The 144179-nt window shown below is 40.9% G+C and overlaps 1 protein-coding gene across 1 annotated transcript; it reads right to left on the bottom strand.

Annotated features, from left to right (window-relative positions):
- Positions 1-53361: 53361 nt before the first annotated feature.
- On the bottom strand, positions 53362-136760 carry LOC126253643 (uncharacterized). Its single transcript, XM_049955146.1, has 8 exons — positions 135104-136760; positions 133726-135014; positions 113531-113809; positions 112728-113213; positions 92451-92608; positions 89441-89506; positions 58413-58452; positions 53362-54005 (listed from the first exon to the last, which is right to left on the bottom strand). Exons 1-5 carry the CDS (start codon positions 136541-136543, stop codon positions 92503-92505), a joined length of 3600 nt encoding a protein of 1199 aa, XP_049811103.1. The 5' UTR covers positions 136544-136760; the 3' UTR covers positions 53362-54005; positions 58413-58452; positions 89441-89506; positions 92451-92502.
- Between the last annotated feature and the right edge of the window lie 7419 nt (positions 136761-144179).

Here is a 144179-nt window from a genome sequence, read left to right as displayed (position 1 = left end):
TTTTCTTCTATCACATCAGACAAATCTTCACCCTCATAGAGGCTTTCAATGTATTCTTTCCACCTATCTGCTCTCTCCTCTGCATTTAACAGTGGAATTCCCGTTGCACTCTTAATGTTAACACCGTTGCTTTTAATGTCACCAAAGGTTGTTTTTACTTTCCTGTATGCTGGGTTGGTTGGTTGGTTGGTTTGGGGAAGGAGACCAGACAGCGAGGTCATTGGTCTCATCGGATTAGGGAAGGACAGGGAAGGAAGTCGGCCGTGCCCTTTGAAAGGAACCATCCCGGCATTTGCCTGGAGCGATTTAGGGAAATCACGGAAAACCTAAATCAGGATGGCCGGACGCGGGATTGAACCGTCGTCCTCCCGAATGCGAGTTCAGTGTCTAACCACTGCGCCACCTCGCTCGGTGTATGCTGGGTCTTTCCTTCCGACAATCAAATCTTTTTCGATGTCTTCACATTTTTCCTGCAGCCATTTCGTCTTAGCTTCCCTGCACTTCCTATTTATTTCATTCCTCAACGACTTGTACTTCTGTATTCCTGATTTTCCCAGAACATGTTTGTACTTCCTCCTTTCATCAATCAACTGAAGTATTTCTTCTGTTACCCATGGTTTCTTCGCAGCTACCTTCTTTGTACCTATGTTTTCCTTCCCAACTTCTGTGATGGCCCTTTTTAGAGATGTCCATTCCTCTTCAACTGTACTGCCTACTGCGCTATTCCTTATTGCTGTATCTATAGCGTTAGAGAACTACAAACGTATCTCGTCATTCCTTAGTACTTCCGTATCCCACTTCTTTGTGTATTGATTCTTCCTGACTAATGTCTTGAACTTCAGCCTCCTATTCATCACCACTATATTGTGATCTGAGTCTATATCTGCTCCTGGGTACGCCTTACAATCCAGTATCTGATTTCGGAACCTCTGTCTGACCATGATGTAATCTAATTGAAATCTTCCCGTATCTCCCGGCCTTTTCCAAGTATACCTCCTCCTCTTGTGTTGCTTGAACAGGGTATTCGCTATTACTAGCTGAAACTTGTTACAGAACTCAATTAGTCTTTCTCCTCTTTCATTCCTTGTCCCAAGCCCATATTCTCCTGTAACCTTTTCTTCTACTCCTTCCCCTACAACTGCATTCCAGTCGCCCATGACTATTAGATTTTCGTCCCCCTTTACATACTGCATTACCCTTTCAATATCCTCATACACTTTCTCTATCTGTTCATCTTCAGCTTGCGACGTCTGCATGTATACCTGAACTATCGTTGTCGGTGATGGTCTGCTGTCGATTCTGTTCACAGTAACACACCCTCTGCCCTACCTTCCTATTCATAACGAATCCTACACCTGTTACACCATTTTCTGCTGCTGTTGATATTACCCGACACTATTCTGACCAGAAATCCTTGTCTTCCTTCACTTCACTGACCCCTACTATATCTAGATTGCGCCTTTGCATTTCCCTTTTCAGATTTTCTAGTTTCCCTACCACGTTCAAGCTTGTGACATTCCACGCCCCGACTCGTAGAACGTTATCCTTTCGTTGGTTATTCAATCTTTTTCTCATGGTAACCTCCCCCTTGGCAATCCCCTCCCGGAGATCCGAATGGGGGACTATTCCGGAATCTTTTGCCAATGGAGAGATCATCATGACACTTCTTCAATTACAGGCCACATGTCCTGTGGATACACGTTACGTGTCTTTAATGCAGTGGTTTCCATTGCCTTCTGCATCCTCATGTCGTTGATCATTGCCTTTAGGGGCAGTTTCCCACCCCTAGGACAAGAGAGTGCCCTGAACCTCTATCCGCTCCTCCGCCCTCTTTGACAAGGCCGTTGGCAGAATGAGGCTGACTTCTTATGCCGGAAGTCTTCGGCCGCCAATGCTGATTATTTATCAAAATTTAGTCAGTGGCGGGGATCGAACCCGGGACCGAAGACGTTTTGATTATGAATCAAAGACGCTACCGCTAGACCACGGGTACGGTACGCACTGATTATCAGTAATTAGAGGATTATTGCTATTACACTGAGTGTCGCAAGTATTATCGGTCAAATTATTCGAGTCGGCTATTTCACTCATTGCACATCGCGATGTACCGTTAACAGTTTTTCGCGGCATTTTTCACAAATCAAAATTAAGCACATAATGAAACAAAGACAAAGCAAAAATGGAACAAACACAATTACAACAAAGAGAAATAAATTGCCGACAATCTGTGAAAGATAGAGTGACAAATTAGTAAATGCGTTGCGCCAGATGCAAACTACATTTAAGTAAATAAGAGCAGATATATAACTGACTACTTCTCAGAAATTCACAAAGAAATACGATCCTGGCCGGTTGTCGCCAAGTGTAACCTCCCCACAAATTTCATTCACACTTTAGTGTAACATCAAAACAGAAAAATTCCTAAACTTCTCAACAGTACAAAATATAATTATGTCGTTCACATTCAGTGTAACCTCCCCACAAAAAATAAATTCAGTAACCTGGTAATTATACAATGTAACTAACCTCTCAATTAAATTGTCGCTCACTTATAACTTTTCAATAATTGACTGTGAATTTAACCTGGTAGATTTTGGACGTCAGCAGTGCTGCGTCATGGCCCTGAAAGATCATTCTGAATAAAAAAAGAAAAATTCTTACCTCAATTAAGGTCGCCGGATAACGCATATGTATCTGCTCTTACAATAATTTTTTCTGACACAGCCCTGTGCAATGATGGCCGATAGATTTGTCATTTATGAAAGGAAACAACTGATTTTTCTTTTGCAGTAATCGGGATGATCATGGATTGGAGAAATTAGTAAATTCTTTAAATTGAAATGAATGGTTGTTAAAAGTTACTTTTATGAGAAAGATTATTATTAGGAGATTTTTTAAGACATTTACATGGGACTTGAGATAACAATACTACATATGCGCGAGGCTGCTTTTTACCTTATACAATAATGCTCAGGCTCCGGCATCGCTGCACCACGACCGGCCCACGCAACACGATACACCAGACCAGACTGCTCGCTAACAACAACTTACTGCTACTGCTACACAGTTCCTACTGCAGTCAACACTGCTCTCTGGTCTGAGATTCTCTTACACCTTGCATATCGCAGGCAGCGCGTGAGCAATACATCGAAATTACATCTGCTCGGACCTCTTACATAACCCTCCACTGGGGGGGCAAAAATTTGGCAGCGATGGTGAGTCAATTGGACTTGCCATGAGTAACACATTTTTCTATAATCTACTTAATTAACTAAGTCTACAGTCACAGAGTATATACATTATTGATAAGTGCAGAACATATTAAATAATGAAATAGAGTGAACACGCACTGAGTACAGAATATATCAAGAAATGACAAAAAGTATACGCAATGAGTACAAAAGATATTAACAAATGACAAAGTGCACACGCACTATATAAGTCTTTCGCATTTTTACATAACATATCATGAAGTGAAATAAAGTGCACACGCACTGAATACAAAATATATTAACAAATGACATAAAGTGCACATGCACTGTATAAGTCTTTATTATTTTTAGGACAACTGATCTTATTAACAAATGAAATAAAGTGCACACGCACTGTAAAAATCTTTAGCATTTTACAGGAACTGATTACCCTAAAAATGAAATAAAGTGCACACGCACTGTAGAAGTCTTTAGCATATTTAGGACGACTGATCATATTAACAAATGAAATAAAGTGCACATGCACTGTAAAAGTCTTTAGCATATTTAGGACAACTGATCATATTAACAAATGAAATAAAGTGCACACACTGTATATGTCTTTATCATTTTACAAGAACTAGGAAAGGAATGGGAAGGATTGCATCATGGTTGTAGCACAGTAGGTTGCACGTAGTTGCACAGAAAGTCCATATCTTTCTACAGAAGCACAACACCAAGTGAGACAATCTGAAGTTCTCTTCCCTGAAGTATTTATCAGTGTAGCCAAGACACTGAAATGTTGTATTGATATTGTATGTTATCATTTCGGTAGTACATTTGGTACACCAAACAGTAGGACCATAATAACATCTCCATCATTCAAGGTGGTGGACAGCATGATGTGTCAACACCACATTCTTGTAGAATCCATACTCTTTCACCAACGTAGAGTTAGTGCAAAAACCAAATATAGTGCTCCATGATCATGAGGATGAACAGGACATACGGATATTGCAGTAACTGCTGGTAATTAGGTCAGAAGGTGAGGGACATTAAGTCTTATGCTAGTCATCATTGAGAATTACATTAGTGTATCAACCGATTTGAATAATTATTGGCACTCATTGGTTAGTTACTAAACATTTCTGTACTATGTATGGAGTATTACAGAACATTATTCATAAGTCATCCAATTACAGTAAATATTGGCACTCATTGGCCAGTTACAAACCATTTTTATGCATTATTCAGAAGTCATCATTCAAAGCAAGAGTTAATTAATGGCATAGCATTTATACATAAGTCATCTAATTATAGTAATCATTGGCATTCATTGGCCAGTTACTAAACATGTAGCAAGTATTGAATATTACAAAACATTATTCATAACTCATCTGATTGCGGTAATTATTGCCACTCATTGGCCAGTTACAAAGCATTGTTTTGCATTATTCAGAAGTCATCATTCAAAATGAGTAAATAATTGGCATAGCATTTATACATAATTCATCTAATTATAGTAATCATTGGCATTCATTGGCCAGTTACTAAACATGTAGCAAGTATTGAATATTACAAAACATTATTCATAACTCATCTGATTGCGGTAATTATTGGCACTCATTGGCCAGTTACAAACTATTCATATACTTTTACAAAACATTATTCAGTATTATTCAGAAGTCATCATTCAAAACAGGAGTTAATTATTGGCATAGAATTTATGGAGTATAACAAAAATATTATTTACAGAAATTATTGGCATAGCATTTATGCATTATTACAAAACATCATTCAGTATTACTCAGAACTCATCATTCAAGTGACATAGGACGTATTTAAAATGTAACACACTGTAACTATTACTCGAGGTCCGTGGCCAATAATACATAGATATAATGGATTCAATACATCTGAGAAATTTGCATTATATTTAGGACTAGAAATATATCCTAAACTGGTAGCATTATTTGGTTGTATACTGGTAATAATTGGGACTGGTAATAAATTTTTTTTGTGTTAGCAATGCATTGCGTTGGGATCTATAATTGCTGTGGCATGAAAATATATGCTTTTGACTTATTGCTGGAAATAAGGATTAATAACGTCATTTGTCATGAGTCAGCTGTAGCAAGGTTATGAAACAAGTAGAGTATATGTGATCACATTCATGAATTATCCACACAAATGGATAAAAAATGCAAGTACTAGAACAGGTTTAATGACTAACTGCTTATAGCTTCATCTGAAAAAATACAAAATGGATTATTGAGCTGAAAGAAGAAATGCATGTTATTCTGAAAAGTAGTAAGCTTCGAATTAACAGGTAATGAAATGTGTACTTAATATGTATCTACTCTAGCTGTCTTTCCCAAAACATTCAGTCATTATACTATGCGCCATAAGACATACTGTCAAAAGGAACTGCAACAAATACTTAAATAACTACATAGCATCTCTTAACTAATAGTAAATATATAAACTTCATCATTATTCTCATCTGCAAGGAAAAACTTCATTATTCATATTATAATAACTTCATCATTATCTCACTGCAAAGAAAAACTTCATTATTCATATTACCATATTCTTCATATAACTATTCATCATCATTTATTATCATCTGCAAAAAATAGACACCTCACTATTCATATTCATATTAGCATTTACTTCATACAACTATTCATAGTATAGAGTTTCTTACTTCTAGCACTTTTCATCACTAAAATTCACATCTGTAGTTCTGTCTGACAATTTGCATCAATCGCCTCGTAATCTGAAAGAAAAATAATTATTCAAGACTGCTATTATACGATGTGTATAGTATATTCTGGTTAATGCTTGTTAATTCTGATCCATTTACTCTTCATGACAAGATATTGCATTTTCTTTCGTTCATTCCGATGGTAAAATTTCCATTTCAGAGTAAACCACTGTGGTTTGTTTAATTTATTTCTTGTACACGTTATTGCTTTCTGAAAATGATCAATAAGGATTAATATCTTGCATTTAAATCATATACCCATTAGATAAAAACTTGTTTCTAGTGATACAACTAAGCATACAGCATAGCATGGCAGAAAACGTATTATGTCAAAAACATAGACAGTTTTCAGGTGCAAAAAATGTATACACAGTATCATAATGCAGTAGCAAAAAATGTAGAATAGTCAAGATGTTGAGATATCATAAGGCAAAATGTCAAAGTCAACTGGTGTTTGTTATACCTTAAAGATTAAATAGTGCATAGAGACAAAAATTCTACTTTAGATAGGAAAACAATCCTACATACACAAAAAATGAAAAATGTGCACGGTCTGATATATAAAGACAAGAAAAGCGACCTGCTAACCTTACCTTGCCGGCCACTTGCCAAGAAAAAATATGATAATCATCAGTAAGTAGTCATATAAATATAATTGCATAAGTGGTCATATAAAATTCAGGAAATGGCAATTTTTTTTGTCATCAGTCTACTGACTGGTTTGATGCGGCCCGCCACGAATTCCTTTCCTGTGCTAACCTCTTCATCTCAGAGTAGCACTTGCAACCTAAGTCCTCAATTATTTGCTCGACGTATTCCAATCTCTGTCTTCCTCTACAGTTTTTGCCCTCTACAGCTCCCTCTACTACCATGGAAGTCATTCCCTCATGTCTTAGCAGATGTCCTATCATCCTGTCCCTTCTCCTTATCAGTGTTTTCCACATATTCCTTTCCTCTCCGATTCTGCGTAGAACCTCCTCATTCCTTACCTTATCAGTCCACCTAATTTTCAACATTTGTCTATAGCACCACATCTCAAATGCTTCGATTCTCTTCTGTTCCGGTTTTCCCACAGCCCATGTTTCACTACCATACAATGCTGTACTCCAGATGTACATCCTCAGAAATTTATTCCTCAAATTAAGGCCGGTATTTGATATTAGTAGACTTCTCTTGGCCAGAAATGCCTTTTTTGCCATAGCGAGTCATTTTTGATGTCCTCTTTGCTCCGTCCGTCATTGATTATTTTACCGCCTAGGTAGCAGAATTCCTTAACTTCATTGACTTCGTGACCATCAATCCTGATGTTAAGTTTCTCATTTCTACTACTTCTCATTACCTTCGTCTTTCTCCAATTTACTCTCAAACCATACTGTGTACTCATTAGACTGTTCATACCGTTCAGCAGATCATTTAATTCTTCTTCGCTTTCACTCAGGATAGCAATGTCATCAGCGAATCGCGTCATTGATATCCTTTCACCTTGTATTTTGATTCCACTCCTGAACCTTTCTTTTATTTCCATCATTGCTTCCTCGATGTACAGACTGAAGAGTAGGGGCGAAAGGCTACAGCCTTGTCTTACACCCTTCTTAATACGAGCACTTCATTCTTGATCGTCCACTCTTATTATTCCCTCTTGGTTGTTGTACATATTGTATATAACCCGTCTCTCCCTATAGCTTACCCCTACTTTTTTTCAGAATCTCGAACAACTTGCACCATTTTATATTGTCGAACGCTTTTTCCAGGTCGACAAATCCTATGAAAGTGTCTTGATTTTTCTTTAGCCTTGCTTCCATTATTAGCCGTAACGTCAGAAATGCCTCTCTCGTCCATTTACTTTTCCTAAAGCCAAACTGATCGTCACCTAGCGCATTCTCAATTTTCTTTTCCATTCTTCTGTATATTATTCTTGTAAGCAGCTTCGATGCATGAGCTGTTAAGCTGATTGTGCGATAATCCTCGCACTTGTCAGCTCCTTCCGTCTTCGGAATTGTGTGGATGATGCTTTTCCGAAAGTCAGATGGTATATCGTCAGACTCATATATTCTACACACCATCGTGAATAGTCGTTTTGTTGCCACTTCCCCCAATGATTTTAGAAATTCTGATGGAATGTTATCTATCCCTTCTGCCTTATTTGACCGTAAGTCCTCCAAAGCTCTTTTAAATTCCGATTCTAATACTGGATCCCCTATCTCTTCTATATCGACTCCTGTTTTTTCTTCTATCACATCAGACAAATCTTCACCCTCATAGAGGCTTTCAATGTATTCTTTCCACCTATCTGCTCTCTCCTCTGCATTTAACAGTGGAATTCCCGTTGCACTCTTAATGTTAACACCGTTGCTTTTAATGTCACCAAAGGTTGTTTTTACTTTCCTGTATGCTGGGTTGGTTGGTTGGTTGGTTTGGGGAAGGAGACCAGACTGCGAGGTCATCGGTCTCATCGGATTATGGAAGGACAGGGAAGGAAGTCGGCCGTGCCCTTTGAAAGGAACCATCCCGGCATTTGCCTGGAGCGATTTAGGGAAATCACGGAAAACCTAAATCAGGATGGCCGGACGCGGGATTGAACCGTCGTCCTCCCGAATGCGAGTCCAGTGTCTAACCACTGCGCCACCTCGCTCGGTGTATGCTGGGTCTTTCCTTCCGACAATCAAATCTTTTTCGATGTCTTCACATTTTTCCTGCAGCCATTTCGTCTTAGCTTCCCTGCACTTCCTATTTATTTCATTCCTCAACGACTTGTACTTCTGTATTCCTGATTTTCCCAGAACATGTTTGTACTTCCTCCTTTCATCAATCAACTGAAGTATTTCTTCTGTTACCCATGGTTTCTTCGCAGCTACCTTCTTTGTACCTATGTTTTCCTTCCCAACTTCTGTGATGGCCCTTTTTAGAGATGTCCATTCCTCTTCAACTGTACTGCCTACTGCGCTATTCCTTATTGCTGTATCTATAGCGTTAGAGAACTACAAACGTATCTCGTCATTCCTTAGTACTTCCGTATCCCACTTCTTTGTGTATTGATTCTTCCTGACTAATGTCTTGAACTTCAGCCTCCTATTCATCACCACTATATTGTGATCTGAGTCTATATCTGCTCCTGGGTACGCCTTACAATCCAGTATCTGATTTCGGAACCTCTGTCTGACCATGATGTAATCTAATTGAAATCTTCCCGTATCTCCCGGCCTTTTCCAAGTATACCTCCTCCTCTTGTGTTGCTTGAACAGGGTATTCGCTATTACTAGCTGAAACTTGTTACAGAACTCAATTAGTCTTTCTCCTCTTTCATTCCTTGTCCCAAGCCCATATTCTCCTGTAACCTTTTCTTCTACTCCTTCCCCTACAACTGCATTCCAGTCGCCCATGACTATTAGATTTTCGTCCCCCTTTACATACTGCATTACCCTTTCAATATCCTCATACACTTTCTCTATCTGTTCATCTTCAGCTTGCGACGTCTGCATGTATACCTGAACTATCGTTGTCGGTGATGGTCTGCTGTCGATTCTGTTCACAGTAACACACCCTCTGCCCTACCTTCCTATTCATAACGAATCCTACACCTGTTACACCATTTTCTGCTGCTGTTGATATTACCCGACACTATTCTGACCAGAAATCCTTGTCTTCCTTCACTTCACTGACCCCTACTATATCTAGATTGCGCCTTTGCATTTCCCTTTTCAGATTTTCTAGTTTCCCTACCACGTTCAAGCTTGTGACATTCCACGCCCCGACTCGTAGAACGTTATCCTTTCGTTGGTTATTCAATCTTTTTCTCATGGTAACCTCCCCCTTGGCAGTCCCCTCCCGGAGATCCGAATGGGGGACTATTCCGGAATCTTTTGCCAATGGAGAGATCATCATGACACTTCTTCAATTACAGGCCACATGTCCTGTGGATACACGTTACGTGTCTTTAATGCAGTGGTTTCCATTGCCTTCTGCATCCTCATGTCGTTGATCATTGCCTTTAGGGGCAGTTTCCCACCCCTAGGACAAGAGAGTGCCCTGAACCTCTATCCGCTCCTCCGCCCTCTTTGACAAGGCCGTTGGCAGAATGAGGCTGACTTCTTATGCCGGAAGTCTTCGGCCGCCAATGCTGATTATTTATCAAAATTTAGTCAGTGGCGGGGATCGAACCCGGGACCGAAGACGTTTTGATTATGAATCAAAGACGCTACCGCTAGACCACGGGTACGGTACGCACTGATTATCAGTAATTAGAGGATTATTGCTATTACACTGAGTGTCGCAAGTATTATCGGTCAAATTATTCGAGTCGGCTATTTCACTCATTGCACATCGCGATGTACCGTTAACAGTTTTTCGCGGCATTTTTCACAAATCAAAATTAAGCACATAATGAAACAAAGACAAAGCAAAAATGGAACAAACACAATTACAACAAAGAGAAATAAATTGCCGATAATCTGTGAAAGATAGAGTGACAAATTAGTAAATGCGTTGCGCCAGATGCAAACTACATTTAAGTAAATAAGAGCAGATATATAACTGACTACTTCTCAGAAATTCACAAAGAAATACGATCCTGGCCGGTTGTCGCCAAGTGTAACCTCCCCACAAATTTCATTCACACTTTAGTGTAACATCAAAACAGAAAAATTCCTAAACTTCTCAACAGTACAAAATATAATTATGTCGTTCACATTCAGTGTAACCTCCCCACAAAAAATAAATTCAGTAACCTGGTAATAATACAATGTAACTAACCTCTCAATTAAATTGTCGCTCACTTATAACTTTTCAATAATTGACTGTGAATTTAACCTGGTAGATTTTGGACGTCAGCAGTGCTGCGTCATGGCCCTGAAAGATCATTCTGAATAAAAAAAGAAAAACTCTTACCTCAATTAAGATCGCCGGATAACGCATATATATCTGCTCTTACAATAATTTTTTCTGGCACAGCCCTGTGCAATGATGGCCGATAGATTTGTCATTTATGAAAGGAAACAACTGATTTTTCTTTTGCAGTAATCAGGATGATCATCGATTGGAGAAATTACTACATTCTTTAAAAAGAAATAAATGGGTGTTAAAAGTTACTTTTATGAGAAAGATTATTATTAGGAGATTTTTTAAGACATTTACATGGGACTTGAGATAACAATACTACATATGCGCGAGGCTGCTTTTTACCTTATACAATAATGCTCAGGCTCCGGCATCGCTGCACCACGACCGGCCCACGCAACACGATACACCAGACCAGACTGCTCGCTAACAACAACTTACTGCTACTGCTACACAGTTCCTACTGCAGTCAACACTGCTCTCTGGTCTGAGATTCTCTTACACCTTGCATATCGCAGGCAGCGCGTGAGCAATACATCGAAATTACATCTGCTCGGACCTCTTACATGTGTGCAGAGACAACAGATCGTCCCGGAACACAATACAGAGCTGCACGTCACAACAGGTGTTCAAAGTGGGCTCCATGGGATACAATGAATGCGTTTACATACTGCACCTTTCATTGCCACACTATTTCCCATGTTCCGGCCTCTCTCCGAATAGCGTCACAGACGTAGAACCCGGAGCTGCAAATCTGAAGTATGCACAGTCTGCCGCCACCCTGCACGTTCGTCTTTCTCAAAGGACCCGTGATGCTCATAAAGGGCTTGTAATGTTGTGTGATGGAGTTGTTGTCAGTGAGGGCACTTGTTTTGTTCTAGTCTTGCTGCCTGTCGGCCGTGTCCACCCGCTTGGGCGTACAAAACATTTATTTATTTATCGTATGATGATACAGAGCTTGGATCAAATACGTAATTTTAAGAATATACAGTGTAAGAAATGACAAGCAAAATAGATGTACAGAATCAAATGTTCAAAGTATTATGCTAAATTATCCACACATTATACAAGTTCTTAGATTTCTAAGTCCAATCTGTTGATCCAGTTGAGCCCTTCAGGAGATGCATGGTGGATGTCATTTATTGATCCCCCAAAGGCTCGTTTCGGGCATTCACCAAGAATGTGATTAATTGTTTCCAGAGCAGCTCCACAGTCACAATCTGGAGATGTTGCCCAGCCCCATGTGTGCTTTAGATATCAGCAGGTCCCTTCTCCTGTTCGGATGCGGTTAATGGTTCTCCACTGGCGTCTGTAGAGTGTGAAACCTGGAACTCGCATGGAAGGCTTTCCAACCAGAAGACCGTTGAACACTGACGATTCTTCCCACTGAGTTCTCCATACTTCGTTGATGTTAAAGTCGGAGGCTTCAAAATGTTGTGCAGTTCGCCAAGGTGGTTTTCTTGACTTCAGATGCTGATGTTCTGCTATTAATACATCTCTGTGTACGGGTAGCTGGGGGTTCTTCTGAATGTTTCTCCAGGTTTTCAGGAGAGCATATGATCTTCGTAGAGCTGGAGGTTGGATGTTACTTACAACTGGTAGCCATGTAGTTTGAGTGCTACGTATACAGCCTGTGTGATAAGTCGCATTGTCTGGTTCAGATTCTGTCTTGCTACAGTGAGCTCGGTTCGTCCAAGTTGGACAACAGTATTCAGCGACAGAGTATGGTAGTGCCAAAGCAGTTGATCTCAGGGTTTGAGCACTGCAACCCCAGGAGGTATCAGCAAGCTTCTGAATGATATTATTATGGGTCTTCACTTTCGCAGTCACACAAACATTAGCTAGGCTTGTTTCCAACATGAATTCCGGACCATTCTGCTGCTTACAGTACACTGCCTGCAACAGACAAGGAACACATGACATGTGGTCAGTGTCATCCACTGTGGTAATGATTCGTTTCCAGACGCATGGTCATAGGACCTTTTTCCCAATTTCATTCAGGAATCCGCCCCTGTAATTTGTCAGTTTTATTAATGTTCACATGTATACAGGGTGTTTGAGGAAGAAAGGTCAATATTTTACACAGTGATGGTATAAGTAATTCTGAACAAAAAATGTTATACGAACGTAGGTCCCGCAAATGCTTCGTTAAGGAGGTATGGGTATTGAAAGGAACTTTAATTCTGCAAAACTGATGTGCACAACATGAACGTATACACAATACAACTGGACTGTAACGTGATTTTCTTGAAAACAATGTTACAGAGAAGTACAGTTATGTTGCACATTTTGACATAATGTTTATTTGCTATGCGTTTAGTACATAATGCATTACAACATTCATGTTACATGTATTCAGTCTTTTACAAACGGCTTTAACTCTTATCGTACAGATGTTGTACAGATCACAGAACAGGTTCGAATATCCCACCATGAACGTCAATGCACTTTTACGCTCTAGCGATAACATGTTGTGTTGCTTTTTCAATTGCCTCTGGTTCGTTCCTGATCAATTCAGCAGCGTCCATGATGCGACAAAGCAGTTCATCTCGTGTATTTACCTTCACTTCGTGCACCTCTGATTTCATCCAACCCCATAAACAGAAATCTAAAGGTGTAAGGTCAGGTAATCTTGCAGGCCAGTTAATAGCACCGCCACGACCAATCCAGCGATTAGGATAGGTGCGGTTGAGATGGTCCCTCACACATAAGGTAACATGTCGAGGTGCACCGTCATGTTGAAAGAACATTACAGTTCGCTTGACTAAAGGAACTTCTTCCAGTAGTTCCACAAACGAATTTTCCAAAAAATTCAGGTACCCCTCTCCCGTCAATCGCTGATTGATATAAATGGACGTATCAAAAGGTTACCGTTCATGCCGCACCAAACATTTATGGAAAAAACGAACTTGGAAATTGCTACCCAATGAAGCGTGTGTATTTTCCCGTCACCATCGATGATTATTGCGTGTATTGTTTATTCCATGTCGTGAAAACTGGGCTTCGTCAGTGAATATTATGTATGGAAGCAAATGACTATTCTCAATTACCCAGTGACAGAATTGAAGTCGTTGGGTATTTTCGCCAACGTGGAGATATTGGACACGCTGTATGTGAAATAGATACAGGTATGTCACTTTCAATTCATAAGTACATAAATGCACTTCCTTTCCCTAATCCCACTAAGTTGCCTTGGGTTGATTAAGTTTGGGGTTTGTATTAAGAGTTCTTCTGCTGGTAATGCCAAGGCAGAGATGTGGTCACCCAGTAGGTCGGTTAGTGCCAACCTAAGCCTGGAGTAAAGACAGAGATGATGCACCTGTTTGCCAGGCGGTAGTCCGACGTTGGTAACAGGTCCCCCTCCCCTCCATGTAAGGGAACGGCCGTTGAGGGCCGCCATGATAGTCACTCTTGGGGTAGCGGCCATAATTGTTCCCATACACGTGTCTGTGAGATATTCATACGCAGGGACATTCTTCGTATGCTCGTACTGGGACTTCTCTCAACACTTGCGATAATTTCTTCCTGTTCTGGCAAAGTTTGTTGACGTGCACGCTCGGACGAAAAATTTCTACTTGGAAGAGATCGTGTTGCGCGTAAAGTGATAAACTCTTTGGTAAACACCCTGTGATCAGATAATCGTCGAGGTGGAAAGCGCCTGAGGTATTCTTCTCTTGCAGCGGTAGAACTACCGTCGCAGAAGGCATAAACATACACCATATCTGCGTATTCCTCATTACTGGCATTGCTAGCAGCGCTTGTACGAACACAGTTAAGGCCATACACTACACAGCTACCCGATCTGTCGCCGGTACACTACACAATGCGGCTTATATGGCACAACCGCGCAAACAGCAGGGTATTATACTACGTACGTCACATGACCATAATACGTGGTAGGCTGCATAGCGTTAACATGGCATATACCAGTGCACTGTTCGCAAAAAAAAAAAAAAAAAAAAAAAAAAAAAAAAAAAAAAACCACACAAGTTACGGTCCAGTTGTATTGCGTATACGTTCACGTTGTGCACATCAGTTTTGCAGAATTAAAGTTCCTTTCAATACCCATACCTCCCTAACGAAGCATTTGCAGACCTCTACATCTACATGTACGTGATTACTCTGCTATTCACAATAAAATGCCTGGCAGAGGGTTCAATGAACCACCTTCATGCTGTCTCTCTACCGTTCCACTCTCGAACAGCACGCGGGAAAAACGGGTACTTAAATTTTTCTGTGCGAGCCCTGATTTCTCTTATTTTATAGGGGTGATCATCATCTCCCTATGTAGGTGGGTGCCAACAGAATTTTTTCGCAATCGGAGGAGAAAATTGGTGATTGAAATGTCAGGAGAAGATCCCGTCGCAACGAAAAACGCCTTTGTTTTAATGATTGCCACTCCAATTCACGTATCATGTCTGTGACACTATCCCCCCTATTTCGCGATAATACAAAACGAGCTGCCCTTCTTTGTACTTTTTCGATGTCATCCGTCAGTCCCACCTGATGCGGATCCCACACCGTACAGCGGTACTCCAGGACAGGGCGGACAAGCATAGTGGTAGACCTGTTGCACTTTGTAAGTATTCTGCCAATGAATCGCAGTCTTTGGTTTGCTCTACCCACAATATTATCTATGTGATCGTTCCAATTTAGGTTATTTTTAATTGTAATCCCTAAGTATTTAGTTGAATTTACATCCCTCAGATTTGTGTGATTTATCGCGTAAATCGTAGCTGATTTCTTTTAGTACTCATGTGAATAACTTCGCCCTTTTCTTTATTCAGGGTCAATTGTCACTTTTCGCACCATACAGATATCTTATCTAAATCATTTTGCAAGTCGTTTTGATCATCTTATGACTTTACAAGACGGTAAATGACAGCATCATCTGCAAACAGTCTAAGACGGCTACTGAGATAGCCTCCTATGTCGTTAATATAGATCAGGAACAATAGAGGGTCTATAACACTTCCTTGGGAAACGCCGGATATTACTTCTGTTTTACTCGATGACTTTCCGTCTCTTACTACGAACTGTGACCATTCTTGACAGGAAATCACGAATCCAGTCGCACAACTGAGGCGATACTCCGTATTCACGCAGTTTGGTTAGAAGACGCTTGTGAGGAACGGTGTCGAAAGCCTTCTGAAAATCTAAAAATATGGAATCAATTTGACATCCCCTATCGATAGGTATTAAAATCCATGGAGAAGAAATAAAAACTCTGAGGTTCGCCGATGACACTGTAATTCTGTCAGAGACAGCAAAGGACTTGGAACAGCAGTTGAACGGAATGGACAGTGTCTTGAAAAAAATAGTTCAAATGGCTCTGAGCACTATGGGACTCAACTGCTGTGGTCATAAGTCCCCTAGAACTTAGAACTACTTAAACCTAACTAACCTAAGGACATCACACACATCCATGCCCGAGGCAGGATTCGAACCTGCGACCGTAGCAGTCGCACGGTTCCGGACAGCGCGCCTAGAACCGCGAGACCACCGCGGCCGGCACAGTGTCTTGAAAGGAGGTATAAGATGAACATCAACAAAAGCAAAACGAGTATAATGGAATGTAGTCGAATTAAGTCGGGTGATGCTGAGGGAATTAGATTAGGAAATGAGACACTTAAAGTAGTAAAGGAGTTTTGCTATTTGGGGAGCAAAATAACTGATGATGGTCGAAGTAGAGAGGATATAAAATGTAGACTGGCAATGGCGAGAAAAGCGTTTCTGGAGAAGAGAAATTTGTTTACATCGAGAATAGATTTAAGTGTCAGGAAGTGGTTTCTGAAAGTATTTGTATGGAGTGTAGCCATGTATGGAAGTGAAACATGGATAATAAATAGTTTAGACAAGAAGAGAATAGAAGCTTTCGAAATGTGGTGCTACAGAAGAATGCTGAAGATTAGATGGGTAGATCACATAACTAATGAGGAGGTACTGAATAGAATTGGGGAGAATAGCAATTTGTGACACAACTTGACTAGAAGAAGGGATCAGTTGGTAGGACATGTTATGAGGCATCAAGGGATCACCAATTTAGAACTTGAGGGCAGCGTGGAGGGTAAAAATCGTAGATGGAGACCAAGAGATGAATACACTAAGCAGATTCAGAAGGATGTAGGCTGCAGTAGGTACTGGGAGATGAAGAAGCTTGCACTGGATAGGGTAGCATGGAGAGCTGCATGAAACCAGTCTCAGGACTGAAGACCACAACAACAACAACGTCGATAGCACTTATTACTTTATGAGTATAAAGAGCTAGTTGTGTTTCACGAGAACGATATTTTCTGAATCCGTGCTGACTACATGTCAATAAATCGTTTTCTTCGAGGTACTTCATAATGTTCGAATACAGTATATGTTCTAAAACCCTACTGCAAATCGACGTTAGTGATATAGGCCTGTAATTCTGCGGATTACTGCTACTCTCCTTTTTGGGTATTGGTGTGACTTGAGCAATTTTCCAGTCTTTAGGTACTTATCTTTCTGTGAGCGAGTGGTTGTACATAATTGCTAAATATGGAGCTATTTTATCAGCATACTCTGAGAGGAACCTGACTGGTATACAGTCTGGACCGGAGGCCGTGCCTTTATTAAGTGATTATGTTCCTATAACATATTTTGTTCAGAATTACTTATACTATCGCTGTTTCAAATATTGACCTTTCCTCCCCAAACGCCCTGTATACATATAAATGACATGTGCTTGTAAGTGAGGTTCATGTTGATCTTCAGATTCACCAACTCGCACTGTTGCAACATGTTCCCATGTAGCCTGAAGTCAGTGGTCTTGTTAATGATCGGTTTCCTTTCTTCACAATGGTTTTGATTATATTCCTTTCATTCGAATCTGAAGACTACAGTTGTACTCATAGGGGTGAGTGGCGGTAGTGACTGGATGGAGGGCCCAGTGGAAAAACAGCTGACAATAAAGAAGGCTTCATTCAACCTTTGTAGATGCTTCATTGTGGTTCGATGAGGCAAAACACGCCTCACTGTGTTGACGTTGGCCGTCACTGACATACGGACTGCGGCTGCTGCGCTGGTGAGATGATGTTGCTGACAGCAGACCCATGGATTGAAAGGTGCCTTCTGTTTAGTTATGCATCGTTACTTTTTTGTATCTCTCTTCCTCTGTTTCCTTCTATCTATGCTAGAGCGTGCCGGGCGTGTGTGTGGCCAAGTCGCCTCATTGACACTTGCTTGCCCACTTGATACATTGCTCAGAAAGATTGAATTTAAGGGGCCGGCCCGACGTTTAGTTAAATGATCTGATGATTATTATGTTAATATTGCGCAACGGATAACGCGGGGGAGGGCTCAAACAACCAAGTGGGCAAGTCAGTAAAGGCCACGCTGTATCATGATCTATAAGGACACCGCTTTGTTGGTAACATTGCTCTCTACACAGGACTGGGGTTTGTAATGATCATTAAATTCATGACATTGCCCCAGGTTTGTAATGACCACTAAATCCATGACATCAAGTTTGTAGGACATTTATTGTCTAGATCCCAGAAATTTTACAAAATTAATATGACATTTACTATCTATATTCCCCAAAACTTTACAAATTTAATAACTGCAGCAAACAAAGTCAAGTCAATTATCTTCTAGTTTTGTCTCGCACTGAAGGTGCTTAAACTAACAGACATCTCGTTTCTACTGAAGCACTGGGAAAGAGGATGGGACTACGTTGCTGCCCTTGTGGTCCGTCTGCTGGGACAGTGATCGAAATTCGCGCCCGAGATTACTGCTAGGACCGAATAACAAAAATTCTCTTTGACGGAAAAACGGCGTAACAAAGCAGACACAAACATCTCCCATATTCGCAAAAGATAGCAAATTCTTAAAAAAATAAAACATCCTGTGAAATACGGCACACGCAAATGGTTCAAATTGCTCTGAGCACTATGGGACTTAACATCTGAGGTCATCAGTCCCCTAGAACTTAGAACTACTTAAACCTAACTAACCTAAAGACATCACACACATCCATGCCCGAGGCAGGATTCGAACCTGCGACCGTAGCGGTCTCGCGGTTCCAGACTGACGCGCCTAGAACCGCTCGGCCACACCGGCCGGCAATTAACAGCACACGTAAGCATGCTCACCCTAACTAATTTCCAAGAACGGACTGGTAGCTCGCTGGTAGTGCTATACGGCACCACGTGGGTGACCGATACCAACAGCTAATTTCTTTGTACTCACCCCTCTGTTCGTTCTTGCTTTCCATACTATACAATCAATCACAAGCTCAACCCATTCCTTATTAAAGTAGTTAGGACGTACTGCTTGCAAATGGGGGTTAAAAAGGAACCGTGAACAAAATTTATGTGATGGCCTAGAAAAATTTTACGTCACACGCTTAGTACCTTAAGTATGTCACAAACGCATCTCCTACCAGGTTTCACACGGAATCGTCACCCAAATTACTCATCAGCTGTTACGTCCACGTGTTAACTAGGCGGGGTGATTCCCCAGGTTACTTTAAAAGTGCAAAAGAGATGCTGATTCTAAAAGTGAAACTATACAATTTTTTCAGAGCTATTGCTGCTCTCGTGTGCTGAAGGCACCAATAGATTGCAGCACTATAAATGGATAACGCGACTCCCCATGCTCGCCTCGGAAAAAGAAACCCCAACTGAAAACTTTAATTGTAAAGGCAAAATTTTTAAAACAAAATGAATGGCCGTAACGACACGCTAACTATTTCAATCCTGAAAAACAGCCGATTAGCAACAGTGTAAAACATAATTCCTCATCCCGCGATGAAATTGGCGGCAAAGACGGAGATTGCGCTCGATTCCCTCCGCTCAGTTCAGCCGCTACCCCAAGAGTGACTATCATGGCGGCCCTCAACGGCCGTTCCCTTACATGGAGGGGAGGGGCACCTGTTACGAACCCCGGACTACCCCCTGGCAAACAGGTGCATCATCTCTGTCTTTACTCCAGGCTTTCGCGACACCGGTGGCGTGCTACTTCTCCACTGGTGATGGTGCCTCCGCATGCATGCACTGCATTTGACACTGCGCTCTGGCAGGAGTTGGACGGTGGCTGGAGCTGCGGCACTCAGTCCAGGGGAAACTAAGTGCTGGCGGCAGCAGGTGCAGGTGGCAGGTTGACGGTGGTGTGGCGCCAAGTCCCACAAGGAGCACAGTGCTGACGGCAGGGCAGCCTGGTCTCGAACCCACGGCTGCAGCTGGCGATGCCCTGTCGTCTCACTGTCCGGTGTGGTCTGGCGTCGTGGTGGTACTGCTAGGCTCTGGAGACGAGAATGCGGCTGCCTCAAAATCCACTAAAACCTTGCACCTAGTCACATCGACCGTAACAAGAGACTTATCCTGGTGTAGTGACATCGACCCATCTGCTGAGGTTATTACAGTTGCACAGTGATGTTTCCTGCTCAGTATGGCTAACACATCTCACGATCCCCATGATGCCTCGTTGAATCGTTCACACTCTGACACTTGCTGATGGCCCAGCATTGAAATCTGCAGAAATTTGCGGAACGGTTGCACTTCTGTCGCGCTGAACGATTCTCTTCAGTCGTAGTTGGTCCCGTTCCTGCAGGATCTTTTTCCGGCCGCAGCGATGTCGGAGATTTTACCGGATTCCTGATATTCACCGTACAGTCATGAAATGTTCGTATGCCTGTACCAGTTTCTTTGGCGGTTCAGTGTAAATGTCCTGTGCTCTTTGCAAGAGCTCAGTTAGTGGCTGCGCACCCAAGTCTACATGTACCGGAACGGCTTCCATTGGAAATGCTGTAGTGTGCATCCCAATCCGTTTTCCCGATAAAAATCACATAAAAACAATCTGATCGTGTTGCTTTTTAGCATTTTATCCCGGCCGCTCTTTTGCTCCAATTACAGAATCCTTTCTAAAATTTCCGTTTTCCTGATGTCTAACCCAGTTGTGCTTTCCCCTGCTTGTCTCCCTCTGTTATTGCCACTTTCCCCGTTGATGACGACTGCATTACGGTCACGGGATGTCAGGTACTGGAGCACTTGCCACCTATTAATCTTAGCCACTGCCATGCGGTTTGCTAAAGTGACATTCATGTTAGTGCCTGCATCTGCTCGTCCCTCGAATGTACTCGGCTGGCCTTCTAGATTTAAACCGATGGGCTTGTATTGCGTCCTCTAGTACCTCACATCGTTCGCCAGTTTGCCTACAGAGCCACAGAGAGGATTTTGCCTTCGCATCTGTTCCCATCCACCTCGTCCATAGAGAGTTTCCGCCCTGAGTTTATCTACGCAAGATACGATGGGATGAGAATACCGCATGTATACGCTGCTGCAGGTGTTCCCGAGATATGCTTTTATGTCACTCCTTTTCATGACTGCCCTCAACCTCAGTGGTATTAGAGGTGTCTTATTGTCACAGGAATCTTGGCTGCGCGTCGTTCGCTTGGTCTGTGGCCATGTGCTGGTTACTCAGCTGTGCCACCTTAATCACAGTGAATTCCCTTCTTGTAATGACAATGGCAGACATTGCCTCAACGTAGCCAGTAATTGTTGACATATCCACAGGAAAATGTGGGAGCTTATTGTTTCTACAGTAAGGCTCTTGCAAACAGATTATGTCAACACTCAGCTCGTCAATTAGTTTTCGTACTGCAATCATACCCAGTTTACTTCACGCAGCATTTATCTGTAGTACCTTTATCCTTTTATGTGTTTCAAGTGTGACCAAAGCACTTCACAGCTGGCTGAGAAAAGAAACGTGCCCATATGCTTCTACAAAATCCAACTACGAATGCTAATTGTCGAATGGTTCATTTATCCTCGTAAACGTCTGCCGAAGATGGTCCCATGACGGCAAATTATTTACTGCCAAAAGAATCATATCTAATGTCCCGAGTGTAGGATACAAAATTTCTTTCCCTTTAGCATGCCCAACTCTGACAACATGTCTAAGAGCAACTTGCATGACTCGCTCGCTGCATAGATAGTTCTCGCGACATTGTTGACGCATTGCAAAACGAATAAGAGGCAGATTACGATTCGTACTTTTATGGTATTCCAAATCAGCTAAGTACAGGAAAGAGCTACCCAGCAGATCGCTGTCAAAGATTTTTAAACGCCATCCGTTCTCATATCCACGTCACCTCTAAGGGTATATTAGCAGTACTTTACTCCCACAGTATTTTTATACAGATAACGAGTCATATATATAACAGATTTGGTCGAAACTGCTGCAGGTGTTCCCGAGATACGCTTTTATGTCACTCCTTTTCATGAGTGCCCTCAACCTCAGTGGTACTGGAGGTGTCTTATTGTCACAGAAATCTTTTTCCGGATAGCAAGTGATACATGTGCCAAGTTTGGTAGAAACTGTTGCAGGTTTTACATATAGATATGCTTCACTGTCTTTGATCCCCGCCACTAGGAGTGGAACCTGTATTGTGATCAATGGGCCTACAGTCGAGCAGGCATAAGAAGATCCCTGACATGTCACGGCACTGTTGCCAGCTTTCAACTGCGAAGCCCTAACGGCCGCAGGCGAAAACGGTAGGTCTACGTCGCTGTGACATCATTGTGCTATTGCCGTAGAGACGTTCACGAAATTGTGTTACATTACTGGTTGAGATAGGCCCACGAAACTGCCGCGTCCAGCCTATTATAACTGTCAGAGGTCAACTTACGCCGACTCAACTGTAGTGCCCTGCAAACTGTCGATACGATATTAATATCGGTCGTTACTGATTTTTTTCACATGTCACTAATTCTCATAGCTACTTCCAATCTTAGGGGTGCTGGATGTGTACTACACCCACAGTATTTTTATGCATTTTATTTGTAGTGTACGAATAATGAGTCATGTACACAGAAATTTTGGTAGAAATTGCTTCAGTCGTTGCTGATTATCGTCTTATGTCGCCCCCTTTTTCACCCCTGCTCCTATTCCAGGTGGCCAGTTCTTACTCGCACAGTGTTACTCTGCATAGAGTAAGTGATACTTGTACCAGGTTTGATTGAAAACGATCCACTGCTTTAGGAGGAGGTGTGGAAATACACTTACAGAAAAAAATCGCAACACCAAAAAATAATTAATGTAGAATGGTGAAATTTCGGGAATACATTTGTCTAGGTAACATATTTAAATGATTAATATTGCAAGCTCACAGGTTAATGTAAGCGCGAGATACGCCACTGCAAATGTGTGAAATACTGGTACATTAATAACAGATGTAACCGCCAGAATGTTGAATGCAAGCATGCAAACGTGGAGAATTCTGTTGTACCAGTGTCAGTTCCTGGAATGGATTTCCATGCCGGCTGCACTTGGTCGGTCAGTACAGGGGCAGTTAATACTGGTTGTGGATGACACTGGAATTGTCGTCCGAGAACGTCGCGCGTGTTCACGACTGGAGACAGATCTGCTGATCGAGCTGCCGAGGCAACATGCCAACACTCTGTAGAGCATGTTGGGTTACAACAGCGGTACGCGCGCGAGCGTTATCCTGCTGGAAAGGAACCCCTAAATGCTGTTCATGAATGGCAGCACAGCAGGTCGAATTACCAGACTGACGTACAAATTTAATGTCACGGTGCGTCAGATAACCACACCCCAGACAACTCCCGGTATAGCTCCAGTGTGTCTAGCATGGTTGGTTGCAGGCCTTCTTCTAACCAACACAAGGCTATCACAGGCACCGAGGCAGAACCAGCTCTCATCAGAAAACACAACAGACGTCCACCCTGTCCACTGATGAGCTCTCGCTTGACACCACTAAAGTCGCAAACCGCGGTGATTTGGGGTCAGTGGAATGCACGCTATAGGGCGTCTAACTGGGAGATGTCGTTGAAGCAACTGACTTATAACAGTTCGTTTTGTCACCGTGGTGCCAACTGCCGCCCAAACAGATGCTCCCATATGCAGTTCGATGGGCCAGAGCCACGCGCCGAACACGACGGTCTTACCCCTCGGTAGTGCCACGTGGCCGTCCAGAGCCATGTCTTGTTGCGACTGTACATTCTCGTGACCACCGCTGCCAGCAGTCATGTACGGTGGCCACATTCCCGCCAAGTCTTTCTGCGATATCACGGATGGAACATCCAGCTTAAACGACCTCGTTCAAACTCAGTAACGTGTTAATAATAGCGTCTCCGACGCCTTAAGTGGACCACACCCTGCCTATCTAACCCATGATTATTTAGGCAAGTATCTGACCCATTTCTGAAAAAAATATTTGACGCAGGACCTTAATATTTTTACTGTATGTTACTTGATGCTAATAGAGTCAACTATACTAAAATCTACTTTATCCATTTTATAGTTTTTAAGAAACTACTTTTGAATACATTGTGGGAGTGAACAGTGATCGAAGTGTTACAAATATTTACCATCAAAAACAGTCTTGATCACAATTTATTTATTACGGTGTCCGGTTTCGACGACTACTGTGGTCATCTTCAGAACAATGAGTAAGGACCTCCTTCTGCAGGAGAATCACTACTCAGTAGTCTGTACTCATTGGTCTGAAGATAACCACAGTAGTGGTCGAAACCGGTCACCGTAATAAATAAATTGTGATCAAGACTGTTTTTGATAGTAAATATTTTTAAGAAACACTTTTCTAAATTTATTAAGAAAAAAAATTAAGTTTTTTCTGCAGAAAATATTTTTGTGAACTTCCTAATGGGGGAATATTAATGAATGTAGTACCAGAGGTGGCTCTTTATGTTATGCAGACTCTCTGAAAATTTCATTCATTTATCTATGATAGTTTCTGATATAATGGGGCATATGTAATGAAAATTTTAGTTCGCGGGAAATTGACTTTAAAAAAAAAAACTTTGAAAGTTTGTTACTTACGGTTAATTAAAACTGTCCTGCTGCATATGATAGCTTCTTTTTCACCTTCCTGGATGTTTGTCTTGCATTCTTGGCCATATTAGATGCAGACCTGTCTGCATCGGCCATCCTCATTTGATCGCAATGTTGCAGCCCAGTGATCATATTTTCACCAGGATTAATTTCAGTACCCAACACTTTCCAATATTACCACAATTGAATGTAATAACAGCATCATGAACTCCTAGTTTCGTTGTATGCTTGTCTACAAATACAGTTTTAGGAAGGCGGTTTCAAATTATGCCGTTGAAACATTCATTTGGGTTCTGTGTCTGCCTATGCAGACATTTCCTTAGGTCAGAATTAGCCAAGTCTCTGAAAATAGGTTTAATTGCTGTAATAACAGCAATAGGAAGAGAATGCTGGTGAGAATAAGATTCTCCAGTTTCCTGAGCCCTATTGTATTTGCACCACGAATTTTCGCCTGATGCACACAGCCAATGCCCACAGTATACTTGCAATTTTTCTATAACAACTACTCGCAATCACACTTGAACAAAACTAACCGTGTGTTTGAAAGCGTGTTGTTTACAAACAGCAGAAACAAAAGAATACCGACCCCTGTATTCCAAGGATAGCCAACACTCACGGGAGCAAAAAAAAACCTAACTTGCAATGTAGGGGATATAAAGACCTAAAATATATGCAGAAAAGTGGGTGACAGAAAAGTGGGCGTGGCACATAAACACACGTGGTAGGAAAATGTTCTTTAAATGCTCGAAAAAAAAAATTTTCAGCGAAATCCTTTTCAGAGTACTTAAATAAAACCTTAACCTATCGAAATATGATTAAAATCGAAAATCGATTTTTTTCGACCTGAAACACGGTGTGGTCCCCTTAAAAGCGTTCTTAACAGACATTAATTCGCTACGTTCAGTTTCAAAGTTAACTACGCTCACGACCATTACAGCTTGTATTAAAAGCAAACCCGCTTTGCATCATCACGGTGGCGCTACCAAGGCCCACTCTTACGTGATTGGCGCGAAATTTGAGTAGATATCATCTTTCAAATGAAAAAACACGCCTACCAACATTCGTTTATGTCGCAAAATTTCTTCTTGGTGTTGCGATCTTTATCCGTCAGTGTACATACATGCAATAACTTTTAAAAATACATAGCTAAAATAGATTTCTTGATCTTTTTGGGGAGGCAAGGTCAGCCATGACAGAGTACATTTAATCAGTGTTCTCCTGGCTGACGTGGTTTACGTAGGCATTTTAAAATAAAGAAGACTTTGGTCTCCTTATATTCATAATCAACACGTGACGGTAACGCGGAACTGCTAGAGAGGGAGTCAGTTTCCAAAACTATCACTAGGACCTTAGGGCCATCTGTTCACTCATGAGTTGGTCAGAAAATACTGTGCAACTTTTAAACAACTTATAACGTAAGTGCTGAAGATCCTCACGAGAACCTAGGTGCTTAACTACAGGTAGTTAGCAAATAAATGTCAGATTTTATGAAAGTGCAGAGATACCGAGAGTTCCCTTCCATACAACTGTTGCGGAGTGTATACCCGCTTTTTCCAAACACCTAACCAAGACAGTGTAATCTGCCAGGCGTTGCCGCCGGAGTATTCTCGTAAAACCTATGGGTACAGTTATTACTGCTTTGATTAAATTCCCCGCACGCTTACTAGTCTTGATTATCCCAGTATCATTTAGCTGAGTTCCGTACGTTTACCTGGGTGAGTTTCTCAGGACAGTGAAGCGAATATTTTCATCGTGTACAGATGTGACAAGAAACATTCGAAACCCAACCTGCTGCAAGTTATTGTAGGTGTGTGGCGTTTAAATAATGTTTTCTCAGTTAACAATTGTTTTCTTACGTATGTGAGGCTGTATCTTTCTATAGTTTCGTCCCTTTATCAATTGAGAGAACTTTCCGTTCCCGTATAACGTGCTCCCTCAAGGTAGAGTTAATGCCATTGCGACGCTACGAAGTGTAAGTGTGACTTTTGGGTCACTATCTGATACCATCTCATTTTGTGTGATGCCAGAATGTCCCTTATGCACGAAGTAATTCCACATGTTTGCATATTTACGTTCGTACTACGTCCGTTGCATCATGGAGAATTTTTGAGTTCCTTTTCTAACGTTCTACTAATTCTAAGACTCTTGGAGAATCAGTGTTGATAAGGATGTGATTATATAGTTTAGCTACATACCTAAGGTCTTTTCTGATTGCAAGGACTTCTGCAGTAAATATCAGGCTTCTAATGAGAACTTGAAGATACTATCCAACTGTCTATCCGACAGAAAAAAAACATGCCCTGAAAAACTTCCGCACACACTTCGTTGAAATTTTATTACTGAATGCATTATTTGTTCACTAATTAAAATTCTGCTGTCTGTACCAACTCATACGCCACTAATACTCTGTTGGAGCTGCACAGTTGTCCATGACCTGCCTCTGCCGGACTTATTGTTTCTGTATCGGCTGCAATCTGCCAGTACCACAGAACAGACGGACTCTCTGTTCTGTGCCAGTACTGAGCTTTCGGCAGCAGTGTGTGCATCTACAGCCACAGTTTACCTCCGTTGTTCAAATAAAAGAGATTTAATGAGGGAATGCGCAATTCATTTAGTTCAGGCTAACCCAGCGCTTTAGGACACCAGTCATGCAGGTCCCAAGAGAAAAAGTCGAAGGAAGAAATATCGAAGAAAACGGAAGAGATATTGCATTATACATTTTGTGATAGTTATTGCAAGTAGAAACCTCAATCCGCTCATCGTTACACCAAAATCAGATGGCACTTTTAATTCCAAATATGACAAACAGAAACTCAACGATAATCACAATGGAAGATCAGGACACAGCAACGACAATTGCAAATGATGGCAAAGACAATGGCATCACAGGAATACAGCGTAACGAAATACTGGACGAACCTGAGCATCTGTAGCCAAAGAATAAGAAAAAAAGGAAACGTCAGTAACATGACACTGTAGAACATAAATGCTAAGAATAGAGAGCTAAGAAAAAGACACACTTTACGTGCAAATGCCCTTAAACAAGAAAACTATACTTTCACTATTTTCCATGTTGGTGTATCTTTCAACCAAACACACGTGAAAAGCCTACCAGGTTTCAACGAAGAAAAATATGTTCCTGTTCGTATCTGAAACAGAAGAGGAAATACAGGATGATTCAAAATGAATATACGGGTTTGAAGGCTTGGTACCATTTATTACATTCAACTTATAAGTAACATATCAAATGAAAGGATGTAGGTTGCAGTAGGTACTGGGAGATGAAGAAGCTTGCACAGGATAGAGTAGCACGGAGAGCTGCATCAAACCAGTCTCAGGACTGAAGACCACAACAACAACAACATCAAATGAAAGAGCAACTCAGATTTGTTTGTATACCAGTGCGCAAAGGGGAGAGTATGGAACGACCAAGAATGAATGAAAAAGATCTTGGACGAGTGAGAGTCTATCACGCGTAGTCCCAAGAAATCAGTTCGCCTTGTCGTTCGCAATTGTTACAAGCTCTAAAGCCAACATACTACGGTTATATGCCAGCTACGCAAACGAAATTTTGCTGTATAAGATGAAGATTTTCTGGATAGTGTCTTCTTCAGTGGTGAATCGACATGTCACCTAAATGGAAATGTGAACACACGTAATATGTGTACCTGGGCCTAAGCAAATCCCCATGAGATGGTATAGTTCCAACGAGACTCCTCTCGCCTTTTTCGGTGAAGCAACTGTAACTGGTGTTTCGCAGCAGCAAAATGGTGCGCCATCGCACTGGCATAACTCAGCACGCGACTGGTTAAACGACGTTGTACCCGACCGCTGGACTGGCCGCAAGGCGCTGGATGACAGAGCTAGTTTTGTGTGATCTTCATGTTCCCACACGATCTGACCCCATGCGATTTTTGCCTTTGGGGGTTTATAAAGGATGATGTGCATCTGTCTCCGCTACCGGGTGATTTATACGACTTGAAGTCCGCCCCCGGTAGCTGAGTGGTCAGCGCGACAGACTGTCAATCCTAAGGGCCCGGGTTCGATTCCCGGCTGGGTCGGAGATTTTCCCCGCTCAGGGACTGGGTGTTCTGTTGTCCTAATCATCATCATTTCATCCCCATCGACGCGCAAGTCGCCGAAGTGGCGTCAAATCAAAAGACTTGCACCAGGCGAGCGGTCTACCCGACGGGAGGCCCTCGTCCCACGACATTTCATTTCATACGACTTGAGAAACAGCACTGTTGCAACAATTACTATAGACATACTGATCAAGGTTTTGTAAAAACTCCCCTGTCGATTCGATGTAGCCGTGCGGGATTAGCCGAGCGATCTAGGGCGCTACAGTCATGGACTGTGAGGATGGTCCCGGCGAATGTTCGAGTCCTCCTTCGGGCATGGGTCCAAGGATAATTTAGGTTAAGTGGTGTGTAAGCTTAGGGACTGATGACCTTAGCACTTAAGTCCCATAAGATTTCACACACATTTGAACATTTTGACTCGATGTATGACGATGGTGCTCACAATGAACACTTTTAAGAAAAACTGTTATAGTTGCTCTTTCATTTGATGTATTATTTATAATTGTAAGTTAAGTGTAATAAATGCTACAAGGCCTTAAACCCGTATATTCATTTTGAAACACCCTGTATTACGTAAATTAATGATACCACATCAGTCATCAACATCGTCACCCTCATCCTCTTAATTGTAGCCCATTAAGAACAGATTCGACACTGCTTATGTGAATAATTCCTCTGCATCTACTCCACGTGGATGTATTTCTGAATGTTACTAACATGAATTTGTAAGACTGCGTCACATTCATGATTAAATCAGATGCGTACAGTTTCTTTGAATACTTGCATTTATATGTGCAACTGCTTCACTTAATTTTAATAAATACCGAGAAAAACAAAAATAAATACTATTTTAATCACTCACCTCAAACATACGGCTAATTTCCCTTCAGTAAGTATGGGCTCTCGCAAGTTACTTTGTTTTCCTTTATCAGCGAAGTCTTCCTCTTATCGGTGTGTGAATCTCTAACTGACGTCTGTTTAGTCGGAGGCTTTACCTGAATAATTGCTTATTACTCGATGGAGATCTTTCATTACTCTTATATGCACTGTACAAAAAACATTTGAATTCTGAATCAGACTCAGAATCTAAATCTAAGTGCATCGAGAGGTTTGCAGTGGACACTGCAGGAGATGCTCTGTATAGGCAAATAATGTGAACACCTTTACTTACTTGGGAACTGTTTATTAATAAGGGATTCAACCTCCATTTGGCCATAATACAGCTGCGATTCTCCTTCGACTGCTGGCATATAATGATTGTAGCGCAGCAGAACTGTAGGGGATAGGCAAATAATGTGAACACCTTTACTTACTTGGGAACTGTTTATTAATAAAGGATTCGACCCCCATTTGGCCGTAATACAGCTGCGATTCTTCTTCGACTACTGGCATATAATGATTGTCTCCAGCGCAATGTTATGCCCCTCTTCGATCAGGACCTCCTCTAACTCCTGTAGTAGCGAGGGAGGCGGATATCTGCTCCGGAGTCTGCGCTCCAATACCGCTCACAAGGGTTCGATGATGTTCAAGTCTGGGGATTGTGCTGGACAGGGAAGACGCTGCAGTTCAGTTGCATACTCCTCATACCACGACTGTAGTCCTGGCTGTGTGAATGGGTGCATTACCATTATGAAATATGGCATCATTGTTGGGGGACAACATTTTAATCATGGGTTGCACCTGGTGACGTAAAATGTTCACATTATCATTGGCTGTAATGATGGGACCAGCAGAATACCACGGTATGGCTGCCCACACCATCACACTTCCACTTCCATGCTTAACTGTTGAAATAAAACAGTCAGGATTGTAGGTTTATTTCGGCGTTCTCCAGACGTAAGCCCGGCCCGATGTTGGAAATGACGAAAACGTTGACTCGTCAGACCATACGACATGGTTCCACTGATCAGCCGTCCAGGATTTAAGTTCCTGACACCACGTTTTACGCTTCTTTGCGTTGGTTATCGTCACTAATGGTTTCGGTATAGCAGCTCGTCCATGAATATTCGTTTTATGGAGTTCTCGGTGGGTAGTATCGATAGATGCGGGATTTCGAAGATGGTTATTGAGCTCAGCAGTCACTTTAGCTGCCGTTGATTTGACACAATTCGTGTTATCGTACGACGATCTCTGTCATTTAATGTGGTGTCACCGCCAGACACCACACTTGCTAGGTGGTAGCTTAAATCGGCCGCGGTCCATTAGTACATGTCGGACCCGCGTGTCGCCACTGGCAGTGATCGCAGACCGAGCGCCACCACACGGCAGGTCTCGAGAGACGTACTAGCACTCGCCCCAGTTGTACGGACGACATTGCTAGCGACTACACGTACGAAGCCTTTCTCTCAATTGCCGAGAGACAGTTAGAATAGCCTTCAGCTAAGTCCATGGCTACGACCTAGCAAGGCGCATTAACCATATCTGGAGAGGGTCTCACTTGTATTATCAAGAGAAATGTACCACAATGAATTAAAGTTAAGTATACGAGAAGCTCCGTTCTTTTCTTTATAGCTTTCATCACGTATCCTGTTTCAGACTTAACGCCAGTCGGCGTGTGTGTACGCGTGCCTTTCGGTTACCCGTCACTGTGGACTGGCTGCCTTGTCAGTCCACTACATTTAATATTGATTTGCGCCCACTTTTACGTGTACGAGATGATGTCTTTCCATGTTTTGTGTAGTTCAAATGGTTCAAATGGCTCCGAGCACTATGGGACAACATCTGAGGTCATCAGTTCCCTAGAAAGAACTACTTAAACTTAACTAACCTAAGGACATCACACACATCCATGCCCGAGGCAGGATTCGAACCTGCGACCGTAGCGGTCGCGTGGTTCCAGATTTTGTGTAGACTGTCATGATATTGAAACAGTTGCTCTTGAAGCATTCAACAAGTTGGCTACTGATGCTCCAGCTAATCAGGCCCTCACTATATGCCGTCTTTGGAACTCTGTTAGGTCTTTCACAGCACGTCGACCTCGGCCTCTGAATGCAAATACTATGTCTGCACTACTCGTAAACAACCTGCACTGATGCCTACTCCGTACTGAACACGCACAGTCGAGCGCGACACGTGCCTTACCTGTGTTATTGACCGTCAACTGTTCACATTATTTTGCCTATCCCCTGTATCTCTGCAGAGAACCTGGAACACGCACTCTCCTCTAACAGTGTGCCACTCTTGTTGCTCAGTGGCATTAGCGTTGGACGACGTATAGTCAAGCACCTGTTAACGTCAGTGAGTGAGAAAGCTCATGGAGCAGCACTGACAAACGAATGCAAAACCTGTTCTCAGAGACAGGAAACGAACTGACATGATTTACGTGCGTACTACTTGTCCTGCACTGCTACAGTTCTGCCTCAGTTCCCTTATTAAAGCTGTCTCCGTAGCCGAAATCGCTGACGCACGCCTGTCCAGTGGCGCTCGATTCTCAAGTAAGCCTGTTCGAATCCTGATGTTGGAGCAAATTTTCACTGCCGTATCTGGGCAGCAACAGGTGCTCTTCTGTCACGTTGAACGATTCTCTTCAGTCGTCGTTGGTCCCGTTCTTGTAGGATTTTTTTTCCGCCCACAGCGATGTCGGAGATTTGATGTTTAACAGGATTCCTGATATGTAGATACACTCGTGAAATGGCCGTACGGGAAAATCCCTAGTTTATTGCTACCTCAGAGATGCTGTGTCCCATCGCTCATGCGCCGACTATAACACCACGTTCAAACTCACTAAAATCTCGATAACTTGCGATTGTAGCAGCAGTAACCGATCTAACAACTGCGCCAAATACTTGTTGTCTTATGTAGGTGTTGCCGACCGTATCGCCACATTCTGCTTATCTACGTATCTCTGTATTTGAATACGCATGTCTATACCAGTTTCTTTGGCGCTTCAGTTTATATTGCTCATGAAAAAGAGTCGACAAGTGCACACGCTCCGAAACATCGCAGTTGGCACCACTTTGGCTTCAAATCACTCGTAAATAAAAATTATTCCGAAGGCGAAGTATTGGCGTTAATCACTCAATTAACGTATTTCAATCAATTCTGTGCCAGTTAAATACTGTGTTGCAACATATTGTTGATAACGATAACATTAGATTTTAACGTCTTTAACCCTTTCAGACTCGATTTTTTTCTGGAGGAAGGAAAACTTTTCTTTGTGTAGCAATGCTCTTGGGTGATTTTTAATTTTTTTAATGTAAGATTTATAAAAAATATGTACCTGTTTTCAAAACATACTTTGTACACTTAGCTTCATTTTATGGACTAAAATAACTAATTACGAAATATTCTCTAATAAATAGTTAAAATGATCATACAATATTTACCGTGCAAAATAACTCGCAAAGCAAATGGTGCGTTTGTACAACTGTACCCTGTTTGGAGAGATAGCAACATCTCACAGAAGACCAAATACCGGCTTTTCAATAGCAATATGAAATGCGCAACTTGGAAGGTGATTAACCACATCAAAAACCAGCTCCAACTTTTCATCAACGGCTGTCTCCGGCGTATTTTAAATGTGAGATGGCCAGATATAATGACAAATGAAGATCTTTGGAGAGAGACAAATCAGCAACCGATCAATACACAAATCAAGGAAAGAACGTGGAACTGGATTGGGCATACATTGAGGAAACCAGATGGGGCTGTTGAAAGGGTGGCACTGAATTGGAACCCTCAAGGAGTTAGTAAACGTGGTCGTCCCAAACAGGCCTGGAAAAGGACGATCGAGAGAGAAGCTGCAGAGAATGGGAAAACCTGTAGTGAAGTGAAGAGACTTGCTAGAAGACATTAATTAAGCCAAAAATTGCACTCTACTTTTACATTTCCTTTGAAACATTTAATCAGTTGCTCCAAATATTTTTCATATCTCATAGATAGTGTAGAAATCTGCATAATACTTTGAATGTTCATGTGTTTGTATCCTTACCCACTTAAATAAATGTAAATGTGATATAGGCGACCATACCCTACAAGAAACCCCTTGAGTACGAAGTCGCAAAAGGCCAATGACGTTTACGGCATTCCGCGCCCCATATATTGTATACCAAGCAGCCACAATATTGGCTGTTAATGGTAACACGGGGCAGAACTAGAGGTAGCCAATTCAATGGCGAGCACAGCATGAGGCTACGGAGTGTAGTTGAGCTGCTTAGTCGACGGGTAACTCACAACAGTGCTACAATGCTTGTTGTGTTGATACGAAACAGAGCAATGGCAAGGAGGAACAAAGCAAACATTGCATTATATCTACAACAACGGCTGCCAAAGTTGACATTTCGTCAGAAGGGGACGCAAGGAATTTCGCAGAGCGAGAAAGAAGTGTCAGAAGAAATATTAGCGTTACTGCAAGATGAGTCAGTGGGATGGGTGGTGTCGTATACGCTCAGCTGTGGGTACAATGACAACAATACGTGCTTAACAAGTGAGAGTTATATTGAAACAGGTGTCAGGTCACGTAGTTCATCATCCTTGTCGGACAGTGTGCCATAAATTCGGTCTCCAGCGAAACGGGACAATCGTTGACCAAGGAGCGGATACTGAACGTAATTACATACATGAAAGATCACCCATGGCATAGTAAAAAAAAAAAATTATGAACAGATTTCTAATAAATCTACAACAATATGACCCTGTAGTGCACCAGAAAAACTATGGAAATTCAAGGGAGGACAAGGCGCACTTTTCACAAAAATTGGTGTTTGCGCGTTTCAAGGATGCTTGCTTGACACAATTTACAGAATGTGCATGACTGTGACCTACCATGTTGTGCTCATCAAATTCGCTGCGACGTAGATCACAAAGATTTCAAGGGAAGCAATGGATGGCTGCGTAACTTTAAACAGTGCTACAGAATCGGAAGATGTAAGATAACGAGATTTCAAACAAAAAGTCAACTTGACGATGCACAGCAAACTACGGAATCGGCCGAAAATTTGTAGGTAAGATAAATTTATCCCATCGTTTAGTAAGGCGTTTGTTTTCAACACCGACCAATCGGGGTTTGAAGAGGAAATGCATATGAAATAAGAGGTACCAAGAGATTTGTATCGAGATCAGCTAACATCAATGCCTTAACGCATTCATATACAACTATGCCGACTGTTATTCTGGATGGCAAATTGGCTGGAGAGTTATTTCTTTGCGCTGCGAGAGGTTGGAGGTGCTCTGCCCCTACGATTCTTTCTCGAGTGTGAGATCTTGCAATGGAAATAGGAAACACATTCATCACAGTAAAATGGTTCAAATGGCTCTGAGCACTATGGGACTTAACATCTATGGTTATCAGTCCCCTAGAACTTAGAACTACTTAAACCTAACTAAGCGAAGGACAGCACACAACATCCAGTCACCATGAGGCAGAGAAAATCCCTGACCCCGCCGGGAATCGAACCCGGGAACCCGGGCATTCATCACAGTAAGCAACAGTGGGAGAGTGGGTGTAAGACAACTACAACTATGGTATGAGCACTGCTTTTGACCAATAGCTGGTCAAAATAACATGTTTTCGCTTGATTCCTGGTCTGCGTATAAAAATTGTACTCCTTTAGAGCAAATTATCCATCCTGAAAAATGGTTCAAATGGCTCTGAGCACTATGGGACTTAACATCTGTGGTCATCAGTCCCCTAGAACTTAGAACTACTGAAACCTAACTAACCTAAGGACATCACACACATCCATGCCCAAGGCAGGATTCGAACCTGCGACCGTAGCGGTCACGCGGTTCCAGACTGAAGCGCCTAGAACCGTACGGCCACACTGGCCGGCTATCCCTGCTGAAAAGTATGAGACATGTAATCCATACCACCTGGAATCACTGGACAAATTCAGCCGCTGGATGTTTGTTTTTTCGTGCATATAAAACATTCATATTATCGCACTATCTACAGCTACGCCTTAAAGGATAGCCAGGGTAATGAATAGCTCCACGACAGACAGTGTTAGTATTTCGCGGTCGGTTGCATGCCATCCCATTCCATCAGTTGTCAACAACCCGTTATACCAATATGATTCTATACGCATTTTTTAAGAGTGTGTAACTAACTGAACGTCTTCCAAAGTGGCTCGCATTCGATCTAGACGGGCGAAACTTTGTGATCACTGTGGCGCTCCATTTTTCATTCGATATTGATGGTGAAAGTTAATGGTATGTTTCGAACATTTCTTGAATGTGGTCGATGTCCGTTTTGTGAAGTGTAACACATACATCCCGTAGAATGTTGATCCCTGTACTGCCAAGACACTCGTTTTCTGCCGCCATCCTGATGCACATGGTGAGTTTTTAGCAGCTAATTTTTCCGTTAGTTTCCCGTGGATAATAGCCTGGAAATCCATGAAGAAAAGTGCTTGGTTTCTCCCGGCGTGGTATTCTGGCTAAACGCTTGTCGAAAACCTGTCAGCTGCTGTGAGGTATTGGCACAGTCTGAATCCCATTCAGTTCACGCTCAGAGGACTAGTTTCGATATACAGCTGCCGATAATCAGAATGATATGGATATTCATATTAATGACGGTCATATTTGGCTATTAAAAAGCTAGTACATCATTATGGAATGTGAGCTCTTACTTTTTTTTAGTTTTTAATGTCGCACTATGTCGTTTTTGAATGGAGTCTTTCAGCTGTGGCGCGCGCACGTGTGTGTGTGTGTGTGTGTGTGTGTGTGTGTGTGTGTGTGTGTGTGTGTGTGTGTGTGTGTGTTTGTGTTTGTGTGTGTGTGTGTGTGTGTGTGTGTGTGTGTGTGTGTGTGTGTGTGTGTAAAAATGTACCTGGTCTCTTGCGCAGCTCCACTGTTCATGCTCCTTGAACTCCTCTAAGTTTCGATTTTAATTTTTTTTTTTTCGTTTAAAGTATATCCTGTCAAAAAATGGTTCAAATGGCTCTGAGCACTATGGGACTTAACATCTGAGGTCATCAGTCCCCTAGAACTTAGAACTACTTAAAACTAACTAACCTAAGGACATCACACACATCCATGCCCTAGGCAGGATTCGAACCTGCAACTGTAGCAGCAGCGCGGTTCCGGACTATATCCTGTCAATTACATTCGTTTTACATGTTGTTCGCCATGAGGATAATCATAGTTGTGAACTCTGAAGGAAGTACAGTACTAATGTATTTCTTTGTAGATTCGAAACTTACTTTGTTGGCTCAAAACTCCAGTACTGAGTGACGGGAGTTTGCGGGATCATGTTTCTTTTCCCTCTGACGTGTTGCTTGTAGGTCATTTTGTTACGGTATTTCTTATCGCTACAACTACAATGTACGTATCGTGGCTTCTCCTTTCGATCAGGATGACTTTTAATTGTACATTTCCAAGCACTTCTCTTTTCCACGTTATTTTAGAACAGAGAGAACTACAACAATGCATGTCACACTTTCTACGCCAATCCAATTACTCCCCTGGACTTGATATAATGTAGTACTATCCTGACACAGAGACACAGGATATATCAGTCTGTAATTAAAGAGAAAAATCTGTGCATGACGACTGCGTACGTGGAGTGATATTTTTAACGTTTTCTTTCGTTTTCTCCTATTTCTTCTCACTCTTGAGCATCTCAGAATGCCAGGAGTCAAGTGTTGTATCCATAGACATCAAACGATTAGTATTTGTCACATGGTATAGGTACCTTAACTCCTTGAGTTCCCATTCGCACAGACTCCCGAACTACTTTAGTCATTAGCATCACTATACTGTGTATCTAAGCCAAAACATGAGGCGGCTTTCTCTTTACTGCGATGTCGGATACAAAATGGTTCAAATGGCTCTGAGCACTATGGGACTTAACATCTGAGGTCATCAGTCCCCTAGAACTTTAGAACTACTTAAACCTAACTAAAAGGACATCACACACATCCATGCCCGAGGCAGGATTAGAACCTGCGACCGTAGCGGTCCCGCGGTTCCAGACTGGATGTCTGATATAATCTCATAAATGCGCTATGAGCCACCGAGACTTCTTATTAAATAGTTACCGTACTGTTTCATTTATTCAACTTTCACACAACGCCTTGTTTTATATATCTTTTCATACTAAGAAGTGTACTTGTACTGGAACTATAAGTGTACAGTATATCCCTTTTACACGTTTTAATCTACGTATGAACATTATTGTTAAATATAGTTTATATTTCATGTTGTACTGTTAGATACTCACGATAGCCACGTGAAACAGTTTTAATTAAGGACTATGAATATCCTACCGTACTGAATCTGTGATACTGGACACCGCCGCCCTGTACCGGTTACAGCTCGACTTTGCCCAAGTATTGGCCCAAGGCCAAGGCCAGTTGTTCATGTACGAGCATGTACAGAGCATTTGACGTTGATACTCGTATCAGAATATTCTTAATGGTACCGGTATATCATAGCCGTCAGCCACGTTATACTTATTATATACCGTTTTCTTAAGAGTTTTCTATAGACTCATCCATGAGTAAGTAGAAGCTGTTAAAATGCTATTTCAATATTTGATGTATAATGTATAACAAAAAATAGTCCAGTTACGATTTGAATTACCCTTGGCATCTGATTATGGCAATCAGCCAAAACGATTCATATTGTGAATTATACAGTGTGCATCATTCGATTTGGCATATCTATATTTCTAAAATTGATGAACATATGGCCGGCCGTTGAAGCCGTGCGGTTCTAGGCACTTCGGTCCGGAATCGCGCTGTTGCTACGGTCGCAGGTTCGAATCCTGCCTCAGGCGTGGATGTGTGTGATGTCCTTAGGTTAGGTTTAAGTAGTTCTAAGTCTAGGGGATTGATGACCTCAGATGTTAAGTCCCATAGTGCTCAGAGCCATTTGAACCATTTTTGAATGAATGTATGCAATGAATTTTATTCTTTGATGAACGGGAAACTCCAAAATATTTTTCTCTTACCTTTTCATAGGTGTTCAGTATGCCCCCTTGAGATGTATGGCATACGTCGAGGCGGTATTCAATTTGTTCCCACACTGCAGCGAGCATGTCTTGAGTTATAGCTTCCACAGCTGCTGATCTGCATCTACATACATACATACATACATACATACATACATACTCCGCAATTCACCATATCGTGCGTGGCGGAGGGTACCTCGTACCACAACTAGCATCGTCTCTCCCTGTTCCACTCCCAAACAGAACGAGGGAAAAATGACTGCCTATATGCCTCTGTGCGAGCCCTAATCTCTCTTATCTCTGTGGTATATCCGCGAAATATAAGTTGGCGGCAGTAAAATTGTACTGCAGTCAGCCTCAAATGCTGGTCCTCTAAATTTCCTCAGTAGCGATTCATGAAAAGAACGCCGCCTTTCCTCTAGGGACTCCCACCCGAGTTCCTGAAGCATTTCCGTAACACTCGTGTGATGATCAAACCTACCAGTAACAAATCTAGCGTCCAGTCTCTGAATTGCTTCTATGTCCTCCCTCAATCCGATCTGATAGGGATCCCAGACGCTCCACCAGTACTCAAGAATAGGTCGTATTAGTGTTTTATAAGCGGTCTCCTTTACAGATGAACCACATCTTCTCAAAATTCTACCAACGAACTGAAGACGACTATCCGCCTTCCCCACAACCGCCATTACATGCTTGTCCCAGTTCATATCACTCTGCAATGTTACGCCCAACTATTTAATCGACGTGACTGTCAAGCTCTACACTACTAATGGAGCATTCAAACATTACGGGATTCTTTTTCCTATTCATCTGCATTAATTTACATTTATCTATATTTAGAGTTAGCTGCCATTCTTTACACCAATCACAAATCCTGTCCCAGTTATCTTGTATCCTCCTACGGTCACTCAACGACGACACCTTTCTGTACACCACAGCATCATCAGCAAACAGCCACACATTGCTATCCACCCTATCCAAAAGACCATTTATGTAGATAGAAAACAACAGCGGGCCTACCACACTTCCCTGGGGCACTCCAGATGATACCCTCACCATCGAGGACAACGTACTAGGTTCTATTACTTATGCGAGGTCTCAGTTCATTCGTTTTTGTCGGTAATGGAGGAACATAAACAGAGTCTTTTATAAACCACCCCACAAGAAATTTTTGTGTTAGCAGAAGAGCCAACACCGTGTTACGAGTGAAGGCCGAAATGCACGCGTATTAGCTCACGCAGGCTGGCATGGGGAGGGAAGAACTATACTGACGTGAGTTCTGGAAAATGACAAGGAATGAGAATTCAGAAAGCGGACGTAATTAGTTTGATACTTCACTTTAATCCATTAATGATGAAAGTCGCTCTTGACGGTACTTGATTCACAATATTATCTGTTCAGAATACATTCTTGAAGTAATTATAGTAACTGAATATGGCGCCTTGCTAGGTCGTAGCAAATGACGTAGCTGAAGGCTATGCTAAACTGTCGTCTCTGCAATTGAGAGCGTCTGTAGACAGTGAACCATCGCTAGCAAAGTCGGCTGTACAACTGGGGCGAGTGCTAGGGAGCAGTGTGCGATTTGCAGGGGGGGATGGGGGGATTCCCCCCCCCCCCCTCTGCATCAGACCATCCCCTCCTCTGGTTTTAGTTTATGCATCCCAACCTGGGATGTTTATTTCCCAAGCACCGGAGTAAAACTTTACATATAATTTAAATTTGTGGAGCTGAACACTGAAAGTTTTTAATACAGTCTTACCATTAATACTATTAATATGTTTGCTTATTAATTTTGAAAAAGTGTTATGTAGTAGGTAAGCATTTCAAAACATTTAGAAAGAACTAAATGACAAGACGACGCATGCCACATTTCCGTAGCATGCCACAATGTTGCAAGACGTCGCCACAGCGTAAACGAGGCTTTAGAGTAGGGCTTCACAACATACGTGCTCGCGGAGCAAGCTGTGAGCAGCAAGGCGCGAGCACGGAGCAGCGCGAGCACGCTACCCCCACTATCGCACCAGAGCGGAGAGTGGGGAGAGTCACGTGGGGTACACAACAGCTGCCGCCAGTCGATGTAAATCCGCGGCCACCTGCAGGGATATCACTCACGAATTATTACTGCGACAAATGAAACAAATAAAGGAGAATGTACACGTGCCTCATAATTTTATTAGATTAGTGTATGTCTCTACCATCTGTAGACACTGAAACTAAAGAATTCCACGACAATCCTATATTTTCAACACTTTCTTCAACACTACTTAAAATATCACCTCCGGTTGTAGTGTTCTTCATGGCTACTACATCGAGGAGCTCCTCCCTCACCTGAAGATCTCTATTAACACCTCTAATAAATATGGCAAGCTGCGCTGTTCCAGTGATTTCAACACTTTCGTCTAGAGCTAGAGAATACGCCATAAAATCTTTACAGATATTTGCAAACTGGCTCTGGACGTCGTCTGCCATGTCCTGTATGCGACGCATAATGGTCATGTCAGATAATGGCACAATCCGAAACTGTTCAGCTTGAGATAGACACAAATGTTCCGCTGCAACTACAAAACCATCTTTTATTAAATCGCCATCAGTGAAGGGGCGCAGGGATTTCGCTAAAAATAAAGCAATTTTGTAACTCACTCTGAGAGCTGCCTCAGTTGATTTTTCTTCGTCGTCCAGATCTTCTTCGGATAGCTTCCTTTTAAGTTTAATAACTTCCTGTGCACGATCTGGTCAATCACATTTTCCACGTCCGTAGTCTTTCGCGTGGTACGACATATAATGTCGCTGCAAATTAAATTTCGTAAAAGAATTCAGCGTTTTGCAACACCATCTTTTTCAGTAAACAGATACAATTCCTCCCAATGGGGGTTGAACTGCGAAAGCATGGTTGAGGTTACACAACGGCGACTTCACATGATTCTTAACCAGCGAAGTGACTGTTACGAGCTGATCGTAGTACTTTAAACGTTACACAGTCGGCGCGAATTCAATAGGCACGCTGCGGCCCTATTCAAACGTGCGCGCGCATTTCCCCTCCCTCCCCTCACCGTGACCTTGCAGCTGCTCGCGAGCCGGTGCCTGAGCAGACGCGAGTACTCGTGCTCAAAACCGGCCAGTTGTTAAGCCCTGCTTTAGAGCCAGGTCTGTATTGTATGGTGGATGTGGTGTGTTGCGTACGAAACTAAAACCTACAATCAGATCCAAACGTCGTGGAAAACTGTGAAGAGGTGTCATCCTGCAGCAAGATAACGCTCGCCCACATTCTGTCAAACGGACAGCCGACGCAATAAAGGAGTTGAGATTCGAGGTGCTGGAACATCCACCATGCAGTCCAGATCTGGCTCCAAACGATTTTCACATGTTTGGACCCTTAACGGAAGCACTACAGGGAAGAAGATTTGAAAGTGATGAAGACGCCATTGCTGCGGTGCAAAATTGGTTACAGATCCAACCGATAAACGTATTTTTTTCTGATGAAATAAAAAAAAAACTCGTAAAACGTCGGGAAAACTGCATTGAAGTCGAGGGATGTTACGTAGAAAAATAACGCATGTTTCAGTTTTCTATCATCAGAATAAGTACAGCTTTTCACAAATGTACCTTTACTTTTTGAATTCCCCTCGTATACCTGTATGTAGATGATTTTGCAAATAAGCTTTACCTATAATGTACTTTTAAAGATATAACAAGGAATGGCTTTTCTAATAGTGCATACGCATGAATAGTGAGTTTCGGCATTAACATATATTTATAAATAACTGTTTAACCATGGGTAACGCCACGGTCTAAGCAAGTAACATATATAATTATACTAACACACTAGGACATCCCCCCCACTGGTAAAACCACAAATCGCACACTGCTAGGGAGTCTCTCTAAACTAGACCTGCCGTGTGGCGGCGCTCGGTCTGCAATCACTGATAGTGGCGACACGCGGGTCCGACGTAACGGACCGCGGCCTATTTAAAGGCTACCACTTAGCAAGTGTGGTGTCTGGCGGCGACACCACAGAAATAATCACATACGGTCAGGTCCGGCGACCTTGCAGGCCAGTAATGTAGGGCTAAATCATTTGGTCAAGTGCGACCGATCCATCCATCGTCCAGTAATCCTTTGATTTAAAAACTCCCGCACTTCCAGAGTGGCGGCGCCCCATCCTCATCCTATTGCTAAATGAAGTTCGAATCAGTCTCCAACTGTGGGAAAATAAAGTTCTCAAGCACATCGAGACATGTCCTTCTTGTAACAGTGTTATCGGCAAATAAAAATGGACCATAGACCTTTTCCCTTGAAACTGCACGAAACGCATTACATATTGGAGAGTCCCTCTCTATACAACTTCATGTTGTTGTTCCGTACCCCATATTCTCACATTATGACGGTTCGCTTTTCCTTTTAAATGGAATTTTGCCTCGCCACTAAACACTAAGCGCGGAAGAAAATGACATCCTCCATCTTGCCAAGAACGCAATTACAGAACTCCACACGTTGTTGTTTGTCACATTCACGAAGAGCTTTCAGTAGCTGAATGTTGTATGGTTTCATGTGTAAACGTCGACGCAACACACGCCAGACAGACTTCGGGAGCATTCTGAGTTGTCGAGCTGCACGGTGAACGGATTCTGCGGACTCGTGAAACTATGCCCAGCGGAAACCATGTAAAACTCGAAAGTTTGTACTTTTCAACAGTATGTCGTTCACATACATATCTCAAACAACATAATAGTTAAATTTTTAAATTGGATTAATCTTTTTGCTGCACCCTGTATAATATTGTGCAATCATGTCGGACCATTATGAATAAAGTGCCAAATATGAACGAGGAATAGGTTGCTAAGGTTTTTAATTGATGTATACTGAGTGCCAGCTCTACCCTGTAAGCCAACAGTTAGGCTCCAGCGTAGCATTTAAAACTTAATGATCAGCGAGAGGGTGGGCTGAATTTGGTGCAGACTCATAAAATTCCAACAAATCTCGTTCTTTACACATTTCTGTTGCCAGCATCATGTTAGCAATACTACTGCCGCGACACAGGCGCACAATGAGGTACCAACCCATTCCACAACGTTCTTCGTCAGCAATTGAACGCATGAAAGCGCGCGCGCCGAGAGCGTTCTTACCCTTCCTCTTTTCCTCCTTCGAAGTAGTAGATTTTTGTCCCCAATGTCAATGGTTTATAGCAACTTTATCTCATTTGTTTATTCATACACCTAACATCCTAATACTGCTAGTTTTCTACAGTCTATTAAAGCGCTACTGTATGATTATATTCTGGGACTTCTTCAGGAGATTTATGAGAGCTGAAGTATTTGGATGATGATCTAGGTTACTCATGGATAGGTCCATAGCAGACACCCTTGCATCCAAGAAAGGTTCATAGTTCCATAACACTGTGATATTTAAAATTATGACTGACATTGCTGAACAGTAACGTAAATATTCATAGTATAAACCACTCTTATATTTTTGTTGTAGTCTTTATAGAAGTAGTTGGAATACAATATATGTACGCAGTTTTCAGGACAATTTTAGAGAGATCTGTAAGTACTTTTTAACAGGAAAGTTAACATTATTCATGTTGACGTGTGTGCATTTATAACTATCTCTTGGGCTTTACAAGGAAAACTACAATCTCTGACAAACTTGCCTCAACACTGTGTTGGAGTACACAAACTTCTAATTTTGATACTCTTTTGGTTACTGACTGTTCTGCAGCTCCTCTTTTGCACAATTACAACTTGTAAATTGTTACATTATTCATAAAAACAGCGCAAGACAGTATTACAATTAGGATCTATTTTGTACGGGATGGGGACAAAAACTCTGTCACTCACACAGGTTTCGAAAAAAGCAAAAGCTGGTCTTTGATACTTTCGAACGGTTTTTTATTGGTACTGTGTGCAATAATGAGTTAGCTGGAAACCCTCTGATGGTTTTTAATTAGGCATTCATACATGTCTCCATTTCTATTGCTAAGATAATTGCACTTGCTGATTATGCGCAAAATTAAGACAAATATTAGCTACAGTTTTGAAATTTCACTAAACTCCGAAAATCTTCTCTGTTCATGGTGTCATCACTAAATTTTTCCACGCAGATGCAGTTCCCAAGTCTTGAAGCTACACTTAATACAGCTGTATCCAAATGCTGTTACATCTATAGTAGAGTTGACAAAAGATCATCAGTGGCAGCACTGTTGTCAGCTTTCTACTTTGAAAACAGAAGTAGTCGATAGTTCTGACACCAATGAGGCATAAGCTTAAGACATATGCAAAACTGCATTACCTGATTAGCTGAGAGGCCTGCACCAAGCCCACTGCCACTGTTGGGGATCTTTCACCAACTCTGCTGCAAATGCTTTTTCATGTGCTTGTTTCCATGGGTGTTCCCTGGATCTGAGCTAGAGGAGGGAGGGGGAGGAGGCAATGGCTCAGCTTCATCAAAGGTGGAGGAAGCAAAGCACAGTTTCTTACAAAATAAAATTCGAAACTAAAACTGTCTCCTTGGCAGGGACTCAAACCAGGAACCTTGCAATTTGCAGACAATGTTCTTTACAATTGAGCTTTTTAATTGAAAACCTTTTATTTTGTTGAAATGTGAAGCAAAGATGAACCGCTGTCAATTAACACATCCCTAACATTGATGCAAAGATTAACCACTATCAATCAATACATCCTTCACATTACTTACATTCAGCAAGGAATGTTTTTTACAGTATCAACCGACCTTAACTTTTTCTTGCAGAACATTCTCTGTGCTGTTTGAATTGGTTTTATGTATAAATCAGGGAAATTAAATGCCAGAATTGTGACAAGTGTCACAGGATATTGCATAAAAGTGAATATGTGATATTTATTTAATGATATGAATGATTTGTTCAAACTTGTCAATGTCAGATTTATATTACTGTTCAAATCTATTGTAGGTGAAATTGATTTGTCCAAATTTTCGTTCACTAAACTGTATAAATAATAAAATTAGAATGTGAAATACAACACACATTTTCTTTGCCTTCATTTACAAAGTCCAACGTTACACCGAACAATGCCTTTTTCTCTCGGTCGTCTTACATGGAGTCTCAAAACATTTTGTGTCTTCATAATTTTACAAGATTTTCGCAACTGTCTTATCCCATCAGGTGATTGTGTTACTGGCTTCAATGTGAATTTGGCCATTTTCAGTTCTCCACCTGTCTCAAGAAATACTGAGTAATTCTACACTGATGATCCACATCTGGCTTCTAAAACATGATGCCATCCAATTGGTAAAAGCACTGTCTGCAAAAAGTAATGACGTTCTGGCTTTGTGTTTTGGCCCCACACAATTTTTACCAACTGCCAGAAAGTTTCAAAACTGCAGGGTGAAATATCCATTCCGTAAGCTCAAAACTACTGTAAATGATACAAGAGGCAATCATATATCTCAAAGAGGAAGCCTCAACATTTGCCTCTGGATATGAACATGTATAAGAACTGTGGCCAAAGTGTGAAAGAATAGTTACCATGCTCTGAATACATATGTGTGTAGTAGTATAGTTCATGATGAGAGGGACCCTCATAGTATACAATCACAGTAAATAAACTTTCAAAGAAACAGTGCCTGCTGCATAATGGGCATGAAATAAAGCATAGTGTAGAGTCAGACGGAATGAAACATTCGTGGCTGTCAATAGGGGAATACATGAAATCCTTCAACAATTTCTGTAACAATCGTAACACAAAATCTGACAAAACCCAAATAGATTATGGTCTTAGTAAGAGCTATCAGTGGCACCAAAAATAGTGTCCAGACACTAATTGATGACATGGAAGCTGGTAGCAATGCATAAGCAGACGTGCTGTATTAAATTTTCAAATGTTCCTCTACTTAGAAAGATACAGAAGTACTGTCCCAGCTTACTTCTCACACCACTCCAAAGATGAGTGATGCAGATGTTACTGCCAACAGCATTGAAGAATAGCCAAAATTAAATAAGGCTCCAGGGCCTGGTGGCATTCCTGTCAGATTCTATCCAGAATTTGCAGTTGAAATGGCTTCCACTTCAAGCATAATATGCTGTACATCCGTTGACCAAACAACTGTGCACATTGACTGGAAAATGGCACAGGTCACACTTTGCAGGAAGGATAACAGAGGTGATCCACAGAACTATTGTCCAATAGACTTGACATTCATTTGACGCAGATACTTAGAACATATTCTGAACTAAAATATTATGTTACCTCAAACAAAGTGACCTCCTCCATACCACCCCCCATGGATTCCATAAACACTGATTGTGTAAAACCCAACTGGTACTTTTCTCACATTATCCTAAATGTATGGATTAACAAAAGAGGATGGATCCAGTATTTCTTGACTTCCAAAAAGCATTTCACTCAGTATCTCACCAATGTTTTTAACAAAACTATAATTATATAGGTTATCAAACAAGATGTGTGAGTATATTGAGGATAACTTTAGTAAGAAGTATGTAGAATGTTATTTTGGATAGGGAGAGAACAGAAATTCAGAGGCATGTGCTGGGATCCTTGTTCATGTAGGCAGTCAATATTAACACTATCTTCAGACTTTCTGAAGATGATACAATCACTTCTAATGAAGTACTACCTGTAGAAAAGAAAACCTGCAGAAATATTTAGCTCTTGATAAGATTTGAAAGTGGTGCAAATACTGGCAACTTTATTTAAATGTACATAAATGTAAATGCATGCAGTTCACAAGACAAAAACACCCAGTGATGCATGTCTGCATTATCACTGATTCACAATAAGAATCAGTCAAATGCTACAAAGCCTGGATGTAGCTATTTGTGGAGATATGAAATAGAATGATCACATAGGCTCCATCACAGGTAAGACATCGGCAGGATACTGGGAATATGCAATCTGCAAAGGACATTGCTTACAAATCACTTGTGCATACTACTTCAGAAGATTGCTGAAGTGTCTGGGATTATCATACCAATAGGACTAACAGGGAAAGTTGAATGTATATGATGAAGGGTGGCACAAATGGTCACAGGTTTGTGTAACTCATGGAAATGCTGAAAAACCTGAATTGGCAGATGCTTTAAGACAAAGGTCAATTATCCCATGAAAGTGTATTTACAAAGTTTCAAGAACCAGTATTAAGTGAATAATCTAGAAATATTCATTGTACCCCTACGTATCACTGCCATAAGGACAATGGAGGCCATATTAGATTAAGTAGAGCACGCAACAGAGATGTCATGCATTAATTCTTTCCATGCTCCTTAAGCAATTCAAACGGGAGGAAAACTTAACATTTGGTACCTTGCTAAGTACACTCTGCCATGTGCTTCACAATGGTTTGCAGAGTATGCCTATAATGGGAGGAAGATTCCAGGTGCCATGAATAGTAAACAGACAATGAGTTCACACACTCTTGAAACACAGTTGCCGATGTTGTCGTTTAACAACTAGTGTACACACTTTGTTAATGGCTAAAAAAGAAATTAAAAAAATAAAATAAAAAAAAAGGCTAGTGGGTCCACACTAAGTCGGTATATGAGATGTTGAATAGCAGGTGGCTTACCCTTTGGTGGAATAGGTCTTACTAGTATTGAGACTGCTGTATATAGGTAGATAATGAAAGGATAAGTCAAAGAGAAATGGTCACTGCAATCAAAACCACATGGCAAGAAAATATGTCACAAAGGACATAAGGTCTCACCCAAATGTGGAGATTTGGAATTCTGACAGAATGGAGAAACTGTTCTCCACAGTGTAGGGCAGAATTATAGGTTGGGTAGACCTTATTTCAAGACCAAGTCCAGAAAATCATAAACCTGCTGAAGAAGTTGGTCTATGAATCCTAGTACAGGAAAGAACTGAATAACAAGGGAGGCACAGGTTTTTAGAGGGAGTGCCTATACTCCTTACTGAAGTGACCCAGAAAATCTGACTGATCTGTGTTGGGTGAAACAATTACGTGCAGGGACAGCAGAAGAAAAAGGAACTAAGATTAGGCTTTATCATCTTGTTAATGATCCCACTAGTGACAGAGCAAATGCTCAGATATGACAGTATCAGTAATGTATGTTCTAAGGAAAAATCCTGACACTGCACTTTTTAACAATTAGGGAAGCTATTAAAAAATTAAATCTGAATAGATGGGAATGGATTTGAAACATACTCCTCCCAGAAGTCAATTCATGGCATTAAGCAGATCACTTCATTCAATAGTGAAGCTAGACATGTCAATAGTGGTGTATATATGTTAAGTGTCTGCATTCAAGTAGATGCATTTGGCCTGTAGGCTAATCCTGTAAGGGAAGGAACATTCCACGACTGCACAAAGGAAACTGCTTAAGTCTAAGAACTGCTGTTTATTAATTTGCTTTAAAGAAAGTGATGCAAGTCCAAAACAGACCATGACAAATTAGTTGTAATTTTAGTATGTTTGTTGGACTTGTCTTTGCCACAGAAGATCTATAAATATCCGTTGCCAACAGCAAGCACGTAAATATTAATTTTATACACTCAGACACCCTTTTTTTGTTGCAATCTAATACTTGGCTGTAAATGTGTTTAGAGATCCCAAGAATTTTATTCATTTGTGTTTCCATCTGCTACTTTTTCATTTATTCACGTAGCAAATACACGACGCTTATTATTAAACTTTCGCTAAATGAGTGACTATAGAAGTATAATTATTTTTGCGTATGGGTACCCAACTTTACAGTAATGATGTTCAGACTGTGTGTTGCAGGTTTTCCATTGTGGTGTTTGTGTCAATTTGGTAAGGTACTGTAAGATTGAAACACAGGAATTAGTGTGCATTACAGTTGCAGACAGTCAACATGTGTCTGGATAAGGTGCACCAGCTGTGTCAAGATCCTTGAACATTTCATGGCCCACCATTTGAAAAGTGCTGCAAACAATTGTGAATGGAATCTCCAATGCGGTTCCAGGCTGTCATGGATACAGGTGGTCTGTCACACAGAGCAACGTTTGTAACCTGTAATGTAAACATGGTACACAAATAGCAAATGTTACCCTCACATGAAATGTGTTTCTTTCAATGATTTATTTATTTTCTTCCACATGTCCTTACAAATGTTTCCACTAAGTTTGTCTTGCAATCACTCATTTTTCATGGGAGCCTCTCAAGTAGTGCAAGTTTAATTATAACCATCCTGTATTTCACCTTTAACACAATTTACACAGAATTTTGCTGTCTTATATGAAAGAATGAAGTAAAATTCTTGTGTCGTGGCAAAAACGTATCTTTATAATCGAACAATATTATGAAAAGGAGACTTGCTGCTCACCTTATGGTGGAGGCACTAAGTTGCAGATATGCATAACACGAAGACTGTCATAAATAAGCTTTTGGCCAACAAGGCCTTTGTCTGGATTTTCCATGGTTTAATTATCTTCCTAAGTATTTTTTCTATAGTTAAAACTGAATATTTTACACTATCAGTCACTGTTACAGTTTCCTCTTTGCCTTCAAATAATTGCAGCATTTGCATAACATCTATTTCTGTGTAGCTAATCTTTTGGATAACTTTTATGTAGTGGGCTATTATCATTGTGACTATAATCAGTAATATCTGGAAAAAAATATCAAAATTTTATTATGACTATCATGGTAACATATGTTACCTGTAAATAGTTTTGAAACTAAGTACAAAATAACAAAATGCACATCCCGGACATAAAACATCTGATCCTTCAGGCGTACCAAATTTGATTCTTACATTCAACCAAAGTGAACATCAGACTGGAACTGCACAGTAGTTTCTCAAAACAATTGCCTAATGTCATCAAATGTTACAGAAGCTCACGTGTCATCATCTGCCTTCCTGTCACTTGTCAGCACACTACAGTGTCTCAACAGTTTCATCCCCATCACAGCAGCCACTACTTCCAAAATTTCAAGCAAAATTCCATAGTGGTGAGAAAAAGAAAATAGTTTTACTGCATTGTCAATACAGATTTGTATTCTTTCCTGTGCATATATACACTTCATACCTGCACAAGCATTATATATGATACTTAACCACATATCAAAACATGTTTAATTTCAAATTCCAGAGCCAGCTGCTGTTTCATACAGCCAGTAAAGTTCCAGGTAATTTCACATTTTGTCATACCTCTACAGCCTTTGGCAATTATATTATGAAAGCCTGGGTTCTCACATCCTAACTACATTGAAATTGCTGGGAGATCTTACACAATGTTTAATGTTCCTACGATTGCTCATCTGTGAAATTACACAATATCTAGTCTCATACTCCTTTGATTCCCGTCACGCAGGCATAGTCATTGTCTTGAGACCTGAACATGATGCAGCATAGTAGCTACGATAGTGAAAATTTAATTCTACATCCCATTAACATGAGGCAGATGACACACACATACTGCATATAGCTTTGAAGCAGAAGCTCTTCTCCTATTTACCATTCAAAACAACTGCAGTTTACCATGAAAAACATAGACTCTAAACTGAGAGCATCAGCAATATATTTCAGTTGGTGTGCTCCAGTGAATGACAATATCAAATACAGTTTGTCCATACTACAGTTTGTGAAATAAACCTAACTGTGTTGGCAGGTCGATAGACACACAAACAAACACAAACATACACACAAAATTCAACCTTTCGCAACCAACAGTTGATTCATCAGGAAAGAGGGAAGGAGATGGAAAGACGAAAGGATGTGGGTTTTAAGGGAGAGGGTAAGGAGTCATTCCAATCCCGGGAGCAGAAAGACTTACCTTAGGGGGAAAAAAGGACAGGTATACACTCGCGCACACACCCATATCCAACCGCACATACACAGACACAAGCAGACATTTGTAAAGGCAGAAGTACTTCTGCCTTGACTGACATCTCTGCCGGAACTCTTGTGTGTATGTTTGTTTGTGTGTCTATCGACCTGCCAGCGCTTTCGTTTGGTAAGTCACATCATCTTTGTTTTTAGATATATTTTTCCCACGTGGAATGTTTCCCTCTATTAAACCTAACTGTGTTTTAGTCCAAAATTCTACCACTGTTTCAAAACTGCTTACTGGAGAAGTCATTTTAAGAATCAATTACTTTTATGGCTGCTAATCAAGCCTCTTAATATTTATCATCCTGTGTTTTTGTATTCATATACAGCACTCTATTCTGCTTTTTCAGTGGCAAAATTAAAATTTGAAACTGTTGTACTACGAGGTGAAGCTCAGACTAGAGCAAAAATCTAAAATTCACTTTCAATTTCTGGATTGGTACATAAGTTACACAATTTGGTGTACATTGTCCCAGAAAGTACGTTATATACTGCAATGACATAGGTTCCTTCCCTTGGTGGTGAATTGAGAATAAGTGCAACTACCACAGAATCCTGTACATTCTGAACAGAACACTTGCATAAAATCAATAACCATTAACAAGAATCCTCAACAGAGCAAGCTGCTGCTGCACTCTAGTACTGTGCTATCCTTTTCCTGAAGATTGTTAACTTCCTGCTTAATGGTGTACACATAAGATGATCATTGTGTGATGCATCCTGCACAAAGAGGGCTACAGAATACTCTGCAGCATTGTCAATGTGCTCCCTAGCTATCCCATGCTTCATGCTCCAACCACTGCCTACCCTGGTAACTGGCAATGTTGCAGTTAGCAGACACCGAGCCACTGTTTCTGCTTCCAACTCTCCCCAGAAGTAGTTACATGCTCAGAAAACTATTGCTGTTGCTTCTGAACATAATACTTCTTATATCTGCTGTATGCCACCCATTATGAACACTAAGTGGCTAAGTAACAACACCATACCTAAGCTAACACAAAAACCAAAACTAAATGTTCTATCCGCACCCCAAAACGCACAGGCACATGCAGAAGAATGACACTATTGGCTGGATCATCACACGGTACGCTGTTCCTTGTCACTGCACACTGCCCCACGATCTGCTTTCTTGTGTGCACACCACAATAACAGTAATATTGTTATGGATAAATTAACACCACGGATAATTTACTTGAAAACAGATAAGCAGCATGTATAAGTTGTAAAATGTGAAATTTGTGCGCAATTTAAAACAACTGAAAATTGTCTCAAATGTCATGCATTTATAGACCTAGTTCCAATATAATTTAGAAAAAGCTCTGAATACAAAACTATTTTTTTAAAAAAAAAGCAGATAAAAATAGGATAATGCACATCAGGACCCAGTGACCCTAGAAAAGGTCACAGAATGTTCTCTAATATGCAAGTAGCAATAATGGTCCAATTTATGCAAATACCTTTGTAGGTACAGGCTATTCCTCAAATGAAAAAGGAAGTCAATGTGGGTTTCTTAGATGCTTCAATCCTGTTTGCCTGAATAGATACAGAAAGTACTGAAATGCTACATCACAATGTTTAGGTCGAAATTGGTACCCCATTGCTCCTAAATAATCTTAATCACAACGCCACCTTACTTCGTGAGTAACAGTGAAGCCAGAAGTGTAAGATTCATGGGCTCTGAACCTAAAAGTCTCAGTATTTCCTGTTTATAGTAGTTTGCTCAATCTTTCATGAAATCTATGCACTTTTTCATATTCAAATAAAGGCCTTACTGTGACAGTCTTTTTGTTGGGCCTATCTGCGACTCAGCATCTCTACTATATGGTGAGTAGCAATTTTTCTTTCATAATATTGTTACATTCCATCCTGGATTTTCCATTGTTTGATTGATTTATTAGGATGTAATATTCCCAAGGAAAGGAAAGAAAGAAAGAAAGAAAGAAAGGTTAACTTTAAAAGTCTCTATATTTATAAAAATCATCTTCAAAAGATACAGGTACTGAGTATATACATGTTTATACAAAATGAAAAAATAAATAATTATGCTTTACTTATCATAAACTTAATTTTGGCGGTCTAATAATTCACTTACGATTTGTCCTCTTGTTGCTGGATCTCTTATTTACTGCTTCTTGCATCTTACTGTTTTTTGTTCAGCAGGTAATGAAGTATTATTCGGCAGTATCTGTCATTTCCCTTTCTGAATGAACCTTACCAGATCCAACTTCTCCTTATTTCAAATGTCAGGAATTTTTGCAGTTCTAATTTGTTAATTTGATTCACACTAAACACACAATATGCACGGCCAAGTTGGACAATTTGATCCTCATTCTCATTGTTTATCAGACACATTTTATCCCATGTCCTTGTGTTTCATAAATAAATTTCATTCACAAAAAAAAAGCCAATGAAAGAAGATTCATGAAATTGGTTTTCTTCAAGATTGTCTAAGTCAACTGCAAAAAAGGAGATACTCATATGCAGTTGTCAGTTCCAGTTTTTCTTCTAAATTGGTATCTTCTGATCCCAGCTGTAGATGGCAGTTTAATAAAGCCATCACACATCCAGCACAGCAACCACCGTCATTACTCTTGGGAAAACAAATCAACTTTTTAAAATGTTGTAGAATCTTTCCAAGACATCGGAACTTCCATACAATACTTTGTGTCCTAGCGATGGATGTATTTAAACTTGTGAAGTTAACATATCAGCATAATGCAAACATTTCTATGTGCAAATAAACAAATATGTTATATATGATACATTGTCTATGAAAATATGTAAACCATGAAATACCACAAAGCACAGTACAGTTGTTCATCACCCAATGGAAATTGAAGGTACAAGTTAAAGACAGTAAAAATCATCTATTAAAATAAAATTAGTTTAGAAATTTGCACACAAGTTAAAAATACATCCCACATAAAGGTGCCTGAGTTATGTGTTGACTATGATCTACAAGCAATCAAATAACTGGTGCATAAATCATGTAACACAAATTAATACTATGCATTAGAGCCTACAACCTGTGGAAATCTCACAGAAGTTAGATATTTACAATTACATGCTGCATAAAGCTGTCATATGTGCACTGCATTTAATCACATCCTCTGCGGAAAAAATGGATTTTTTGATCAGTTATTATAAGAACCTAAACAATACTGTTAAAAACAGTTAAGTCTGTGCTTAAATTTAGCTATGTGAGCACATAAAACAGTTCAACAGAACAATTTTTAATGAAGTGCGCAAACATAAAAATTATTTAAAAAATATACTACACTTCATAAATTAAGTAACAAATGAAAATTAATACTTGTCACAAGAAACAAAGAGTGTGTGCTTTCCTAATAATACAGAACGCAGAAACACACACACACACACACACACACACACACACACACACAATTAATGCAGTCAAACAAAACTGACTGGATTCTATGTTGTGAAGTTACCTTATGAAGATCTCAATACAACACTAAAAGGAAGGTAGTAATAAAAATACAACAGAAAAAGTAACATATCCATCAACTCTTCATGAACTAACAAGGAAGAGCTTTGTATGTCTTCTAAGATATGTAGGCCCAAAAAAGAGCAAACATATCAATGATAGGCTATGAAAACCTCGTAACTCCATCTGTCTGTAAAAACTCTTAATTCCAGTAACCAGTAACTCCATAGTCAAAGTGAGATTTGAAAGTGGATGGATTTCTCTAATCTGTCAATAATTACGCTTCTACTGTACTGTTACACATGTAGCAACTTTCTGTATCACTTTACATTACTTTTTAAGAAATCGTTTTCACTTCACCTGCAAAATTTAACAAAATGGAGTAATGAGGCTTTCACTGCCCACCATTGACAGATCTGTTAGGTGATGTTAGATTTTTCAATTTGGGAGACAATAACAGAGCCTACAGAAAGATAAATGACACATATCTTGCCCCATGACAGCAAAGAATGCCAGAATGCCAGCAAAAACTAGTTTGTTAGAAAAACAAAAGTTCTGACTCAATGAGGATCAAGCTAAATTTAAATGGACAGGAATTGCAAAATAATATGGCACAACAACAAAAAAATGTATAAAATGCAGTTGTGGAAATTCTTACCACAAGAAGGGACACATTAAGGGAGCATCTGCTACAACATACATACAAGTGATAGAGGATTGATGGAAAATTGTTGTGGTAGACAGATTATAAAATGCTAAGATAACAATGGATATTAGACATAAGTACACACATATTAAATAGTTGATGTATGTTAACAAATGACGGGGGATGACATCACACAACGGAAATAGCTTTCAAAGGAAAAATTACAAAGCAGTTAGAGTAGGAGATCACGAAAAATTGAACACAATTTTTGAAGGACACACCTATTATTTACCATAAGCCACAGAAAACCTAAACCAGAATGCAGGATAGGATTAAAAATTTCTCTCAAACAGGAATCCACAGTATTGATCACATCCTCTTTCAAAATGCATATCATCACAATTCATCAATCAAATTATGGTTATTAGCCAAGGAAATTGTTCATGCATCAACATATCAATCATGTTTCTTTTACTCTGGATGCACAGCTGCCACACCACCATTCTATGGGAAGCATTCATCTTAAGTTATTGGCACACACATACCGTATTTACTCGAATCTAAGCCGCATTCGAATCTAAGCCGCACCTGAAAAATGAGCCTCTAAATCAAGCAAAAAAAATTTTCCCGAATCTAAGCCGCACCAGAAATTTGAGACTCGAAATTCATGGTGAGAGAAAAGTTTTAGGCTGCACCTCCAAATCGAAACAAAGTTGGTCCATTATAATATGAGACACAATGTAAGTCGAATGCTACAGTAGTTTGGTTCGAGTCTTAAGCTTAGCAGTTAAGCTTTACCAGGTAGACATTGCTGGGCGCTCCGTCCGTATTTATACGGGTACCCTTCCTTTTTCACGTGCTTCGTCTGGTTTGGATTGATTGCGTATTTTTCTTTGATCTGATAAGTGCCGTTCTCTTTGTTACAGGTGTTTACATCACTCTAAGCTGAAAATGCATTATTGTATTGTGCCATGCATTGTTTGTCGCTTTCTGATAATGAGTGTTTACGGCCTGCCGCCGCTCGCCGCATGGCTTGCTTTTGTGCACGGTACCGCCGCTTACAATTATTAAAAAAAAGAGAGAGAGGGGAATCGTCTCATTAGCAAAACAATGGCAAGATGATCAACAAGAACCAAATAATAGACTGTGTATGATAGGAGATGTTCTGAACGAGAGTTTAGCGAAAATTTTTCTCCGTTTGAAAATCTTTGCAGACGCCTCTTGTAGTACATTACATTCTGCACCGAAATTAGAGTCATCTTAGATTTAAAAATCTAGTCAATTGCCGTGCTTCATTTCTGACTGTATCACTATTAGGCATAAGAATAATACGAATATAAACATGACATGATATGTGTATTCTTCCGCGTTTGCTGTTGTCTCACTCTAGTTTCGTAGGTTATTAGGCAGACAGGATTTAAATAAGATAGCTGCAAACATGAAAGAATACATGACAAAATGTTTATATTCGTATTATTCTTATGGTGAAGAGAATACTGCATGTGATTCACATTTTATAAAAGTTCCTATTAGCAACCATCTCTTCTCACAGGTAGGAAAAAATTCAGAACGTAGAGTTTCCCATATTGACAAACATCCGAAATAGTCTTGCCAGTCGGATTTTCGTAGTACATTGACGTGCTGCTACATTCGAAGATGAACAATACGAAATTTGTATTTCCTTCGTTGGATAACATATGAAAATGCAGTGGTTGAAACTCGGGGCGGAGAAAAAAGCTCGTCTTCCACCTTTTTTTTAAATTTACTTACTGACGCAGAGGTTTTGGCGCCAGTATTTATCTTTGTGCCTGCAAAGCATGCCTGTGTAGCGCTACATATATTCGACGGCAGAAGTTAGTTTTGGTGGCACCTACCAACATTTTTCAGAACTTCCGCTTACTTTGCACTCAATTCTAAGCCGCAGGCAGTTTTTTGGATTACAAAAAACGGAAAAAAACTGCGGCTTAGATTCGAGTAAATACGGTACTTATTTCAAGGCATTTTCAGTTTGGTGTAACCTTTTTCCTTTGTTTCTTAACTGGTGTGAAACCATACATATATCATGTGCAATGTGTTCTATATTTGTGGCAAATTAAATTTATACCATACATGAATGTTTGCCCATATCCCATTTGTTTAAGTTAAACAATCATCTTTAACAAAAGTAACAATCAAATCAAAATTATAAGCATGGATGTCATGTGCAAACTAAAGTATAAAAGAGACATAATACAAACCAATTTGGATGTAATAAAATGAATCTGTACAACACATGAATCGGAAGGTCTATCTTATGATTTACTCCTTAGAACAGAATTTTTACAGGTGCATTAACAGAAAGGGATGAACTTGAGATTGTTGGTTAATGACAAATGTAACATGGCACCACGCTAAGAATGCGCGACAGCAAATGGACAGTTTAATCTCTGACACTCAAGTGGAAAGCTAAATGCAATAACCAGACACGATTTGCCTTCACCAGTCTGCACATATGATCCAGCAATAGTTTGCACACATAAATCCTGAAATTTTCCATACCCTGTACCCTCCTGATTACCGTATTAGTACACATGACTTGCATGCAAAATACACTATCAGTGCAGGGAACTACTTACTGATGTTTCAGTCAGAACCACAAAAACTAGCTGTTCTTGATTAAAATGCTGCGAAAATCCCACTGTCTCTTTCTTATCAAGCAAAAAGAACATACTGGTTGGGAAAATTATTTTCCACTCTAATTATGTTGTTTCCTCTTTTCATATCATAATAATGAATAATGAGCATGCATAGCCCAATAGTAATTTAAGCCAAGTAAATGACTACAAATGAAATATTCTCTAAAATCTCAGTAAACCAAGTGACTAAGTACTTTAATGAAATAGATAAATGACACTACAACTTACCAAAGGGAAACAGTGCTGTTCACCAGTTGAGGAACTGCATCTACAACAAAAAAATTCAACAGTTTTTGTGATTTAAAAATAGCTACAACCAAGGCAGCCTATTCAGGTTTAAAAATAATAAGAGGCGATCAAAAAGTTTCTATGTGAGAGCTCTGCTGCACCTTATTTGCAATGTAGTGCAACTCCAACACGGGTGTATAAGCACTGACAGGTGGTGAGAAATTTATATGGCATTCGTGTCGGACGTGCATGCAGTAAATGCAGAAATGTGAACCATGACCACGGTATTACCAAATGCATCCAAGCAGGACCAATGCGCTGTTATTCTTTTATTAGCTACTGAAAAACAAACACCTGTAGACATCCATCTGAGAATGAATAATGTGTATGGGCAGTATGTCTGTCGAAAGCCACTACTGTGGAATGGTACACCATAGGGTGTGGCGTGATAACACATGTCCCCATATCGCAAATGTCGTAATGCAGAAGTTACTCCAAAAACATCTTTAACGGTCAACAATTACCGTCAGACAAGGATGTGCAGTAGGCAGTTACGGACTACTTCAGGCAGCAGGATATTGTGTTTTACCAAATGGTTACCTTTAAACAGCAGCATTGGTGGGAGGATTGCCTCAGGGCTCATAGCCATTTTGCATGACTGGCATACCAAATGGATTGTATGACCTTCAAACGGAACATTCTGATCGCCCATTATATTTATATTTGAGACAAATGTATTGAATAAGATTTGCATGCAAATAAGACTAACAAAATCAATCAATCAAATCTATAGCTTTTGGAATTTGACACACTTGAGATGAAGAATGCACATATATGAACAGTAAGAAATGGGGAAAAGTGTAAGTGGTCAAGCAAAGAAAATGCTACACTAAACTCTGGATCAGGAGACAGACAACATGCAGAAAATATATTAATAAAGCAAGAATGGTGCAAAAGTAAGGCTGACTTTACTTCACTGAAAAGGCATACACAAAAATATTTAGTGATAGACAGCCTTTATTAAGTTTGTTGCTGAAAAGTTTTGTGTCTATTTGCATAGTTCACATACTTGCCACTCACAGTGTTGCTGTTGTCCATCCCGGTATTACAGGTGTGGTATATCACCACAGATGTTTCCTAACATACCTTTGGTTATTTCCCTTATTTCACAGGACATACAGTTCTTCAGATCATCCAGCTGTCAAAGTAAGGGGGGGAATGACTGTTGAAGTATGCATAAAACCCGTTTTCACACCACATTAAATCAAATAAAATTCATTTGTTTTGAAGCATCTCAAAAACCTAGAGGTATATATTCTTGATGTATCCCAACAAAAAGAAATTGTTCATTGTAAACTCAAGTAACTGTTGAAACCAGAGCTGCATCAGCGTAGGTAGAATTATTGCAGCCAAGACAGATCCAGTATTCTGGTACAGTGGCATCCAGGTGCTCATGGATGTTTATGTGGAAATGGGAGGAGCATCACCCTGTTGAAAGACAAAATCAGGAAGAATTTCCTCTAGATAACACATTACACACACAACATTTTCACTTTTGGTTAGCCTCTCTCATTTTCCACAATGACTATTCTCCGATCCACATCTCAGTGTTAGGACAGTTGACATTTTTTGCAAAGGTAGAATGTCGCTGGATCATTGTAGATTAACCTTTCACAAAACTATACTACTGTAACAAATTTCAGACATCACCACAAAGAGTTCATCTTTATCAGCCAGTGTCAAACTCTGGGTATGCTGCAGTCTGTATGGCTGCAGGATGTAACACACCAAAAGGTGGGATGTGATCTACTTAACTCATGACTAATTTTCATTATCAGTTTATCTGGACTACTTACGTAGCCAGTTCAGATCATCTCCCCTGCCTCATTCAACATCTGCTGGTAAGAAAGACATTTTACACGACACGCTTCCAACTGGATTAGACTTCTGTATATAAAGTGATAATGCACTGCCTACACAGTGGAAATTTGTTAAAATTGTGTTCTGAAATGTATTTGCACCATTAAAATAACCAACATTTTTGCAAATTCCAATGAACACCTTTCCTTTTTCACACGGTTGTAACTTAGGAAGCAGGAGCAATAGAACTTTAATTCAATCAATTGGATGAGATGGCTATGGTGGTAGCAAGTATTTGAAAGATTTGCCAGCTCCGACCACGATGTTTTGTAACATTAATCATGTTCTTATACAAACAATCCATGAAGTTTTCAAGATTCTCACGTGAATGGAGCAAAATCTCTCAAAACATTTTACGTGCATAACAATGAGATTAGCATTAATGATCATTGTAATTGACACTTATAAATAACCTTTAAAAATGACAAAACCATTTCCAGCACAAAGTATGTGAACCACAGTAAACAGACAAACTTTTACCTTATGGACAACAAACTTATAAGGGTTGCCTATAATTGTTAACTCAATAATGTATTTCAATAAATACCAAATCAGTTTCACTTTTGCACTGTGTTTTATTAAAATCATGGAGAAACTAACAATTTTATGAATAATTCTGTATCAGGGACCAATAGTGAACAGAAACCCGAGATTCAAGTCCCAGAGCATCCAAGATAAGATGGCTATAACTGGTAAGACAAAGATAAGCTGAAAATTCTGAAGTAAGCGTAGCGTTTAAATGGAAGTGAAAGTATGTGACTGAATTAATGGTATCACAAGGACACTGACTGCGAAGAGTCACGACAATAACCCTTACAGTGTTCTGCACAAAGCTCAGTAACTAACTGTTGCTGATCTAACCATAATTTTACCTCAAATTTTATCGTCATCAAGTCAATATAAAATGGAAGAAAAACTTGTAGGTACACTGACAGGGGTGTTCTCGTATGACTCCTTTCTGTTTATTGAATAGTTTTTGCCAGACACAGGTTCCGAGCGTGTGTGTGTGTGTGTGTGTGCACGCGCGCGCGTTTGAGTGTGCATACATACACATGCACATGCACATGCATGCCTCCATATAAAACAATTAGCAATGTGATAATTACTAATAGTTACTAAAAATATCCGATTATTTACTATTGTGATCACACAGAAAGTTCATTATCTGAGAGGATATTATCAAAATATTTCTAGTACTTTTGAAGGCTACTGATTTTATGATATACTATCTGTTTACAAACATGTTGCTATGGCTCTGTTTGGTTAAATGGAAAAGAAAAAGAGAGAGAAAACACACACTTCTTATATGAATAGGAATTGGATTTATGTCCTAATTTCCTTCTCACCCTTGTCTGTCCACTTCCTATGTCCACTTCCTTCCACCCTTCTGTCCTCCCATTACGCATCTCCCTCTGACCTTGAGCTTTATTGTTATTGCAAATTTGGATTCTGTAGTAGTTCTTATCATACAATGGTAGGCCATATACACAACTTTCCTGTTTCCTAACAACATTGCACTATTCTTTATACATAAAAATTTGAAGTAAATTCATAGAGTACTTTGGGATTTTGGACAACCATTCAGTCATCATCAGGTGAGAGTTTCCCACTGGAGATTGCTACTTCACATTGCAAACTTTATATCAAAAATTAGCAGACACACATGCACAAAGACAGACACTACATAAGCGACCTCTGTCGAGTTCCGTGCCCTTTTGCTCCATCTATGGTGTGCAGGTGCATGCGTAATGGTGACACTACTACATGAGCACTGTGTCGGAATGCACACTTGCACCTGTAGTATTACCATTACACAGTTCTTTTACGCCATACATGGACCAATATTCGAAGAGTGCGCTCAACGGCAAGGTTATCTGCACCCTCAAACTCATTAAAACAAACGTGGCTAAAACTCTGAAAATTGTTCCACACTCATGCACTCGAGGCGACCACAAAATGACTATCTCACATGTGCTTAAACAACAGAGAAAAGGTAAAATTAGCTCTTATGAGATTAAAACAAGTAAAACAAGAAAGGAGCTAAAAGAAAGGCACAAAACTAAAAGAAAGGCTGACCACTTCCAAAAAACATGGATGAGCCAGTCACCCTGTTAATACATTAAAAACCATCTCCCTAAAATCTTGGGAAAGATGTTGGGAAATTCAAGAAACTTTAAAACTCTAACCACATTTGCTTGAACATTACTTAAACTAGAGGGCAGATCTGACAGCAAATCCGCAATGGCCCACTGGTCAGAAAATAAAACAATAGCCCAATAAAATGTGGCACACACTGGAGGAGGAACAGAAAACAGCAAAATCATCCACAAATAAAGAGCACTGTGTGGACTACTTACTGCAGACATCATACTGTTGATGGGTATGGCAAAGAGGGTAACACTTTAAACACTGCCCTGAGGGACACCATTCTTCTTCTCAAGATGATCTGACAGTGTGTCTTCAACTAGGGTTCTAAAAAACCGCTGAGACAGGAAAGACCGTATGAAGATGAGGTGGTGGCCACAAAAGCCCCACTGACGCAGTTGTGTGAGAATATAGTGTCTCCAAGTGTTATCGTACGCCTTACTGATCTCCAAGAATATGCCGATACAGTGATGTTTTCATAGGAAAGCCTGCTGAACAGACACCTCTAGCAGGGTCAGGCTGACGACAGTGGAGCAAACTCTACAGAATCCACACTGAGAATGGTTAATGAGTTGCCTTGTCTCTAACAAGGACCAGACAAAGGTTAACCATTTGCTCCAGGGTCTTTGTTACATATCTTGTTAAAGCGATACTCTGATAACTACTGGGACATGTGCAGCCCTTTCCTGGTTTGAGGATAGGTACCAAAATTGCCTCTCTCCATGAGCTGCGGAGTTGACCTGAATGCCATATTAAATTAAAACGTTTGAGGAGGATTTTCTATGACACTGCTAGCAAATGTCGATGCATGCAATACCGGATTTGATCATGACTGGGTGCAGTGTCACGAGTCTCAGACAGTGCTGATCCCAGCTCCGACATGGAGAAAGGACAGTTGTAAGACTCAAAATTGTGGGATCTGAAATCCAACTTGCCCCTCTCTACAGTCGCACAGTAGTGGCACCACACCAGTTCTTGTCTGGCATTCACAGCAGTTTTCGCAAAATGCTCCGCCAGCATCTAAGCAATTTCTCCAAATGTTCAGAACCCCTGTTTCAGCACTGCTGCTATAAGTAAATGACTGTTTACTGGAAATCCTCTAGATGGCTTCTCATCCTTTTGTAGACCAAGTGGAACAACCAACAAGAGTCCAGGAACACTTGCCATGACTTTTTGCTCTTCTTAATTACAAGTCTAGCCTTGGCTCCAACAACTCTAACACACAGAAATAGAATCCATCATAAAGTCCTTGAAATCAAAGCATTCTAGTGGTTATGATTACATATCAAGAAAGTTAATAAAAGTGTGTTCATGTGAGCTTAGTCATATCTTAAGTTATCTGTGTAATCAATCACTTGTTGCAGGAACATTCCCAGCTCTTCACAAGGAAGGGGACAAAGAAATGCCATCAAATTACCGACCGATCTCACTTTTGCCAGCTTTTTCAACAATATTTGAAAAGGTTATGTTCAAGTGTCTACACCTTAGTGAAAATAACATACTGTCAAAGTCACAGTTTGGGTTTCTTAAGTGTTCTAATATTGAGAAAGCTATTTACACTTACAGTGAAAATGTCCTTAATTCATTGAACAACAAATTAGAGGCAACTGGCATATTCTATGACCTGTCAAAGGCGTTTGACTGTGTGAATCACAGCATTATTTTAAGTAAATTAAAATACTATGGCGTCACTGGTAGTGCTGCAAAGTGGTTTCAGAAAACAAAGGGTGTCATTACGTAACACTTCAGCAGTAGGCAATCAGACATCATCTGACTGGGAAGAAATTACATGTGGTGTTCCCCAAGGTTCCATACTAGGTCCACTACTGCTTCTTGTGTATATTAATGACCTGTTATCTGTTACATTACCAGATGCCAAGTTTGTCTTATTTGCAGATGATACAAACATTGCAATAAATAGTAAATCAAATATAAATTTCGAAAGGGCAGCTAATCAAATTTTTACTGACATTAATAAGTGGTTCATAGCCAATTCACTGTCATTAAACTTTGAAAAGACCCACTATATGCAGTTCAGAACTTCCAAGAGTTTTCCTTCTGGTGTGGGTATAAAATATTATGACATGGAAATAGGAGAAGTTGAGAGTGTAAAATTCTTGGGATTACAACTTCATAATAAATTCAGTTGGGAGCAACATACTAATGAACTGCTAAAGCACCTAAACAAGTCTGTGTTTGCAATGTGAATGATGTCAGACATAGGAGATATAAATATAAAAAAACTGGCATATTTTGCTTATTGTCACTCCATTATGTCATGTGGTATCATATTTTGGGGTAACTCCACAAACAGAGAAAAAATGTTTAGAGTACAGAAGCGTATAGTAATAGTAATGAGTAGTGTAAATCCAAGAACATCATGTCGAAACCTATTCAAAGAATCGGACGTATTAACCAGAGCTTCTCAGTATATTTATTCCTTAATGAAGTTTGTTGTAAATAATACATCTCTTTTTCCAACTAACTGCTTAGTACACAGTATCAATACTAGGAATAAGAAAAATATACATAAAGATTTAAAATCACTTTCTTGCCCAGAAAGGAGTCCAGTATTCAGCAACGCACATTTTCAATAAGTTACCAGCAACCATTAAGAGTTTAGTTTCAGACAAGGCACAATTTAAACATAATTAAAAGAATTTTTGGTGGCCAACTCCTATTCCATCCATGAGTTTCTCAACAAGGGCAGTAGACCATTTTAATGAAAATTTATTATACTTTAATTTTTGACAATACTTGGTTGTAATAGCCAAGAAACTATCAAATGTCTAAATGATGGATTTAATGAAAGCAGATGTAAGTATTAAACCTGTAAATATTAGAAGTTTAAATTTAATTCATGTACATAATTTTACTATTTACTGACTGAGGATCATTAAAATTAATGAAACTCAGGTTTTTCTAATTACAATTTTGTAATGTGTTTATCTGACATGTTCCACACCCAGGAGGATTCCCTCTTTTACGGGTCTAAAGAATGAATAATTAATCTAATCTATGAGGTTGTCTGCTGCCGGGTGGCATTTAAGCTACACACCTGTCCCAGATTGCTCCGTGTGACTCATCTTTCCACCAAAGTACAGGTCGCTTTCTAAGATGATCTGAGGACTATGGGATTGATAGGTCAGTGGCATGATGGATCATTCGTGTGATGCGATCCACCCATTCCTGGACGTTGTTGCCATGTTCAAACACAGCCAGCTGGCTGAACAGCGTCCAGTTAGTCTTGCTGACCATCCACTGTGGTGACTTCTCTTAGGGAATGCTCCATCCAGTACGTGAATGCAGAGTGGGAAAGTCACCGGAATGAAGGTCATCAATGACCTACCACCTAACAGAATCCGTGAAGGCTGGGGAGCAGAAAGAGAGGTCCATGGCTGAGAATGACCCAGTAGCAGTACTGAAATGAGTACCCATGTTGAGGATGCACAGCTCGTGAGACACCATGAGGCTCTCCAAAACCCATCCTGAGGGCAAGTAGAGGTTGAGCCCCACAAAACATTGGTGCTGAAATCTCCCAGAAGGAGAAATGGACATGGAGTTGTTCCGCAAGATCTAAGTGAGCCTCAGAGTCGCTTGCATCTTGTGGAGGGAGATACAGTGAGCAAATAGTGACCCTTAAGACACACATGAACTTCAACAGCAACCCCTCCCCTGGCTCCGTCATCGGTCAGATCATCCTTCCTATAGAACATACAGCCTTGTAGCATAGGGATGTCAGTATCTTTAAAATGTGTTTCTCGTAAACAGAGGCCCAGAGCTTCGCCCTTTGATGGCAGTTCCAGTTCCTCCGAGAATGGAAGCCATCTATCACGAAAGTCATACTTTCATCCTGACTTTCTGCCAGGCAGGGGAATCTACAATTGGTGGAGGGTCAGTCTTGGGGCAAGATGATTGCCCCAATCCAACATGAAGCTCCATAGCCTCCGAGGAAGATTTGAGAGAGATGTTAGATAGGATGACATTAACATCGTCAGATCATGTTTCTGTCTTTGTCAGTGGGTGATTCTTCGCCTTCGACTCTGATTTTTTAGTCTGACATGATTTTGGAGCCACAATCTCTGAAGTGGCAGTGACAGTGGTAAGGGCAGTGCTGGTCAGTGGACAAAACTTTATCTTTGAAGGGGGCAGGAAGTTCCACAATATCAGCAACTGTCGCCTTTTCTGAAGTTCCGGTGGGAGTGGCAGGCTTCGAAGGAACTGCAGCAGCATACGTGCATTGACAAATGCAGGTGTTAGTGCTGACACTAGCAACCTTGATTTGCATAGCAGCATCGGTTTTGTGGACTTACTGTTTGAGGTGAAAGAAAGGAGGCAGCGAACAGGGGTAGCTGTATGGACTTTTATAGCTTCTTGGCTTCACCATACGGGAAGCACTTTGTCGTTTTTATCTACTGGATCTTCCGTTCTTTGAGGAAAACTCTGTAGTCCCTACTCCAGACATGATCCCCAGAGAGGAACAACCAACTCTGTAGTGGACAATAAGGCTGTGCATTTAGGTGTGCCCTGAAATGCTGTGGGAGTTTGGTGCTCATTAAAGTAAAAGATCGCCATCCACCCGTTTCATAATGGTTTACATGTCGACAATACCTTCCTGGGACCACTCACTTGGGGAATGTCGACTAGATCCCTGAAAGTCACAACACCTTTGCTGTAGTTCAAGTTGCTGTGTAATTCAGTTTCTATCACATATTGTCTGAGGCACTGAGCTTTCTGAAGGTTTTTTACTTTTTAGGAGATAGATGTTTCAACCAACAGACTCCCATTGCGCAAGCACTTAACAGATTTTAAGGTTCCAGCAATGCCTTCTAAGCCTTTCTGTATGTAAAATGGAGAAACTTTCTCGAAACTATCCTCTTCTCTTTGAACTATAATAGACACATTGTGAGAAACAGCATGCATTCTGTAGTTATAGACTGAATCAGGAGGACTGGCTACATGAGCCCTCTGGTTAGGTAGGGTGTTGGTACCTTCCAGCAGCCCACCCTTTCCACTGGGAGGAGGAAAAGAAAATTTCGGAGGATCCATTTCGGTCCCACAAGCAGCTACAGAAATAAGGGTCCACTCAGAGTCCCACGTGCCTGAGTAAGCCTTACACAACTGAGGGATGGCAGATTCCCAAGAGGTTGTCTGTTAACGACTGTTCCATCTCAACAGCCAGGCAACTCATCAGAACACAGCACACTTTGAGATTGAGGTTTTTTTGGAGAGGTTTATTCCATACTCGTAATCTGGGTCATCAAGCCAAGATCCCCATTCCCTGACACACACAACATTTCACCACCTGCTGCATGGTGGTCGCTAAAGCATGGTTTGAGTTTACAATGACAGAGGACTGGCAGGGCTTACCAGTCCGCAGTTCAGGAACTGTGGGATCACCAAGCCCGTACCCAGCAAATAAATTCTGAACAGCTGAGGGCAGAACTTGGCAGATATCATTCGTGTAGCAACTGCCTTTGCGCATGCTCCTCCGTGCCAATTTCTGGCAAAAAGTTAGTGATGTGAACCAGCAACCTCCAGGGCAAAACAGTCACCTCAAGATGGCTGAATGGTTGTCAGCTGAAATATCATGGTAAGAAGTTGACTTAATACTGCTTCAGGCCCGAACGTTGATGGAATTTACATTTTTATTGATGGAATTTACATTTTTATTTGCAGAGATATTCTAAAATGAATTGCTTTGCGATTAAGCATTTCTACTTATTTGTTCATAGGTCTACATAACTCCTACCGTTCCTCTCAGTATTCTGTTATTTTTTACACTGCATTATTATATGAAACTGGGATGCATGAAGTTCTTGGCAGGAGTATCATCTAATACAATAGGCAATTAAAATTTTAGTACAGAGAGGAATAAATATATAATAGAGTTTAGTCAGGCTTCCACCCACAACTTTAGCCATAGAATGCCACTGGTTTTCACTTCTCACTCAAAACATACATGACCATTTCACCTCACGCACAAGATATATGAGCCAGACAAAACACCGTCACAGACTTCAAGAAGACTGTAATAATCCCAATTCTGAAGAAGACGGGTACTCATGAGAGTGAATATTACCACATGATTAGTTTAATAAGTCATTCTTGCAAAATGCAGACAAATTATTTACAGAAGAATGGAGAAACTGGTAGAAGCTGATCTTCGGAAAGATAGGTTTGGGTTCTGGAGAAATGAAGGGACATGTGAGGGCATGCTAACATTACAGCTAATGTTAGAAGATAGAATGAAAATGGACAAACCTATATTTATAACATTAGTGGATTTCTGAGGTTGGTTGGTTGGATTAAAAGAGGGGGGAAACGGACCAAACTACGAGGTCATCAGCCCTCGTTCCAAATAAAACAATGCCACAAGTGTAAGAATAAAATAAACGAGACTGAATAAAATAAACGAGACTGACAACTCAAAACAGAATGAAAGGAAAAATCACAACAATGATGAAGAGCAACAAAAATGTAAATGGACAAAAGGGGAGGACAACACCACAGAAACACAAGAAACGGGATGAAGAGTTTAAAACAACAAAGCAGATTACCATGGCTGGCTGACAATGAGAATAAAAAACGAGAAGCCAGCCACTCTGCAACACATTAAAACCTCCACCATAGAAGCACTAGGTTGGAGGACACAGAGGGACAAAGGACATGCACTAAAACTGAGATCAAATGATAAAACCCACCCTCACAAATAAAATGTGAAACTAGATTAGCACATGAGATGTTATTGGATAAAATTAGCAGCAACAAGTCCAGTAATGTAAGATTTCGTCACTGAGCAGTCAAAGTGGGACAGTGCACCAGAATATGGGCCATGTCAACCAGGCGCCGCACCGACACTCACGCAGGTCTTCACGGCGCAGGAGGTAACCCTTGGATACCCCAAGCATGGTCAATGCGGAGCCGGCAGAGGACAACTGATTCCCTGCGAGAAGCCCGCATGGAAGTCTTCCACACATTTGTAGTCTCCTTAATGACATGCAGTTTGTTGTGTGTACTGTTATGCCATTCCATCTCCCAAAGCCAAAAAACCCTACAGCTAAGTCAAAACACAGGTCAGGTTCAGAGATGCCCATCTCCAGAAGTGGTTTCCGCGTAGCCCGTTTCGCCAGCCTGTCAGCAAGTTTGTTGCCTGGGATGCCAACATGTCCTGGGGTCCACAAGAACACCACTGAATGACGGGACCAGAACAGGGAATAGATGGGCTCCTGGATGGACGCTACCAAAGGATGGCGAGGGTAGCACTGGTTGATAGCTTGTAGGCTGCTCAGTGAGTCAGTAACACAGACGATTCCCCAGGGCATGAACGGATAAATTGAAGTGCACCAGAAATGGCTACCAGCTCTGCATTGAATACACTGCAGCCATTGGGCAAGGAATGCTGTTCAAAATGGCTTCTGTGGACGTAGGCAATGAAAATGTGACCATCAGCCATTAAGCCGTCGGTATAAACCACTTCAAAGCCCTGGAACACGTCAAGAAGAGAGAGGAAGTGACAGCCGAGAGCGGCAGGAGTAACTGAGTCCTTAGGGTCATGCGAAAGATCCAGACGAATCTGCGGCCTAGGTGTACACCATGGAGGGGTATGCGGACAGATCTGGATGGGAGGCAGACAGAAGGGATCACACGCGAACCGCAGCCGTTAGCCCTGACCTGGGCCGCGGATGCAGGAGATGAAATGCTGCGGGTGGAAATACGAGACAGTAATTCAGATGCTCTAGGAGAACTACGAATATGTGCAATGTAACAGGCCAGAAGTTGTGCATGTCAGATCTGCAATGGAGGGACTTAGGGCTCCACTAGGTCACTGGTTGCCGGACTCATTCTAAAAGCTCCCGTCCCTAGGCGAATGCCACAGTGGTGCACTGGGTCGAGTAAATGCAACGCTGAGGGTGCCGCCAAACCATAAACAACACTCCCATAGTCAAGGTGGGATTGAACAAGGGCTCTGTAGAGCTGCAGCAGAGTAGAGCCATCTGCACCCTAGTTGGTGTTGAGCAGGCAGCACAGGGTATTTAATTGCTGCCAGCACTTCCGCTTAAGCTGACAAAGGTGAGGAAGCCAAGTCAATCAGGCATCATCAACCAGTCTTAAGAATCGGTCTGTCTCCACTACAGTTAGTGGATTGTCATTAAGGTAAAGTTCTGGTTCTGAATGAACGGTACGACGCCAACAGAAGTGCATGACACACGACTTTGCGGCTGACAACTGGATGACTGCACCTTGTGGATGGCTACCTACATGCACCGCTCAGCAACAACAGTACTGGTGGAGCAGTACAAAATGCAAAAGTCGTCTCCATACAGAGAAGATGAGGAGGACAGCCTTACAGCTGCTAATAGACCATTAATAGCCACTAAAAATAGACACACACTCAATACATAGGCCTGGGCGACTCCACTCTCCTGGATATGGGGGGAACTGTGGGAGGCATCAACTTGGACACGGAAAGTACAAAGTGACAGGAAATTCTGGATAAAAATTGGGAGTGAGCCTCGGAGGCCCCACACATATAATATGGCAAGGAAATGATGTCACCAGGTCGTGTCATATGCTTTTCGTAAATAAAAAAAGACAGCAATCAAGTGTTGGCATCTGGAAAAGGCTGTTCGGATGGCAGACTAGGGACACATGATTATCAGTGGTTGCGCGGCCCTGGCGGAAGTCACCCTGACATGGAGCCAAGTAGGCCACGTGACTAGGACCTGACCCAACCCAACCCAACCGCCAACACACCATACGTTCCAGCAGCTTACAAACAACGTTAGTGAGGCTGATGGACTGATAGCTATCCACAAAAAGTGGTTTTTTACCGGGTTTGAGCACCAGAATGGTGGTGCTCTCCCGCCATTGAGATGGAAAAATGCCATTGAACCAGATCCGGTTGAAGATGATGAGGAGATGTCGCTTGTAGTCTGAAGAGAGATGTTTAATCATCAGACTGTGGATCCAATCTGGTCCAGGAGCTGTGACGAGGCAATGTGCAAGGGCACTGAGGAGCTCCCAGTTCATAAGTGGGGCATTATAGGACTCACTGTGGCGTGTAGTGAATGAGAGGACTTTCCCTTCCAACTGCCATTTGAGAGTGCGAAAGGTTGGGGGTAATTCGCCGACACTGAGGCTCCAGCAAAGTGCTCAGCAATCGCGTTTGTGTCGGTAGATAACACGCCATTTGTGGTAACACCGGGAACACCTGTTGGAGTCTCGTACCCGAAAACATGTTTGATCTTTGGCCAGACTTGGGAAGGTAACGCATTGCACCCAATGGTCGAGACATATCTCTCCCAACACTCCTGCTTCTGTCATTTGATAAGTTGGCAAACGCGAGCATGGAGCTGTTTAAAGGCTATGAGGTGCTCCAGGAAAGGGTACCACTTATGCCGCTGTAGAGCTCACCGATGCTCCTTAATTGCTTCTGCGACGTCCAGCAACCACCAAGGGACTGTCGTTCACCGGGGGCACCCTAAAGAGCAAGGGATTGTGTTTTTTGCCACAGAAACTACTGTTGTAGTCACCTGCTCAACCATCAAATCGATGTTACCGCGCGAGTGAGATTCAGTGGTGACAGCAGAGATCAAAGTTTCCCAGTCTGTCTTGTTTGAAGCCCATCTGGGAAGGCGTCCGTGGGCTTGAGACCGGGGCAGTGACAGAAAGATGGGGAAGTGGTCACTACCACAAAGGTCATCATGTGCTCTCCAGTGCATGGATGGAAGAAGTCCTGGGCTGCAAATTGATAAATCAATGGCCGAGTAACTACCTCGAGTCACACTGAAATGTGTGGCGGCCCCAGTATTTAAGAGGCAGAGGTCGAACTGAGACTATAAAGTTTCAACATCTCGACCAGTAAGCACAGTGCCACCCCAGGGGTTATCGGCATTTAAATCTCCCAAAAGTAGGGAAGGTTCAGGGAGTTTATCAATAGGTGCAGCTAATACATTCAACAGTAATGCACCATCTGGAGGATAATATACATTGTAGACAGTTATTTACTGTGTAGTCTGTATTCTGACAGCCACAGCTTCAAGAGGGGTTTGAAGGAGCACAGTTTCACTACAGAATGAGTCTAGGACATAAACACAAAGTCCACCTGACATACTATTATAGTCGCTACAGTTCCTGTAATATCCCTTATAGCCACAGAGGGCTGGTGTCTGCATTGCCGGGAACCAGGTTTCCTGGAGGGCAATGCAGAGAGCAGGTGTAAAGCTTAACAGTTGCTGTAGCTCAGCCAGGCGGTGGAAAAATCCGCCAGAATTCCACTGGGGGATGACATCATCATGAGACAGGGAACATTCAATGAGGCAGTGTACGCATCAGGGTCACCTGCTAGGTCCTCAGTGGATGCCAGAATCTCCACCCCATCCTCAGACGCAGAGCTTGGTGGTAGCAGCGTTGTGGCTGCCACCGCAAGTTCCTTGTTCTTGGGGTCTTCTTTTTCGATTTCTCGCACTGTTCCTTGGGTTTCCCTGGCTGGGAGGACTTCACTGAATCAGTCCCCAGGACTGAGGATGAGCATGGAAACCTACAACCAGCTGCTTTTGGGCTCTTCAGCCACTGTCGGGTGTCATTTTTCCCACTGGCAGAAACCTGGGAAGGGAGTGACCCAAGGGACCCCTTCCTAGCGAGACGACCCGAAGAAGCCTTACACTTCTCTGGCTCAGAAATGGGGACTGAAATCCCCAATGGTTGGGGGCGGGGGGGGGGGGGGGAGGTGTTGCTCCTGAAGTAGATGGTGTGGGAGCAACAGGGAGAGAAGTGCCCCCACCATCAAGAGGGCAGGTGTAGTCTCCCGGATCTGAGAGGCGACATGAATTCGAGAAACTGATGGGGCGACAACTGTTCTCGTAGTGGCAGCATATGAGGAGGTCATTGCCACAGGATGTAAGCGCTCAAATTTCCTCTTAGCCTCAGTGTAGGTCAGTTAGTCCAGGGTCTTATATTCCACGATTTTCCCCTCTTTCTGTAAAATCCTGCAGTCTGGTGAGCAAGGTGAATGATGCTCTCTGCAGTTGACACAGATGGGAGGTGCCACCCTCGAAGGCCCAGATGAAGGCACCGGTGGCAACCTTGTTACCCCTTGGACCCCGATGGACGCGCCGGCCAAAATTAACACCTCACCGCCCTAAAATGGCGCGCAGCTCGTCGTCAGAGTGCAAAAGAAGGGCCCTTTGGAATATAATACCCTGGACCATATTTAAGCACTTATGAGGCATGACGGTAACAGAAACATCCCCCCCAGACTTGCTTCAAGCGCGTAATGCCTGTGGCTGGGCAGAGGATGCTGTTTTCATCAAAACTGACCCATAACTCATTTTGGACAAGCCCTCCACCTCCCCAACCTTTCCTTCAAATGCTCCACAAAAAACTGAGGCATGAAAGATTCCCCATCAACTCATGTACATATGATGTACCAGGGCGAATAAGCTACACTGTCAGCCTTAGCCTAGTGGCCCTCCCATGGTGTGACCAGGGAGGGTAACGACTTGGGAGTCATATTTCTTCCCATTGAAATAAGACTGCCAACTTAGAGACTGTTAGCGGCGGGCCACCAGCAAGATATGATGTATTACACTTCATGGCGTGTCATCCGCCCTGATGCTACCCACTCCAACCAGGGGACCTCCACACGGACACCACCCTGCTGCAGCAAAGACTACATGGCAGGATGGCCATTGCTGGGAATCCCAATGCCCCAGGGTGATGGGCATCTACTCCTTGGCATACGTGGGCAGTTAACGGCGCGGGCATCAGCAGAGCGATCCCTGTGTTGTCAGGGGGCTACAACCAACGGGATACATAGCAGGCCCCACCACAATGGATTGGCTACCGTACTGGATATAAGATGCAAAGAAGTCCATGGTTGTTGGCACAGAAAGTGACACTGCATAGTGCATGGTGGAAAATGCACCCAGGAAGATGTCCTTGCCCAAGAGATGTAGAATGGGCGGGACTGCAATGCGACGACGAGAAAGTGGGCTGAAGATCTCAATGCACGATGGACACGATGCACCATGTAAGGCGCCCTTCCCCAGTTGGCTCGCTCTTTGAGAAAATTTTGAAAAATGGAGGTCAAACCCTTCAGGGGACCATAACAAAGATTGAAAGGTGTGAGACCCCTTTTAGTCACCTCTTACAACAGGCAGGAATACCTCGGGGTTTTTCTAACCCCCAGACCCACAAGGGGGAGCTTCTGACGAAGTTAATTATGATGCAGCATATGAAATTCTAAAGATAGTACGGGTAAAATGTTATCCACAATTTATACCACAAACAGACTCAAGTTATAAGACTGAGGCCATGAAAGAGAAACACTAGTTCAGAAAGGAGCGTCACAGGAGTGAAGCCTCTCCTCGATGTTATTCAACCTGTACGCTGAGCAAAGAAATCAAACAGAAATTTGCAACGGAAATTCAATGTCGGTGAGAAGGAATCAAATTTTGAGGTTTGCTGATGACAGGGACAGCAAAAGACTTGCAAGAGCAACTCACATTAATGAATACTGTGTGTGTGTGTGTGTGTGTGTGTGTGTGTGTGTGTGTGTGTGTGTGTGGTTTGAGGTTTTCGGGCACTAAACAGCAGGGTCATCGGCGCCCAAATGCATAGAAACAGGAACACATGCAGTGATGAATACTGTGTCTTGGAAAGAGGTTGTTACATGAATGTTAACAAAAGTGAAGCAAGGTAAATGAATGTAGCTGAATTAAATCAGGTGATACTGTACAAATTAGATTAGGAAATGACACTGAAAGTAGTTTATGAGTTTTGCTGTTCGTTCAGGAAAATAACTAACGATGCCAAAGCAGGGAGGTTATAAAATAGAGGCTGGCTATAGTAACAAAAACATTTAAGGAAAAAAGGAATTCATTGACATCTATTACAATTTAAGTGTTAGGAGGTTTTTGAATGTTATACAATCTTATCGAATAACTAATGAGGTGGTACTGAATCAAAATGGGGGGGGGGGAGGGGATAAATTTATGGCATAACTTGACTAAAAGAAGGGATCGGCTGATAGGACACCTCCTGAGACATGAAGAATCTTTGGTTGGATAATGGAAGGAAATGTAGGATGAGGGAGGGGTAAAAATGGTAAAGAGAGACCAATGAATGAACACGTTAAACATATTGAAATGGATGTTGGTTCCAGTAATTATTCAGATACAAGGAGACTTGCACAGAATAGAGAGAAGTGTGGAGACCCACAGGAAGCGTCTTTCGGCTGACCACCACCACCACCACCACGCACCAATGCATCCTCTGGGACAATTCATAGGAGCCCTAAAATTACTACAGGAAGCTGATCTGTTCACATTCCATGCTCTTACATTTACTATTTGGCTCAATACAAATGATCACTATTAATTCACCAGAGCTGTTTTTCATCCTAGGTCTTTACATTCATTAAAAGTTAGTTTATGAATGTGGTGACTTCATCGGTCTGTTGTGAAACTTGCCTTCCGCAGAAGCTAGTCAAGTGATAAACTTTTAGTCTCTATATTACTTGAGAAACATAACAGAACTGCATGTTTCTCCAAAACCACTGTGTAACCTTGGCTAGTATTGTGCCTAATAATGGACAGGACTATCCTTTACCACTTCCACACAGCACTTACAAATATCCTCATATCGTCCACATACATAATATGTATTGTCATAGCACATTCCCAAAATCTAAAGAATGCTTATGACGGATCTAGGCTTGGCTCACTTCAACCTATGAAACTTAGTATACTTCGAATTCCTTGTTCTCACGGGTGATTTCGGTTTTCTTTGTGCAACAACACAGTAGAGAACAGTTAATGGTGTGCTTTCAGGTGTTCAGCCAAGTTTCTGATTTCATTTATCTGCACAATATTTTGATGACCAACCCAGTTGTGTTTTCCAGGTGATGTGTGCTATATTGTTACGCGTACCCGTCAGAGGTCTCCATCTGGCTTTTACGCCCACTTGAATTGTACAGTGCATGCTGTTGTGTGAAAGTCCCACAGATATCAATGTGGACACTTTGCACGTACGCAGCAACTACATTAGACTTAACTTACACTCATTTGAGCATTCCATGCTCAATGTCCTGACTGCCCCTGCTGTTTAACTTTTCTAGTTTTCTTGTAGTTGTGATAGATTGTGTACCTTTGCGTTGTCAACTAAGTTATTAATTTAATTTTTCTGCACAATATTTTGAAGAATGACCCAGTTGGGTTCTTCAGGTGGTGCAAGTTGCCTACTCCTACAAGACCTGACAGATCCAAAATACACAGTTGTATTATAATGTGCACTTAAGCAGAAAATAAATTTTGTAACTAATGGTGATTAACGAAATTTAGGATGCTTGCAACTCACTCAAGATTAAAAAAGGTGGGGTCGGGAAGGGAAGGGGCAACAACTACTGTTTACTTTTCAATACCTCATGTGCACGTTTATATAATCACTGTTAAGTACTTATATAATATCACTGTGTTGTCACACAAAATGTTAAATATTGTCTGCAACGACTTTCACAGGAACAACATATATTCAGTATGTACATCTATTTGCTACAATGAATTTTAACATGGACAATGTCTTTCATGCTGATTCACCTATAAGACAGAATTTTGTCCTCAATAATACTGATCACATACTTCCAAGTAGTTAAGACAGTGCAGGTAGGTACAAAAGCCAAAATTTTTCCTCTATAAATAAGATTTTCAGATGAATGTTTGACATTTTGAGATCACTAACTAATACCATCCCAGAACCTCTCTGGTCACTTCTAGAGCTGAGGTAAACAACATGGCAAAACCACCTCCACAATGTCAAAAAATAACAAGCTAACCTAAAACAGCATTTGCCTTGTTCAGCTTATATTTTTTATGTATAAATATTATGAGAGAAATTTGTTAATCTTTAGCGGGCTATGCAGAAACGATTAGTTACATGTAATTAATTTCAAAAAATCTTAAATCTACACCTCAGTATTACTTTTCTTCACAATTAACTTCCAGATTTATGGATTTAGCACACCTTTTAAGTGGTTGATAAATGACCTCCACATAAAATACTGCTGCCTTTAGAGCCCAGCCACAACAGCATCATAATTTTCTTCAAAAAAGTCCACGTACTGAGTGTCACATTCGTTCTACTGCCTAGACATTACTCCAAGTACTTTCTGCTACTTTCTACACATAAAAAACTGTACTAGACCACAGTACTTTTGATTTCATTAATGAACTTCTAGACGCTATCATGGTCTGGCTGCACTGTAAGGTGGTGGAATTTCAGGCACAGAGAACCAATCAACAAACAGAGATAAACGGTTAAAGCTGGATGGAGATCATGTGAGAAAGTAATGCAAAAGTGTAGATGGATGGATTGATGGGACTTGAAGGGACCAAACTGCATTATCATTGGTGCCTTAATCCTCCGTGTGTAAAGCCAGGAATCCCCAGTGAGGAAGTACATAAAAGACAAATTCCCAATGGACTCCACTGTATCAGAGAATCAGAAAGCCATGTATACAAGCAAGTAGAAGGGAAAGAGCGGTAAAAGGCTAATAGGGTTAAGTGGGAAGTTTCCCTGCCCAGAAAGCAGCTGGAGGCCCCCAGGACATGTTATGTGGCTGGAGGACATCCTCTGCATTCAACCAGTGCTTCCACACCCTCCATTACAACAAGAAAACTAGCTACACGGACAAGATAAAATATCAGGAGAGAGACCAATGACAATGAGTCTGTCGACCAACAATAGATATAAAAGAATAAGAAAACTTAAGAAGTTGTGAAGGGCAAGAGTCAGGCTGGACTACTGAGCAAGAGCAGCCATAGGGCCCCTTGGGTCAGAGCAGGTGACAGGGCACCTCAGATTCCTCCATCAGCCGACAAGGTTAATGTGCCATATGTCACAGACAGTAGTAAAAACCACTTTTGTGGTTAAACATAAAACCAAATTGGCTGCTTTGGCATCGTCCGCTAGCACCAGAGGTAGTGTGTCAGCAAGTTTAAGGTTTCACAGTAAAGTGGCCAAATTAGGGCAGTCGGCCAAATTAGGGCAGTCCAGTAAGTGTGGGCCACCCAAGTGTGGCCAATGCAAATGCAAAAGTGGAGCAAAAAGGGAAAAATGACAGTGTGGTGAATTTATGCTTAACAGTTTATCTGGAGAAACCAAGGCACAATAATTCACATTCCAAGCCTCCGACAACTGTCTCTGTAGATTTGACCAAAGACCCAGTTCCCATACCTCCAATTCCAAAGTCGACATCATGGTAGCCAACTTGGCTAGTCAGCATGTTCATTTCTTGGGATCCCAGTAAGACAAGGGGTTCACACAAAGGTGACTGACTGTGCTGCATGGTGGAGATCATGTGGAGAGAGCCTGGATAGTCACAACCAATGGGTGTCAAGGGTAGCACTTGTCGACAGCCTGAGAACTACTCAAGGATTCACTGTTGATTAAGAAAAATGTGCCAGTGCAAGAATGAAGATGGCTGAGGGCTGGAGCAATGGCCACCAATTCCGCAGTGAATTAACTGCATCCATTTGGCAGGGATCATAGTTCACTGTATCTTGCATGTGTTTAGGCAAAACCAATTCACCTGTTGAGTTTAGAGTCATCAGTGTATAACCACATGTGAGCACGGAATTGTGTAAGGATGTCCTGGAACAGGCGACGAAAAATAATATGGTCTACCGAGTCTTTCAGTTCAAAGGAGAGGTCAAGGCAGATTTGAGAACAGGGTCAATATCTTCCCTGACTAGAAGCCACAGTGGGGAAAGAGTGAGTTCAGAGCAGAGAATGCTTGTGAACAATGATCGTGACTCCAGACCTTGGCCTCTATTGTCAGAGGTAGATCTCCATACCAGGAAAAAGGACAGGGGAATAACAAAATTGTATTGCATAGCTAAGCAGTAGTTGGTTGGTTGGTTGGTTTGTGGGATTAAAGGGACTAGACTGCGACGGTCATCGGTCCCTTTTTCCAAAAAATTAAAACCACCCAATGAGAATAAAAACGAACAGCAGGAAAGACGTCAGACGACACAGGACAAGAAATAATCCGACAAAGATCAGACAAAACAAATTAAAATCACGCAGTGTGTGACAGTGGTTGGCCAACCATAGAGAAAAAAAAAAAAAAAGAGGAAAAGCCAACCACCAAGAACACATTAAAAACTCAGTTTAAAATCAGAGGCTAAAAGCCAGAATCAACACTAAAAATCTTGAACACTCAGATTAAACGATAAAAACCCCCTGCCCGAATAAAATGCAAAACTAAGGCCACCATGGCAGAGTCATCTATTAAAAGGGCAGAGAGCGTGTCAGGCAGCGCAAACGTCTGCATGAGCACAGATAAAAGTGGACAGTCCAACAAAATGTGGACCACTGTGAATGCCGAGCCGCAGCGACAGAGAGGGGGGTCCTCACGGAGCAATAAGTGGCCGTGGGTCATCCGTGTGTGCCCAATATGCAGTCGGCAGAGGACGACAGACTCCTTGCGAGAGACTCGCAAGGAGGAGCGCCACACAGTCGTCGTCTCCTTGATGGCACGGAGTTTGTTAGGGGTGGCCAGACCGCGCCATTCAGCGTCCCAAAGCGAGATAACTTTGCAGCGTAAGACTGCCCTCAAATCAGTCTCCGGAAGGCCAATGTCTAGAGTGTGTTCACTGGTGGACTGTTTGGCCAGGCGGTCAACACGTTCATTGCCCGGGATACCGACATGACCGGGGGCCACACAAAGACCACAGAGCGGCCGCAACGGGCAAGAGTATGCAGGGACTCATGGATAGCCATCACCAGACGAGAACGAGGGAAGCACTGGTCGAGAGCTCATAAACCGCTCAGGGAATCGCTACAGATAACGAAGGACTCACCTGAGCAGGAGCGGATATACTCTAGGGCACGAAAGATGGCAACCAGCTCAGCAGTGTAAACACTGCAGCCATCCGGCAAGGAACGTTGTTCGGAATGGTCCCCTAGAGTAAGCGCATAACCGACACGACCAGCAACGATTGAACCGTCAGTGTAAACAACGTCAGAGCCCTGATACGTGGCCAGGATGGAATAAAAGCGGTGGTGGAAGGCCTCTGGAGGGACTGAGTCCTTCGGGCCCTGTGCCAAGTCGAGCCGAAGGCAAGGACGAGGAACACACCATGGGGGTGTACGCAAAGTGGCCCGGAAAGGAGGTGGAACAGTGAAAACCCGAAGCCCGGAGAGAAGTTCTTTGACGCGGACCGCAATCGTAGAACCTGACCATGGCCGGCGTTCTGGCAGATGGACGACCGATTGCGGGAACAGGAGACAATAGTTTGGATGCCCGGGCAAGCTAAAAACATGGGCAGCATAAGCGGCCAGTAAATGTTGGCGCCTCAATCGCAGTGGAGGGACACCAGCCTCCACAAGTACGTTGTCCACAGGGCTGGTGCGGAAGGCACCAGTGGCCAGTCGTATCCCGCTGTGTAGGATTGGGTCCAGCACCCGCAACGTAGATGGGGATGCTGAGCCATAAGCCAGGCTCCCGTAATCCGGACGGGACTGGATTAACGCCTGGTAGAGCCGTAACGGGGTAGATCGGTCGGCGCCCCAGCTGGTGTGGCTCAAGCATCTCAGAGCATTTAGATGCCGCCAACACGCCTGTTTAAGCTGCCGAATATGAGGCAGCCAACTCAGCCGGGCATCAAAAACTACACCCAAAAACCTGTGGGTCTCCACCACAGCAAGGAGGTCGTCGGCAAGATAAAGCCGCGGCTCTGGATGGACTGTTCAGCACCGGCAGAAATGCATAACGCGGGTCTTGGCAGCCGAAAACTGAAAACCATGCGCTACAGCCCAAGACTCCGCCTTGCGGATAGCGCCCTGTAGCTGACGTTCAACAGCTGCAATGCCAGTAGAGCTGTAGTAAAGGCAGAAGTAGTCAGCATACAGGGAAGCGGAGACAGAATTTCCCACCCCTGCAGCGAGTTCGTTTATGGCAATTAAAAACAGGCAGACACTGAGGACAGATCCCTGTGACACCCCGTTCTCCTGGACTCGGGAGGAACTATACGAGGCCGCGACTTGCACGCGGAAGGTACGACACGACAGAAAATTGCGGATAAAAATCGGCAGAGGACCACGAAGACCCCATCCATGAAGCGTAGAAAGGATGTGATGACGCCATGTCGTATCATACGCCTTCCGCATGTCGAAAAAGACAGAGACCAGGTGCTGACGGCGGGCAAAGGCAGTACGGATGGCCGACTCCAGGCTCACCAGATTGTCGGTGGCGGAGTGGCCTTTACGGAACCCACCCTGAGACAGAGCCAGAAGGCCCCGAGACTCCAGTACCCAATTAAAGCACCGGTTCACCATCCGTTCGAGAAGCTTGCAAAGAACGTTGATGAGGCTAATGGAGCGGTAGCTGTCCACCTCCAAAGGGCTCTTGCCTGGTTTCAAAACGGGGATGACAATGCTTTCCCGCCATTGCGATGGAAACTCACCCTTGACCCAGAGACGGTTGTAAAGGTCAAGGAGGCGTCGCTTGCAGTCCACTGAAAGGTGTTTCAGCATCTGACAGTGGGTGCGATCTGGCCCAGGAGCGGTATCAGGGCAAGCAGCAAAGGCACTGTGAAATTCCCACTCACTGAATGGAGCATTGTAGGATTCAGAATGGTGGGTGCGAAAAGAAAGGCTCCGACGTTCCATCCGCTCTTTAACGGAGCGGAAGGCCAGTGGGTAATTGGAAGAAGCAGAACTAAGAGCAAAATGCTCTGCCAAGCTGTTGGCAATTTCGTCGGAGTCTGTACAAACTGCTCCATTTAGTGAGAGCGCAGGGACGGTGACAGGGGTCCGATAGCCGTAGAGGCATCTGATCTTGGCCCAGACCTGCGATGGAGAGACATGGAGGCCAATGGTGGACACATACCGCTCCCAGCACTCCTGCTTGCTTTGGCGGATGAGGCGGCGGGCCCGCGCAAGCAGCTGTTTGAAGGTGATGAGGTGTTCAATGCAGGGATGTCGCTTGTGACGCTGTAGCGCCCACCAGCGATCTTTAATCGCTGCAGCGATCTCAGATGACCACCAAGGCACAGTACGCCGCCGAGGGGATCCAGAAGAATGGGGAATGGCAGATTCGGCGGCAGTAACGATGCCGGTGGTGACCGATTGAACCACCGCATCAATGTCATCACTAGAGAGAGGCTCAATAGCGGCAGTGGAGGAAAACAAGTCCCAGTCAGCCTTATTCATAGCCCACCTGCAAGGGCGCAGAGAAGACTGACGCTGTGGAAGGGACAGAAAGATCGGAAAGCGGTCACTACCACACAGGTCGTCATGCACTCTCCATTGGACAGACGGTAAGAGGCTAGGGCTGCAGATCGAAAGGTCGATGGCGGAGTACGTGCCATGCGCCACGCTAAAGTGTGTGGAGGAACCATCATTTAAAAGCGAAAGATCAAGCTGTGCTAATAAATGCTCAATGGTTGCGCCTCGACCTGTCGCCACTGACCCACCCCACAGAGGGTTATGGGCGTTGAAGTCGCCCAATAACAAGAAAGGTGGCAGCAATTGGGCTATCAGAGCAGCCAGGACATGCTGTGCAACAGCACCATCCGGTGGAAGGTAAAGACTGCAGACGGTAACAGCCTGTGGTGTCCACACCCGAACAGCGACAGCCTCTAAAGCTGTTTGTAGAGGTACAGACTCGCTGTGAAGAGAGTTAAGGACATATATGCAGACGCCACCAGACACCCTTTCATAAGCTACCCGGTTCTTATAATAACCCCGATAGCCACGGAGGGCGGGGGTTCGCATTGCTGGAAACCAAGTTTCCTGAATAGCAATGCAGGAGAAAGGGTGAAGGCTGATAAGTTGTCGGAGCTCAGCTAGATGATGGAAGAAACCGCTGCAGTTCCACTGGAGGAGGGTATTGTCCATGTCAGAGAGGCGTGACGGGACTTGGAAGGCAGATTACGCCACTGGGTCACCTGCTGCCTCCAATTGAGCACCAGTGTTAGCACTATCCACGGCGTCTGAGCGACCGGCGAGATCGAGGTCCTCAGCGGACGCCAGAATCTCCACCTCATCCTCAGACGCAGAGCTGGAAGGTTGCTGTGGGGTGGCTGCCACCGCGAGTTCCTTGGACTTAGAGCTCTTCTTCTTGGATTTCTCACGCTGCTCCTTGGGTTTAACTGGCTGGGAGGGCTTCACCGATTCAGTCTCCGGGACTGAGGAGGATCGTGAAGCCCTACGACCAGCGGCTTGTGGGCACATACGCAACTGTCGGTCGTCACCCTTCCCGCTGGTGGAAACCTGGGAAGGGAGGGACCCAAGGGACCCCTTGCGAGCGTGAGAAGCCGAAGAAGTTGAACACTTCTCCGGCTTAGAAGCGGGGACAGATGTCCCCGATGGGTGGGAGGATGTTGCTCCTGAGGTAGGTGGTGCAGGAGCAACCGGTTGGGTAGAGCCCCCCCACGGGCAAGGGGGCAGGAGTAGTTGTACTGCTCATCAATCTGGCTGGAACTCTCGAAACTGATGGGGCTAGCACAGTAGTTGTAGCAGCTGCGTTGAATATGTCATTCACACAGGATGTAGTCTGTCATATTTCCTTTTGGCCTCAGTATGTCAGCCGGTCCAGGGTCTTATATTCCATGATTTTGCACTCTTTCTGGAAGACTTTGCAGTCTGGCGAGCAAGGTGAATGATGCTCTCTGCAGTTGACACAGATGGGAGGCGGGGCACATGGAGTATTGGGATGTGACGGGCGTCCGCAATCTCGACATGTGAGGCTGGAAATGCAGCGGGAAGACATATGGCCGAACTTCCAGCACTTAAAGCACCGCATCGGGGGAGGGATATAGGGCTTGACGTCACAACGGTACACCATCACCTTGACCTTCTCAAGTAATGTATCACCCTCGAAGGCCAAGATGAAGGCGCCGGTAGCAACCTGATTGTCCCTCGGACCCCGATGAACGCGCCGGACGAAATGAACACCTCTACGCTCTAAGTTGGTGCGCAGCTCGTCATCAGACTGCAAAAGGAGGTCCCTATGGAAAATAACACCCTGGACCATATTTAAACTCTTATGTGGTGTAATGGTAACGTTAACATCCCCCAACTTGTCACAAGCAAGTAACCTGCGTGACTGGGCGGAAGATGCCGTTTATATCAGTACTAACCCAGAGCGCATTTTGGACAAGCCCTCCACCTCCCCAAACTTGTCCTCTAAATGCTCGATGAAGAACTGAGGCTTTGTGGATAGAAAAGACTCCCCATCAGCTCTCGTGCAAACTAAGAATCGGGGCGAATAACTGTTACCTCCATCCTGAGACTTACGCTCCTCCCACGGCGTGGCCAGAGAGGGGAACGTTTTCGGATCGTACTTCTGAGCATTAAATTGAGCCCGAGAACGCTTAGAGACTGCTGGCGGCTGGCCGCCAGCGAGAGATGATGTACCACGCTTCATTGCGGGTTATCCGTCCTGATGCCACCTACTCCGACCAAGGGCCCTCCCCATGGGTGCCACCCAGCCGCAGCAATAACCACCTGGCAGGATGGCCATTGCCGGGAGTCCTGATGCCCCAGGGAGATGGGCATCTACTCCTTGGCATACGTGGGGAGTTAACGGCGCAGGCATCAGTAGAGCGATCCCTGTGTTGTCAGGGGGCTACAACCAACAGGGTACATGGCGGCCCCACCACAACGGACTGGCTACCATGCTGGATGTTAGGTGACATGTGGTCCATGGTCGCCGTCAGTGCAGGAAGTGGCACTGCAAGCGCAAGGTGGAAAGTGCACGCAGGAACGTATCCATGCCCAAGAGATGTAGAGCGGGCAGGACTGCAATGCAACGACAAAGAAGCTGGCGAAAGGTCTAATCGCTAGATGGACACAATGCACCAAGTAAGGCGCCCTTCCCCAATCGGCTCGCTCTTCGGAAAAATTTTGAGAGATGGAGGTCAAACCCAACAGGGGACCATCACATACGGCCGAAAAGTTTGAGACTCCTTGTAGTCGCCTCTTACGACAGGCAGGAATACTGCGGGCCTATTCTTACCCCCGAACCTGCAGGGGTGTAAGCAGTAGTTGCTGACGCCTGATCTGAAGGGTAGGTATGCCAGCCTCCACGAAAACACTGCTCACAAGACTGGTCCAAAAGGTACCTCACACAAGTCGAACCTCACAATGGTGTATTTGGTCCAGCATCCGCAATGCTGAAAGCGATGCCGAGCCATATGCCACACCCCATAATCAAGACATGACAAGATCAGAGCTCTGTAGAGCCGCGAAAGTGTAGAGCGGTCTGCACACCAGCTAGCATTACCAGACAGTGAAGAGTATTGAATTGTGACCAGCATGTTTGCTTAAGTTGGTGAAGACGGGGAACGCTATGTCAACTGGGCATTGAAGACCAATCCCAGAAGTCGTTACGACTCCACTACACTACCACTTGGTCCTCGAGATAGAGTTCTGGTTGGGGATGGACAGTATGACAGTGACAGAAATGCATGACCCATTTCTTGGCAGTGGGAAACGAAGTCATGAGTGAGAGCCCAGGATTGCATCTTTCATATAGCACCCTGCAGTAAGTGTTGAGCAACACCCACAGTTCAGGAGCTATAGTAGATGCAAAAGTTGTCAGCATACAAGGAGGGTGGCACTGTAGATCTAACAGCTGCAGTTAGACCATTGTTAGCCAGTAGAAAAAGAAACACAATACTGAGCCCTGTAGGACCATGTTCTCTCGTATATGGGGAGTCCTGTAAGAAGCACCAATTTGAGCATGGAAAGAATAGTGAGACAAGAAGTTCCAGATAAAAATCAGAAGCTGGTCACAGAGACCCCACTCATGGAGGGTAGCACCGATGTGGTGACACTGTGTGGTGTCTTAAACCCTACGCAAGTATAAGGAGACAGCTATAAGATGCTGACCTCTGGCAAAAGCTGACTGAATAATGGACTCCAGCAGACCAAATTGTCAGCAGTAGAATGATCACAGGACAAAGCCAAACTGTTCTGGCATAACCACAAGCGACGGAACGAAGATGATGAATGCAAGAGAAGAGAAGGCAGTGACATGATGTTGGCCAATGGTGTGCTGATTAGGACCACACCACGACAGGAACGGCCTCTACAAGAGAAGAATATAAGGGCCGCTCCTGCCAGCCTCGGCTGCTCAGTATTCGGAGTATTGGGACAGTATTAGCACAGTTGTAGACCGGCACTCGCAGAAAAGTTATTAGTGATCAATATCCTTTGCTTGTCTGGACACTGTCTATAGCAAAGAACTTTACTGTTTGCATTTTGCCCATCGATTGCGACACTTGTTGTAAATACAAGTTAAGTATTGTCAATCTGCTTAACTGAAATAAAACTACTAATGTTATTTGCTTGAATTATTGTATAGCATTTCGAGAACACAGCATCCCTTAGGCACCCTATACGCGACAAGTGGGCAGGACCCCACATAAACGATACTGAGACTCAAGGTACCAACACACCCGTTGGCTCACCAAACATTCGAGCAACTTGCACAGAACATTAGTGACACTAATTGGGCAATACCTGTGATTCTCAAGGAGGTGTTTACCCTGTTTCAGTACTGGGACGATCACACTTTCTCGCCCCTTGCTCCCTATACGATCAAAAATGACAAGTGACATTGGCAATCCACTGATGAGTGTTTGAGTATTTGGCTGTGCATGTGGTCTGGCCCTGGACCCCTGGCAGGGATAAATTCCAGATATTCTTCACATGGACAGCTGCAACCTACAATGTCACATTGAGTGCCATGTATTTGCAGTAGATAGAGTCCAGAATGTACGTGCAAACCACCTGATGCTCTTTCATTGTCAGTGTAGTTCTTAAGAGAGCCCCGATAGCTGTGGAGGGTAAGCAAGTTTCCAGGAGGGCGATACAAAAAACTGGGGAAGCACACAAAAGATGCTGCAGCTCAGCCAAGTGGTGGAAAAAACCACTACAGTTCCACACTGTCACTATCTTGTGGGGATGTGAAGGGACCAAGGAGACAGTTGATGCCTCAGTGTCGGCTGCTGCCACTGGTTGTGAAGATACACTGCCAATACATACTTGTTCTGAATACAGGTGCATTGGGGATCTGGGACATAGGAGCCACCAAGAACGCTGCCTCTGATTCAGAGGCAGAACATGCAGGATCTGGTGATACAGAGGCCATCAGAATCTCCCCCTTTTTCGAGGACTACTACCTGTCCTCAGATGATTTAGCCTTCTGCGAGGGCTTGTCTGCCTCGGATTCTGGGACAGAGGAGGAATGTGAAGTCCTATGACCTGCACCCTGCCGTTCCTTCAGCCACCAGCTAGTATCCGGTTGCAGGTCAGCAGTGTTCTGGGAAGGGAGCATCCTGAGGGATCCCTTTCTCATCACGAGTGCCAGATGACGGAGTTGCTTCTCTGGCTGGGGGTTGGGGACTGACATTCCCTGTGGACAGGTAGTGGGCACTCCTATAGGGGGATGGGAGGCAAACAGTGTGGTCAAGGGGGCTACCACTGTGCAGGTACTTGTTGAGACCACTCCCCACAATGGAACGGCTACAATGCTCAGTTTTGGAAATGGAATATACGCCGCATTGGGCAACCTTCCCTGCATGATCCAGACTTCTGTAAAATTTAGAAAAAAAGAGTCTCAAGTCAAACCCAAGGAGGGGACCATAAAATTAATAATGAAAAGGTGTAGAAGCCTGGAAGGTAAGGAAACGAGTGCACAAAACACAAACAACATCCAAGCACAATCGGCAGCAAAAAGATCATTCAGTAGAAAGGCAGAGAGGGAAAACAAATAGTAGAAAGATGGACCTGCAGCATGGAAAGGGAAGTAGTGCTGCATGGGCTGGTGGCTATGTACTTGCTTTAAAGATGTGAGCCCCCTGAGGGCAAAAGTGTAGATTTGAGATTTTCAAATAATTTTTTTCACCTCTATTGGTATTTTAATTAATGCCCCTTGGAAATTTATTTCTGGACAGTCCTTGTATTCACTAATGAAACATGTTAGTAAAGTATGTTTGTTAGGTTTGCTTATCTGTGTAGTTCACTCGGTACCACATTATCAGCTGTACATGTCCTGTGTATTTAGATTAAATCACGAAGGTACAGCATGCAGTGGAAGAAGTAAAGGTAATCACTCAGCACTTAGTCAACATACTGAATGGTCGATATTCAATTAAACATGAGCGAAACTGTCACTAAAGCTTTCAGACAACTGTATATATATATTTGTTTCTTAACTTGGGGGAAAGACATTGTCCCGTGGCTTTGCCTGCCAGCCATTCCACATATCAATTAAACACCAGTATTGTATATGAAGAAGGTAGTGAGGCCTCATTACGAAAGAGCCATCATGGCATTAGCCTTCAGCATTCATCAAAATCCCTTAGGATTTGAAAGCAGGATAGGAAGACTGGAATTTTATCTTATCTCCTCCTAATGTTTTATTGGAGACCCATCTCATTCATGTAGCACAGCTCTAACAATAGTAAAGTCTTCACCAATGGAGAGAGTATTAAGAAACTTTAACAGATATTTATTTATTTCTTTATTTTATTTTTGTAGCCTAGTATCATACTATCCAAAAGATGATGCGAAACTTATGATGCTCATTATAAAACAGGATACCAATCCCTACGATTTGCTTTAGAATGCAGTGGTGTGCAATTTATTTAAGATCTAAACTTATTTATCAATCCCAATAAAGAAAATAAAAATACTAATTGTACAATTCTCACAAACCTGAAAGAATAACCAATAATCATAATCACACATTTGAGAATCATTCAGACAATGCAAAAACTGGTATTACCTACACAAATTCCTCGTTATGAATATAAAGTAAGTCTACTGCTATGTATACTGATCTTTAGCACTCCTTCATAAGCTGGTTGACAAGCAAAGCATGCAATTATTGGATGGAATTCTTGGCAGATGTATGTAATATATTAATAGACACATATATTACCGACCTTTCTCAGTCTCACAGGTATGGCTCCAATAATTGTACTATGGCAGCAATCTGAAATCATAATAAACTAACGCGGCAGTTTTTAATGTCACAATGCATTTGAACAAAGTCTTTGATACTGTAACAGACTAAGAGAAAAGTAGCTTATTTTCATCAAAACAATGTAAAGTGAGTAAAAGTCATGAACATCTGACATGTCTGGCACTCTGTGATAGACTTGCCCACCTAATGTAGCATGCACCATACTCCAAACTGACGAACTTTGTGAGTATACATGATATTTTTGGGCGCACACATTTTGCTGCTTCTATCAAACATGACCACACCACCATCTCAAATGCAAATTCATACAACAGTTGATCATAAGTCCTAAACACAATATACAGTGGTGTTCCTTAGGTTTCACGAGAATGGTTCACAGAAGCTTTGTTGGCATTTTTGTAGTATGTGTGCTGAAAGAAGAGAAACCATCGCTGGAAGCCGACTTCATGTTGTATCACAATACTGATACATCAGTATGTAATCTGAAATTTCAAATACTCTGGGGGCAAGCAATGTGATCCCTTACCCACTTCTCATAAAACTGTGAGATTAAAAAAGGCATGGCGCACGTAAGTGATGAAAAATTTCATTCCAAACACATTTTTGTTTTTACTGCTGTAAAATAAGAATATCAAACCAAAAAATAAATTCCAGTGAACTTAACTTGCATGGACTGACCACTATTATTTTTAAATCTGTAACCAACATCAACATCAGCGTGCTGTGTGGGCACAACTTACAACATCATGTTAGAGGAAACACTTTCTATGCATCATGCTGTCAGCCACTAGTAAATGCCCCGATTATGGATGTTTTCGTTTTCACTCCATGATGATTCCAGAAGTATTTCACTCCTCAATAAAAAATTATGTTGACAACTCTCTTAGCATAGCAATTCCTGGATAAGAACTGAAGATTTTCAGACACCTATGAAAAGAAAGATCAAGGGGGGAGGAGGGAGGGGGCAGTGGCTAGGGGGGTGCAAGCAAGAAAGCTTTTTGTCATCTTTATCTTGCCTCTACCAACTTGTAAAAGCCCTTTCTAAAAAAATTCATTTTCCAAATGTGTGTATCAACATTTGCATCAATACAAATGCCCACAATTGTGCTTTGCTAATAAAAGGCACAGCCTTCAAATATTTTAGAGGACAGCTAGGAGAAGGCTGGCCATTCACACCTCACTGTTGGCTTTCAGCTATCACAATGTGCATCAAGATCTGTAGCTGTAGGTAACCTCATAATATACAAGCTTATGAGTTATTTGTGTGTTTCTTTCTTATGAATCAATCATAACACATGTCTACATAAACATTTATTGTATTAAAAATTCTATTTTTCTGCAATTCTAGCAGAAAAGGTGCAACATTTTGATGTGGTGTTGATCCACCTTTGATGTAATTTCATTACTAATTTGCAATGTTCATTTTTACATACTGTGTGCATGGAACCTGCAGTCATTCAGAGAATAAGTGAGTCTCTTTCAAATCAATCACACAGCATACAGCTGTAACCAAATCACAATAAACAGAGTACATTTTTTACAAAAATTCAATCTGTCCACATCCTTTTGTTGTGCTAATCCCAACACCTGTCTGGGGTTACAATCTTTCTCAAATATTTGAGTTGGCGGAGGTGAGAGCCAACTCACAAACTGATCTTATTGCAATCTCTGATTATTTGATAGGGATGATGCTGTTTGTGTAAGGCACACATATGATCTTCAACTGTTCCAAAAAAATTTAAGTGGTTCATAATACCTCAAAAATATAAAACTTAGCTGACTTTCATGTCCTTAATTATTTCACATGATACACATAAGCTATCAATTATGTGGTGACAAAATTAGTCTTCAAATTTCAAAGCATACAGCAAGTATTAATCATAACCACTAAAGTGTGAAAGCACTGATCACTGATGAGTGGAAGATTCCTGGAATATGTAAGGCGCTAGCAGCGGTTTCTATACTGGAGATTAAAGCACTGAACACTTACTTCCACAATGTACTGACTTTTTTACAGGTGCTTTTCACAATAACCAAATATGTTCAACAGGTGTTCAATGACTTCTGCTCACTTTATATTATCTGACTATAGTACTTTTAACATTACAAGGGAAGACACAAATGAAAAAATAATTTTACACTACAAAAATTAGTTGAAAGTATTTTTCCCATCTTCCGACATGAAGAAATGATGTGACTGGATTTCACTATAATATATCATGTCTATGATACTTCAAAGAATGCCAATATTATACATGTGCTATGAAGGAAACAATCATATGGCACAGTAGATGGTAATGTGGACGTCTTTAGCTCCAACAAGCCCAGAAGATCATATGCTACTATTAATAGAGCTTTAGTTTTTGTGTACAATCCAAAAATACTGACTGACCCAACGAAATGTATAAAATGCGCAAATGTAGGACCTCTTTCCAAAATTCATTACATTTCATTTGAATTCAATTTCCAAAGTAATAGTGCAGTGCAAAAACTAAATAGTAGGTGATACATTAGATAAATAATGTTTGAGGAACATGATACTTTTCTTCCTTTATGACTCACCGTGTATTTTATGATTTCCAGATCATCTCTGGACACTGTTTCTACATCAATGTTATTAACTCCTATTACTAACTTGGAAATAAGTATAATCTGAAGTTTTCATAGCAGAGCAGAGGTTTCTATACTGGAGATTAAAACACTGAACACTTACTTCTACAATGTACTGTCTTTACAGGTGTTTTTTCACAATCACCAAACATGTTCAACAGGTTATTTTTAACTGATGGAACAACTACTGAGAACAACTTTAAAACATTAAAATCAATATATATAATTACTGTTTTCCATTCACAAGAGATCCAATATCCCACCAAAAACTTTGTAAAACATAATATTACAAGCTACAAAAGCAGGTAATATTTATCTATGACAAAAATAAATAATGTAACTGTGTACAGCCTACTTACAACTATTTATAGTATGAAAGACACAGGATGCATTTGTACAAAATGAAGGCAATCACAGAATAGCCTGCTGCTGATGTTGGTAAGGACACTCTTCATCATGACATGTTCCACTAAGCTCATATGGACATAGAACCACATTGGGATCCACACCCAAACCACTGTAAAAAGACACAAGTTTTGTTACTTTATTTATTACTGCACAGAAACATTTCCACTATTATGAAAATAAAAGCAACCACCACTTCATAAATTATTATGATCAATATCCCTTTTTCAATCCTGAAGTAATTTAATGATTCTTTCCAAAATTTTAAGTGTGAATTAATTTCAATTTTACTAAAAAAAGTATGTGAATATCTGCTTTTAAGAGATTGAAACACATACAAAATTGAATTGTGACAAGAATCTACATGTAAAATTTCCAAGTACAAACTATTATTTGAGAATAATCATACTCAAAAAATTGAAGTAGTAATAGGAGGGGAACAGTTTGGATTTAGAAAGGGAAAAGGAACCAGAGGCACCATCGGGTATTGTCGGAGAGTATCACTGAAGGGAAAATTAACCAACAGTACGATCAGGGAGAAGAATAATTCAACTTTTGGATGACATGAAAGATGGAAAGAGATACAGCAGACTGAAGGAAGAAACTGAAGATAGGGGACACTGGCATCAGAAATTCTCCTTACAAAGACACAGACCCGCCACTAGGCAGAATACTACATAATAATAATAATAATAATAATAAAAGAATAGGCCTCCGGTATGTTCTGCCAGTCGTAAAAGGCGACGAAAAGAACAAACCACTAATAGGGCTAACCCCCCTTTAGTGTGATTAGTTGGTTCAGGACAGAACTAAAGAAGCCTCGGACAAGCGCCGTCATGGTCGGGGACGACGCTTGAACCCTATGCCCGCCCACAATGGTAACGACACTGCTAGCCAACTGGAAAATGATTTAAATCCAAATAGAGGTGTTTTGCAGGATATGCTTCCTGCAACCACCCTAGAAGGAAAACAAAGACAGAGGATGAGATGGTCAGATGAAGTTAATCGACACCTCATGTTCTGTTATTACCAAGCAACAAACCTAGGAACCAACACAACTGGATACAGATCACAAGTATACACAACATTTATTACCAGATACCCAGAATTAAAATTTTTAACAGAACAACGACTAGCTGATCAGATCCGTGTAATAATCAAAAATAACAGGATACCCCAGTCAGAATTAGAAAACATCAAACAACAAGTACAACAAATACTGGAACAAAATAATGTGCAATCAGAAGAAGAAGAAAATACAGTAATGGACTCAAACATCCCAGAGCAAACAAACAAAGAACAACACGCACCAATTAAACAATCAGAGGAAAACGAAATCTTAAGACAGCCACCAGAACAACCACAAATAGAACACGAAGTGACACACATGTTAGATATAGAAGAAAAATTTCAGCTGACATATATAGAATACAAAGACACAAATACAGACATAAGACCATTCTTGCATAGACCACCAAATAACCCACAAGTCGAAACAACAATAAAAACTATCAACACAATCATACACAACAAAATAAATGAAAACACAACTATGGAAGAGTTACAACTACTGGTTTATATAGGAGCACTCACTACACTAAATATACACACTAGACAGAGATCAGAACCAACCAACACACAGAAGAAACCCACAAAACCAGCATGGCAACACAGGCTACAGATCAGAATAGAAAAACTGAGAAAAGACATCGGACAGCTAACACAATTTATAAGAAATGAAATCTCGGAAAAAAAACGAAAAAGGTTAGGTAAAATCTCACAACAAGAAGCGACAGAGCAATTAGACGAAAAGAAGCAGAAATTACAAGCATTAGCCAAACGACTCAGAAGATACAAAAAAAGTGAAAATAGAAGGAAACAAAACCAAACATTCAACACAAACCAAAAGAAATTTTACCAGACAATAGATAACACACACATTAAAATAAACAATCCACCAAACATAACAGACATGGAACACTTCTGGAGCAACATATGGTCTAACCCGGTACAACATAACAGGCATGCACGGTGGATACAAGCAGAAACAGACACATACAAGATGATACCACAAATGCCTGAAGTGATAATTTTGCAACATGAAGTCACCCAAGCAATTAATTCTACTCACAATTGGAAAGCTGCTGGAAATGATAAAATAGCAAATTTCTGGTTAAAGAAGTTCACCTCAACACATTCACATCTAACTAAATTATTTAACAGTTACATTGCAGACCCATACACATTCCCTGATACACTTACACATGGAATAACTTATCTGAAACCTAAAGATCAAGCAGACACAGCGAACCCAGCTAAATATCGCCCCATAACATGCCTACCAACAATATACAAAATATTAACTTCAATCATTAAACAGAAATTAATGACACATACAACACAGAACAAAATTATAAATGAAGAACAAAAAGGCTGTTGCAAAGGAGCACGAGGATGTAAAGAGCAACTGATAATAGATGCAGAGGTGACATATCAAGCTAAAACTAAACAAAGGTCGCTACACTACGCATACATTGATTACCAAAAAGCTTTTGATAGTGTACCCCACTCATGGTTACTACAAATATTGGAAATATACAAAGTAGATCCTAAATTGATACAGTTCCTAAACATAGTAATGAAAAATTGGAAAACCACACTTAATATCCAAACAAATTCAAATAATATCACATCACAGCCAATACAGATTAAGCGTGGAATATACCAAGGAGACTCATTAAGTCCTTTCTGGTTCTGCCTTGCTCTGAACCCACTATCCAACATGCTAAATAATACAAATTATGGATACAATATTACTGGAACATACCCACACAAAATCACACATTTGCTATACATGGATGATCTAAAACTACTGGCAGCAACAAATCAACAACTCAACCAATTACTAAAGATAACAGAAGTATTCAGCAATGATATAAGTATGGCTTTTGGAACAGACAAATGTAAGAAAAATAGCATAGTCAAGGGAAAACACACTAAACAAGAAGATTACATATTGGATAACCACAGCGACTGCATAGAAGCGATGGAAAAAACGGATGCCTATAAATATCTAGGATACAGACAAAAAATAGGAATAGATAATACAAATATTAAAGAAGAACTAAAAGAAAAATATAGACAAAGACTAACAAAAATACTGAAAACAGAATTGACAGCAAGAAACAAGACCAAAGCTATAAATACTTATGCCATACCAATATTGACCTACTCATTTGGAGTAGTGAAATGGAGTAACACAGACCTAGAAGCACTCAATACACTTACACGATCACAATGCCATAAATATAGAATACATCACATACATTCAGCAACAGAAAGATTCACATTAAGCAGAAAGGAAGGAGGAAGGGGATTTATCGATATAAAAAACCTAAATTATGGACAGGTAGACAATTTAAGAAAATTCTTTATAGAACGAGCAGAAACTAGCAAAATACACAAGGCAATCACTCATATAAATACATCGGCTACACCACTACAATTTCATAACCACCTCTACAACCCTTTAGACCACATAACATCAACAGATATGAAGAAAGTAAATTGGAAAAAGAAAACACTTCATGGCAAGCACCCGTATCATCTAACACAGCCACACATCGATCAAGACGCATCCAACACATGGCTAAGAAAAGGCAATATATACAGTGAGACAGAAGGATTCATGATTGCAATACAGGATCAAACAATAAACACCAGGTATTACAGCAAGCATATTATTAAAGATCCCAATACCACAACAGATAAATGCAGACTTTGTAAACAACAAATAGAAACAGTAGATCACATCACAAGCGGATGTACAATACTAGCAAATACAGAATACCCCAGAAGACATGACAATGTCGCAAAAATAATACATCAACAGCTTGCCTTACAACATAAACTTTTAAAACAACAAGTTCCTACATACAAGTATGCACCACAAAATGTACTGGAGAATGATGAATACAAATTATACTGGAACAGAACCATTATAACAGATAAAACAACGCCACATAACAAACCTGACATCATACTCACCAATAAAAAGAAGAAATTAACACAACTAATCGAAATATCCATACCCAATACAACAAATATACAAAAGAAAACAGGAGAAAAAATTGAAAAATACATCCAACTGGCTGAGGAAGTCAAAGACATGTGGCATCAGGATAAAGTTGACATCATACCAATTATACTATCAACTACAGGAGTCATACCACACAATATCCACCAGTACATCAATGCAATAGAGCTACATCCAAACGTATATATACAACTACAGAAATCAGTAATTATTGATACATGTTCAATTACCCGAAAGTTCCTAAATGCAATATAACACATACCATACAGTTAAAAGGAAGTGACGCCTGATCAAGGTCCGCGTCACTTTTCATTTTTAACCAGACTTAACGTCTGAGAAAGTAAAGAATAATAATACTTTCTTGGGCAATAAGACAGCTTGCATATTTAAGCTAAAGAAAGCTTCAAACCTGAGCATTTCTCCTATAGTGCTTTGAGATTTGAAAACATTTCATTGTATGTTTAGTCAGAATGTCAGTCATCGAACCACATTAATCTTCTAATATGTCAGTAACTCACATGGGCCAGTCCATTAAAATCTCTCAACACCTTCCAACGAACTTATGTTTGTCTTTTGTAATGAAGCTAGAAATTTCTAATGAATAATTTATGTCAATGCCTCTCATCCATTCACAATCTCTAATGCGCAATACTTAGGTCAAAGTACAGATGGATAAATAATATTGAATTACATTCTGACAAATAGAACAACAAAGTGGTATACAAAGGACTATGATCTCTGACAAAATAAAAGAATAGTTATTTAGATAAAGTGCAGAAGACATATACGTATCATAACACATTTTAAGAAAAACTGTTTTGCCTCTAGTCTCGGTCAGAGGCAAACAAAATAATTACTGCAGGTTTACAAGTCACACTACATGCAAAATCTAGTTAAAATATGGCTACGTAGGTTATGATGACCAATAAGTGACTCACCTCCACCACAACAAATAGAAATGGCAACTGCTATTTATCATAACACATTACAATTGCTGTGTGCCACAAGTAGGAGATGTATTATTAAAAGATGTTCAGACGCCAGAATTCTTATACTCGCATCAACAATGAAGGGGTTATAATACAATGAAAAGCAAGTGAGGTTACTACCAGATTATCTACAACACTAACAGCATGCACTTAATTTTGTTAATGATCATTTAAATCATATCCAACATGAGGCTGTATGTTCTGATATTAAATTAACTGTTTAAGGAATTCTTGGGATCACAGACAGATATAGTTGCCTTGGGCTGTCGTCACAATGGCACCAACAACAGTGGATTCAACCGATGACAGACACTGGCCGAATACAGCTGTTCTTTACAAGTCAGTATGCCAGTGGGCGTTCAGAATACAGACGATATCATTGCCCCGATGTCCAGACTACGGATGACAGACAGTGAAATTCATATCAGTTCTTTGGTTGAATTGGCAATGTTCTCACATACTACATATGAACTGTGAGAAACTGCTAAGTTTAGTCCAAGGGAAAAAGAGTTTGTGGCATCCTGATGATCCACAATATCGTAATTGCAATATAGCTCGAAACCCATGGACTGAAATCACTGATTTACTGAAAACCACAAGTAGGCAAAATCTTGATCAGAAATTTTAGGCATAAATTAGAACCTGAAAAATAATTGTTCAAGTGAGATGGCTGACTTACCTTAATGTTCAAAGTTAATGCAGTTGATTTTTCTGGGTTGTGGTAGGTGGGCATTAGATGTCTATGCATTGTTACCACTTAGGGTGATGATTCTGTTGTATGAAGTGGCTTGCAAATGTGGTATATGTGTTTACACTTTTTAGAGCTTTAGGGACTTAGTGTTGTGTTGTCTTCATCATCATCATCTCATCCCCATTGACGTGCAAGTTGCCAAAGTGGCGTCAACTTAAAAGACTTGCACCAGGCAACCAGTCTACCCGACAGGAGGCCCTAGCCACACAAAATTTCATTTCAATGCTTTAGGTGTTGAGAGTACCTTATTCTAAAATTCGTGTTTCTCTTTCACACACATGCTGAATGACAGTCACTGAATGTTAACTGACATGTCTGTTCTGCTGAATTTATTTGTAGCTGTGCATAGTGTTTGTAACCTTGCTTTTTGATGTCGCCATTAATCATTTCAAGTACATAATAGAACATTTCTCTCTTCATCTCATATTTGTAAAATTTGTGTTGTTATTTCAATAGCTGAGGAAAGAATCTACGGTATTTGCCAGAGTCTTTTCAATACAGACATAGCTCATTTGAAAGCATGAAGCATATTTTTAATACCAAAAGCCGCAATGCAGTACTCCCCTCCAAGCACGGACGCCACACCTATTTTTATCTCTCTTATTGTCAATTCATAATGTTCCCCATGTTTTCATTCCTGCCTTTCTACTGCATGCCCGTTTACAAATCCACTAGTATGGTCACAAAATTTTTGTGGCACCCTGCAGCGGCAGTTGCAACCATTTTGACTGCAGTGCACAATACCTATGAATCCATCCAAACTTTCCATCACATTTAAACATTATTTAAGAAGCAGATTACCATATTTTACATCCATGTCTATTCACTCCTGCTCCACAAATTGGTCTTTTCATTTGACATGAAGGTGGGTTCCCATTTCAGTGGCGAGAAAGCATGTTAGTTCTGTTACTGAAATCGGGTAAGAATCCCTCAAGATGAGCAGGGATGAGCCCAGTCAGCCTTACCAACTTACTCTGTAAGTTGCTCGAGTGCATGGTGAGCAAGCGGTTGTGTTGGCTCCTTTAGTGTCGGGACGTTTTGGCTGCATCTCTTGGGCGGTGTTTGCAAAGGCTTCTGATAATTTGGTTCACCTGGAGTCCACCATCTGGAGGGTCTTCGCATGTTATCAGCACCTCATTGCTGTCTTTTTCAACACACAGAAGGCTTATGATATGACATGGCATCACCGCATCCTTACCAAATTACATGAGTGGGCTCTCTGGGGTCCACTGCCAATTTTTGCAAGAACTTTCTGTTGCACTGAATGTTCGAGGTTCAAGTGGGTGCTTCACTCAGTACCCTGCACATATCCAAGAGAACAGGGTCCTGCAGGGCTCTACACTGAGTGTTCCCCTCTTACTCTTGGCTGTAAGTGGTCTAGTGATGGCTGTGGGTCTTCAGTGTCACCTTCCTTGTACGCCAACGATTTTTAATTTTATAATTGTTCCTCTAGTATGCTTGTTGCTGAGCATCGCCTACAGGGTGCCATTCAAAATGTGGTCATCAGCTCTCACCCATGGCTTTGGGTTTTCAGCCGCTAAGACTTTTCATGCACTTCTTTCGCTGTCGTATTGCCCACCCACACCCAGAGCTTTACCTAGATGATTAATTACTCCTTGTAGTTGATATGCACCACAGTCTGGGTCTAGTCTTAGATTGCTAGTTTACATGGCTTCCCCCCCTTCGCCAATTTTAATGAAAGTTTTGTCAACACCTCAATACTCATCGCTGCCTCAATAACACTAGCTGGTGTGCAGATTGCTCTACCCTTTTGCAGCTCTACAAAGCCCTGATTCTGCCCCGTCTTGATTATGGGTGTCTTGCATATGGTTCAGCATCACCCTCAGAATTGCGGATACTGGACCCCTTTCATCATTGTGGAGTCCGATTTGTGACAAGAGCCTTATGAATTAGTGCTGTAAACAGCCTACTAGTCGATGCTGGAGGCCATCCATTATGTATTGGGTGCCAACAACAGCTGCTGAATTACACAGTACGTGTTTGTAGCTTCTCTGAGCATCCCAACTACCGTGTCCTTTTCTCTGGAAGGGGCATTCACCACCCACAACGGCACTCCAGAATTGGATTTACAATTGATGAACATAGTAAGTGTGCCCATCCTGAACTGCAACTTCCTCCATTGTTGCCTTTGGACAGGGATACACCGTGTTTGCCCCCATGGGTTGTGCTCCAACCTCGGATTTGCATCAAAGTCTCTTTTGGTTCAAAAGATTTTTTGCCGCCTGTTCTTGGCTGTGCTTCAGAAGTATCTGGGTTCGGAAGTGGCATCCACTGATGGCTCAACAGTCGATGGACAGACAGGCTTTGCATACACACTTTCACAGTGTAGTGAACTCCACTCTCTGCCAAATGGCTGCAGTGTCTTCATTGCTGAATTGATAGCCCTTAAGTTAGTCTTTAGCAATGTTCATTTTTGCACTGGCAAGAGCAGTAGTGACTCCCTTAGCAGCCTTCAGGCAATAGACCAGCACTACTCTCCTCACCCACTGGATCTTGTCTCAGACCTCTGTCAAGCTGGGTGACCAGTCATTTCTGTTTGGACTCCTGGTCATTAGGGAAATGAATTAGCTGACCGGTAGGCCAAGATGGCCATCAGGATGCCGATTCTGGAAATGGGAGTCGCAGAACTGGACCTTTGATCATTTACATGCCATCGATTGTTGGAAGTCTATAACTGGGAATGGTCTGATCTTCCCAAACAAACTGAGGTCAATTAAGGAGACCACAGCCATGTGGCAGTCTCCCCTGCGTGCTTCTTGCAGGAAATCCACCATCCTCTGCAGACTCCGCATTGGTCGCACTTGGCTGTTCGATGTCCACATTGTCAGACGTGAGGATCACCCTCACTGCTGATGTGGAGCTCGTCTGACGGTGGCCCATTTAGTCATAGACTGCCCTAATTTGGCTGCATTGAGGTGGCATCTTAATCTTCCTGACATGCTCCTCTTGGTGCTGGCAGACAACACCAGCTTGGCTGACCTGGTGTTACATTTTCCCCTTGAATGTGGTTTGTATTCATCCCTGTAAGGTGGGACTTTTTGGTGCCATTGACTGCCTGTGGGGTTGATGGAGCACCCATCTCCAACACTCCTTCCCCTCCCCCTACTGCAGGGTAGTATAAATGACACCAGTGTGTGATAAGATGAATTATAAATAACACTGGTTGGTATTTGAAGATGGAAAAAGGAAAAACTCTATGTAAGGATGTGGAAGAGTTGTGAAAAATGGGCAAGTTAAAATGCTAGATGGCTACATGGTTGTGTCTAACAATTTGAAGGTTTGGAAGATGAGTGTCCAAAGGGAAAATTATACTTCCAGCTGTAGAATGGTTCTGTTGCATGGGGATATTAGTTTGCAATTATTGTACACATGAAAATGGGAACCCACCTTCATTGCAGATCCAATAAAAGAGGGCAAGGATGTGATGCTGACAATCCACTGATAGATGTTTCAGCACTTGGTTGTGACTGCGGTCTGGCCCTGGGACCATATCAGGGCACTGGAAGTTCCCATTCATTGAATGGAGCATTGTATGGGTCCAATTGGAGCGTAGTAAAAATTAAGCACTTTCCCTGCCCAGATTTTTTATGAGCCGAAAGGCAGGATAGTAGTTCTCAGATGCAGATGTGCAAGCAAAATGCTCAGCAAAATGTTCGACAACAGTGCCTAGATCAGTATAAATGGCATCAACTATGGAAATACTTGATACACCTGCAGGGAACTGGATCCCATAGAGTCATCTAATCTTTGCCCATACCTGTGATGGAAAGGATGTGATCCAATGGTGGAAACGTACTGTTGCCAGGATTCTTGCTTTTATTGTTTTATGAGGTAGTGAACATAGGCACAGAACTGTTTAAAGTCAATGAGGTGCTCTAGTGAAGCGAGCCACTTATGGCATTGGAGAGCCTGCCTGCAATCTCTAAAGGCCACAGCGATCTCTGGGGTCCACCAGAGTACCATGCCGAGGAAGAAGGATTGGCTTTGCTACCTGCCAAAATAATTGCTGCCATTGTATGCCGAACATCCGCATCGATACTGCCTTGCAATGGGGACCTAAGGATGGCGGCAGAGGTGAACCCATCTCAGTCAGCATTACAGAAAATCTACCTGGTGAGTGCCGAGGAGAGCAATGCCAAGGGAGGGACAGAAAGATCGGGAAGTGGTCACTACCACACAAGTCATCGTGGGCCCTCCAGTGGACAGATGGTATAAGATCAGGATTGCAAAATGAGAGATCAATGGCTGAGTAAGTCCTGTGTGTACCCACACTGAAGTATGGGGGCACCGGAGTTCTAGAGGCAAATATCAAGTGGTGGCAGTAAAGTTTCAATGTCTTGCCAGCGATAACTGTTCTACCCCACAACGTGTTGCAGTCACCCAAGACTAGGAATGGTGGGAGGAGTTGAGAGAGCAATGCAGACAGTGCATTCTTGGATATGACATTATCGGGAGATAGATAAACATTACAGATGGCAAAATTCTGATATGTCCGTACCCGAACAGCCACAGCCTCCAGTGGAGTATCAAGAGGCATAAGATCACTGTTTATAGGGTCCAGCACATACATACAATCTCCACCCGATACCCTCTCATAGTCAGTGCAATTCCTAAAATAACCTCAGTAGCAACGAATTGCAGGGGTCAGAATTGCTAGAGACCATGTTACCCGGACGGATATACAGAATGCAGAGTATGAGCTTAAAAGCTGCTGTAGCTCTGGCAGGTGGTGGAAAAATCTGTTACAATTCCACTGGATGATAAGGCAGTCTGAATACTGTGGGCGCATGAAGGGACCGGGGGGGGGGGGGGGGGGGGTGTCATGTACTGCCACCACCTGAGATGTCAGGGGATACACTGACAGATTCTGTGGCACATGGCCTGGAGAGATCTGGTGCATCAGGGGCCACTGGGATCTGAACCTTGGGGACAGAAGTAGTACACGCAGAATCAAATGACATGGGGGCCACCAGAGTTTCCTTCATCTTAGGGGACTTGTTTTCGTCCATCTTGCCCTCCTTTCTCCTTAGAAGACGAGTACTGAAAAGGTTTCCTTGAATTTGTTTCAGGTACAGGAGAGAAACGAGAAGTCCGACATACAGCAACCTATGGCTCCTTCAGCCACCATGTGGCGTCTAGCTGTGGACCAGCAGGAACTAAAGAAGCTGGATGAGGATGAGGAGCCACCAGCTGCAGGATGAGGACCCGTGTCCCCACCAGGTGGAGCCAATGCTCCCAAATTGGATGCAGTGGAAGCACCAGGAGGGTCAAAACTGACAGGGAGGGGGGGGGGGGGGGGGCAAGGTATCAACAGGTGGCTCTTAGGGCCCACTGTAAGAGGCATAGCAGAGGAAGGCACCATTGACAGAGAAGGTGATGATATTGTAGCTATAGTGTAAGACTTCACTGACACTTCCTGTATGTCTCGCAGCAGTCCACACTGCAATAGGTGGTTATTCAGGCTTTTGACAGCTATTCAAATTAATGTGACTGGACAATGTAATTCTGAAGGCCCTCACAAACAACCTGTTACGGAATTTTTGATTCTGTGCTGGATGACAGTGTGGCCCCTTCATGTGTCAGTGTTAATACATAAGAACCCACATACACCTTCGAAATATGAAATACATAATGAACAATCTGCAGTCATTTTCCTCAATAACAAAACTAAGGTAGGACAAGCTCTTCAAAATACAGAGGAAAAAGGGATTGGATTGATGGTGTTAATGGGACCAAATTGGTTGTCATCAAACTCTGGATACTGCGATTATTGAGCCAAAGAGTTTCCTCTAGAAGGAAAGGGTATTTTGATTTAATACTTAACAAATTCATCCAGGATGATGAAACAGGTAGGAGGAATAGTGAAACAGCCATGTAAGAAAGAATAAAATACTGTGACGTGAGGGAGGCAAAAGCTACTGCAAGCACTCTGAGGCTTGCCATGTAACAGGTGACTTCCAGTCCCCCTTTTTCCCCAGATAACTGGAAAATGTTGGCAAGATGATCAAATCAACAAAATGGCCAGAAAAAGTACAAAGATACTCATAGGTTAAAAAAAATAGTAACACAAGCTTAAAAAATTGAAGATCAGGGACCAGGTAGGGTTGATCACCCCTCTGATACTATACAACAACCAGTAAGACATCGACAATGGCTCAAAAGTATATGTTACATCCCCAGTGCCTTGCTGGACAACATACCTCAGCAAAGAGGTGTCAACTGCGGTCTACATTGCAGGCACAGCCATTCAGCAAGGCAGACATCGACAGTCTCCTCCACAGTGTACAGCACATGGGGAAGCCTTTGATTGGTATCTGAGGAGGATGTGTCAAATGTCGGATGACATCATCTTGCTCTGCGAACCAATAAGAAAGCAGCTCAATGTCAGCCAATCACACCGAGTGTGTGTATCCCTCTGCGTGTGATCACAATCGGCCCTGACAGGCCTCTGCAGCAGTCTTCAGTGAGCCTGCAGCCGGAGTTCAGTGAGTGTCACCATCGAAAATCTTTGGACACCTACCCTGAAGGTGGCTTATAACTTTCTTTGTATTTCTTTCTTACATCTTTCAGTTGTTTGTGGCACTACACTGGCAGAGCTATATTGAAGTTATGAGCTACATGTCAGTTAGCCATGTCACAGAAGTACACAAACCGCACTGTAGAATAGAATGTAACATGTTTTGGTAGTTTCAAGGATTGCTGGACAGCAGGAAAACTGATATACTAACGACATATTTGCTATCAACAGGACACTGCAACTGCAACAAGGTGGGACAACTTCTCTAAAGATGAGTCCATGGAGCAATGTGGCACGAGCAATAAAAAAGTGACATAATTTAACTTCTAGGCAAAATGATCTGAAGGAAGACTGCCACATGGCTGTTGCCCCTCTAATAACATAAAACTTACCGGCAGTGGCTTGCTCTACATCACCAGGAGTTAGTTATACAGAGTCACCTCCTGCTCATAGGTTACAGTACCACTATTTCCAGGGAGTCCCCCTTCAGTGACCACCTTGACTAAGTGTTATTGAACTTCTTCAGTCACTATCAGAATCCACAACAATACAAATAGCTGCTAATCTTGCATGCCAGAGATAAGATAATGACTAATCAACATCAAAGGATGTAAATAGTGGTACTGATTTACAGCCAGCAAGCTGGTTAAGAAATCATTACAAAGTATGAAACTCACATAACTGAGTAAATATATGGCATAGAGCTTAATTTCACTGTGGAAATACTGCACTCAGTTTGCACTCATTCACAGCAAGAAGCACTGTTTGCTGCCACTGATCTGTGTGCATGGACTTCAGTTCTGGAGCAATCAGTACAAATTATTTTTTAAAAGGACTACTAAGAGAGCATCAAAAGTCACTATCTTTGCAGAGCTGACGTGTATCACATCCTTTGGATCAAGTGATAAACATAGACATACAGATTCAGCAGATACAGATGTAACACTGAAGAAACAGACTGCAAATGGATAAATACTGGAACTGCAGACCAGTCTCATTGATACCAAACGCTCCTCCTTGTCATAGCACAGAATGTAGTTGTTCAGAAATTATGGTTTACAGTGTATATGTAGAGCACAATTAAGTAGTAGCTGGTGGAGGCTAATCCATCAATAAGAAAATCACCAGCTGTATTGGGATGCTGTTTACAGGACTTGGCAGTCACTCTGCATCCACAGTGGTGATTCCAGTCAGAACACCACTGTGGCCACCACATGTTGCCCAGGCTTCCAGTATGTATACAAGAGTAGTGCTTTGTAGAGCTGTAAAAGGGTTAGCTTGGTAGCGAGTACTTGGCTTAGAAAACGACATTTCTCAAGTACACTGGGCAACTCACTATGTCGGAAAAATTCTAGCTGTAGATGACTAGGTCTACATTGGCAGAAATGCATACGCAGATTTTGGTAGAAGTTAATTAGGAGTCACGAGACCAGTTTGATGTAGTTAATCTATTCTGCACAAGCCTCTCCACCTCTGTATCAACACCTGCAACCAATATTCATTTCAACCTGCTTACTGCAGTCTAGCCTCTGTCTACACTATAAAATCCCCTCCATTATCTTCAGTTACCAAACTGCTGATTTCTTGATGCTTGAGAATGTGTCCTATCAACCAAACCAATCCCTCCTTTCAGTCAGATTGTGCCACAAATTTCTTTTCTCCCCTGTTTCATTCTGCATTTCCTCATTAGTTATTCAATATACCCATCTAAACTTCAATAGCACTACATTTCTATAAACTTGTCTAAACTTATTATCGAAGTTTTTCTTCCGTACAAGGCTATGCTCTACACAAAATATTTCAGATGACTGCCTAACACTTACATTTAAATTTGATGTTAACGAATTTCTTTCTGTCAGAAATGTTTTTCCTGCCATTACCACACAGCATTTTATATTCTCTCTACCTCGGCATTTGTCAGCTATTTTGCTGCTCAAACAGCAAAAATAATTACTATTTTTAGTCTTGTATTTCCTAATCTAATTCAATCAGCATCATCTCACTTAATTCAACTATATTCCATTACCTTGTAAAGTACTTTTTAATATATTTCATGACATGATCATTCCAAATAACTTATAGTCCAAGTCCTTTGCCATCTCTGACAAAATTGTATCAGCAGCAGCAAACTAAGTTTTTTGTGTTTTTCTCTCTGAGCTGAAATGCCCTCTCCAAATTTCCCCTCGGTTCCCTTTACTGCTTACTCGATGTATGGACTGAGTAACATTGGAGAGAAACTATAACCATATCTCACTCTCTTCTTAACTACCAATATTTCTTTTCCCTCTAATGTCTTATGACTCTTACAGCTGCAGTTTGATTTCTAAACAAGTTGTATGCAACTTTTCACTCCCTGTAGTTCACCCCTTACCAACAGAATTTCCAAGAGTGTATTTCAATCAGTAATGTCAAAAGAGCTCTCTAAATCTGCAAATATTATAAATTTAGATTTTCTTTTGTTCAGTATCTTCTAAGCTAACAAAGTCTTCAGTGTTAATCATTTCATTTTCTCTTTTTTCCCTTTCTACTTACGTAGTTTTAATTCAAAACATGATGTGTCACATTAAGAATCCTATACTGAAGAAGAGCACACATTCTACAGCCTATTCTGTTGTCTACGACTTCTTCAGCCACTGTCTCACATCATAGCATAAACCTACAACAGAGGCAGAATCCAAAAGGCAGGGAGAAGACAACTGCCACACGAGATTTGGCAGTTCTTTCATGTTCAGGGAGTGAGGGAAGTGGGTCTCTAGAGCAAATGTGGGCGAAGGCAAAAAGGAGGGGTGAAGGTGGATGAGTCACTCCTTCATGTAAACACGTGTTCAGTATTTTACAGACTAAGACGCACCTTAATTTTTAAGTAAGTTTTAAGAAAATAAGGTTTTTATATTATTAGACAGCAAAGACAGATTACAAAAAATTCTTAGTTTATAAAACCGAACTGACCTTTAATATCACTGAAAATCATAATCTGAACTTTCTCCTCCTCATCCTCCTCCTCCTCCTCCTCCTCCTCCTCCCCCCTCTTCGTCATCATCATTGTCCTCATATATAACATTGCCTTCACTACCACTGAGAGCGTTACTTATGCCGCACTCCTTGAAAGATTTAACAATAATGTCTCTATCACTCTAAACCACAACTGTTTTATCCACTGACACACTTGTTTGATTGTACATTGTTTTAAAACCCACTTCTGTATGAATTCACATTGGGTTTGATCCATCATGCATTTGTTTTTATGGTTAGTTTAAGCACCTTTCAAGGCAACAGTTCTGTTACTCTGCACATCAAATGTGAGGGAAGTTTCATCCATTTCGCTATTTGGCTTAGTTCCACACTGGTTTTCTTTCGATGTTGAATAATAAAAGCGATGGAAAGATAATATTTTCTCTTCACACTCTTGTGGCATTTTCTGAGATATTTTGGTTCTGGTTCCCATGTTAAGTCAATGATGCTTCATGAACCTGGAGCACTAACTAACTCCAAGCTTCAAGTCTGCTAAGTCCACTGTAGAGTTGGCTTACAAGCATATATTTGAATAATTTTTGCATTAATTTCAATGCCACTTTGATGGTCTCATTGAATCCGTTTCAATAGTTCTTTATAGTTCACTAATCGTGAATGGTTTTTCTCTGTTGGTGGAGAGTCGACATGCCACTTAGCTGCTCTGTTTCCCTGTTGTTCTGCATATGCTATTACTTTCAATTTATAGGCCGCATCATATGAATAAAGGAGGGGTTACCATTACAAAAATAGCTACTAAGAAAAATATCATATTGTTACTGATAACAAAAATAACTTTAAATTCAAGTTTACTAGCACCATAGGCTGCAATGACGCATCACAGGCTAGACAAGTGTTCTGGGTTGGTGATGGCACTGCGGGAGGGAGACAGTGTTACCAAGCTTGTGAATCCTCGCAACTGGTATTAGTTGCATTGGTGCACAGCTGCTGCCAGTTGAATCCAGTGCTGCCAGATAGAGGTTTCCTACGACTTCGAATATATGGCCAATTTTAAGACTGACAGAAATTTTAAATCAGACACTGGACATTTTTATATTGATTTCGCATATAAGATGCACCTGAATTTTTGAGGCAATTTTTTGAAGAAAAAAGTGTGTTTTATAGTTTACAAAATATGGTACTTGGGGGTGACAAACAACACAGCAATGATGAGGGTGAGGGACAGAGCATTTGTCTTTGCTGCAAGTGTGTTACCTAACAGCCTGCACAAAATTTAAGTCATGTGGTCGGGATGCAGGCGTCATATTGTTTTCTGTATTTCTGATATATTACAGAAATCAACAGCTTTTACACATGGCACATGCATTCTTCCTTTAAATCTTAGCAACTCTGTGAAAAAGGAGGAAAATTACTTCCCACAATTAGTTCAAAGGGGTGTTCTCGTGAAATGGCCACCTGCATTTGCAACAAATTGTGTCGTTCATGCAATAGGATGACATACAGCCAAAATGCATCCATCTGATACCATTAAGGGAGAGTGGTTGCTAAGCCTTTATTTGCAGCAATGTATCATTTTTACTTTTCTGATGACAAGGAAAAAACAAATATTCCAGTGTCTGTCACGGCTGATAGTGGTGATCCTCTCTTTCTAGGTTTGCACATAACTCATCATATGTCAAATAGGAGATCACGAAGAAAATTACACTTTAAAACATGTTAATGAGTGGTAGTTGTAGGAATGTCATCAAGTTTATTGCAGGACAGTAGCGCTTGTGATTAAATAGGGGCACTGTTGTGATCAGATCTCCTTTGTCTATTAAGGTACCTTCTCCCAATTGTCTTCAATTTCCTCTACAAGGAGTAAAGGTTTTGTAACCAAGAAAGATTCACTGTCTGTCATAACACATATCAGAAACTGTGGCAAGTATTGCTGTGGTGAGTATTCCCCTCATGAATCTGTTCTCCTCCCACAGCAGGCAATCTCTTCAGTTATTTTTCTGCATCATATCATTTAGAGAAGACTGCTGCAGAAACACCAACATAAAACAATCTGATTCTCTGCACTGAAATTTTTCCACCTTTGTATCACCCATTAACTGGGGGTTCTCTAATATGGGCTCCACCCCACCACAGCAATGATTGCTCTGCAAGGAAACTGTTGTCCAGTGTCCCCATGTTTCAGATATGTAACACACTCCTTGGCATTCTGGGGTATTCACAGCTTTGGCAGTTACAGAGTGACAACTTAATGTTCAAGGAGTTGGTACCTGACAGCCACCACCACCACCACCCCTCCCACTGCCTTCCCAATGTGCTGAAACATTGAATTTTGCATACTTTATGTGCAGTATTCCCACAAGATACTTGTGTGTCACACCCCACAACCTTTTGTCGCACTGCATGCACTACTGTGAAATTTAGAAAAAAAAAATGTTGGTTTGAACCCAGTTAATGGGGATCATACCACAGTTAATTGAAGTAGGAGGGAAATAAAGACAAGCAGAAAAGACTACAAGGCAATTCAAAATCAGACAGAGAAGGCTGGTCTGTATCAAGAAAGGTCATTGGTCATTTTTATATCATAAACAGGAAACTGGTTGTTTTTTGGATTGTCCAATCAGTGGTTCAGCTACATTAGAGTAGTACCTTCTATCATTTTTATGTGCCCGTGTCAGAATGGGGGAGGAGAAAAAAAATTCACTTTTATTGTGAAAAAGTATTTGTAGATTCTTAGCACAATGTACCAAACATAGGTACTCTAAAAACTACAGCTTTGTGACAGATGTTAGGAAAAGTGAGCTGGGGTCTAATCACAACTTCTGACCCACACAACATTTTGTAAACCAAATACTACACACTCAATAATTCTAGTCACAGTTACCTTTCCCCTCTACCTCTCCACTGCAGCTCTACAGCAGTACTCCTGCAAGTATACTGGAGTATTACTTCTATGAAAATAAATGAGCAAGTTTGCCACTAGCCACAGCCTAAGGTTTAATCCTAAATGGCATAAGTGGTTTATTCAATTCAATTCTTGTTTTTCACAAGAGTAATGTCTAACTTGGAGAATGTGATCAAAGTCTTCGTCTGGCACACAATTTTCATTCGTTACAAACATTCAATTCAACTAATATTGTGCAGTCTAGTAGACAATTTCACTCAGGAACAAAAATTATGCTATAGCAAGGTTTACACGAAGGCTGGGTGTTTGCTTCACTGAATTCCTTATCAGCACCCAAACAGAACAGATCTGCGATAGGTTGTTGAATCAGCGTGTTTTGTAGTAGAAACAAAGAAGTATTTTGACGTAGTTTTGTAGCAAAGGCAAATGTCAATAAAAATGTAGGGATACACAAAGTTCATCATATATTGGTACCAATACGCAGTGAATTTTGGTTCACTACATGGGCAACTCTAGTTCCTCCACCACCATACTAAAACCTGGCAGCTAGGAAATGGCTGTACATGCATACTTTTCTCTCCACTCCACTTCTCCTTTCTAATTATTGTCTGGTTGGCAGGGTGGTCACACACACACACACACACACACACACACACACACACACACACACACACACACACAGAGAGAGAGAGAGAGAGAGAGAGAGAATCTCTGTTATTCTCTTGAAGTCTCACATCATTTCAGTTCTTCCTTATGTATTGAAGCAGACTATGAACGAATCTAAATCTTTATATATCCAAGTTACATTCATCTAAATTTTCTGTTGCCAAATGAAATGAAAACGTATCATATCACAGACAAATGTGATAACAGCTCTCATTTTAAGGTATCTGCCTGCTATTCAACACTAATCTTGGATTGCCATTAATACAATGTTCACATTTATGGAATTTCTGTTATGCTACAACACAAACACAAAAAGAACTAAAAAATCAGAGCTTGCATTGTTCTATCCAGTATTACAGCACTAATCTGGGTAATAATATTGAATTTCTCATTTCACACATCTTTTAAGGAAATCAACTAAACATGCACAAAAAGCTTTCTGTACATAACATGTGATTGCAAGCTTTTTAATCTGCTGTAAGGACTCCAGCACAATACATGTATCTGCAGAAACAAACATGTCATTCTCTATTAGTACTTACATTTTGTTCAGTGTGTGGTAATCAGGAATAGAAATATGTTGGACTGTCCCTTAGAATGTAAAACAGCTCAGGAACAATGTATTCAAAAGTAATTACTATATGATTAATTTGAGTTTCATGTTGGTGGATTAATTTCTTTCTACAGAATGTAGGCAAATCATCATCAGTGCACAATAATAGATCTGTTGGGGAAATCCTGTGAGGTAATCAGAATTAAATGGGTGGACCAATCCCATTTACTTATCTCAAAGAAAATGAAGAGGTGCATCCCCCAGTGTTTCTCTCTCTCCTCCTCCCCCCCCCCCCTTCATCATCCTCCTCCTCCTCCTCCCCCTCCGGCACTGGTGGACAGTGAAACAGAAAGGTATCACGTTTTGAGAAAGATTCACCAAAGTGGAAAGCATCAGATAATGAGGGCAATGTTGTTGGAGTGGCAGAAAATCTCACTTAACAAAGCTGTCCCAGTTGCTTACAGCCCTCCTCCTAACGGCACTCCCTCCTCCTTACCCCCTCCCATCAAGTGTTGTACATCATAATGGAGCATTTACAAGCTAATGCAGGATAGTGACTACATTGTGTTCCAGGTTCTGTAATCTGTACTGAGTATAAGTGACATACAAACTTTACTCCAATGTTGCATACACTTCGGAAAACTAGAGAAAAACTGACCAACATATGTCACAGCAGTTTTGTAAGCAAATTTTACATTTACATTACTTGTTAACAGCCGAGCAGGTGCCAAAAATTGACTAGAATAATTATGTAGGATACACTCACCTGTCAGTCTTGATATGTTCCAAAGGGGAAACATATTTCTGCAACTTGCGTGGTGTGTGTAGCTTTGACTGAGCGCTACAAACATCACTACTCTTACGTTTCACCCCAGTTGTCACTTCTTTCAATTCACTTTCGATGTAACATTTCTGAGTTTTTTTATCTGCACTATTTTCCATTGGGCTACTCTCAACACTTGCTTCAGTCCGTCCACTTTGATCTGCATTTCTGACTGGAGACCGCATGTCAATACCATTTACATCCTCTGAATCAGAACCTTTCACTTTTCCTGTCTTTAAGTCAGGAGAGTCAGACTGACTTTCATCAAAACTGATCTCACACATATCACTAGCTTCAACACCAGACAATGGACTTTCGGTAACTGAGGTTTCATCACCTGATTTTGCACATTTGGAATTTAGCCTCTTAGCTTGGACAGACAGCTGCTTCACTTTCTCTACTAATAACTGGCTACATCCTGATGGAACCCTGTAAGTATCAAATAGGATTATTCCAGGATTCATTTGTTGTACTTTCTGTATCTACACCAAGTAACTAAGAGAGATTTAAATGAATATGTACAGTAACACCAAAACATTAACCAATACTTGGCATAATGGGCTGTCACAGGTTAACAAGAAGTGAGAGTGAACTTCCAACACTATCAGTAAATTTAATTTTTAAATAAAAAAACAAAAATTCTAACAGACTGCTTTGAATAGAAATACTTAGTACCGTTAAAACGAAGAGCAGATGTAAACTTACAAACATGTGAATGACACATGCTTCACTCTTTATACACTTACTTGTAAGATCCTCCAACAGTTTTCTGCCCAAAACGGTGACATTCACGCACAAGAGTGTTATAATTATTAAATCTTTTATTTATACGCTGCCTAGCTTCTTTTGCATGGTTCCGCATTTCACTTAAAATTTTCTTCTGTTTCAACAGCCTTTCTTCCGCCATCTGCAGTTTAGCCCTTAGTTGCTCTATCTCATCTTCACAATCACTTTCCACTGTTTTCTCTTTTTCTATCTGCTGCAGCAAGTTCGATAGTTCACTCATATCATCCAGTACTGCACACCTTCGACAAATCAGGAATTTAATTACAAGTTTTGTTTTAAAACAATAAAAAGTACATTGTAATATAATTTTTTACTTGAAGCAAAAAAGAGTTAACAGTACTGAAACTTATAAGGGATGTCTATTAACCAGCATCAAACTATGTACAACTGAAGCAGGATTGACAGAGAGAAATCAAATCTGAACCACTAATTCTCCGGCTATCATAATTTCCAGGAGGAAATCAGAAAAAAGGGAAGACAGCACAGCACAAAAAATGAAGCATGGTATACATGTAACTGAGTGAATGAAACCACACTCGAAATCAGAATAGAAAGAACATGTAAACTTATAACCAACATATTTGGCAGAAACGTATCTTACAGACCAATTTTCAACAGCCACCATAGCTCTTTTCTCCTTATAGACATATTACGTGTGTGTGTGTGTGTGTGTGTGTGTGTGTGTGTGTGTGTGTGTGTGTGTGTGTGTGTGTGTGTGTGTTTTCCACTGATCGTGACCAGGCCAAATATCTCACGAAATAAGTGTCAAACGAAAAAACTAAACTGAACGAAACTTATCTAGCTTCAAGGGGGAAACCAGATGGCGCTATGGTTGGCCCGCTAGATGGCGCTGCCATAGGTCAAGCTGTGTTTTTTTAAATAGGAACCCCATTTTATATGGTACGGGTGCAATCTATGTTGACGTAGCATTCTCAACACCGACGTTTTTGAGATTCCTGATTCTCGTGCAATTTGTCTGCTACTGATGTGCAGATTAGCCGCGACAGCAGCTAAAACACCTACTTGGGCATCATCATTTGTTGCAGGTCATAGTTGACATTTCACATGCGGCTAAACACTTCCTGTTTCCTTAAATAACGTAACTATCCGGCGAACGGTCCGGACACTTGGATGATGTCGTCCAGGATACCGAGCAGCATACATAGCACACGCCCGTTGGGCATTTTGATCACAATAGCCGTACATCAACACGATATCGACCTATTCCACAATTGGTAAATGGTCCATTCTAACACAGGTAATGTATCACAAAGCAAATACTATCCGCACTGGCGGAATGTTACGTGATACCACATACTTATACCCTTGTGACTATTACAGCGCCATCTATCACAAAGCAAAAAAAGTGGTCCAACTAAAACATTCATATTTCTTTATGTACTACACGAATATGTAATAAAAAATGGAGGTTCCTATTTAAAAAAACGCAGTTCCCATTTGACCTATGGCAGCGCCATCTGGTTTCACACACACACACACACACACACACACACACACACACACACACACAAAACACACTCTTCTTGCTTCATCTGAGTTCTCTACAAGATTTAAGTGCCAACTATGAAATGTAACCTTGCATCACACAGTAAAGAAACTAGTAACCACTTAAAATTACCAGAAAATTTGTTTACAAACATGATGACCAATAAATTTTGTAAAGTGAAACCACAAGATCAGGAACTGAATATCTGAAAAACCAACATTTACATCATTTTACATAAATACTTTATATCTTCACATTGAAAATCAGTCCATTACGAAAATAATTTCAAAGTATGTCTATTCCACATGAATAGTGATGCTACCTGAACAGTTTTAGAGTAGTTTTGAAAAATCTGCCCGTTTATGCTTTCTAGGCTGCTGATTATGAATTTCAACTTTTTCACCTTTGATTTTCCCCGAAAATATTAAAACTTTTTTTAAAAAGATCAGACTCTTTCTATGTCAACTTGCTAGGATATCTTGAGCTTTTCGATACAATGCCTTACCAAATGTCACCACATAAATTCTGACAAAATTCTTCAGTCTTTTCCCTTGTATACAACAAGCTGTGACGATTATTTCACATGGAACAACTTTGATGACTTCTTCCAATAGTGCCGATCACCCTGGAAATTCTGATGGATCTTTGATTTTATTATGAAGCCACAAAAATTCAGGCATGGAAGAAAGACCTTCTGAAGACAGGTAAATGTTACAAAGATCTATATGGAGCAATTACAATTTTTGGGATGATACATTCACTTCCATATTTCGAAGCATTGTGCCCACCACAAAACTGAATGTAAGCTCTACATTGTCATAAACAAACTGGAAAGTGTTGCCCACAAACTTTCAGACACACACACTGTGATGGTTGGTGTCAAAACAAAGCTTTAGTGTAAGTTAACAGAACTTAAATATGAAGTAACTTCCCTGAGGCATATTTTATACAATGAGGAAACTTCCTGCAATGGTGAAAGATGTGAATTTGGCCTCTCTTAATACTGTGTTTTCTTCCATGTTACTGAACTGATGTTTCTGCTTCAGTGCAGCAGCCACAGCAGCAGCAGCAGCAGCAGCAATGAAGACACAAGCATCAGGAACAAGCTATCTGTATTCTTGCAGAAAATTGTCTGGTGGCAGGTACCATGTTTTAGTGAAGTCTGGAACCATATGCTTTTGAAGATTTCTCCTAACACCAGCAACTCAATGTAAATCTGTAACCTGTTCTTTTCAAGCAGAAACTGGCAAATTATTTGGATATGAAGCTATTAGTATTTCACTTTCACACATTATAGGAAGCTGCACTTTCACAGTTTCCTTTTTGCCAGACCAAATGTCACCTTCAATATTGCCCATCAGTTTCTCCAGAGAAAACTGACAATCCTGAAAATTTGTACAAGAAGAAAAAAATATTTGCACAGATGGCTGAATTTCACTCCTGGAACAACCAGAGGTCGCAATGGTTGAGCAGAATGCTATTCCATGCCCACCTGCTGAAACTGGGAGAAGTAGATTGAGCACAATTTTTATGCCTTGCTTAAGCTCATCACTGGCCTTCTTAACTGAAAAATAGTTCAAATGGCTCTGAGCACTATGGGACTCAACTGCTGGGGTCATCAGTCCCCTAGAACTTAGAACTACTTACACATAACTAACCTAAGGACATCACACACACCCATGCCCGAGGCAGGATTCGAACCTGCGACTGTAGCAGCAGCGCGGCACCGGACTGGAGCGCCTAGAATCGCACGACCACCGCGGCCGGCTCTTAACTGATATTGGTATGTTTTCCTGCACTTTTTTTCTAACTCTGTACATAAAATTGTGTTTAGCTTTGTGAAGTATGCTTTAATCATTCAGGAGCTGTGGTTGTGTCACTGATCCACACTAAAAGCAACTAGTTTTTATTCAAATTATTATTATTGTTATTATTGTTATTTCTTTACTTTCTCAGACGTTAAGTCTGGTTGAGAATGGAAAGTGACGCGGACCTTGATCAAGCGTCACTTCCTATTAACTGTACGGTATGTGTTATATTGCATTTAGGAACTTTCGGGTAATTGAACATGTATCAATAATTACGGATTTCTGTAGTTGTATATATATGTTTGGATGTAGCTGTATTGCATTGATGTACTGGTGGATATTGTGTGGTATGACTCCTGTAGTTGATAGTATAATTGGTATGATGTCAACTTTATCCTGATGCCACATGTCTTTGACTTCCTCAGCCAGTTGGATGTATTTTTCAATTTTTTCTCCTGTTTTCTTTTGTATATTTGTTGTATTGGGTATGGATATTTCGATTAGTTGTGTTAATTTCTTCTTTTTATTGGTGAGTATGATGTCAGGTTTGTTATGTGGCGTTGTTTTATCTGTTATAATGGTTCTGTTCCAGTATAATTTGTATTCATCATTCTCCAGTACATTTTGTGGTGCATACTTGTATGTAGGAACTTGTTGTTTTAAAAGTTTATGTTGTAAGGCAAGCTGTTGATGTATTATTTTTGCGACATTGTCATGTCTTCTGGGGTATTCTGTATTTGCTAGTATTGTACATCCGCTTGTGATGTGATCTACTGTTTCTATTTGTTGTTTACAAAGTCTGCATTTATCTGTTGTGGTATTGGGATCGTTAATAATATGCTTGCTGTAATACCTGGTGTTTATTGTTTGATCCTGTATTGCAATCATGAATCCTTCTGTCTCACTGTATATATTGCCTTTTCTTAGCCATGTGTTGGATGCGTCTTGATCGATGTGTGGCTGTGTTAGATGATACGGGTGCTTGCCATGAAGTGTTTTCTTTTTCCAATTTACTTTCTTCGTATCTGTTGATGTTATGTGGTCTAAAGGTTTGTAGAGGTGGTTATGAAATTGTAGTGGTGTAGCCGATGTATTTATATGAGTGATTGCCTTGTGTATTTTGCTAGTTTCTGCTCGTTCTAGAAAGAATTTTCTTAAATTGTCTACCTGTCCATAATGTAGGTTTTTTATATCGATAAATCCCCTTCCTCCTTCCTTTCTGCTTAATGTGAATCTTTCTGTTGCTGAATGTATGTGATGTATTCTATATTTGTGGCATTGTGATCGTGTAAGTGTATTGAGTGCTTCTAGGTCTGTGTTACTCCATTTCACTACTCCAAATGAGTAGGTCAATATTGGTATGGCATAAGTATTTATAGCTTTGGTCTTGTTTCTTGCTGTCAATTCTGTTTTCAGTATTTTTGTTAGTCTTTGTCTATATTTTTCTTTTAGTTCTTCTTTAATATTTGTATTATCTATTCCTATTTTTTGTCTGTATCCTAGATATTTATAGGCATCCGTTTTTTCCATCGCTTCTATGCAGTCGCTGTGGTTATCCAATATGTAATCTTCTTGTTTAGTGTGTTTTCCCTTGACTATGCTATTTTTCTTACATTTGTCTGTTCCAAAAGCCATACTTATATCATTGCTGAATACTTCTGTTATCTTTAGTAATTGGTTGAGTTGTTGATTTGTTGCTGCCAGTAGTTTTAGATCATCCATGTATAGCAAATGTGTGATTTTGTGTGGGTATGTTCCAGTAATATTGTATCCATAATTTGTATTATTTAGCATGTTGGATAGTGGGTTCAGAGCAAGGCAGAACCAGAAAGGACTTAATGAGTCTCCTTGGTATATTCCACGCTTAATCTGTATTGGCTGTGATGTGATATTATTTGAATTTGTTTGGATATTAAGTGTGGTTTTCCAATTTTTCATTACTATGTTTAGGAACTGTATCAATTTAGGATCTATTTTGTATATTTCCAATATTTGTAGTAACCATGAGTGGGGTACACTATCAAAAGCTTTTTGGTAATCAATGTATGCGTAGTGTAGCGACCTTTGTTTAGTTTTAGCTTGATATGTCACCTCTGCATCTATTATCAGTTGCTCTTTACATCCTCGTGCTCCTTTGCAACAGCCTTTTTGCTCTTCATTTATAATTTTGTTCTGTGTTGTATGTGTAATTAATTTCTGTTTAATGACTGAAGTTAATATTTTGTATATTGTTGGTAGGCATGTTATGGGGCGATATTTAGCTGGGTTCGCTGTGTCTGCTTGATCTTTAGGTTTCAGATAAGTTATTCCATGTGTAAGTGTATCAGGGAATGTGTATGGGTCTGCAATGTAACTGTTAAATAATTTAGTTAGATGTGAATGTGTTGAGGTGAACTTCTTTAACCAGAAATTTGCTATTTTATCATTTCCAGGGGCTTTCCAATTGTGAGTAGAATTAATTGCTTGGGTGACTTCATGTTGCAAAATTATCACTTCAGGCATTTGTGGTATCATCTTGTATGTGTCTGTTTCTGCTTGTATCCACCGTGCATGCCTGTTATGTTGTACCGGGTTTGACCATATGTTGCTCCAGAAGTGTTCCATGTCTGTTATGTTTGGTGGATTGTTTATTTTAATGTGTGTGTTATCTATTGTCTGGTAAAATTTCTTTTGGTTTGTGTTGAATGTTTGGTTTTGTTTCCTTCTATTTTCACTTTTTTTGTATCTTCTAAGTCGTTTGGCTAATGCTTGTAATTTCTGCTTCTTTTCGTCTAATTGCTCTGTCGCTTCTTGTTGTGAGATTTTACCTAACCTTTTTCGTTTTTTTTCCGAGATTTCATTTCTTATAAATTGTGTTAGCTGTCCGATGACTTTTCTCAGTTTTTCTATTCTGATCTGTAGCCTGTGTTGCCATGCTGGTTTTGTGGGTTTCTTCTGTGTGTTGGTTGGTTCTGATCTCTGTCTAGTGTGTATATTTAGTGTAGTGAGTGCTCCTATATAAACCAGTAGTTGTAACTCTTCCATAGTTGTGTTTTCATTTATTTTGTTGTGTATGATTGTGTTGATAGTTTTTATTGTTGTTTCGACTTGTGGGTTATTTGGTGGTCTATGCAAGAATGGTCTAATGTCTGTATTTGTGTCTTTGTATTCTATATATGTTAGCTGAAATTTTTCTTCTACATCTAGCATCTGTGTCACTTCGTGTTCTATTTGTGCTTGTTCTGGTGGCTGTCTTAAGATTTCGTTTTCCTCTGATTGTTTAATTGGTGCGTGTTGTTCTTTGTTTGTTTGCTCTGGGATGTTTGAGTCCATTACTGTATTTTCTTCTTCTTCTGATTGCACATTATTTTGTTCCAGTATTTGTTGTACTTGTTGTTTGATGTTTTCTAATTCTGACTGGGGTATCCTGTTATTTTTGATTATTACACGGATCTGATCAGCTAGTCGTTGTTCTGTTAAAAATTTTAATTCTGGGTATCTGGTAATAAATGTTGTGTATACTTGTGATCTGTATCCAGTTGTGTTGGTTCCTAGGTTTGTTGCTTGGTAATAACAGAACATGAGGTGTCGATTAACTTCATCTGACCATCTCATCCTCTGTCTTTGTTTTCCTTCTAGGGTGGTTGCAGGAAGCATATCCTGCAAAACACCTCTATTTGGATTTAAATCATTTTCCAGTTGGCTAGCAGTGTCGTTACCATTGTGGGCGGGCATAGGGTTCAAGCGTCGTCCCCGACCATGACGGCGCTTGTCCGAGGCTTCTTTAGTTCTGTCCTGAACCAAGTAATCACACTAAAAGGGGGGTTAGCCCTATTAGTGGTTTGTTCTTTTCGTCGCCTTTTACGACTGGCAGAACATACCGGAGGCCTATTCTTTATTATTATTATTATTATTATTATTATATGACTTCTCGGCCTGGTCTTGTCAAATCCTCTTTGTGAGAGTGACAGTAAACTTCTCACTGATACAATGTTTGATGTTTTCATGAACTGTTAGATCTGACATCGTAAGAAACAAAGAAAGCAATCAAATATAAATTTCTTAAAATCAAAAAAATGCTTTTACATTTTTTTTTATAATTGTCTAGATTGCCTATGTTATAAAACATTAAAATGCAATGACTAATTTCATTTGACTAAGCAACCATCTTCACATCTGAGAACAAGCAAAGAACAGAACATTGCATTAAGTTAAATTTTACAAACTAAACCTCAAACTCACAACAGTTTGAAAATGCAGAATGAATATAAGTAATGTTGTACCACATCTAGTATTAAAAAAAAAGTGTTTCTCAGCCTTTGACAAGTTACTCACTGTTAACAATGATGTACATACATTTTCTAATTGACTGCAATCTCATTAAGAAATTAAATTTCTTTAATGCAGCTAGTTACTTATTATTTCGTTGTATATGACTACAGTCACTGAAGATGTATAAATACTAATCTCATTAAGCATGGTATATTTAGTTTTGTATACAGGAGGAATGGTGAATATTCAGGGGTAGGACACAAATGATCCTTTGAAGAAAAATTCTAATAAACTTGGGCCCTAAAATGCATACCTTTAGAGCTATGAGTGTGACAACTTCAATGCTGTGAAACAAATCTCTTTTATTGCAAGCTCTTTGCTTTCCATATTTCTGGAGGCAGTAGTACCTACCAAAACAAGAAAAACTGTCCAGCAAACATGGATACTACAATGCACACTTTAAGAGCTACAAGCACTTGTTCAGTGGAAGGTGGTGTTTCACAATAGCAAAGATGACCAAGTGCTCCTTGCTCTAGAGCATGCATTTCATGCATATTACAGCTAATGTTTACTCGATATTTTTGCTTCTGATGAATGTTCTTGTCATATCCCTGAATTCTGACCAATCCTCCTGGGACACCCTGTATTATTATTGTTTTTTTATTATTATTGTTTTTATCTTTGTAATAATTTTCACTATTTAACACTTGTTTTGCTTCTGTTGTTTCTATAGACTTTGAAATACTTCTTCTCCTTGCTGGTTTATTCAGGTTTATTTTGGAAGTGTTACTCATACAGACACAGTATGTTCCACCCATCATCTCTCTGATGTAATTTCATAAATTTATACACAGTCTACAGTTATCCGAGATGTAATTTCATAAATTTATACACAGTCTACAGTTATCCGACTATCACTTCTGCTCTCTTCAGTAGCTCCCAGCAACATAGATGGTGGGTTTTCAGTATGTTATATGCTGACATTTCACGAGTGGTACTTTTCTTTATTCGTAACTTTCAAAACTATTTTAAGTTCAAGATTAGTTCGCCAAATTTAATTAGACTGCTACTCACTTGATATGTTGAGTTGCAGACAGGCACAACAACAAGACTGCTACACATCTGAGTTTTCTGCCAAAGCCTTCTTCACAAAGGAACACACACACACACACACACACACACACACACACACACACACACACACACACACACACACAATCAATGTGATATTCCAATCTGGTATTTCCATTGTTTGACTGAGCCAGTTTTATGTTCTTTGCTTGTCATTAGATCTGAAGGTGGTTGCTTAGTCAACTGAAACTAGTCATTGAATGTTTTATAATGTACACACTCAAAACAGTTTTAAAAATTGAAAAGTTTTTAACAAATTATTATTTATGTGATGACTTCCCTCCCCACTCTTCCTTCCCAAACTACTTTTACAAAATGTGTGTAAGCCTTTTTGGTTCACTTCTATCATTGTGCTTCCACTCTCCAACACACTATCACAAATAAAAATCTCCAAACTCATCAGCTTTTCCCTGCGGCATCTTTCAAAACAATCCACACAAGGAAAGCACAGGAGGGAGGTGGAGGAGCAAGTGGAGGAGCAAGTGGAGGAGGAAGAGGACTAACAATTCCTCATGGAAACAGTTGCAGCTAGTAGGGGACAACAGCACAAGAAAGGTGATGGCATCAAAACAGCCACACTTTGAGATCTTGTGAAAATCTTTCAATAGAAAAGCTGAAGATGAAAGGAAGAGAAAGTAAGCAAGGAAGAATACAAATAATAAAAGTAAATAAGGCCGATAGCAAAAAGCGCTTACCAGCTCACTATTTCTATGTATGTGTACTCCAAAATAATGTGCCAACACAGAAAATCATTAGACTCAGAATTACAAGATAATTTACTCCACTCCTGCTTTATTTGGTACAAAATAATGTTAACTCAAAAATGCATCTTTTTCAATCTATGAGCACAAAACCTGGAAGAACGCGGCTTATTCCAAATCTTTCTTTCTTTTAAATTATTCAGGAAAATTCAAGATCATAAAGTTGAAATTCATAATCAACAACCATCTCCCCCAAAAAAATATATTTCACAGCTTCTTCAAAACTGTATCAAAAGCCTTTTCAGATCCCAATGCAATTCTACAACGTCTGGCAGTTATCATATGAAATGTCTGATACCCTCAGCACATCAATGGAAACAGTGATGTAAGCAAGCTAATTTGCAGAGCTCAGGTCCCGTCTCCATGGCCACAGGTTAGCTTGTCTGAGTGTTTATCATACAATATGCTGCCCTGATACAAATACCACATGTAGCAAAAATCACTGAGGATGGGAGTTATTGATTACTTGTGTCAGACTGTCATACGAATTAAAATGTTTGGTACTGAAATAATAAAGGAACTTACATTTCTTTCGAAGACATCTTCCCCCAAATTAAAGTGATGTGCATTGACCACTGTGCCACCCCAGATTGTAGACTTCTGAAATAGTCTTCATAATTCTTAAGAGCCCAGCAGCAAAGATCTACGGAGTTACTCCAAACACCAACAAAATTTCTGATTTTTGGGAAATTTTCTGGATACCTTGGTGTATGGTCTCCAGTGGACAGTAAAAGGAGTAATAAATCAATTATGATACAGTCAGGCTGTCACCTCAACTACCTGCTTTTCTGTGAAAATACCTTCACAACAGTAAAAATGCCTGTAGTAGAAGTTTCAAATTCTGTCTATCATTTTTATGTGATGTGGGATGAGTCTTATACACTCAAAAATGCTAATTTGTAAACCTGGCTACAGGCTTTATCATCTACCTTTTTTAGTTCTGTTGTGAACTGTTAATTCCTACCCATCACCTTTTACACATCACAAAATCAGAAATTCTTCTACAAAATAGAAGGAATTATCACAGAGAAACTTTTTCAGTTTGTTTTCAAATTTAACTTTGCTGTCTATCAGACGGTTTATATCACTAGCTAAGCGACCAAACATTTTGGTGTCAGTATTGTGCGACCCATTTTGTGTCAAAGACAACCTTAACGTGGAGTAAAGAACGTAATTTTTTTTCCACATGTTGTAATTATGTACATCACTGTTCCTTTTGAGCAGCAGTTGACTGTGGTATTTAGAACAAACTTCATGAGGGAAGAAATATACAGTGAAGCAGTAGTCAAAAGACACAAGACACCTGCAAGATGATTGTAGGTCAGCACCACACTTTCTTGCAACACGTTTTTGAGCAATGAAGATTTTAAAGATGAGTTGCCCAAAACATTGTTCCTTATGACACTACAGAGTGAAAATACAGAGAATATGTGAACTTGCTAATTTGTCTCACCCAAGATTTGCAATGTTTCAAAATGCAATGGAGGGTGACATTAATTGTTTTACAAGTTCCAAAATGTGTTTTTCTATTTAAATTCTAATCAAGGTGGACATCTAAAACTTTTTTTGCACCCTAGTTGTCATTTTTCATGTGATACACATACAATTTTTTGTAGTAACTTTAAATGTTAAGAGCCGGCCGAAGTGGCCGTGCGGTTAAAGGCGCTGCAGTCTGGAACCGCAAGACCGCTACGGTCGCAGGTTCGAATCCTGCCTCGGGCATGGATGTTTGTGATGTCCTTAGGTTAGTTAGGTTTAACTAGTTCTAAGTTCTAGGGGACTAATAACCTCAGCAGTTGAGTCCCATAGTGCTCAGAGCCATTTTAAATGTTAAGAACAGAATATATTACGATTTTTGAAAAAAAAAAATTTTTTTTTTTTTTAAATCCGAAGTGAGACCATTACAGAAAACTATTTAAAAATACTTTCAGAAACATTGTTTACCACTTCTTCTATTGCTGTTATGTACAGGGTGAAAATTATTGACTATATAAAAAAACATAATTCAGTCACAAACTACAGTGTGCATACACTTTATTCAAAATGTAAACGTCATTACAGGTATTCAGATTTGGGTTATGACATGTCCAACATGCCTGCCGTCATTGTCGATGAAGTGGCGCAGACGAATAGCGAAATTCTGAATGGCCCGCTGATGTGTCTAAACATAAATGCTGTCGATTACCTCCTGAATGGTTGTTTTCAGTTCTGCAATGGTTTTGGGGTTATTGCTGTACACCTTGTCTTTCCTATAGCCCCACAAAAAGGAGTCCCGTGTGTTCAGACCTGGAGAATATGGCAGCAAATTGAGGACCATGAAAGTGGCCTCTGGGTACCCCAGAGCCAAAATACGGTCTCCTAAGTGCTCCTCCAGGACATCAGACACTTTCACACTTTGATGGTGTCGAGCATCGCCTTGCATGAACCATGTCCTATTGAAATCAGGGTCACTTTGGATAATGGAGATGAAATCATCTACCAAAACCTTCACTGTGCCATTATAAGGAATATCACATCGATAATTCCGTGACTAAAGATCACACATGACAGTCACTTGCAGTGGAGAAAATACTTCTTGATCACGAAATGTGGATTCTCAGATCGCCAATTTTGCTTGTTGACAAACCCATCCAAGTGGAAGTGGGCTTCATCACTAAACAAAACCACGCAGGCACATACTAATTCCCATCATGTCCCACGACCAACCAGCACACTTTGAACGTCCTAATACAATTGGTCAAAAGTTGTGATAATTTTATTTCATATAGCTCAATGATTGTCACCGGTATGTATGTATATCATGCAAGTACGTGTTTATTTATTGTGATTACAATACCAGTGTCACCAGTAAAATGAACCAACTCTGAGTTTTGTGTAATTGATGGAAGGTCGTTTACATACATGAGAAACAATAGGGGACAGAGATTGAGCCTTGTGAAATCTTGTACGTGATTTCTTCCCAGTCAAAGAATCTCCCCTCTTAATTGGTCAGATTATTAAATTTAGATGGTATGGCATCCATTGGTTAGCTACACTATTAATTCCATAAAACCTCAGTATAGCCAGGAGGATATTGATTTAAACAGTCAACTGCAGTAGATAAGACACAGAAAATATCAGCTTATGCTGTTTTGTTATTTAGCACTTTCAAATTTGTTGAGTGAATGTGGAAATGGCATTCTTAGTTCAGAAACTCTTCTGAAACTGTGATTTATGAAGGATATTATTGTTGCTAAGGTGGGGTACTATTCTAGAATACATCACCTTCTCAAAAATTTTGGAAAATGTCAGTAGTGAAACAGATCAGTAGTTACTGGCATCTCTCCTAGTGCGGTTTAACAATGTGATATTTCAATCTCTCTGGAAAAATGGCCAGAATTAGTGATGCCTTATATATTTCAGAAAAGGCAGTACTTATTATTGGGGGCTGTTGGAAACACAGTTGGGCGCTGTTGGAAACTCTGTCAAATCCAGATGAGCTTTTATTTTCGACAGAACATATAATTTTCTTAATTTTGGAAGAAGTAGGTGAGACAGCCATATGATCGAATTTTATGTAAGTTGCTTCTTCAACATACCCCGGGTTTTTCTCTTTAACTGTTTGTCCCTATATTTCCTACTAAGTTAAAAAATGTTATTAAACATGTTTGCTGCCTGTGAATCACCACTTATAGCCCTCCCATTTAAATTAATAGTGATGTTTCCTGTTCTGTGGCTTCTTGTCCTCTCTCTTCCTTTTCTATAGTTCATGTAGCCTTAAGCTTTTAGTCATAATTACTGATTTCTGACAATGTGCATGTTCCTTGATCTTTCAATAACTTTCCTTAGTACTTCTACATACTTTTTGTAGGGTGCAACGAATGTAGGACATTTACTCATTCTTGCCGATATATACAATTCTCTTTTCCTTCCACAAGAAACTTTAATCCCTCTAGTTCAAAAATGGTTCAAATGGCTCTGAGCACTATGAGACTTAACATCTATGGTCATCAGTCAATCCCTCTAGTGCTCCATGGTTTTTTTCTGATAAGTGTATTTGCAAAACTATTCTCAAATAATGATATGAATTTATAATGTTATAGATTAAATTTTATGTTGCCATTTGGTTTATCACAAATCTTATCCCAATTCATCTTTGCACACTATTCTTAAACATGTTCATCCTGAAATCAATTATTTTAGCCCATTTCCACTGAATAGTATCTATACTGCAAGGAACTTCTTATTTATCCTAACTGTGCATCGTTGTCAGAGAAGACACTAGTTAGTAGGTATACAGTTATTTTCTTGTTATGAGTTTCATAAAAGAAAACACTATCAGTTAAGGTTCTACTGTCTTCATCCACAAATATTGGAAAGTTTATTAATACGCAATCACCAAATGTGCAACACAAAGCACTGAACAATGCAATAATACTGCCTGGCAACAAACTTGGAAGAGAAACTCAGTACTAAATGTAAGATTGAAGATGACGGGTAAAGTGGAAATCGTCAACAGCAAGTACTGTGAGTTAATGGAACAAGTTCATTTCCGAACAAAAACTTGTCAACATTCCTAGTGTTTTACACATATTTTCCATGTAATATCGATAAAAAGATAAATGACAGTAAGAAATCAAACCAAATGTAATTACCCTATGATGAGTCACGAATCATTTATAAAAATTAAGTCTAATTCAAAACTATTCTGGTGATAGAAGCCAATGTCATTCAAAATGACAAAAATTTGGCCAAAATGTAGCAACATTCTTCAGGGAGCAATATAACTACATACGCCTAATTCTGACCAGGCACAACTCAACTGCCAATGTGTGTGTATTTGCTAGTGATTTAATTTATCTCAGGTAGAAATGGAAATGGTACATGCCAGGTGTACTGGTATTAAATGAGCGTTTTTTGTGAAAATGAGACACTAATTTTGAACTGAAAAGTAAAAACATTTTATTCAAAGTACTGACCATTGCTTTCTATACATTTGACCACCTTTCTGGCAGTTTGTGGGCACCACGCCAATAGAAATGTTCATCTTTTGAAGCAAACCAATCAGACACCCAATTTTCGACTTATTCGTAGGAATCGAAGTGTTCCTCAGCCAATGCGTGTCCCATTGATGAAAACAAATGGTAGTTGGAAGGGGCCAAGTCTGGTGAATACAGCGGGTGAGGTAGCAGCTCCCAGCCAAGTGTTTTGATTGTATCTTGAACCAATTTTGCTTTGTGTGCAGGTGCATTGTCGTGTAAAAAAATTATTTTGCCATGTCTTCTGGCCCATTCTGGTCTTTTTTCGATCAATGCATAGTTCAAATTGATCATTTGTTGTCTGTAGGGGTTAGTATTCACAGTTTCACCGGGTTTTAGAAGCTCATGATACACCACACCTTTCTGATCCCACCAAACACAGAGCATTGTCTTCTTGCTGAATCGATCTGGTTTTGCAGTCGATGTTGATGGCTGTTCCGAATTAACCCATGATTTTTCCCGTTTAGGATTCTTAAAGTAAATCCATTTTTCATCGCCAGTAACAATTCGATGCAAAATTGATTTGCTTTCATGTCTTTGAAGCAAAATTTGACATACAGTTTTTCGGTTTTCCATCTGTCTCATTCAATTCATGTGGCACCCGTTTTCCACACTTTTGGATCTTTCCCATAGCTTTCAAACGGTCAGAAATTGATTGTTGTGCAACATTTAGCATTGCTGCCATTTGCTTCTGACTGAAAGTATCATCTTCATCCAATATTGTTTCCAATTCGGCATCTTCGAACTCTCTTGGTGGTCTTCCATGTTCTTCATTTCTTACATCAAAATCATTATTTCTGAACCATTGAAACCATCTTTTGCATGTTGCTTCTGATAGAGCATGATCACCATATACCTTGACAAGCATTCCATGCAACTCTGCAGCACTTTTTTTCAAATGAAAACAAAAAATTAATGCTTTCCACAAATCATCACTTTCTGGTACAAAATTAGACATTGTTAAAACGATGAAAACATATGATGTTTGTTCCATGACTTGATGTATACTAAATATCTTTGGCAGATGTCATACCAAACAAACAAAAAATGTTCCAAAATATTTGTTCAAAATTAACACATGATGATGAGGCAATGAATAACCAACATGTTGAAGAAACTATTCTGGCAGTCATTGAGGGAACAGAGTGCAACCAACTGCAGATTGTGGCACACGTTGGAACAAATTATGCTAGTTGTCTGGGCTCTGAGGTCATTCTTGGGTCATTATGGCGACTGGCAGAGAAGGTTGAAAAGACCAGCCTTGCGTATGGAGCTTTAATAAAGCTCACAATTTGCAGCATTTTTCCACAGAACTGATTGTGGCCCTTTGGTTCTGAGTCCAGTGAAAGGACTGAACCAGAGACTTCGAAGGTTCTGTGACAAGCTAGGCTGTGACTTCTTGGGTTGCGCTGCGCAATAGGGTCGACAACTGTAGGGTCCCACTAAATAGGATGGGTGTGCACTACACATCAGAGGCTGCTACTCAAGTAGCTGACTGTGTGTAGGGTACACACAAAGGTATTTTAGATTAGGCAACTCTCCATCCCATCCAGATAATGACAGCTGAAGGAAACTCAGAAGTATCAGTGTACAATCAAAAGAAATTCCTCCCACAGGTGAAAGTATTAAAATCCTAATGGTAAGCTGCAAAAGTATTCGCAACAACGTGCACGAGTTTGAAGCACTCATGAAAAGCAGTGAAGCTCACATAATACTAGGTACAGAAAGCTGACTGAAACCTGAAATTGATAGTGAGATTTTTGGTGAAAATTTAAGTGTATATTGAAAGGACAGCCACATGGGAAATGGACTTTGTGCATTTGTCACAGTAGATAAAAATGGCAACAAACAGGTCTGATATCTCTGAGGATGTCCACATCGAACCAGATATCAATGACCATTACGTGGTTGTGGTAACAATGATTACCAAAGTACAAAGGACAATGAAAACAAGCAGAAAGTTATATATGTTCAGTAAACTAGAGAAAAAAAATCTGTAGTGTCATATCTCAAGGAGGAACTTGGCACTTCGAGCATAAGGCAGGAGCATGTAGAGGAACTCTGGCTCAAGTTTAAAAGAATTGTTGACGATGCATTGTATAGATATGTATCCCGTAGAACAGTTCATAATGGGAGGGTACCTCCGTGGTATACAGTCACTTTAAAGAAAGTTCTACGGAAACTGAGATTACTGCATAACAGGTGTAAAACAAAGTGTAGGGCTATAGCTAAGGAGATGCTGAATGGAACACATTTGGCTGTCAAGAAAGCAATGCATGATGCCTTCAATACTACCACGACAAAATAGTATTTAATGGTATTTCACAAAATTCTAGCCATATGTGAAGGCTGTTAACAGCACCAAAATAGCCGCTAGTGAATGAGACAGGAACTGAAACTGAGGGTAACAAAGCAAAAACCATTTTCAAATTTTCCTTTACAGCAGAAAACCTGTGAGAATGGCCCTCAAAACCCAGGAGAACTGCCCCAATTTAATCCTCGTACTGCTGAAGAGATGAATGAAGTAAGTATTTGTGTCAGTGGTGTTGAGAAATAGCTGAAATCGTTAAAATTGAACAAAATTCCAGGCCCCGATGGAACCAGTCAGATTCTATACTGAATTTGTGTCCCAGTTCTAACTGTAGTTTATTACAGATCCCTCAAACAAAAAACTGCGCCAAGTTCTTGAAAAAAGGCCCAGGCTGCACCCATCTACAAGAACAGTAGTAGAAGTGATCCACAACACTACTACCCAACGTCCTTGACATCAATTTATTGTAGAATCTTACACTGAAGAGCCAATGAAACTGGTACACCTCCCTAATATCATGTAGGGCCCCCACAAGCATGCAGAAGTGCCGCAACACGACAGAGCATGGACTCAACTAATGTCTGAAGTAGTGCTGGAGGGAATTGATACCATGAATATTACACGGCTGTCCATAAATCCCTAAGAGTATGACGAGGTGGAGATTTATTCTGAAAAGGACTTTGCAAGGCATACCACTTATGCTTCATAACATTCTGGCGAGTTTGGTGGCCAGTGAAAGTGTTTGAACTCAGAAGAGTGTTCCTGGATCCACTCTGTAGCAATTCTGGACCTGTGGGGTGTTGCATTGTCCTGCTGGAATTGCCCAAGTCTGTCGGAAAGCACAATGGACATGAATAGACGCAGGTGATCAGACAGGAAGCTTATGTATGTGTCATCTATCAAGAGTCGTATCTAGACGTATCAAGGGTCCCATATCACTCCAACTGCACACACACCACACCATTACAGAGCCTCCACCAGCTTGAACAGTCCCCTGCTGACATGCAGGGTCCATGGATTCATGAGGTTGTCTCCATGCCCATACACATCTATCTGCTTGATACAAGTTGAAACAAGACTCGTCCAACCATGAAACATGTTTCCAGTCATCAACAGTCCAATGTTGGTACTGATGGGTCCAGTTGAGGAGTAAAGCTGTCGTGCAGTCATCAAGGGTACACCAGTGGGCCTTCAGCTCCGAAAGCCCATGATTCACACGATGACACTTGTTGATAGCCCAGCACTGAAATCTCCAGTAATTTGCGGAAGGGATGTACTTTTGTCACGCTGAACGATTCTCTTCAATCATTGTTGGTCCCATGCTTCTAGGATCTGTTTCTGGCTGCAGCAATGTTGGAGATTTGATGTTTTACCGGATTCCTAATATACATGGTGCACTTGTGAAATGGTCATATGGGAAATCCCAACTTCATTGCTACCTCGGAGATGCTGTGTCCCATCGCTCGTGCACTGCAAACTATAACACCACATTCAAACTCCCTTAAATCTTGATAACCCACCACTGTAACAGCAGTAACCAATCTAACAACTGCACCCGACATTTGTTGTCTTATATAGGTGTTGCTGACCACAGTGCCGTGTTCTGCCTGTTTACATGTCTCTGTATTTGAATATACATGCCTATACCAGTTTCTTTGGCACTTCAACATAGAACATATTCTCATTTCAAACATAATGAGGTATCTTGAACAGAGTGACCTCCTCAATGCCAACCAGCATGGGTTTCGAAAACATCAATCATGTGAAACCGAACTCACGCTTTTCTCACATGACATACTAAAAGCCTTGCATCAAGGCACCCAGATAGATGAAGTGTTTATGGAGTACAGAAAAGCATTTGATTCAATACCTCACCTATGCTTATTGTCAAAAGTATGATCATATGGGGTATCGAGAGAAATCTGTGACTGGATTGAGGATTTTTTGGTAGGAGAGACACAGTATGTTATATCGGATGGAGGGTCACTGTCAGATGAAGTAACTTCAGATGTGTCCCAGAGAAGTGTGTTGGGACCTTTGTTGTTCATGTTGTATATTAATGACCTTGCAGACAATATTAACAGTAAAATCAGGCTTTTTGCAGATGATGCAGTTATCTATAATGAACTACTATCTGAGAAAGCTGCATAAATATTCAGTCAGATCTGATAAGATTTCAAAGTGGTGCAGAGATTTGCAAATTACTCTAAATGTTCAGAAATGTAAAATTGTGCACTTCTCAAAATGAAAAAATGTAGCACCATATGACTATAATGTCAATGAGTTTACTGTTGGATTCGGCCACTCATAAAAGTACCTGGGTGTGACACTTGTACGGATATGAAATGCAATGATCACATAGGTTCACTTTTGTCTAAAGCACGTGGTAGACATTGGTTTATTGGTAGAATACTTGGGAAGTGCAATCAGTCTACAAAAGAGATTGCTTACAAATCGCTCTTGCAATCCATCCTAGAATATTGCCCAAGTGTGTGGGACCTGTACCAGAGAAGACTAACAGGGGATATTGAACGCATACAGAGAAGGGCAGCACAAATGGTCACAAGTTTGTATAATCCTTGAGACAGTGTCAGAGAGGTACTGAAAGAACTGCACTGGAAGACTCTTGAAGACAGACATAAACCATCCCGAGAAAGCCTATTAAAGTTTCAACAACAAGCTTTAAATGATTACTCTAGGGGTATACTACAACCCCCCCCCCCCCCCCCTATGTATTGCTCACATAGGAATCATGACGTAAGATTTGAATAATTACTGCACTCATAAAGGAATTAAAACTATCATTCTTCCCACGCTCCATACATGAATGGAACAAGAAGAAACTCTAATAACTGATACAACGGAATGTGCCCTCTGCCATGCACCTCATGGTGGTTTGTAGACTATAGATGTAAACATGTGAGCATTTAGATTTATGGTATACCTGAACAACAGGTGCAGGCAATAAAAGTGCATAAATTACAATGAAGGCTGCAGGTTTTGAAAGTACTACAGATAACACAAATTAAACTGACAATTTTTTTTTGTTTCAACTTCAATACCATTTAGCCTTCTCTTTTTAAAATCTTTCATCTTCTATATTAAAATACCTTCAAGTTCTGAAATGTTTCAGTAGTAAGATTTCTCTCTTTTTAAGGATTTTTTTTAACAATACTGTCAAAGTAACCAGATATATGAAATAACTAAATGCAAGTGATGCTCTTCAACAGTTTTGAGCACTTCTTAAAATTTTACAGATCATTTAGACAATGAAGCAATTTCAGGTTGCAGAAAAAATTGTGGCATACACTTACTAAAGGAAATTACACCTGTAACATTTCTTTTTTTTAAGCAAATTCTTTGCTCACCTTTCCTTAAGAAGATTATTCTCCAGCTGCATCAGATGAACATTGCTTCCCTTGTCGGGTTCTGTATTGGAATTTGATCCTTTTCCACACGACTGGTCCGAAGTACTTGAGGTTTCTGCAACACTTTTGTGTTTAACACACTCAGAATTCAAGAGACTGCCCGCATTAAATTTTCTCTGCTCCACAGCAATTTTACGCATAGGGCCAGAAACTTGTGTAGCTATGTTACCCATTTGTTTTTTGCTTTCTACCGTGCTTTTCCTTTTTCTATAATCTTGTAACTTTGCACGAACAGCGGCTTCCAACTGTCTTGCTTCAAGTACAGTTCTGTTAAGTGCACTTTTATCATCCTTACGCTTTGGTTGATTTGCTTGAGACGAAGTGCTCTGTAGTACATCCTTTGGCACTTTCTGCATCATTGGTTGTTGCTTAGCTGGAACTGCTGATGTGGATGCTGAGACACTGAAGATCTCAGGAGAAGATTTATCAGTCCCTTTCTGCACACCACTTAAAGTTTTAGCAGCACTACTTAAAAGTTCTTTGTTTCCACCATTGTGAGAATTTTTGCTTTCTATTAAATTCTTAGATTTCAGGAGATTACCTGCAGAAGGTAATTCAACATTCTTATTTTTCAATGTAACTGAGCTATGTTGCATATCTAGAATTTTAGACTTGATGGAAAAGGTGCGCTCCATCTTTATGCTTTTAGGGCTATAGTTCATTGGAGGCTTTACAACTGGGGAAATGCTATTACTCCTGAGATCTGACTGCTCTATTACAGGAAGACTAGTACCTGTTCTCAAATTAGCATTTTGTGCATTTACTTTTATTCCTGAAGCTTCTACAATTCTAGTGCCACTGTCACTAATTTTTACATTTAATGAAAAATTTCTAAATTTATCAGCAATATTACGGTTAGGTGAACCTATTCTAGTGATTTCATTTGACGCAGTTCCTGCAACAGCCTTGATATTAGTTACACTTTGGCTTGTCTTCATTAATGTAGTATTCACCTGCTTTGAGACTGTACCTATTGTGCCATGACCTTGAGTTACCACAACTGGAGAAACCTTTGACATCATTACACTTTTGCCTCCAGGAGCAACATTCTTTCGTATTAATTTGTGAGTTGATTTCTTCACAGTCATAGTTTCCCCTTTTACTTCAGTACTGGAAAGCTGGAGTGAAGGCTTTGCAATAGTAGTTTGGAGTTGCCTTTGCTTCAAAGCTAGCTGCTCCTTCAAACGTCTATATTCTTCTTGTCGTGATGATGGAAGAAATCTAACAGCCTGTGAATAAAAAACACAACAAAAAAGATTTAGTGTAATTTCAAGGAAAATAAATACTTTTAATCAAAGCCATTTTAAATTTTACTTACCAAAGGAGTTGCAGTCAATGGGCTGTCCCTTATGGTAACAGTCCTGTCTTTTCGTTGCAAACCTGGCACCAGAGAATTATCTGCCACTGTATGAATTTGTATTGGAGTGTTTGCTGTTGCAACACATTTCACTTCTCCCATTCCACGTGCCTCTGCCTCTGATCTAGCCTGCTTCAGCAGTATGTCAAGACTCTCTTCAAATTCTTTAGCGGCAGGAACTACTTCAGTACCCAACGTACGACAAGCGAGTGGCCCCTCAACATGTAACAAGGCAGTGGGTTCTGAGTTTTGACTGTCTTCCTTGTAGCCGGAAACAGGAAATATTTCTGAGGACTGAGCAGAGTTCTGTAATTTACTGTTTGCATGTTCACTAATATGAACAACCCTATGTTCTCCACTGCTCACAGTTTGTTTGCCTCCATCATCTTCACCACTGTCTGTGTCCTCATCGAGGCGTATAACAAATCGTTCCACAGCTTTTCCTCCATCAAAAGGGATTATCTTTCTCTTGGTACTATTGCCCTTGCTTTCTGTCATTGCAACAGTTACTTGCAAAGAACCATTATTTGTTTGAGATCTCCGAACTGGTTTTCTGTAACTTACAAGCTCTTTCTGCTTTTTAAATCTATCTGAAGATCCTTGTTCCTGTCTATGACTGAGAGAGCTATATTTTCTCCTAGTAAATGCTGGTTTCAGACTGCGCTTGAAGGCCCCTCTTGTCCTCAGCGTAGAATTATGTACAGACTTAGCCACACTCTTCTCACGCTTCACAGATGGTAACTTTTTTGGAATTACTATTGCACTTTGTCTCGAAACAGGCTTCTGTGACTCGCTTTCACTGCCAATTTCTTTTTGCTTTGCTGCTCTAGACTTCTCGCATATACTTTCCAATAATTTAGTACGTAAAAGCTCTTCATTTTCATCTATACTGTCAACATGTCCCACCTCATCAAGCACTGTTAAGCAAATATTCTCAGGATACTCTGGTTCTGGGGAGGAAGTGGGGCCTACTTCATCCAAAACTATCATGGATGATAAATCCATTGGATCACCTTCACTTGTGTTATCTGATCTGACATCATTTAATCCAGTCTCCTCATCATGGTCCGCATCTGGCTTGGTGTGCACATCCACCTCAGTCACTTCCATTGTACCAAAAGGATGTTTCTGGAAGTTTACACTATCTGCCATCTCATTGTTTCCACCAACATCTACGCCTTGCTCTGCAATGTGAGGAGAAACTGGACCATCCTTCCGAGGATTTTCATCACCTATTTTCTCACTGACTTCCAGAACCATTGTCACTGGAGTCAGGTTACAGGAATTTGCAGGTGAATGGCAGTTACTTTTGTCAGGCATGTCTGGGCCTTCAACAGAAACATTTTTCAGATTGATTTCACAATTGCTGCTTTCAAGATTGGATTCCCTTACACTCAACATACTCGAGTTCTCTTGATTCAAAACATTGTGTAAAACAGGATTACACTCTCGTTTTTCTGAAGTGGAGACATCCACTGTTTCCCGTGAAGCATCTCTGACATTATCATCTTCCACCTGAAAATCTGTCAATACATCAGCACTTGAATTGGTTGATTCTTCACCTGGAGGTGGTGGTGGAGGAGGAACTGCAGTAGGTGGAGGAGGTGGTGGAGGTGGGGGTGGCAATGTTGGGGGTAGAGGAGGAACTGATGGTGGTGGTGGAGGGGGTGGAGGTGGGGGTGGTGGGGGTAAAGATAAAATAGCACCTTCAGAGAAAGAAGCTGGGTATAAGGCAGCACCTCCAATACTGTAATGCCCTTGTTCAGGGAATCTGTAGCCAGGGAATTGTTGTGACCATTGCAATTGATTCATATGAACAGCTTGTTCATTTTGAAGCATTAGCATGTCTGGGGCATCCTCCAGTGTCACAGACTCACAAACTGCAGGGGCAGGGCATACTGCCAAGTATCCCGTTCCTGGTGCTGTTAAACAGCTTCCATTAGATACAGGAGCTTCTGTGACACTATTTTTGCAGGTGACAAGCATATTTCTTTCACTTTTCCCTTCATCATCACTGTTGGATACATCCATATCAACAAGGGCTGTAGTTTCATCTGGCTCCTGCACTTTCTTCATGGTGCTTGAATTGAAATCAGGAGGTGGGTCAGGTGGAAGAGGAGGCAAATCTGACAAAATTTGGTGAGACAATTCTGAATGTTTGTTTGGCAATGTTTCAGGATAAAGTTCTGGTGAATTTAATGGACTTAATAGATCTGGAGACTTACTGTTTGGTGAAGTAGTTTTTCTCTGTTTAATTCTCAAGCCATGCTGCTTTCTAGCCATATGTTTCTTTAAATAAGCAGATCTCAGTGCCTCTAACCTCAACTGCAGGACTTCATCTTCTTCTCTTTTCGATCTGTCTTCTACACAACGCTGATCCTTATTTTTGCTGGAATGTAATGCTTCTAATCTTAATAGTATCAGATCTTCATCTTCCGGTAACAGATCCTGTGAAGCATTAACTGCATCTGTTGTGTCATGCTGTTCACTTCTTTGCTGTTGCTGCTGTTCACTCTCTTCCTGTTCTGCATTTTCTTCCACATGCAAGTGTCGTTCATTCTGCACACTATCTTCTTCATGAGAGCTCCCCATCACTCCATCACTGTCATTGGCTTTTGCAACTACTTCAAGTGTAGTCACTTCTTGGTGTAAGTTCTGGTTCCCCTCCACATATTTACTCTGGTGAGCAGCAATTTCTCCCTGCACACATTCAACCTGATGTGAACACACTTCCTCTTGTAAAGCTTCTTTCTGACACACGTTCCCTTGCTCCGACAAGCCCTCTTCCTGATGTCGACTACCCTCTTCCTCCACAAGTGTTTCCAATTGTAGCTGTCTCACTTCCTGTACATTCCCTCCAGTGTCTTCAGAATTCGTACAATCCTGGCTGTTCTCGTGTGCAATGCCCCCTTGCATCGTTAAACTGTCACATAATGGCAACTCTTCACATCTTTCCTGACTGGATACAACTCTATTCAGTTCTTGGGTTTTATCAGCATCATTAATAGATACTTGTGCCTCTTGAACCTCATCATCACTGTCATCCAAAGTGATGACTTCAGGTACTTTCTTTTCTACCTCAATTATTTCAATTTCTGGTGATTCACGATTTGCCGAGGAACTTCCTTCACCAGTGCATTCCTGAGCATCAACATTCTCTTTTTCAATTCCCTCTTCAGACTCTACACCTGGACTGTTGTCATTGGTGGATCCTCCTTCATGAGTAACATCAATACTGTACTTGGCAGCCATCATTGCAAGTATCCGCTTCCTCAGTGCACTTTCCACACAAGATTCTTCTCCAAGGTTCCCACTTCCAGTGGAATTACATGTGTTAGTTTCTGATGTAGTCTGCAAATTGTTTGGCTTGTCTGACGTCACGTGCTTCTTCGAATGAGTTTTCTTGGATTTCTTGTCACCATGTTCCTTACTTTTTTTACTATCAATAGAACTACTTTTTCGCCTAATATCTTCTTGATCTGATACAGGATCTGAAGTTGTCTGGCATTTCGAGTCAGCTAACTGATGTAGAGAGTGTCTATGCTTTTTCCGCGATGGCCATCTTCTTGCTACCTCAGTTCTTGCATGATGCCTGTTTTCCTTTTCTTGGGCATTACCTGGAAATTAGGAAAGATGTTCTTGCAAAAGGTACTACAACTAGTTCTTAAACAACAAAATGCCGAGACACACTTTTGATATAAAGAATTAGCTAAGCAGAAAATAAATTAAAATCTCTTGATATACAGGTTTTTAACAAGTAGAATTTCTATGTAAACATATGACATGAGCATTTTAGAGCAAGGAGAAGAAGATTAGCAGTCTCTCAAAAATATAATTAGAGAAAGCACAAGGTGTGTTTAGCCAAATCCAATCAAATGAATATCTGTGGCCTCTTATCAGCCATGATCTTTGTATGTCTTTGCTTTTATGTACTATTGTCTCTGCTCAGTCTCCGTAAGTCTACCTGCCAGCGTATATTTGCCACTGTGTCATTTCTCACACCATGCAACCTGAAGTCGTCCAATAAGGGGTACAGTAATATGTTTACTAGTGTTTCCAATACAAGTAGTTTACCGGCATTATCCACATACACAGAACTCTCAACAGATAACGGGCCAAGTTCAGGATACAACTATTAAAAACGAGAATTATCAAGTTCAACAAACGTACCAATGAAATATTTGGTTAATGTGTGGAAACTATGGATATTTCGCTTTTGTAATCAAAAATGTGAAAAATGTGATACAATGGCAAGCGAAGTAAATGAAGAGAGAGAAAATGGTCACAACCTACATGGAACTGATATTGTGAGTAGTAATGGATGAACTGGTTCATTATCATTAGCAGAATTACCAGAAAAATAATCTGCTATGATTATGGCCACTGAACATTCAGGAATTCCTATTACAACAGATGCAATTAAAAGGAAGCTTCTCAACATGGAAGTGCCTTTGGAGTGAGTAGTTTGCAACATAAACAAAAGTATTTTCACCGAAATGGGTCTTCTGCGCTATCATTTAGAAATAACACATTTTAAAAGTGCCTCAAGCAGTGAGATTAATGACATTGTACAAAACAGAACCTCGGATATCTTCATTGCAGGGATTTTATCCAGGTCTTTTGATAGAAGTGTATGGTATGTTGATTTGGACACTAGTGTGCATCCCACAGCAAATCAAAATTGGTTGAAGAATATAGTAAATGATGTTAGCGAGCATAAAATTGTGGCAGCGAATTAAATTCCAGTGCTGATTTAACAAAAGTTGTAGGAAAGACTTGCTATTATATCACAGTGAAAAATTAGGTTTGTTGTCCAACTGAAAGCAAATGTGTTGTCTGAGGAGGCTGACGGAACAAGGAAACTCAGTTGAATTTCTTAGTGATCATCTTAATATTTTTAACAAGAATCTAGAATCAGCTGCAACTGCAGGTTTTATTAATGGTGTTTATAAGCTGAACACTGAAAGAAGTAATTTGTTTGGAATGGTTCCTGCATCTTGTTGGCATACAAAGCTGAGCACTCAGTTGGAATCAAAGACTAGGTTATTTAAATGCACAGAATCTTACAAAAATGAAAGATGGTGCTGCTGCTGGAATGGTGTGTGAAGATGTTAACATCAGTATTAGTATGCAGAACTGTGTGGTATGTACTGAAGGCAAGCGAACAAAAGTGCCTTTTCCACACAAAGGAAAAAAAGCTCCACTAAGTTATGCATGCAAATCTCTGTGGACCAATGGAAGTTATGTCATTAAGCAGTGCAAATTATTTTCTCATTTTGAAGATGATTGCAGCTGAATGGGATTTGTGTGTTCCTTAAAGACAAAGGATGGCACTTGTGAAAACTTCAATAACTTCAGAAAAGTGGTTGAAAACCACCGGGAAAGGAAAATTAAAATAGTGAGGAGAGATAATGATGAAGAATTATGCCGTGTGAGTCTCTCCAATGTGTTGAAAAGTACCGGATTGTACAACAACAGACTAACAGTTATACACCAGAACAAAATTGTTCAGCAGAGGAGTTGAACAGAACTCTGGCAACAAAAGCAGAATGCATACTATTTATGGTCAAATTGATAAAATGTTTTGTTGTAGAGCCTGTTAATAGTTCAGTATATTTGTGCAAGAGGCCTGTAGATTCAAGATTAGGGAATAATATTTTATTCCTTATGAACTGTGGACAGGAAAGGAACTAAACATTAGGCATCTCGGGATAACTGGAGGCAAGGTCATGTTGCAGAGAGCAAAATAAGAAAAAGGTAAAAAATTATCTTAGTGGGATACAGCAATACCAAAAAAGGCTATAGGATTTATGATCCTGAAGCAAATAATGTAACGATAAGCAGAGATGTGACGACTGGAAAACAGAAATGAAGAAAACTGAAATACAGAATCATGAAGGAATCATGAGTTCAGTGGGAAATGATGCTTCAGAAGAAACTGAGTCAGAGAAAGAAACTGATCAAATACTTGTTCAACAAGAAGATGAAGTGAAGAAGATTACAAGATCAAAAAGGCAGTTCAAATGAAACAAGAGATATATTATGAGATTTATTTTTGTGCTATCTTAGACAGTTGATACCACAAAGGGGGCAATCACTCCGCGAATACAGGTTGCTACTAAGAGATTCCACTGTTCCTGTCAGCAACCAGTGACATCGGCTGTTGCCACCCAACCGCTGGCCACACGAGTGCTACACCCCCTGAGCTAGGCACTGCAAATCACCTGGATAAGAGGCCACCCGATTGCAGCTCTAGTCAGTTCTTGGCCAGTTGTCGAGTAGCTCCAGTTGTAGTGCAGTTGCAACTTCATCTATGAAAGCGGCACAGTCTTTTGATTTCTGCCTCAGAACCCAATCACCATCCTGCCAGGGCAAGACTATTTTTGGCGACAAGAGTATGTAATCAAAGAGTAAATGATGTTCTGAGCTGCTTGGGTTACAAACAGTATAGACTAGAACCTTGCTTGTTTTTGAAACATAGAATACAGGTTTCTTTGCTATCATAGCTTTTTATGTTACTGATTCTTTTACTTTATCAACTGACATGTGAGACTGAATTCTTGGAACATAAGTTTGGAATCAAAAGTAAAGAATTTAAGAATAGCTAAAAACTGTTTAGAGATGGAAATAAAATATGACAAGATTAATGAAATGTTGTCTTTAAGTCACGAGAAGAACACTCAGCAGCTGGAATGACTCAATATGACAGATCGTAAAACTGTAGAAGCTCCTACTGAAACTAAATCAGATTTTCTAAGGAAAAGAAAATAAGGTTGATAATGTTCCTTATCAAGCCCTAACAGGTAGTTTTATGTATGTCTCTACTTATAAGACCAGATATTTCTTTCAGTGTGAGCTATTTTAGTCAGTTTCTAATTCATAACTTTAACAAGTGTTGGCAATGTGCTAAGAGGAGACTGAGGATTACGGTCTGTAGTTTACAAACCGAGATTTAGTACTAGTGGTTTTGCATATGCAGTTTAAGCAAATTGTTCCTTGGACAGAAAAACACATACTGGTTTTATTTTTAAGTTGCATGGTTCTGTAGTTTCATGGCAAAGTGCTACGCAGAAGACTGTTGCTCTTTCTAGCAAAGGTGCTGAGTACCTGGTTCTTTCTGATACTTGTCATGATGTCATTTATTTAAGAAATTTATTACATTAACTGATAGGCTATGGCAAGTGACAATTTATTTCATGATAATCAGACTCCATTAAACTTATCTCTGGAACTTCAAATCATAAAATACTGAAGCATATTGATATTAGACATCACTAACTAAAGGAAGTTCTGTCTAACAAAGTTGTAAGGACAGTGTACTTACAAAGAAGTGATATGCCAGCAGACATAATGACAAAAGGATTAAGAAAAAAAATTATGAATTTAATAACTGTATCAGTCATGCTGTTTTTAAGAAAATCATTTTAATGTCTTGAAGTGGGGATGTTGAGTTTAGTATAAAGCACACAATCTTTGCCTGTCTTTGCTTTTATGTACCTGTGTCTTTGCTCACTCACAGGATGTGCCTACTTCACTGTCTACTTGCCAGTGTGTATCTACTATTGTGTCAAGTCTTGCCGTGTACCACCTGATGTTTAATAAAGTGTACAGTAGTATGTTTACCGGTGATCTCAATACAAGTAGTTTGCCATCAGTATCCATGTGTGTAGAACACAACAATCTGGCTATATATGAGGAAGGAACTATTCTGCCATTCACCTAAGTGAATGCAAGTGCCTTAATCACACCACTACTTCACTCAGTTCTTTAAGAGATAATACAGAAGGAAATTACTGCAGTAAAACGACTTGTAAGGCTCTGATCAGATAACATGTTGGCTGTCAATTTTGCCTGCGGTTTGTAACCAATTAATGCAGTCAAGTACGTTGAATTTTTTCCCCATTCAAATCACTTCCCAGGTAGATTTAAATATTCTCTGCTAACACAAGGAGGAGAAAGTAGATTAGTTGACAGGTAATGGCAAAAATTATTACATGTTCTCTATAAACAATAAATTAAATGCATAACAAGGGTCTGTTGCCAGAATGAAATTCTCACTCTGCAGTGGAGCGTTCATTGATATGAAACTTCCTGCCACATTAAAACTGTTTGCCAGACAAAGACTCAAACTCTAGACATTTGTCTTTTTCTGTGAAGTCTTCCACCAACTGAACTAACCAAGCACAACTCACAGCTTGGCTTTACACGCTTTAGTTCTGCCAATACCCCATCTCCCACCTTCCAAATTTCCTGGCACAGGTAAACTTGGAAGGACAGGTTGTGAGTTGTCCTTGGGTAACTGAGTTTTAGGTCGCCCTTGGGCAATTCAGTTGGTAGAGAACTTGCCCGCAAATGGCAAAGGTACTAAGTTCAAGTCTTGATGAAGCACCCAATTTTAATCTGCCAGAAAGGTTTCATGTTCCATCAATTTCAATAAAAAAATAATAACCTAAGAATCTCATAGTGCAGCTTCACATGAAACTGACCAATTTCCCTTCTTGGGTGAAAACCAGACACAAGATACAAATAAATTCCAGCTAATGGGTCCTTGTGACTTGATTGTCTAGATCATGGTGTGTTGATACACAAGACACAGGAAGCAGGGGAAAACCATGCAGTTGGTCTCATCCTTATTTATGTAGTAACAGTCATTTTACAACATAATAGGCAATAAATTTAAGGTATGGCTGCCACACCAAAACTTTTGTGGAGGGGGAAGGGGGCTGGTAAAAGGAGGAAATTTCTTGGGGGTATTGTACCAGTATAAATCATACACTGAACTGCAGTAATAAAATATACTGCTTCTGCTTTGTACCAAGCAACAGATACACAGAAAATTCTGCAAGAGGCCACCATCACCACACAGGTACAACCATTTGGTTTGTGTCTGTCAGCTCCGATCAGCTGCCTCCAGCTGATACTCACAAACACAGACATCTTTCTGCTTCCACACCACTTTCTTCTTGTTGCAACTCATCGTGACATACTTACGTCTATTTTTCTCCTATGATAACTACAGAAACAAACTGGTTATCAA

Source organism: Schistocerca nitens, chromosome 4 (assembly GCF_023898315.1).
Source record: "Schistocerca nitens isolate TAMUIC-IGC-003100 chromosome 4, iqSchNite1.1, whole genome shotgun sequence".
Classification (NCBI taxonomy): Eukaryota; Metazoa; Arthropoda; class Insecta; order Orthoptera; family Acrididae; genus Schistocerca; species Schistocerca nitens.
This window is presented reverse-complemented; position numbering and strand designations above follow the sequence as displayed.

Coding starts and splice junctions, on each gene's coding strand:
- LOC126253643 (XM_049955146.1), bottom strand. CDS start 136,543: ATGTTGAGTGTAAGGGAATCCAATCTTGAAAGCAGCAATTGTGAAATC. Junction 135,015..135,103: donor CATTGACTGCAACTCCTTTG/GTAAGTAAAATT, acceptor TTTTATTCACAG/GCTGTTAGATTTCTTCCATC. Junction 113,214..113,530: donor ACTGTTGGAGGATCTTACAA/GTAAGTGTATAA, acceptor TGATACTTACAG/GGTTCCATCAGGATGTAGCC.